At 43.2% G+C, this 144,179-nt stretch overlaps 2 protein-coding genes and 1 pseudogene across 5 annotated transcripts; all 3 read left to right on the top strand.

The window, feature by feature from the left end:
* Positions 1 to 66,549: 66,549 nt before the first annotated feature.
* Positions 66,550 to 93,633, top strand: SEPHS1 (selenophosphate synthetase 1). Of its 4 annotated transcripts, none has more exons than XM_052650577.1 (9): positions 66,550 to 66,662; positions 69,399 to 69,668; positions 75,401 to 75,504; positions 77,440 to 77,547; positions 78,203 to 78,357; positions 80,151 to 80,241; positions 82,121 to 82,220; positions 90,021 to 90,233; positions 91,747 to 93,633. In XM_052650577.1, exons 2-9 carry the CDS (start codon positions 69,476 to 69,478, stop codon positions 91,959 to 91,961), a joined length of 1,179 nt encoding a protein of 392 aa, XP_052506537.1. In that variant the 5' UTR covers positions 66,550 to 66,662; positions 69,399 to 69,475; the 3' UTR covers positions 91,962 to 93,633. The 4 variants fall into 4 exon arrangements, with proteins under 4 accessions (XP_052506537.1, XP_052506536.1, XP_052506538.1 ...); XM_052650576.1 differs by lacking the exon at positions 66,550 to 66,662 and adding an exon at positions 67,291 to 67,503; XM_052650578.1 differs by lacking the exon at positions 66,550 to 66,662 and adding an exon at positions 67,734 to 67,776.
* Positions 93,634 to 105,014: 11,381 nt separating this feature from the next.
* PHYH (phytanoyl-CoA 2-hydroxylase) lies at positions 105,015 to 121,800 on the top strand. Its single transcript, XM_052650620.1, has 9 exons — positions 105,015 to 105,162; positions 108,979 to 109,037; positions 110,147 to 110,257; positions 110,891 to 111,059; positions 113,865 to 113,946; positions 115,600 to 115,781; positions 117,709 to 117,858; positions 119,492 to 119,623; positions 121,492 to 121,800. The coding sequence occupies exons 1-9, from the start codon at positions 105,088 to 105,090 to the stop codon at positions 121,543 to 121,545; spliced, it is 1,014 nt and encodes a 337-aa protein (XP_052506580.1). The 5' UTR covers positions 105,015 to 105,087; the 3' UTR covers positions 121,546 to 121,800.
* Positions 121,801 to 144,104: 22,304 nt separating this feature from the next.
* Positions 144,105 to 144,179, top strand: part of LOC128058233 (phytanoyl-CoA dioxygenase, peroxisomal-like) — an 18,383-nt pseudogene continuing 18,308 nt past the window's right edge.

Below are 144,179 nucleotides of genomic sequence, written 5' to 3'. Positions count from 1 at the left end.
ACCACTATTATTCAAGATAGTTCTGGAAGTCCTAGCTATAGCGATTAGAGAAGAAAAAGAGATAAAAGGAATCCAGATTGGAAAAGAAGAAGTAAAGCTCTCACTGTTTGCAGATGACATGATACTGTACATAGAAAACCCTAAAGATAGTATCAGAAAATTACTAGAGCTAATCAGTGAATTTACCAAAGTTGCAGGATACAAAATCAGTACACAGAAATGACTTGCATTTCTGTATACTAACAATGAAAAATCAGAAAAAGAAATTAAGAATCAATCCCATTCACCACTGCAACAAAAATAATTAAATATTTAGGAATAAACCTACCTAAGGGGACAGAAGAACTGTACACAGAAAATTATAAGACACTAATGAAAGAAATCAAAGGTGACATAAACAGATGGAGAGATTCCATGTTCCTGGGTAGGAAGAATCAATATTGTGAAAATGACTACACTACCAAATGCAATCTACAGGTTCAGAATGATCCCTATCAAATTATCAATGGCATTTTTCACAGAACTAGAACAAAAAATTTCCCAATTCATATGGAAAGACAACACAAAGAAAGAAAAAGACCCCATATATCCAAAGCAGTCTTGAGAAAGAAAAATGGAGCTGGAGGAATCAACCTTCCTGACTTCAGATTATACTACAAAGCTACAGTCATCAAGACAGTAAGTTATTGTCACAAAAACAGAAATATACATCAATGGAACAAAATAGAAAGCCCAGAAATAAACCCATATGCACATATGGGTACCTTATTTTTGACAAAGGAGGCAAGAATATACAACAGGGCAAAGACAGTCTGTTCAGTAAGTAGTGTTGGGAAAACTGGACAGCTAAAAGTAAAAGAGTGAAATTAGAACACTTTCTAACACCATACAGAAAGATAAACTCAAAATGGATTAAAGACCTAAATGTAAGACTAGAAACTATAAAACTCTTAGAAGAAAACATAGGCAGAACACTAGATGACATAAATCAAAGCAAGGTCCTCTATGACCCACTTCCTAGAGTAATGGAAATAAAAACGAAAGTAAACAAGTGGGACCTGATTAAACTTAAAAGCTTTTGCATAGCAAAGGAAACTATAAGCAAGGTGAAAAGACAGCCCTCAGAATGGGAGAAAATAACAGCAAATGAAACAACTGACAAAAGATTCATTTCCAAAATATACAAGCAGCTCATACAACTCAATACCAGAAAAACAAACAACTTAATCAAAAAGTGGGGAAAAGACCTAAACAGACATTTCTCCAAAGAAGGCATACAGATGGCTAACAAACACATGAAAAGATGCTCAACATCGCTCATTATTAGAGAAATGCAAATCAAAACTACAATGATATATCATCTCACACTGGTCAGAATGGCCCTCATCAGAAAGTCTGCAAACAATAAATGCTGGAGAGGGTGTGGAGAAAAGGGAACGCTCTTGCACTGTTGGTGGGAATGTAGATCGATAAAGCCAGTATGGAAGACAGTATGGAGATTCCTTAAAAAACTAGGCATAAAACCACCATATGACCCAGCAATCCCACTCCTAGGCATATACCCTGAGGAAACCAAAATTGAAAAAGACACATGTATCTCATTGTTCATTGCAGCACTATTTACAATAGCTAGAACATGGAAACAACCTAGATGTCCATCGACAGATTAATGGATAAAGAAGTTGTGGTACATATACACAATGGAATATTACTCACTCATAAAAAGGAATGCATTTGAGTCAGTTCTAATGAGGTGGATGAACCTAGAACCTATTATACAGAGTGAAGTAAGTCAGAAAGAGAAAGATAAATACCATATTCTAATGCATATATATATATATATATATATGGAATCTAGAGAAAATGGTACTGAAGAATTTATGTACAGGGCAACAATGGAGAAACAGACATAGAGAATAGACTTACGGACATGGGGAGAGGGAGGGAGAGGGTGAGAGGTATGGAAAGAGTAACATGGAAGCTTACATTACCATATGTAAAATAGATAGCCCATGGGAATTTGCTGTATGGCTAAGGAAACTCAAACAGGGGCTCTGTATCAACCTAGAGGGGTAGGATGTAGAGGGAGATGGGAGTGAGTTTCAAAAGGGAGGGGATACATGTATACCTATGGCTGATTCATGTTGAGGTTTGAAAGAAAATAGCAAAATTCTGTAAAGCAATTATCCTTCAATAAAAAAATAAATTTTGTAAAAAAGAAGATATATATAACTGAATCACTTTGCTGTACAGGTGAAATGAACACAACACTGTCATTATAAATCAACTCTACTTCAATAAAATAATCTTTTTAAAAAAAGATTGCCCTTCAAGATTGGTGCTAGACCTGGGATCTACCTTGCCAGCCCTCCAGGCAAACCCAGATGAGTCCTGAATCCTGGAGATTCAGGATTGGTCAGCAATTCCCAACATACCAGAAGTGTAAGGTCTAGGGGTGTGTCACAGCAGAGAAACACTAATGCATCTTAAGTCTCCTCTCCTTACCCGCTTTAAAAAAATTTTTTTAATGATTTTATTTATCTTTGGCTGTCGTGGGTCTTCGTTTACATGTAGGCTACTCTCTGGTTGTGGTGCTTGGCCTTCTCACTGCAGTGGCCTCTTTTGCTGTGGAGCATGGTGTCTAGAGCACAGGCTCAGCTGTTGCAGTACATGGACTTAGTAGCTCAGCAGCACATGGGAGCTTCCTGTACTAGGGATTGAACCCTTGCTTCCTGCATTGGCAGGCAGCCACCAGGGAAGCCCTCCCTCCCCTCTTAAGGTGTAAGTTTTAGCATCAGAGAGATGAACATGTACCATGCTTCCACTACCTTTGTCAGGGCTGTAGTCAAACCAGTCTTCTTTCAATCATGTGGAATAGACCTGCTTTTTCTATCGTCTTTGAATCAAAAGACACTCTCTTTGGAAAACGTATGGGACTATTAGGACTATCTCCCTCTATGGAGGGGATCCTCCCCGGTCATACTCTGCTTTCACCACCCCACCCCTCCACCATTCACAGAAGGCTTCCTTTGCAAAAATGTACCCTTGCCAGGCTCTAGCAAATTCACCTTTTTGACCTTTGCAAGGACACATTTGCTGTAAGCACCCACATTCATTACATCTTCCTAGGCTAGTCCTTTGTCTGGTACAGAAAGAAGGTCTAAGAAGTCAGCATCTGAGGATCTTGATTTCTGGCCCAGCTTCCTATTATATAACCAGGCCTCTGCTCCCTAATCTCCGAGTTTCTCTTTTGTCATCTGGGAAAAATACTGAACATGAGGATCAAATTAAGAATGTGTGTTAAGCTCTAAATGCTTTGTAAATTGTCAATCACAGGGAGAAATTGTGTCCCTTTGATCAGCCTGGCTGAACTCTTGAGTCTGGGAGTTCCTAGGGATCACACTCAGGAGAGGTAATCACATGCTTTCTGATCATATTCTTTAAGAAGCTGCCCAGAATGTCACCCCTCCTTGGGCAAGCTGAGCTTAGAAGACCATTGTAGTAAGACCCTCCCTTGCTGAAAAAGCTTTTACCAGTAACAGTGTGAAGGAGAGAGCTATATGTGGGGGGAGACAGGATACGGTTGGGGGAGACTCCTACTGAGTAATTTGATTAGAACAGCCCAGTGCCCATTGCGGGTAGATAGGAGGACAAGTGGGGTACCCAGCCAAATTCAGGACAAACTTCTTAGGCTGGTGAACTTGATCCTACTTTGGAGAGATTGGAAAGTTCTTAGGGACAGAATTCAATGGAAATATGTGTTTTTTGATACAGAATCTTCCCACTTAAAGGAAGAGTAAACAGTAGAAATTGTGGAAATTTATCCATCAGCCTGCTCCAGGGTGGCAAGCATTGACCTCAGAACAGAAGACTTCTCACTTGTCACAGGAACCACAGACTTGTCACAGGAACCACAGACTCTATCAATAGAGCTATTATCAATGGGAAGACCAGCTGGGGGATGGTCTGGGTTCCCTGTTCCCGCCACACGCAGGGAGGACTGATCCAAGGAAGCAAAGCAGGAAGGGACAACCCAGGGCACAGGAGGATGATGGAGGAGGCTGAGGAATGAGCCATTGCATGCCAGCCTGAGAGAGAACATTATAGCATTCTAGAAACCAAAATGGCCCCCTCTCCACCTCTTTATGCAAAGTCACCACTGAGCTGCTCCCAAACTGCTTCCTTCAAAGGTATGTAACATAGCCAATGGGAATTTACTGTATAACTCCAGGAACTCAAACCAGGGCTCTGTAACAACCTAGAGGGGTGGGAAGGGATGAGAGGTGGGAGGGAGGTTCAAGAGGGAAGGAACATATGTATACCTATGGCTGATCCATGCTGGTGTATGGCAGAAACCAATGCAATATTGTAAAACAACTATCCTTTAATTAAAAATAAATAAATTGAAAGCACACAAAAAAACTCACGGAACCCTGAGTGTCCACAGAAATGTTCAACAGCCCTGCCATCGGATCATACTGCTAGGAACATTAAACTCACACCTGGAGCACAGATGCACTTCTGCCCCTAAAACACACCCAGGAGGAAAGGGCACGTGCACCATTCCTTGGTTTACATAAACAGCAGCAGACAAACCCTGGGCTGAATCAGAGGAAGGCAAAACCAAGGGAGCCCAGCTGTATGATTCGCCTGCTTGTCAAAGTTTAAGATGCCGTGGACCAGCTTTCACAGCCTGTTGGTAACTACAAGATCATTGTCATGGCCTTGATTCCCTACAGGGACTCCATGTTGTTCAAGCCATAAAATTAAGCCTTGAAATTATAATCTAACCCACAGACTAGAGAAGCACAAAGACCAGAAAAGCTACAGAGCTCTTCTTAGAACACTAGGTAAAAAATAGGTTTCAACATACAGACCCTAACTGCTTGGAACGTGTCCCCAGCTCCTTGAATTTCTGGGCCCTGGGTAACACCACCCTCTGCCTTTTAGCTCTCCCAGCTCTTCCACCAGCTTTATGACTGAATTCCCCGTATTAAATCCCTCTCTGTTTGAAATACCGAAAGTGATTTACAGTTTTAATGAATAAACTGATGAATCTTTCTTCAATTTTTTTTTCCCCTTTTGGACATTTGTGTACAGGCAGACCTCATTTTATTGTGCTTCACAGACACTTCATTTTCTTTTCTTACAAATTGAAGATCGGTGGCAACTCTGTATCGAGGAAGTCTATTAGTGCCATTGTCCCAATAGCATTTGCTCCTCTTATGTCTCTGAGTCACATTTTGTTAATTTTCACAACATTCCAAAATTTTCTCATCATTATTATATTTGTTGGTGATCCGTGATCTCTCATGTTACTACTACAACTTGCGGAAGGCTGAGATGATGGTGAGTAATTTTTGGCAAGAAAACATTTTTTCATTAAAGTATATATATATATGTTTCTAGACAATGCTTTGCACACTTAATGGACTATAGTGTGGTGTAAACATAACTTTTATGTGCCCTGGGAAACCGAAAAAGGTGTGCAACTCGATTTATTACAATATTCACTTTATTGCAGTAATTTGGAACCAAATTTGCAGTATCTCCAAAGTATACCTGTAAATATCCAAGTTTTCGGGTTTGGGTGCTGCCCTTTGTCCTCATGTGGATGAACTCTTTGACACGATCTTTTTGTTTTTAATTTTTTCAGTTGTCAATGTTTATGCTCACCGCCCTCTCAACATTGGCAAAGTTTGCCACTTGTCCTTAATTGGGCTTCTCTGCTTTAAGACCACTGTTACATTAAACTTAGGGCTTCTTTGGTGGTCAAGTGGTCAAATGGACCACTTCCACAGTGGTCAAGAATCCACCTGTACTGCAGGAATCATCAGTCCCTGGGGCGAGAAGATCCCCTGCAGAAGGAAATGGCCACCCACTCCAGTATTCTTGCCTGGGAAATCCCATGGACAGAGGAGCCTGGTGGGCTACAGTCCATGGGGTTACAAAGAGTCGGACATGACTGAGCGACTGAACAGGCACACACACACAAACACACATGTATATTAAACTGCAGAACAACCTTAAAGCACTGGGCAGACCCAATCCCTTCCTCTGGGGACACTCCATGGAATCTTTTATTCCACTGGGTCATTAACAAGAAAGGTCTGCCACAGCAGGACCCTGCCTCTGTTGATGGGAGCTATGCATAACTAATGAAGAGGAAAACTGGAAGCCCAACTGCCTGAACAGTCTCAACATCTTTCTAACAATCTCTACATCTCCCAACCTTCACTTTCCTGGATACCTTCCTTCCTTCCAAAATGAGTACTCCAAATCCACTTCAGCCCACTAACATTTTTTAAGGTTTTTAAAAATACCTTTCCATTTATTTATGTATTTTCTTTTTGGCCATGTGGCATGCAGGATCCCACTTCCCTGACCAGGGAATCCAACCCGTGCTCCCTGCAGTGGAAGCATGGAGTGTTAACCACTGGACCACCAGGGAAGCCCCCGCTAACATTCTCAAGTCTATACCTTCTCTTCCTTTCCTCCCTATCTTATGACAGTTGGTTTCACAGAGAGACATTAGGCCCAACTTCTCAGTCCCCTGTGGCACTTTAAATACGACTTGCCTTGGTCCCTGTCTATGGATCGAAGATGCCAGAGATATCCAATAACCTGGGAGATTGAAGAGAAGGTACTGTAGTGGACTTTCCTGGTGGTCCAGTGGTTAAGACTCTGTGCTCCCAATGCAGGCAGCTGGGGTTGGATCCCTGGTCAAGATATTAGATCTCAAGAAAATCAAAGATTCCAGGTAACACAACCAAGACCTGGCACAGCCAAATAAACAAACGTTTATTTAAAAAGAGTAGGTACTGTAAACACCCCAGAGATAAGTACTAGGTCTCTGTTTCAAATATGAAGTCATGATGCTTCCATGACCTAGGAAGGGTTCATTACAAAATTTATTAACATCACAGAGACCATAAGAGGCAAAGCCAGGATCTGAACCCAGGTCTTTCTGCTGCCACAGCTCCAGCTGGGCCTACCATTCAGAAGCAAAGCTTCTAATAGTGACAAGGAAGTTCAGAAAGCCTAGCCAGGGGCAGAGATGCCAGCCACCTGCAGTGAGCCAAGAAAAAATAAACAAAGCACTGGATTTTTAATTCTATCCCTACTCTGTCAATACAAGGTACCTCTTGGGTGAACATTCCCTTCAGGTGTTTCCCAGCAACTCTAGAAGAATTATCATGACAACCTCCAGTTCAGAAGAGTCTTTCAGAGTTCATTTCTCCTGAATTGCACAGGAACATGAAGTATAGTTATAGGAACAAGGACAGAGGTACGCCAGGGAAGGGAACGTAAGGAGAGGCAGCAAGTAGTAAGGAGATGACTGGTCTCGCCTTCATACATTTATTTCACTTGCTACAATAAACATGCATTAATGTGGAAAGCATCCAATAAGAAAAGTTAGCTTGTGGCAAAGACAATACTATATGTTCATCAAATCCATTTTATTATCTTCTTTCTGCATAGATACTTCCAAGTGGAAATGGCCTTTCAGTGTTTTTGCTAACTGGATTGTTTTCAGGTTCTAAGTTTGTAAAACAATATCTTTCTGAGTATGGTTCCTTTCCCTTCTGCCTCTGAATCACCTTCCCATTCTCCTTTTGTTGTGGTGGGTTTGCTCCAAAGGGGAATAAATCAGAGAGGAAATATTACACGTACTTTACATTCTCATTTAAACAAGACCTAGAAAGGGGGGGAAATCTTATTAACACTTTTATTCTCCGCTCAGGGACCATTCTGAATTTTACTATCCTAATATTTACTCACTGCTACAGTAAAACCTTGGATAAACCAACAGGGACGGAATTGTTTTAGAGAGACATGTGCTTCACAGAACTGGAATTTACACATTTGGGCAATAAAATGCTGTTGACTTTTAAATGTTCTGAGGAAAATATTTATGAGCATATTGAATGAAGGATGGTGACACAGCCTACGTTTTTTAGGTGGTTCAAGACTCACCCAAGTTCCCTGAACACACCACGCTCCCAGGAGGGGCTGGCACATTGCTGTGACCTCTGCTTAGAACAGTCCTCCCCTGCCTTTGCTTGTTTAAATCCTCTGCATCCTTAGGCTGTCAGCTCCAAGACCATTTTCCTCAGGTACACTATATCAAGTTTTACTAAAATGCATGAGCTGTTCACTTAAAATGGGTGGATTTTGTCGTATGTAAATTGTACCTCAATAAAGCTATGAAGAACAAAACACACTGTCCAGGAAGTGAAGCACACCAACCCTCCCCTCTTAAATGCAGCAAATTTACAGTATGGAAATGGGGAGGGAAAGAGTCATATTGGAGAAACCTGATGAAAACTCTATCAGCCAGGACTTCCCTGGTGGTATAGTGCCTAAGACTCCCCCCTCCAAGGCAGGGGATCTGGGTTCGAACCCTAGTCAGGTAACTATTCTTAGGGAACCCTGGTCAGGGAACTATTCACACATGTGGCAACTAAGAGTTCACATGCCTCAACTAAGACTCAGCACAACCAAATAAACAATAAGTATTTAGAAAATTAACCTTATCGCCATTTTCAATTATGCTTGTGTGATTTGTTCCCCATATCTTTGGCACAAGGTAAGGACCTGGTTCTTGGTATGCATTTAATAATAAACATAGAGCAAGTACAGTGTCGGAGAATGGAAGTTCCATGACAACAGAATTGTGTCTGTCCTGTTGTCCACTGTATCCTCATCACCTGAGGTGCCTGGCACATGGAGACAGTCAACAAAGACTCCTTCCCAAGTTGAGCCAAGGAATTCTTTCCCCAATGGTTTGTTTGAATTTGGGATAAAGACATTTTAGCTCAATTGGAAATAATGTTTCTCACCAGATAAAGAGGCACATGGGTCTTGGCCGTAATGAAAGAAGAAAGAAGCCCACACTCAGAGTGAAGGAGGGAAAAGAGATGAAGCAAGAGGCCACCGGGATTCCCCCCAGGGATGTCCTATCTGGTTCCCAGGCAATTGGGATCCTCTGTGTCCTGGCTGCCATGCGAAGTCCAGTGAACTTGACCATGAGATGCTGTTGGTTGATTCAACTTCACCAAGACTTTGTCTGTGTCACGTTTGACTAGTCTGTTTCTATTATGAAAGATGTTGAATCAAATTAATGTGGGAAATATCAAGAGAAGGAAAAGAGACAATAGAGCAGAAATGGGAATCAGAAAGGGAAAGTAGAGGCTATAAAAAGGAAAGAAGAGGAAGAACTGGAGAGAAATGAAAATGGCCTGATGAGTACACAGAAACAAGTATGAGTTTTAAAGTGTTGTGAATTTATAAGAGCTGAAATTACAAAATATGCAAACAGCTCATAGAACTCAGTAACAAAAAACCCAATCAAATAATGGGTAGAAGACCTAATGATTTCTCCAAAGAAGAATGGCCAATAGGCACATGGAAAAGATGCTCATCATCGCTAATCACTGCTGCTGCTGCTGCTAAGTCATGTCAGTAGTGTCCGACTCTGTGTGATGCCATAGACGGCAGCCCACCAGGCTCCTCTGTCCCTGGAATTCTCTAGGCAAGAATACTGGAGTGGGTTGCCATTTCCTTCTCCTTGCTAATCACTAGAGAAATGCAAATTAAAACTACAATGAGATACTACCTCATACCAGTCAGAATGACCATCATTAAAAATAATGAATGCTGGAGAGAATGTGGAGAAAGGGAACCGTCCTGCACTGCTATAGGAGGTAAAGTGAAAGCGGTAGTCACTCAGCTGTGTCGACTCTTTGTGACCCCATGGACTGAAGCTCGTCAGGCTCCTCTGTTCATGCAATTTTCCAGGCAAGAATACTGGAGTGGGTAGCCATTCCCTTCTCCAGTGGATCTTCCCAACCCAGGGATCGAACCCAGGTCTCCCATATTGCAGGCAGATTCTTTACTATCTGAGTCACCAGGAAAAATAGTGTTGAAGTTCTTTTAAAAACCAAAAATAGCGTTGCCATATGATCAAGCAATCCCACTCCTGGCCAAATATCCATAGAAAACTATAATTCAAAAAAAAAAAAATACATGCATCATAATGTTCATAGCAGCCCTGTTTACAATAGCCGAGACATGGACACATCACAAATGTCCATCAACAGACGAATGGATAAAAAAGATGTGGTACATTTATACAATGGAGTATTACTCAGCCATAATGCCATCTGCAGCACCATGGATGGACCTACAGATTATTATCCTAAGTCAGACAGAAAGACAGATACCATATGATATCACTTATATGCTGGATCTAAAATATGATACAAATAAACTTACTTACAAAACAGAAACAGACTCACAGACATAGAAAACAAATTTATGGTTACCAAAGAGGAAAGGTGGGAGGGCTACATTAGGAGTTTAGGATGATCAAATACACACTACTGTATACAAAATAAACAACAAGCCCCTACTGTATAGCACAGGGACCTATAGTCAACATCCTGTAATAAACCATAACGGAAAAGGATTTGAAAAAGTATACACATATATATATATAACTGAACCACTTGGCTGTACACCTGAAATTAACACAATGTTGTAAATCAACTATGCTTCAATTTAAAAATGAATAAATAAAAATCAAAGTGTTGTGAATTCATTCATTCAGCAAAGATGCACTGCATGTGTCTTAAATCATTTCGGTCATTCTGACTCTTTACGACCACATGGACTGTAACCCGCCAAACTTCTCTGTCCATGGGATTCTCCAGGCGAGAATGCTGGAGTGGGTTGCCATGCCTGTCTCCAGGGGATCTTTCCAACCCCGTGATTGAACCCAAGTCTCTTATGTCTCCTGAATTGGCAGGTGGGTTCTTTACCTGGGAAGCCCAAAGATACACTAAGCACTTACCATATGCCAGGTTCCACTCCAGGTGTCAGGAATACAGCACTCAACCAAAATGACAGACATGACCACTCTAAAAAGCTTGCATCCTGGTGGGGGGCTGGAGGGGAGGGACAGACGGTAAGCAAACACATAATTAAATAAGAGAGAAACCAGAGACTGGCGAGCATTTAGACAGCAATCTAAAATAGAGTGTGACTGAGAGACAACTTTATATTGGTTGATCAGGGAAAGGGGAAGTGAAAGTCACTCAGCTGTGTCCGACACTTTGCAATCCCATGGACTATACAGTCCACGGAATTCTCCAGACCACAGTACTGGAGTGGGTAGCTGTTCCCTTCTCCAGGGGATCTTCCTAACCCAGGGATCAAACCCAGTTCTCCCGCCTGGCAGGTGGATTCTTTGCTCTTCGAAGGACAAGAAGATGCAACCAGTGAAGGTGGTAGAGGGCGTGTGGGGGCAATGATCCAGCCTGAGGGAGAAACCAGGGCTCTAGGGCTCCAAAGAAGGCTCTGAAGCACAGGAAGCGGGTGGCCCTGGGGGGACTTTTGGTAATGTCCAAGGACATTCTGTCCTCACAAAGCGGTGGCAGGGGGTGGTGCCACCAGCATCTAAGGGTTAGAGGTCAGGGATACCACCGACCTACCATGGCAGGGACAAACCCACAGGCAAAGGGTTATTTAAAATGTCATTGGTGCCAGGTGGAAAAACTCTGCCCTGAGACCATTCCAGCCTTGGCATCTTCAAGGTGTAGAAAACAGGAAGCCATGCCTGGAAAAGAAAAGAAGAGCACACAGGGCTATGGCATCACCCGCTTTGTACGCCTTGGTGAGAAGCTGACATCTCATTCTAAATGTGGCAAGGAGCCCACAAATGTTTTAAAACTGGCCAGTAAACATGGACTCATTTATTTTTGGAGACAATCACACCGGCTTGTGTGCGGAATGTAGAGGGAGGGGCAAGTGTGAGTGAAAGCAACCAGGTGGGTGGAGAAGTGATGCCAGCTTGGATGTTCATCATGGCAGGAGAGACAGGGAAGTAAAGAGCTGAGATGGATTTCAGAAGTCAGACTCATAGGCCTTGATGATAAAGTGAACTTAGAGGGTGAAGAAAAAAGGAATCCAAGATTCACTGACGGATTCACGGCCAGCTTCATGGGGGTGTGATCAGTGCCAAGAGACATCCCCACCCCAGGCTGGTGGGGACCTCAGTGGAGGCTCAGGGCCACCCTGGATCCAGGTACTGGGCAGGTCCCAGCACAGAGGCTTCAATGCCCCCAGGATGGCCAGTACACTGGGGGCGGGGGCACAGCCCTGTAAGGAGGCAGAATTCACCACCCTGTTCCTGCCCATCTTCATGTAGCCCCAGGTCTGGCAAATTCTATAGCTGGCCCTGCTTAAAAGCTATTTGGGGCAACCAGACACTCAGTTAGTGTCATTTACCAAAACAGAAAGAGCAGGGTGGGGTAAGAGGTGCAGTTTGGGACATATTTAACCTCGAGATGCCTGTGAGGCATCACACTCACAAGACCAAGTAGGCAATTGTGTACATCTACCTACAGCTCCCTACCTGCCTCCATGCTGGGCTTCCCTGGCGGCTCAGCTGGTAAAAATCCACCTGTAACGCGGGAGACCTGGGTTCAGTCTCTGGGTTGGGAAGATCCCCTGGAGAAGGGAACGTCTACCCACTTCCAGTATTCTGGCCTGCAGAGAACTCCAGGGACTGTATAGTCCACGAGGTCGCAAAGAATCAGACACAGCAGAGCGACTTTCACTTTCACTTCACCTACAGCTCAGGAAAGGTATGAAGTTGTATAGAATTCATCTGCTGGTAGATAGTGTTCAAAGCCATGAGAATGATGGTGCAGCTGTTATGAAAAACAGGAGGATGGTTCCTAACACCATTAAACACAGAATTACCAGAGAATCCAGCAATTTCACTTCTGGGCAAAAGAAGAGAAAGCAGGGACTCGGGCCCCTATTTGTACACCCGTGTTCACAGCAATATTATTCACTGTAGCTGAAATGTGGAAACAACTCAAATGCTCAAATGCCCATTTACAGATGAAGGAATAAACAGAATGTCGTGTAGACAATGTGATATTGCATGAGTGTGTGCTCAGTTGTGTCCAGCTTTTTGTGACCCACCAGGCTCCTCTGTCAATGGGATTCTCCCGGCAAGAATACTGGAGTGGGTTACCATTTCCTCTTCCAGGGGATCTTCCCAGTCCAGGGACTGAATCCATGTCTCCTGTACTGTAGGTAGATTCTTTACCGCTGAGCCACCAGGGAAGCCCCACAATGTGACATTACTCAGTTTTAAAAGAGAAGGAAATTCTGACACGTGTTACAACATGAATGAACTTTGAGGCCATTCGGCTCAGTGAAAGAAGCCTGTCACAAAAAGACAATACTCCACTTATGTGAGGAACTTGGAAGAGTCAAACTCATAAAATGGTGGTTGCCAGGGGCTGGGAGCAGAGTGGGATGGGGAGTCAGTACTTAATGAGTGTAGAGTCCCAGTTCTGCAAGATGAAGACGTTCTGGAGGTGGATGGTGGTGATGGCCACAAAATGTGAATGCACTTAGTGCCACTGAACTGAGCACCTAGAAATGACTAAAATGGTAAATTTTGTGTTATCCACATTTTACAATTTAACAAAGAACTTATTCATTATTATTCAATGCTTCCTCTATCCTCAGCACTGTTCTAAATGCTTTCCACGTTTAAAACTCATATAACCTCGACTTCCCTGGTGGTCCAGTGGTTAAGAATCTGTCTGTCAAGGCAGGGGACACGGGTTCAAGCCCTAGTTGGAAAACATCCCTCATGCCTCAAAGCAACTAAATCTGAGTGCCACAACTACTGAAGCAAACGCTCTGGAGCCCTTGAGTCACAACTACTGAAGCCGGTGAGCCTGGAACCCATGCCCTATAACAAGAGAAGCCACTGCAATGAGAAGCCTGTGCACCGCTACTAGAGAGTAGCCCCTGTTCTCCATAGCTAGAGAAAATCTGCAGGCAACAATGAACACTCAGTGCAACCAAAAACAAATAAATAAATAATTTAAATATTAAAAACCCCTCATATAACCCCTTCATCACAGTCTCTAAGGTAGGTCTGACGTTATCAAGCCATTTTACAAACAAGGAAACTAGTGACCCCAGAGACGTTAAGGAACAGGCCTAAGCTCACCCCAGCTTCTAACTGGACAGGGTACACTTTAACTCAGGTGGTCTGGTTCCAGAGCCCAGGCTTTTTTTTTTTAACATACTGTACTACCTGCCAACAGAGATTATGTCATATGCTATAAGAATACACATTTCACAATAAAACACTAATTTTTAAAGTTAAAGGCTGAATTTATGGCCCACAAGCAGCTAGGTCCTGGCTTTTCATCATATTCCAACATCACTTCCCAGCATAGAGCCTGGCATTGCAGATGCAATGAGAAATCATCCAAAGGTGATCACTGTACCGTGTCTGAGAAAACCACTCTATGATCAGAGACATTTTTAGGAAATACATACCAGAGGGTCTCCTCTGAGTGGGAAAAGGCCAGGATCCCCCACGGCCCCTTTCCTGGTCCTTAGGAGGATTCAGCCTGGACTCAGCCAGCAGGGGGGCAGGAGGCCAGGAGGGTAGGGCCCCAGTCCCAGGACAGGTAGGCCTGGGGGAGAGAGGTGCAGCTCTTTGGCATCAGAGAGAGGCAGTTTCTGGGCTATTTTTAAGTTGCTCTGCTATGTTATCAGTTAAACCTCTTGAGCAGAAACAACACCAAGGCCACAGAAACTCCAGGCCTGCAGCTAGGAAAAATATGGTGGTTGGACCATGATATACAAAAGTTCTCATTTATGAAGCAAAGTTGGAGCTGGCTGGCAGAGGGTAGGTAAAAACCACTCATGTAGATTCACTCTAGAGGTCAGAATTACCTTGCTCAGAAACACATTCCAGGGACCTCCCTGGTGATCCAGTGGCTAGGACTGCACTCCCAATGCAGGGGGCCCGGATTCCATCCCTGGTCAGGAAACGATCCCACACGCCACAACTAAGAGTTTGCCTGCCGCAGCTAAGACCCGACGCAGCCAAAGAAATAAAAATAAATAAATATTAAAAAAGAAAGGAACAAATACATCCCAGACTGTCAGGAACCCACGGCCAGTGTCAGCTCTGGACGAGCCTGAGTCACTGAAGTGGAGAGAATGCAGGAAAGGGCCAGGTGACAAGGATGCAAAACATCCTCTTGGCTCAAGTCTTAGGCGATTGGAAAAGGGTAAGCAGCCTTAGATTGATCTCAAGGTCAGAATCTCCATATCCGAATGGCTCTTTCAGACACGGGGAGGCCTAGGCCCCAGAGCAGTGAGCAGACAGCCCCCCTCAGGTGGACTTTAAGGTGACCCATAGCCACTGCCTTTGAGTATCCTTACCTCTCAGGCCCATTCATGTGGTGGGAAGGACCCTGACCTCCACGACAGGAGCTGGGTCAGACGTTCTGGGTGGGCAAGGCCAGCCCTCGTGACCAAGGAGGTTCTGCTGAATGCAGCATTAGCACAGGCCAGAGAAAACGTTTCGTTTAACTTATCAGAAATAGCTAAATTTATAGGAAGGGAGGCAGAGAAACTAGACTGTTCCATCATCTTCACTTCCACTCTTACCACTTTTCAAAGAAATTTTGAAAACAACATTTATAATAGTAAATCTCAGCACTCATTAGCTATGTTTTTTTTAATTTAATTTTGAAAATCTTAGCTGTGCTGGAACTTCACAGCCTGGGGAGGCTGTGTTCTCTTGCTTATTGGGTTGTCATTTCCTAGGGATGATGTTAACATGTTGGTTTGTTCTTTTGGTATTTGCCTTGCTTTGAGGAAGGATCAGAGAACTGAAGTATTAAAATTTAGGAGAAAACCATAGCTGGTGAAGGACTTCCCTGGTGGCCCACTGGTTAAGAATCTGCCTTCCAATGCCAGGCACACAGGTTTGATCCAGATCCCACACGCCATGGAGCAACAAAACCCGTGAGCCATAACTAGAGAAAGCTGAGAACACAGTTCACATTGAAAGCAGTCTTGCTTTTTTCTTTTACACTTGATCAGACTCATTTCCTAACATCGTTAAAAATTATTCATCGAGGTGTTGAACAGCGGCATAATACTACAAGGTGTTTCACGCGGTCATGTATCTAACCCAATTGTAGGAAGCAACATTGAGGTCGTTTCCAGTCTTTCACGATTACAAATGACGCTGACAAACACCTCTGGTTTATATCCTAGTCTGCGTTTCCGAGCATTTCTTTAGGGGAGATTCTATTAGTGAGAGGACTACCTAATGTATGTATACTAGTTCTGAAGGCTTTGGAAACACAGGAAAAAAGCTGCTTTTTTCAGATTCTGTGACTTCATGGGTCAGGCCCTCCCCTGATACTAATCCAGCATTTAGCCCTATGTTCTTACCAAGGTATCTTTGCCCCTCACCACTTTTCCACCCAAGCACAATTACTACCTCCGTTAATTACAGGCTGCTATGATAGGTATGAGGGATGAAAAGGCACCACAGCTGCTACTGGGTGAAAAAGGTGAGGAGGGGTGTAGAAATGCTTGCGTTTACGAAGCGCTTTTCCTCCAAAGAGCTCAAAGGTTTTCTGAGACATGGTCTCATTAATCTCCACAGGTCTGTTATTTTTCCTTCTGATACAGGTCCAAACTTAAACCTTATTTGTTGACTTGTATTTATCCACTCATTGTGTGCCAGCTTTCACGATATTCCTAAAGTAGCTATTATATTTGGGACTTCTGGTTCACACGGATGACAAAAAAGCCCCATTGCTCACCCTAAGAGGAAGGACAATTGGTCTCATTTTAAGAACAAACAGTGGACTTCCCTGGTGGTTCACTGGTGAAGAATCCACCCCCCAATGCAGAGACACAGGTTCCATCCCTGGTCCAGGAAGATCCCACGTGCCTCGGGGCAACTAAGCCTGTGTGCCACAACTCCTGAGCCTGAGCTCTAGAGACTGTGCTCCCCAACAAGAGAAGCCACCGCAAGGAGAAGCCAGTGCGTCACGGCTAAAGAGTAGCCCGCTCACAACAACGAAGACCCCGCATAGCCAAAAATTAATACATAAATACACTTACATTTAGAAAAAAGAAAGAAAGAATGAACAGAGACACTAAGTAACCTAGCACAGAGTGAAAGAGTGAAAGGGAGACTGAGGGCAGAAGCCCTACATGACAGCTGTATACGAGGCAGGTTGCTTTCTTGCCAGGTCACTTGCTTATACCTTTTGCATGAATTCAGTCACAATTTCTGACTTTGCAGATATCCTGAAATGAATTGTGTTAGATGGAATATTGGCTTAGCCAAAGATGTCCACCTCCTAGCCACAGAACCTGTGAATACATTACATGGCAAAATCAGATATGATTAAATTAAGGATCTTGAGAAAGTAAACCTATTTGGATGGCATCACTGACTCAATAGACATGAATCTGAGCAAGCTCCAGGAGATGGTGGAGGACAGGGAAGCCTGGCGTGCTGCAGTCCATGGGGTTTGCAGAGTCGGACATGACTGAGTGACTGAACAAATTCTGGATAATGGGTGTAATCACAAGCATCCTTATAAGAGGGAAGCAAAACTTTTATATATCAAAGAATACTATTGGATTGACATATATAAACTACTATACAAGGAATGGGCTTCCCTGGTAGCTCAGACAGTAAAGAATATGCCTGCAATATAGGAGACCCGGGTTTGATCCCTGGGCCGGGAAGGTCCCTGGAGAAGAGAATGGCTATCCACTCCAGTATTCCTGCTGGAGAATTCCATGGACAGCGGAGCCTGGTAGGCTACAGTTCACGGGGTCTCAAAGAATCAGACACAATTAAGCAACTTTCACTTCACTTCATATAAAGAATAAAGAATACATAGTCTGCGTGAACTCCGGGAGTTGGTGATGGATAGGGAGGCATGTTGCGATTTATGGGGTCGCAGAGAGTTGGACACGAGTGAGCGACTGAACTGAACTGAACTGAGCACAGGCAATTCTACTCGGTGCTCTGTGGTGACCTAAATGTGAAGGAAATCCAAAAAAGAGGGGATATATGTATAGGAATGACTGATTCACTTTGCTGTACAGTAGAAGCAACTATACTCCAATGAAAACAAAAAAGGACACTATTAAGAGTGAAAAGACAAACCAAGAATGGAAGAATATAGCAGCTAACTGTATGTCTGATAAGGGATTAATATCCAGAATGTGTAAAGAACTCCTACACCTCAACAACAAAAAGACAAACAACCCAATTAAAAACGGACTTAATAGACATTTCTTCAAAGAAGATAAACAAATGGCCAAGAAGCACATGAAAGATGTTCTATATCATTAGTCATTAAAGAAATCAAATCCACAACAAGAAACTACCTCACATGCACTGGGATGACTATAATCATAAAGATAGACAGTAACAAATGTTGGTGAGGATGTGGAGAAATTGGAACCCACACACACTGCTGTTGGGAATGTAAAATGGTCCAGCTACCGTGGAAAATCAGTTCAGCAGCTCCTGAAAAAACTAAATGTTGCATTTTCCTATAATCCCACAATTCCATGCTCTTGGGTTTGAAATAAAATCAAAGAAAGAAACGAAAACAGGAACTTAAATGGATACTTGCACTCCAGTGTTCACTGCAGCACTGTTCACAATATTGAAAGTAATGGAAATAAGCCAAGTGTTCATCAACTGCTGAGCAGATAAACAAAATGTGGCATACATGTTCAGTGAAATATCATTCAGCCACCAAAGGAATGAAGTTACGGGGACTTCCCTGGTGGTCCAGTGGCTAAGACTCTGAGCTCCCAATGCAGGGGGTCTAGGTTTGATCCCTGGTCAAGGAACTAGATCCCACATGCCTCAATGAAAGGTCCTGCATGCCACAACTAAGACCGAGCACAGACAAAGATTTTTTTTTAAAGGAATGGAAGTTCTAGGATACGCTACAACACAGATGAACATTGAAAATACTACATTGGGTAAAAAAACGAACACAAAAGGATAAACGCAGCCTGACTCCAGTTACGTGACATACATACAATAGGCAGAGTCACAGAGACAGCTGGGAGGAGCAGGGAATGGAGTTACTGCTTAATGGGCAGAGTTTCAGCCTGGGCCGGGAAGGGTTTTGGAAACAGTGCTGAGGGTTATATACTACACTGTGCTTGTAATTAATGAATTGTACACTTCAAAAAATGGTTAGGTGCCAAATTTTATGGTATATATATTTTATATTTTACAACAATCAAAGTAAAGAGGGAGTCAAGAGGGTCAGTTCAGTTCAGTTCAGTCGCTCAGTCGTGTCCGACTGTTTGCAAAGAGATGCGAAAATGAGAGCAGAGACAGGAGTGATGCCCTTTGAGGAGTGGAGCCATGAGCCGAGGAATGCAGGCAGCCTCCAGAAATAGGTAAGAAGACAGATTCTCTCTGGAGCTTCCAACATCTTGATTTCAGCCTTCTAAAACTCCTATGGCACTTCTGACCTCCAGAACAGTAAAATAATAAATTATGTCGCGTTAAGCCTCTAAGTTTGCGGTAATTTGTTTCAGTTGTTACAGCAGCCGCAGGAAACTAATGTTGTTGCGGTTGTTTAGTCACTAAGTTGTGTCTGAATCTTTGCGACTTCATGGACTGCAGCCCGCCAGGCTCGTCTGTCCTCTACAGGGGTATGAGGAAACTAATACCCAGACATAAAATCTTATTACAGGCTTCCCAGTGGTAAAGAATTTGCCTACCAATTCAGGAGATGTGAGATGCAGATTCAATTCCTGGGTCAGGAAGATCCCCTGGAGAAAGAAACAGCAACCCACTCCAGTGTTCTTGCCTGGAAAATTTCATGGGCAGAGGAGCCTGGCGGGCTACAGTCCCTGGAGTTGCACAGAGTCAGACACGACTGAGCACAGCAGCACAAGAGCTATATATAATATGATTAACTTCACAGAACCCACAGGGCCTTCATATCCAGCCAGGTGTCTCTCAACCCTGTCTCCTAACACCAAGATCTTGATTCCTAGGCATACCCCAGTGGTATTTCTCTAAAATCACCAAACCACAATCTTGGGGTTCAATTGGGTTCAATCAAGATTGTCTGTGCTGAATTCAATAACGCTGCTTTTTATCCACTGATCACCCTTACATGACTTTGCTCCATGGATTTGATCAATGCTAATCAAGTTTCAGCCAGGTGCAGCCAGGTGCAGCTGTGGCTCCGTCACCTGCGCTCCAAGGCACGAGCTATGGATGCTGTCCACATTGTGGCACTGGGCGGATACAAAGGCTCTGCTGGTTGGGGGTGGGGTTACAGCCAGAGATACGGGCTTAACCATCATCCCCATGGAGCTGTGGTCCATGGTGGAGGCAGTGGGTTTTCTGACAATCACAGTGGTGCCTCGTCCCCCTCTTTAAAAACTGTGGTGATAGACACAGACCAAGGAGGAAGGGTAAACAGGTTGGAAGGCAGGTGCCCTGGGGCAGTATTTAGCACTCAGCCAACTCACTTCTTCCCAAGAGTGACCTGAGCAGTGTTTGGTTTCTTGCATTCTGCTTACGGTCTAAGTAAATAAAGGAAAAGTGGTAAATCCACCTGCCCTTTCTTTCTTTCTGTTCTCCCCATGAAAATCACAAGTCATGCACAGTGGATTGGTAAACAACCAACCAAAGATCCTGTCAAAAAAGAGCCAGGGAGAAAGTGAACAGAAGTCTGACAATCTGCTACTGCCACTTAAGAGAACGTTTCTCCAAATCACTTATTTTTTAATTACAGAAGGAAAGCATGTTTACTGTAAACAATTTGGAAAGTAGAGAAAAACACACAGGAAAAAAAATGCAAATTATCTATAATTTTACTATCTTTTTTTTTTGGCAATACCATGTGACTTGTGGGATCTTAGTTCCCAGGCCAGGTATTAAACTCAGGCCCCCAGCAGTGAAATGTGGCGTCCTAACAACACTGGACTGCCAGGGGATTCCCTGTAATCTCACTGTCTTGAGATAATACTGTCCCATCTCTAACACCCTCTATACTCTAACTCTGCCTTATTTGGGTTCATAGTTTTTTTAGATTACTATTACTATTATTGTTGTGGTGGTTGTTACTTATTGTCTGACCACCTCAGTAGAACACAAAGTCCATGAAAGAAGGGAATTTTCCTCCCTGAGAACCAAGAATGGTGCTCAATAAATGTTTGTTAAATGAAAAACATTTGAAAAGACACATGCACCCCAATGGCAGGATTATTAATATTTACAATAGCCAAGACATGGAAGCAACCTAAATGTGCATCAATAAATTAATGGATAGAGAAGAAGTGGTACATATATGCAATGGAATATTACTCAGCCATAAAAAAGAAAGAAAGAATGCCATTTGGCATTACAACATGGATGGACCTAGAGCTTGTCATACTGAGTGAAGTAAGTCAAATGGAGAAAGACAAACACCATATGATATCACTTATATGTGGAATCTAAAAAAATGGTACAAATGAACTAACAAAAGAGAAATAGAGTCACAGATGCAGAAAGCAAATTTGTGGTTACCAAAGGTTAAAGCAGGGAGGGGTAAACTGGGAGATTGGGATTGACATATACATACTACTGCATATAAAATAAATAGTAAGGACCTACTGTACAGCACAGAATCTAAAAAAGAGTGGACATATGTACGTGCATAACAGATTCACTTTGCTGTACATCAGAAACTAATACAACATTGTAAATCAACTATACTTCAATAAAAATTAATTAAAAAATACTTTGGCATATCAGCTTTTAATCACTTTTCTAAAAAACATATATATATATAAATTATGTTTATACAGTATTATTTTCGTTACTTTTAAAAATCATTCTGGGAATGTCCCTGGTGCTCCAGTGGTTAATACTCCATGCTTCCACTGCAGAGAGTACAGGTTCCATCCCTGGTAGGGGAACTAAGATCTCACATGCCAAATGGAACAGTCAAAACTTAAAAAAATATAAATGGAGAAGTTTAATAAAATAAAGTAAAATAAAATACCTTTCTATCATCAAGGCCCCCAAAGAGAATATCTGAAATGCTCATGGTCTGAAAAGCTGTACCCAGATGAACTCAACTGCACATTTCTTCTTGGGATGAATTTTAAAGCAGCAGCTTTGGGGACAGGCCTTGGACAACAAATGACATCATTGTTTCAGCCTTTAATGGTGCACCTGGCTTATGTGCTTTCCCCTTAGAGTCACACAGCTGCCAGTGTGTGCACGGATACACTTGAACAGGTGAGTAGGTTGCCTGGGAGGTAGGATTGAGTAGGATGGATCCTATAGAAAGTCAAGGGTATAAGGGCACCAAAGAGCAAGTGCAAAATTAAAGCATGTGAATGGGTAATGACTGGACTCTGCAGCACCCTCTGTTCCTCAACCTCAGATCCTAAGGTACAACTGTGTTCTGTAAGATTAATTTCTTTCTATGGCTAAACCACTAATTAGAAAAAAAAATTAAACATACTGGGTCAGGACTTGAGCAAGTCATTTAATAAGCCTCTCATCCTTGGAGAAAAGGTTGAGAAATGTGGATTAAAACATAACCCAGAAGCTTTTTAGCAGAAGACCTTTCATTGATGCAAACAAAGCTGTTGTGAAGTTGAAAACTCAATGATGAGACTCTATGAGCCATCAACTGTGGTGCACTGGGCATAGCCACTTCCACTGTCAAAAGTGTTTGATGAATTTGAATACAGTAAAAGACGCTTACTCCTTGGAAGGAAAGTTATGACCAACCTAGATAGCATATTCAAAAGCAGAGATATTACTTTGCCCACAAAGGTCCGTCTAGTCAAGGTTATGGTTTTCCCAGTGGTCTTGTATGGATGTGAGAGTTGGACTGTGAAGAAAGCTGAGCACCGAAGAATTGATGTTTTTGAACTTTGGTGTTGGAGAAGACTCTTGAGAGTCCCTTGGACTGCAAGGAGATCCAACCAGTCCATTCTAAAGGAGATCAGTCCTGGGTATTCATTGGAAGGACTGATAATGAAGCTGAAACTCCAGTACTTTGGCCACCTCGTGCGAAGAGTTGACTCATTGGAAAAGACCCTGATGCTGGGAGGGATTGGGGGCAGGAGGAGAAGGGGATGACAGAGGATGAGATGGCTGGATGGCATCACCGACTCGATGGACATGAGTCTGAGTGAACTCCGGGAGTTGGTGATGGACAGAGAGGCCTGGTGTGCTGAGATTCATGGGGTCGCAAAGAGTCGGACACGACTGAACGACTGAACTGAACTGAACTGAAGCCTCAGTTGGAGAATTTTGAGCATTACTTTGTTAGCGTGTGTGATGAGTGCAATTGTGCGCTAATTTGAACATTCTTTGGCATTGCGTTTCTTTGGGATTGGAATGAAAACTGACCTTTTCCAGTCCTGTGGCCACTGCTGTAATACCAGTGTATAATACCTAAGAAGGTCTCCATCACCCTGGCCTCATCACCAGCTCTGATTCTTCTAACTCAGTCCTTTTCTGTCCAGTATCTCATCTTCTGTCTGCTCAAGAGCATCCTCTCAAAGCCCTCCTGTCCTTCTTCCAAGGTGCAGCCACTAGACACAGGCTTTCTTAGGACCAGATTAATGTTTACTTATCATTATAAAACCATTAGCATGAGGAAGGGCCCATTCCATTCACCTACATGATTGGCTATCTCACAGTCTTCCCGCCAAAAACGCCATCATGACAGCCACTTCCTCATTCTCCTTGCTGTTTCTGCACTATGTCCTGCAGGCTGGTAACAGACCTTAACTTCTGTTTCCACTAACCAACCGTGTTCTGTTTCCACTAACCAACCCTCAAACTCCTCTTCTCCATAGCAACTCAGTTCTCCTGCTGAGTACTCTCCAACAAGATCACTAAGGATTTTAAAAAATTGATTAATTAATTAATTTGGGTGAGCCAGGTGTTAGTTGCCACATGCAGGATCTTTAGTTGCAACATATGAACTCTTAATTGCACCATGTGGGACTAGTTCCCTGACCAGGGATTGAACCTGGGCCCCCTGCAGTGGGAGCTCAGAGTCTTAGCCACTGGATCATCAAGGAAGTTCGAAGATCATTAAGGATTTTGGGTGCAGGGAAACTGGTCTTTTTTGGCAAAGGGTATCCATACGAATGTAAATGAGCAAGGAAGAGGAAATCTATGATTGATCTCAAAATTATCAGTCAGACCTGCATTCATCAGTGGTGAGAATGCACGTGGGAAGAGCAAGTTTTAATCCCTCTTAATCACATAGAATTTATGCACAAATGGATTTATGAATGACTTGTTTGTAAGTAGAAGTGATACATCAAGTGATAACTGGTTGAGCAACTTTACCAAAAGATACGGGGTGGTAGACCCAAAGTCAATACTTCCTTTTGTTAAAACATGATTTTTTAAAATTGAGGTATAGTTGGTTTATAATATGAACCAGTTTCCAGTGTACAAGACAGATTCAAAAATGTTATAGTTTATACTCCATTTATAGTTATTAAAAAGTATTGGCTATATTCCTTGTGCTGTGCAATATATCCTTGTAGTAGCTTACTTATTTTATATATAGTAGTTTGTATTTCTAAATCCCCTACCACCATCGTGCCCCACCCTCTTCCCTCTCCCCAGAAGCAATCACTAGTTTTCTCTCTGTATCTGTCTTGTTATATTCACTAGCTTGCTTTATTTTTTAGATTCTACATATAGGTAATAATAAATAGTATTTGTCTTTCTCTAACTTACTTCACTAAGCATAACATTCTCTATGACCATCCACACTATAGCAAATAGCAGAATTTCTTTTTTATGGTTGAGCAGTACTCCATTGTGTGTATATACCATCTTTATCCATTCATCTATTGATACATTTAGGTTGCTTCCTTATCCTGGCAACTGTAATCCATGCCAGTTTAAAGTGAGGTCTCTGCTGTTGCTGCTGCTGCTAAGTCGCTTCAGTCGTGTCCGACTCTGTGCGACCCCAGAGATGGCAGCCCACCAGGCTCCCCCGTCCCTGGGATTCTCCAGGCAAGAACACTGGAGTGGGTTGCCATTTCCTTCTCCAATGCATGAACGTGAAAAGTGACTCTAATGCTTACTAAATCTTCATTTCTGCCCTGTTCATGCCCTTTCAATTTGTGAAGGGATAAGAAAATCAGTGGTGAAGGATTACTTTAAGTAAGAATCAGGGTTCTCGTACAAATATAAAATGAACATGTGTCCATTAACTAACTTATTAAATAACAATGAGGCAGTAAAACATTACAACTGGCTCCAAGGGAAACCCAGAGAAGGGACACAGATAAAAGCAATCAGAGATACTGAAATAAATTTGCTAATAGATGGAAGACTAGCGGCTTCTCTCACAGGGTGAAACACAATTGCATGTCCACCAGACAAAATTCACTTGCCTCTTTATGGATGAGAATTCTTCTCATTAGAACCGTGTGTTTTCTTCAATTTGTAGTTGCAAAATAGTCTAATCAAAAACAGTGAAAGACACAGACCCCTGTAAAATCAGACAACCCAAGAAGAATCTGCTAGATGATACCAAGCAATTTCACTGAATGGAAACAGTCATCTTTTTGCCTGTTTCAAAGCCTTTCACAATTTTTTCCTGACAATAAGAGGAAACAATAATCACAAAGCAATCTGAGGTCTTGTGCAGGTCCAAGAACAAGTGGAGAATAGAAAAGCCTGTAGCTTAGCAGCAGTGCATGCAGGAATGGCTTAGGAGTTTAAATCAGAATTATATTCAGTGTGATGAGTGCCTGTATTATACTCAGAGCATGACTGCCAAAAAACTCTTAAATTTTTCTTTACACTTCAGGTATCTTCTGTATAATAAGAGAAGGAAAGGGCCTGCTCTGGTCAGCTGTGATCAGACAACTGGGTTCCAGGTACCACATTTTACAAGGACTAGAGACAGTCCGGAAGATAAAGGACTGTGGGCTGGTGAAGGAAACCAAGAATATCTGGTCTAGAGAAGACAAAGCTCAGACAGGAATGGGATAGCTGGGGCTTCCCTGGCAGTCCAGAGGTTAAGACTCTGTGCTTCCAATATAGGGGACATGGGTTCAATCCCTGATCGGGAATCACATGCCAAATGACCAAAAAATAAAAGTAAAAAAATAAAATTTAAAGGAACAGGATGAGTTCAGTTCAGTCGCTCAGTCGTGTCCGACTCTTTGCGACCCCATGAATCTCAGCACACCAGGCCTCTCTGTCCATCACCAACTCCCGGAGTTCACTCAGACTCATGTCCATCGAGTTGGTGATGCCATCCAGCCATCTCATCCTCTGTCATCCCCTTCTCCTCCTGCCCCCAATCCCTCCCAGCATCAGGGTCTTTTCCAATGAGTCAACTCTTCTCATGAGGTGGCCAAAGTACTGGAGTTTCAGCTTTATCATCAGTCCTTCCAAAGAACAGCCAGGACGGATCTCCTTTAGAATGGACTGGTTGGATCTCCTTGCAGTCCAAGGGACTTGCAAGAGTCTTCTCCAACACCATAGTTCAAAAGCAACAATTCTTCGGTGCTCAGCTTTCTTTACAGTCCAACTCTTATATCCATACATGACCACAGGAAAAACCATAGCCTTGACTTAGTTGGCAAAGTAATGTCTCTGCTTTTGAATATGCTATCTAGGTTGGTCATAACTTTCCTTTCAAGGAGTAAGCATCTTTTAATTTCATGGCTGCAATCACCATCTGCAGTGATTTTGGAGTCCCAAAAAATAAAGTCTGACACTGTTTCTTCATCTATTTCCCATAAAGTGATGGGATCAGATGCCATGACCTTAGTCTTCTGAATGTTGAGCTTTAAGCCAACTTTTTCACCCTCCTCTTTCACTTTAAGCAAGAGGCTTTTTAGTTCCGCTTCACTTTCTGCCATAAGGGTAGTGTCATCTGCATATCTGAGGTTATTGATATTTCTTCCGGCAATCTTCATTCCAGCTTGTGCTTCTTCCAGCCCAGCGTTTCTCATGATGTACTCTGCATATAAGTTAAATAAGCAGGGTGACAATATACAGCCTTGACGTACTCGTTTTCCTATTTGGAACCTGTCTGTTGTTCCATGTCCAGTTCTAACTGTTGCTTCCTGACCTGCATATAGGTTTCTCAAGAGGCAGGTCAGGTGGTCTGGTATTCCCATCTCTTTCAGAATTTTCCACAGTTTATTGTGATCCACACAGTCAAAGCCTTTGGAACAGGATAAGCTAAGCTAAGCTAAGTCACTTCAGTCGTGTCTGACTCTGTGCGACCCCATAGACGGCAGCCCACCAGGCTCCCCAGTCCCTGGGATTCTCCAGGCAAGAACACTGGAGTGGGTTGCCATTTCCTTCTCCAATGCATGAAAGTGAAAAGTGACAGTGAAGTCGCTCAGTCGTATCCAACTCTTCGTGACCCCATGGACTGCAGCCTACCAGGCTCCTCCATCCATTGGATTTTCCAGGCAAGAGTACTGGAGTGGGGTGCCATTGCCTTCTCCATTGGAACGGGATAGCTGTCTTCAAATCCTTACAGGACAAATGTGAATGAAGGCTTAAGAAAAACCTACCTAAATAATAATCCAATGAACAGTGATGTTGACAACATCAGTCAAGATTTATTGAGCTTTACTCTCTGGCAAACCCTGAGCTAATCACTTTACAAGTGTCATCTCATTTAATCTTCATAACAAGGAAAACTTAGTGGCCAAGTCTGGACTTGGCAGACAGAGACATCAAGCTTTGGATGGAACCAGAGGCCTTTAAGGCCCTTTGAGCTTGGAGATCACATGGCTGTGTGTTGCTCTTCTGCTCAAAGATCTCCAATGGATCCCTATTGGCTACTATATTAGGTATACATTTCTCAGCCTAGCAACAAAGACATTTCATGGGATGGCCCACATTACTGTCTCTGTTTGTCACCTGAATACTAACACCCAAAACGTATTCAAATCAGTCATATCAGGTACTTTATTCAACCAACCCTTTTTCAACTCAACTAACCCTCCACGATTCTACCCATGTCTTTCCATCCCCAATGCTACCTCTTCCGCAAAGCCATTCAATATCTGTTTTTCCTCCTCTCCTACCATCTCTCTGCACTCCTTCCACCACGTGCTGCCCATTGTCATAGTTAATAAGTACTTGTTTGATCTCTTCTACCAGTTCGCAAACTCCTTGAGGGGAGGGATATTGGACATCAAATGTCAGAAATAATGTTTTCAGAGCAACTAGAAAGACATAGAAAAGTGAGAGGTCAAACAAAAAGAGAAAATTGTACGAGCATGTCTGTGTAGAATGGCCCAAGAAGGAGGGTGAGATGTAGATAGAAAAGAAGGAGCTTGAGGAACTTTCCAAGGCAAGAGGAACAATCCCAGGTCCTTCACCAGGGAGCAGTTTCTGGAATGCCTCCATCTTATAGGCATTCCCATGAGACGACAGGGCAGTCAGGGCTTCCTCCCTTTGTTACCTAGACCCCAAGAGCAAGTCCAAAGGGTTTGATAAATGACTTACTTATTTACTATAGTTGGCATCAGAAGTGGACAAATATGTTTGGGTCCAGATTATAGAAGGCCTTGAACATCAAAACAAGGGGAGTGCCTACAGATCCTGGACAGGAAAGTGACTTCTCTAAATGATTCTAACAGTCTTGTATGTATTTTTTTAAATATGCTTGTACAATTTTCTCTTTTTGTTTGACCTCTCATTTTCCTGTCTTTCTAGTTGCTCTGAAAACATTATTTCTGACATTTGATGGTTTTGTGTTTCCTCTGCTTTTAATCATCTCCCACCTAGACCACCCAGGCTTCCCTGGTGGCTCAGCTAGTAAAGAACCCCCCTGCAGCATGGAAGACCTTGGTTTGACCCCTGGGTTGGGAAGATCTGCTGGAAAAAGGGAAAGGCTACCCACTCCAGCATTCTGGCCTGGAGAATTGCATGGACTGTATTAGTCCATGGGGTCACAAAGAGTCGGACATGACTGAGCAACTTTCAATTCACCTGGACCTAGAATACACTTTTCCCCTACTCCATGGACATAAAAATGTCATTGGCCAATTTCCCTCCCCCTCAAATCCATAAGAGCCTCTCGTCAAGTCTGCTTTTCTCTTGAGAGCTTTCCCTTTTTCCTCCCTCTTAGTTGTTCCATTGCGCCAAGTCTGTCAAGTACTTGGGTTTGGGGTTCTCTGGCTCCTGTCATGGAGGTCTGACTCTTCCTGTGGGAGACTGCAGAGAAAGTGAACCTACCCAGAGAACAATAGGATCTCCTCACTAACCAGTGGGTTGCCTGCACTTTTTATATCTCTTTTCCAGAACCATGGAAAGGGGAGCGGTAGCCACCTTCTCCCCAGCCCTCAGGAGCTGGGAGCGCTCCTGGAATTCGGGCCATCTCACCAAATGCAAGTAACATGAAGATGGTGTTATGAGCTGCCACTTCATTGTCAGTCCTCAAAACAACCCTCCCACATGGGTTACTACCCCTCTGCCACTGATAGAGATGCAACATGGGGAAAATGAAGAGCCCTGATGTCCCAGAGCTAGTGAGTGACAGAGTCAGGAATCAAACTCTAGCCTTACTGACCCCACAGGTATACCTTACCCTAGACTTCATGTTTTGATGTTTTTCACTGGGCTTAGAAGACTTGCATTTCTTTAATGTGTTGACCTTGCAAAAATTTCAAAAAGTAAAAACAAACTGCTCCATTAAAAAAGTCACATCTCTTGCATGTAGCTGTCCAGTTTTCCCAGCACCATTTATTGAAGAGGCTATCTTTGCCCCATTGTATATTCTTGCCTCCTTTGTCAAAAATAAGGTACCCATAGGAGCAGGGGTTTATTTCTGGACTTTCTATCCTGTTCCATTGGTCTATATTTCTGTTTTTGTGCCAGTACCATACTGTCTTGAAGACTGTAACTTTGTGGTATAATCTGAAGTCAGGAAGGTTGATTCCTCCAGTTCCAGTCTTCTTTCTCAAGACTGCTTTGGCTATTTGGGGTCTTTTGTGTTTCCATATGAATTGGGAAATTTTTTGTTCTAGTTCTGTAAAAAATGTCACTGGTAATTTGATAGGGATCACATTGCATTTGGTAGTATAGTCATTTTCACAATATTGATTCTTCCTATCCAGGTACATGGAATATCCCTCCATCTGTCTATGTCATCTTTCTTTCATTAGTGTCTTATAATTCGCTGTGTACAGTTCTTTTGTCTTCTTAGGTAAGTTTATTCCTAGATATTTAATTCTTTTTGTTGCAATGGAGAATGGGATTGATTCCTTAATTTCTCTTTCTGATTTTTCATTGTTAGTATATAGAAATGCAAGTGATTTCTCTATATTGATTTTGTATCCTGCAACTTTGTTAAATTCACTGATTAGTTCTAGCAATTTTCTGATAATATCTTTAGGATTTTCTATGTACAGTATCATGTCATCTGCAAACAGTGAGAGCTTTACTTCTTTTCTGATCTGGATTCCTTTTATTTCTTTTTTCTCTGATTGCTGTAGCTAGAACTTCCAGAACTATGTTGAATAATAGTGGTGAAAGTGGACACACTTGTCTTGTTCCTAATCTTAGGGAGAATGCTTTCAGTTTTTCACCACTGAGAATAATGTTTGCTGTAGGCTTATCATATATGGCCTTCACTATGTTGAGGTAGGTTCCTTCTATGCCTATTTTTTGAAGAGCTTTAATCATAAATGGATGCTGAATTTTGTCAAAGGCTTTTTCTCCATCTATTGAGATGATCATATGATTTTTATCTTTCAATTTGTTAATATGGTATATCACATTGATTGATTTGCATATGTTGAAGAATCCTTGCATCCCTGGGATAAACCCAACTTGATCATGGTTATGAGCTTTTTTATGTGTTGCTGAATTCTGTTTGCTAAAATTTTGTTGAGGATTTTTGCATCTACGTTCATCAGTGATATTGGTCTGTAGTCTTCTTTTTTTGTGTTGTCTTTGTCTGGTTTTGGTATTAGGGTGATGGTGGCCTCATAGAATGAGTTTGGAAGTGTTCACTTCCTAACATCATACACAAATATAAACTCAAAATGGATTAAAGACCTAAATGTAAGACCGGAAACTATAAAACTCTTAGAGGAAAACATAGGCAAAACACTTGATGACATAAATCAAAGAAAGATCCTCTATGACCCACCTCCTAGAGTAACAGAAATAAAAACAAAGGTAAACAAGTGGGACCTGATTAAATTTAAAAGCTTTTGCATAGCAAAGGAAACTATAAGCAAGGTGAAAAGACAACCCTCAGAATGGGAGAAAATAATAGCTAATGAAACAACTGACAAAGGATTAATTTCCAAAATATACAAGCAGCTCATACAACTCCATACCAGAAATACAAACAACCCAATCAAAAAGTGGGGAAAAGACCTATAAACAGACATTTCTCCAAAGAAGGCATACAGATGGCTAACAAACACATGAAAAGATGCTCAACATCGCTCATTATTAGAGAAATGCAAATCAAAACTACAATGATATATCACCTCACACTGGTCAGAAGGGCTATTATCAAAAACTCTACAAACAACAAATGCTGGAGAGGGTGTGGAGAAAAGGGAACACTCTTGCACTGTTGGTGGGAATGTAAATTGATACAGCCACTATGGAAGACGGTATGGAGATTCCTTTAAAAAACTAGGACTAAAACCACCATATGACCCAGCAATCCCACTCCTAGGCATATACCCTGAGGAAACCAAAATTGAAAAAGACACATGTATCCCATTGTTCATTGCAGCACTATTTACAATAGCTGGGACATGGAAGCAACATAGATGCCCATCGACAGATGAATGGATAAAGAAGTTGTGGTACATATACACAATGGAATATTACTCACCCATAAAAAGGAATGCCTTTGAGTCAGTTCTAATGGGGTGGATGAACCTAGAACCTATTATACAGAGTGAAGTAAGTCAGAAAGAGAAAGATAAATACCATACTTTAATGCATATATATGGAATCTAAAAAATGATACTGAATAATTTACTTACAGGGCAGCAGTGGAGAAAAAGACATAGAGAATAAACTTGTGGACATGGGGAGAGGGAGGGAGAGGGTGAGATGTATGGAAAGAGTAATATGGAACCTTACTTTACCATATGTAACATAGATAGCCAACAGGAATTTGCTGTATGGCTCAGGAAACTCAAACACGGGCTCTGTATCAACTAGAGGGGTGGGGTGGGGAAGGAGATGGCAGGGAACCTCAGAAGGGAGGGGATATGTGTGTACCTATGGTTGATTCATGTTGAGGTTTGACAGAAAACAACAAAATTCTATAAAGCAATTATCCTTCAATAAAAAAAATAATTAAAAAAAGTCACACCTCCCATTTGCAGCAATGTGGAGGGACCTTGAGATTATCATACTAAGCAAAGTAACCCAGACAGGGAAAGACAAATATCATATGATATCACTTATATGTGGAATCCAAAAAACAAAAATGATGCAAATGAACTTATATATAAAACTTAAACAGACCCACAGACATAAAAAACAAATTTCTGGTTACCAAAGGGGAAAGGAGGGAGAGGGATAAATTAGGAGTCTGGGATTAACATATACACATTACTATATATAAAACAGATAACCAACAAGTGTGTATAGCACAGAGAACTGTACCTAATATTTTATAATAACCAACATTGGAAAAGAATCTGAAAAAAATATATCTGTGTACATATACAAAGGGGCTTCCCTAGTGGCTCAGTTGGTAAAGAACCTGCCTGCAATGCAGGAGACCTGGTTTGATCCTTGGGTCGGGAAGATCCCCTGGAGAAGGAAAAGACAACCCACTCCAGTACTCTTGCCTGGGGAATTCCATGGACAGAGGAGTTGGGCAGGCTACAATCCATGGGATTGAAAGAGTTGGACATGACTATCCGACTGTTTTTTCATAACTGAATCACTTTGCTGCATACCTGAAACAAACACAACGTGGTAAATCGATTATACCTCAATAAGAAAGTAAAAGAAAATAAATTCACACCTGAACACTCTCGCCCAGTAATACTGACCCTCTTGTAAACATATTTGCTGTGTCACCTGTAGAAACATTCCTCATCAACACTACCCTTTGTCTGTTTCACAATGTAAAACGCAACAACTGTATAAAAGGAAGGGTCACCCAAAAACATGGAACAATTGCTTCAGGGATGCATTTGCCATGTCGCTGTCTTTTCTCTCCTTCTTTTCCCAGACTGTCTCCCCATTTCTGTTTCTGAAGGTTTCCTTTTTAAAAAAATTACCAAGGTTTTCACAACGAGGTACCATTTCACACCAGTCAGAATGGCTGCTATCCAAAAGTCTACAAGCAATAAATGCTGGAGAGGGTGTGGAGAAAAGGGAATCCTCTTACAATGTTGGTGGGAATGCAAACCAGTACAGCCACTATCGAGAACAGTGTGCAGATTCCTTAAAAAACTGGAAATAGAACTGCCATATGACCCAGCAATCCCACTGCTGGGCATACACACTGAAGAAACCAGAATCGAAAGAGACACGAGTACCCCAGTGTTCATCGCAGCATTGTTTATAATAGTCAGGACATGGAAGCAACCTAGATGTCTATCAGCAGACGAATGGATAAGAAACCTGTGGTAGATATACATAATGGAATATTACTCAGCCATTAAAAAGAATACATTTGAATCAGTTCTAATGAGGTGGATGAAACTGGAGCCGATTATACAGAGTGAAGTAAGCCAGAAAGAAAAACACCAATACAGTATACTAACGCATATATATGGAATTTAGAAAGATGGTAACGATAACCCTGTATGTGAGACAGCAAAAGAGACACAGATGTACTGAAAAGTCTTTTGGACTCTGTGGGAGAGGGTGAGGGTAGGATGATATGGGAGAACGGCATTGAAACATGTAAAATATCATATGTGAAATGAATCGCCAGTCCAGGTTTGATGCATGATACAGGGTGCTCAGGGCTGGTGCACTGGGAGGACCCAGAGGGATGCGATGGAGAAGGAGGTGGGAGGGGGGTTCAGGATGGGGAACACATATTCACTCATGGAGGATTCAAGTCAATGTATGGCAAAACCAATACAATATTGTAAAGTAAAATAAATTAATTAATTAATTAAAAAAATAATAAAGTGCCAGAAAGAAAAATTACCAAGGTTTTAATGAACCCATTCACTTTCTTTTTTTTAACATATTATTTATTTATTTATTGGCTGTACTGGGTCTTCACTGGCTGCGGGCTTCCTCTAGCTGCGGTGAGCAGGGGCTGCTCTTTGTCTCCGAGCCTGGGCTTCTCATGGTGGTGGCTTCTCTTGTTGTGGAGCACAGACTGCAGAGCACGCCGTCTTCAGTAGTTGCGGCATGTGGGCTTGGGTGCCCTGAGGCTTGTGGGATATTCCTGGACCAGGGGTGGAACCCGTGGCCCCTGCATTGGCAGTGGATTCTTAACCACTGGACCAGCAGAGAAGTCCTCCCTTTCACTTTCATTCCCTCCCTCTTAACAGGTTCGCCATCCTGGTCTCCTCTCTTCGGTCCCTGGATAAGCCCACAAGACACTCACAGATGGGAAAGTATAGCCCCTTCCCTTAGACCCCTGTCAAGTTTATAGCATCCTCAAACTTTGCTCAATTGAAGAGGGGTGTGTTTATACCCTTCCTGTTCTGTTCCCTGCAGCGATCTTCCATCCAGAATATAAACTTATCATTTCCTTTTAAAATTTTTTTCTCAAAGGGATGCCAAGGGATACAAAAAGAAAAAATCATTTTAATTACTCAAACAAATGAGAAGACAAGTTAAGAGGGGGGACTTGCCTGGTGATCCAGTGGTTGGGAGTCCACCTTGCAGTGCAGGGGACTCAGGTTCGGTCCCTGGTTGGGGACTAAGATCCCACATGGCTTAGGGCAACTAAGCCTGCAAAGCACAACTGAAGAGCCTGCATGTGGCAACTATTGAGCCCGCATGTGGTAGGCTCCTAAATGCCACAACTAAGACCCAGCGCAGCCAAATAAATAAATAATTTTTTTAAGGTGTAAAAGGGCGTAAGTCCTTGTCATAGTCCCTTGTTTTCTATACACAGGCCACCACTCTCACCAGTTGGTTTGCTAATTCAAACAATAAAGATCTGTGTATATAGGTTACTGTTCCCTGTGTCTTCAAGTTACTTCAAAGATGATTCACTGATTCAGTTCAGCCAGCTTGAATCACTAATCTACCTTTAGTCTTGACTTAAATGACACCTCTTCCTGGAAGCCTTTCCTGTCCCTCCCAAGCCTGCGACGCTAGGCGTTTGCCCCACTGTCCATCATGCTTACCAAGAAGGATGGATGTTGTCTGTTTCTTATTTGGGGGCAGGGTCAGCACCAGGCACATAGAACACATTCAGGAAATATTTGCTGAATTAACATAAATATTATCTGGGGATCAACGTATACTCTGAACTATGCATGAAGTCTGTGGAATACAAAGGCAAATGGACCAAGGGTATCTACCCTAACCTTCCTGGAATCTTCATATAACAAAAAGCAAGAGAAAGATCCACTTTCATTAATTCTACTTTTAATCTAGGTTCATTAAGTGGCAATATTTCTCATTTGCAGGATCTGTTCTTTCTCTTATTGTTACTAAGTGTTCTGCAGTCTCCCTTTATTGTCAAGATGTGTCCTAGGAATCTCATGGGTTTGCATTGGCCCAAAGCATGAAAGGCTGAAGATTTCACCTTGCCTTCTTTGCCATTTTACTTTCTTCAAAGTGGCAACTTAATGACTCCCTCAAAGGCCAACTATTGAGAGCCCTGGCAAGGAATCAGCTTGGGAGAGGGCACCACCTATTTTTATGACTTCATTTGAAAAATTACATTGTTGTTGTTCAGTTGCTCAATCCTGTCTGGTTCTTTGCGACCCTATGGACAGGAGCATGCCAGGCTTTCCTGTCTTTCACCATCTCCTGGAGCTTGCTCAAACTCATGTCCATCAAGGCGATGATGTCATCCAGCCATCTCATACTCTGTCATCCCCTTCAATGTCTTCCTGCCTTCAACCTTTCCCAGCAACAGGGTCTTTTCCAATGAGTTGGCTCTTCGCATCAGGTGGCCAAAGTATTGCAGTTTCAGCTTCAGCATCAGTCCTTACGATCAATATTCAGGATTGATCTCCTTTAGGATTGACTGGTTGGATCTCCTTGCAGTCCAAGGGACTCTCTAGAGTCTTCTCCAACACCACAGTTCAAAAGCATCAATTCTTCGGTGCTCAGCCTTCTTCAGGGTCCAACTCTCACATCCATACGTGACTACTGGAAAAACCATAGCTTTGACTAGACAAATCTTTGTCAACAAAGTAATGTCTCTGCTTTTTAATATGCTGCCTAGGTTGGTCATAGCTTGTCTTCCAAGGAGAAAGTGTCTTTTAGTTTCAAGGTTGCAGTCATCATCTGCAGTGATTCTGGAGCCCAAGAAAAGAAAGTCTGTCAACTGTTTTCATTGTTTCCCCAGCTATTTGCCATGAAGTGATGGGACCAGATGCCATGATCTTCGTTTTTTGAATATTAAGCCTGCTTTTTCACTCTTCTCTTTCACCTTCATCAAGAGGCTCTTTAGCTCCTCTTCATTTTCTGCCATAAGTGTGGTGTCATCTGCATATCTAAGGTTATTGATATTTCTCCCGGCAATCTTGATTCCAGCTTGTTCTTCATCCAGCCCAGCATTTTGCATGATGTACTCCGTACATAAGCTAAATAAGCAGGGCAACAATATATGGCCTTGATGTATTCCTTTCCCAGTTTGGAACCAGTCTGTTGCTCCATGTCCGGTTTTAACTGTTGCTTCTTGACCTGCATACAGGTTTTTACATACAGTTTACAAACATACAATCATCCCCTGGTATCAGCGAGATTGCTTCCAGAATCCCCACAGATACCCAAATCTGAGGATGCTCAAGTCCCTCATATAAAATAGCACACTATTCAGACTTACCTGTGGTCCAGTGGCTAAGAATCCGAGTTCCCATTGCAGGGGACCCAAGTTCGATCCTTGGTTAGGGAACTAAAGATCCTGTGTGCCACAACTAAGACCTGGAGCAGCCAAATAAATAAAAATAAATATTTTTAAAATAAATAAAGCAGCACACTATTTGCATATAAACTACCACATAATCCTTTGTACATTTTAAATCATCCCTAGATTACTTATACTACTTGAGTGTATGTGTGGTAAGTCGTTTCAGTTGTGTCTGATTCTCTGTGACCCCATGGGCTGTAGCCTTCCAGGCTCCTCTGTCCATGGGATTTCCCAGGCAAGATTACTGGAGTGGGTAGCCATTTCCTCCTCCAGGGGACCTTCCTGACCCAGGGATCGAAACCCTTGTCTCTTATGTCTCCTGCATTGCAGGTGGGTTCTTTACCACTAGCACCATCTGGGACACCCCTTATACTACTTCAGTTCAGTTCAGTCGCTCAGTCGTGTCCGACTCTTTGCGACCCCATGAATCGCAGCACACCAGGCCTCCCTGTCCATCACCAACTCCCAGAGTTCACTCAGACTCACGTCTATTGAGTCAGTGATGCCATCCAGCCATCTCATCCTCGGTCGTCCCCTTCTCCTCCTGCCCCCAGTCCCTCTCAGCATGAGTCTTTTCCAGTGAGTCAACTCTTCGCATGAGGGGGCCAGAGTACTGGAGCTTCAGCTTCAGCATCATTCTCTCCAAAGAAATCCCAGGGCTGATCTCCTTTAGGATGGACTGGTTGGATCTCCTTGCAGTCCAAGGGACTCTCAAGAGTCTTCTCCAATACCACAGTTCAAAAGCACCAATTCTTTTGGTGCTCAGCTTTCTTCACAGTCCAACTCTCACATCCATACATGACCACTGGAAAAACCATAGCCTTGACTAGACGGACCTTAGTCGGCAAAGTAATGTCTCTGCTTTTGAATATGCTATCTAGGTTGGTCATAACTTTTCTTCCAAGGAGTAAGCATATTTTAATTTCATGGCTGCAGTCACCATCTGCAGTGATTTGTTTCCACTGTTTCCCCATCTATTTCCCATGAAGTGATAGGACCAGGTGCTATGATCTTCATTTTCTGAATGTTGAGCTTTAAACTTAATACAATGTAAATTCTACATTAAGAGTTGCAAGGGCATAGCAAATTCAAGTTTTGCTTTTCAAAACTTTCTCTTTTTTTCTGAGTGTTTTCACGCACTAAGGGTGCAGAACCCGTGAGTACAGAGGGACAAGTGCAGTCTTGAAATATACTCGGAGGCGGTGTGTGTTGGTGCCCTGGGGTGTCAGAGCAGGAAAGTGGTATAAGAGCTCAATGGGGCTCATCTGGGTATCCTGCCAGCTTCCAGACACAATGCAGTCTGGCAACAGCTCTGAGCTTCTGCTGTGTGACAGGAAAGGGTCTCTGAGTCATCATTGTGGGGGTTTGTGATATGTTAACTAAGTCTACAGGGCTTCCCTGGTGGCTCAGGCTGTAAAGAATCCGCCTGCAACGTGGGAGACCTGAGTTTGATCCCTGGGTTGGGAAGATCCCCTGGAGAAGGGAATGGCTACCCACTCCAGTATTCTGGCCTGGAGAATTCCATGGACAGAGGAGCCTCGTGGGCTACAGTCTCTAGGGTCGCAAAGTGTCGGACATGGCTGATCAACTTTCACTTTTCAACTAAGCTAATGAATGTAAATGCCCATGACAACAGCTGACTGGTCCTGAGGGCTCAGTATAGCTAAGGGAGGAGTGATAATTCCTGCATGATTTTGACAACTTTGATACTTATCATTTTAAAATTATTTAAAAATGCAAAGCCATCTTACTATGAAATTCTACTTAAGTGAAATGGAGCAAATGTTCTGTGCATCAGCCTTAGGCAAATCACCTTGTCTCAACAATATTTTTCTCATATCAGAAATGATGTGTGCGTGCATGCCTGCTCAGTCTTGTCCAACTCTTTTGTGACCCCCATGGACTATAGCCCACCAGGTTCATATGTCCGTGAGATTTCTAAGGCAAGAATACTGGGGTGGGTTGCCATTTCCTTCTCCAGTTTCTGCCATTGCTGATATTTAAATATGACTGCCCACCTATTAGATATTATGGAATTATTATTTGTGTTCTTAGGTGTGATAGTGATTTTGTGAGCAGGTAGGAGAATGTTCTAATAGGAAATGCATCCTGAAGTATCATGATGTCTGCAAATGTTTAGGAAAAAGAATGTTCAAGTTTGTGTATATGTGTGTGTTCAGGAAGAGATTGAAAGGAAGAAACAGAGAAAATAAACCATTTTTACAAAATGATCTTTGAATTCCTTATTTGCAGTCATTTCAAATTTTCAAGAGTGCATCAGAACGCTACGACCAAATATAACAAACCCCATTTTTTAAACCAACTGTAAGTCTATTCAAAGGAGAAACAGATTCTTTATGCTCTAATTCTCTAATTCTGGCCTTTAAAAATCTAAATATTCTGTCTTAACAAAGTTTCAAAACTTGTGAGTATACTAGAAATTATAACTTTCCAAGGGGGCTCTCCTACACTGCTGATGGGAATGTAAATTGGTGCAGCCACTATGGAGAACAGTATAGAGGTTCCTCAAGAAACTAAACATAGAGCTACCATATGATCCAGCAATCCACTCCTGGGCATACATCCGAAGAAAATCATAATCTGAAAAGATACATACACTCTAATGTTCATAGCAGCACTATTCACAGAAGTGAAGACATGAAAACAACCTAAATGTCATTGTCAGATGAATGGATAAAGATGTACATATATGTCAGTGGAGTACTAGTCTGCCATAAAAAAGAATGAAATACCATCATCTGCAGCACATTGATGGACCTAGAGACTATCATCTGAAGTGAAGTAAATCAGAAACAGAAAGACTAACACCATATGATATCCAATTGTACACGGAATCAAAATATGACACAAATGAATTTATCTAAAGAATAGACTCACAGACACAGAGGACACACTTGTGGTTGCCAAGTGGGAGAGGGGTAAGGGAGGAACGGATTGGGAGTAGGAGATTAGTAGATGCAAACTAGTATATACAGGACGGATAAACAACAAGATCCTACTGTATAGCCCAGGGCACTATACTTAATATTCTATGATAAACCATAATGGAAAAGAATATGAAAAAGAATATATATATGCATAACTGAATCACTTTGCTGTAGAGCAGAAATTAACATAATATTGTAAACCATCTACACTTCAATATAAATGTAAAAATTATAACTTTTAAAAATTCTGCTCATTGGTTTTATTTATCCTAATTTTAACCAACATTTTGACTCCTTTCTTTCTACGCTCCTTCATGCTTCAGGCATTCATCAGAACATGTCTTGCTTTTTCCCCTCTGGATTTTATTAACATACATCTTCATTTGTTCTTTCATCCCCATCATTTACAGAGATTTCTCTCTTCCTTCCTTGCTGTCAATGTTTTCCTAGATTTGTCTCCTGTTTGGGGCAGTAATTTATTTCTCTAATTTGCCCTGCCTTCACTGCACTTCTGATTTCCTTTACATCTTTTTCATTGTCTTCTGTCACCCTCTATTTCATGGAAAGGGGGGCTCCAGGGCATCCCAGCTGATATCTCCCATCCCTCTGTCTTCCTTTGTTACATGTAACCCTCTGAATGCTTTTTCAAATCTGCTGTGGCTTTATTTAAAATAGAAAAAAATATATGTGTGTGTGTATATATGTACGTATACATACACATTCATATACATACACAATACTTAAACTTTTTTTTTTTTTAATTGAAACGCCAAGGCAGAAAGGTTTTCTCCCCAAGACTATAAAAATGGAGCCTGCTCAGAACCAGTCCTCCACTGTCTGGTCTTTTGTGAGGAGCTTATTTGGTTGATTAGGTGCTCCGGGACAAGGACGCCGGCGCACCTCAGCCTGTTTACTTAGCTGGCTTCCCATCCTCGCCAGGCGGAGTTCCTAGGGACCGCCCCTCCCCTCCCCCACCCCCGCCCCCCACGCCCCCTCCCCCACCCCCGCCCCCCACGCCCCCTCCCCCACCCCCGCCCCCCACGCCCCCTCCCCCACCCCCGCCCCCCACGCCCCCTCCCCCGCCGCTCTCAGAGCTTCCTGTCATTTCACCTTTTCTCTGGTCCACAGAACCCTTGAATGATAATCCTCTTTTATTTTCCTGAACTTCTGAACTCTTCTTGCGTCTCTTACCTCCGGTCTTTGGCAGTCAGCCTCGGATTCCTTTATCTGCCCGCGGCCCGGCGGGAACTTTCTGCCCACGAAGAAGGAGGACCGGTTTCCAGCGAGCCTCCGTCCTTTCTCGCCTTTGACCATAGTGCCGGGCCACGCTGCATTTTTCTCGCCGCTGTTCTGTCTTCCCTGTTAGCTGACCTAACTTTTCCTTCCGTGTCCAGACTCAGCTTTCGGTGGTCTTTGTTTCCTTTTTCTCTGCTATCTGGTCTCCATGGTAGGAGCTCCCCCCTCCCACCTTTTTGCCTCTGAATCCGGGCAAAGCAGTCGTCCTTCCATCCCACAGGTACCTCCTCGTGGGAGGTGGTTCCCCTCTTCCCCCAGCCGTCTGCACACCCGAGCCGGTCAACTTCAGGAATCGGTCGATTTCAGGAGCCCAGCTCCTTCAATCCGCCTTTGCAGGTTAAGTGCCCCGGTCCTTCATAATCATATACCCCTACTCAGTTCTCAAAGGTGGAAGGATCATTCTGCCATCTCTCTGCCATGTGCAACATTCCTCTGTCCACTCGCCAGTCTGGCCCAGTATTTCACCTCGTATTTCATTGTCATATATTTCATTTCATTGCCCTGGCTTAGTTCATGGGTCGTGGCTTATTAGCCATACCAAACTAGCATCTTTCATAACCACACTATTTCTCATCTTAGACATAAAAACGTTTGTTTCTCGTCCTGCTTGGTGTAATGCCACTGGAAAATTAAGTCACAGGCACCCATTTCAATCCCCAAATATTTTTTCAGATGTGTCATATATTGTCTTCCTTTGAAGGCTCAGTATCACTTATTCTAGGGAAACTAAATTTCACCAATGTGTCTTCTGGTATTATAGTGGCAGACTTTGTACTCTAACTCTAAACAAAATTCCTGCCTTGGAATGTTTTTCAGATGACAAAATGCCCTTTTTGAATGACTGGGTGATCAGTTCCTCTCAAATCAGTCAACAACTTCCATTAAGTCCTTTCTTCTTGAGGAAAACAAGAAACGCAGTATCACTTTTTGCCTTTCTATGACTTTTATTAAGCACAATTTTTCATCTTCTCCCAAGTCCCACCTTAACATCTCTGACTGCTTCTGTTTTCTGTTCTAGGTCTGTAGGTAAAACTCATCAGGAGAAAGCTATTCTCTGCGAATTGCTGTTAGTATGCCATCAGCCGTTCAGTCACCAGGTATTTACCAAGCTATTCTCGTGGACAGTCATCACAAAAATTGCCTTGGCAAAATCCCACAATGCCAGGGCACTGAATCAAGTTGGGAGGAGTCTCCCTCACTTGTAATCACAAAATGCCCAGCACCCTTCTGGATCCACCCCATCCACACATCGTGTAGGACGCATGGTGTCAGGGAGGAAAAACCTTTCCTCTTATCCTCTTAAAGTTTGTCCATATGGGCCTGTAAATTAAACTAACAAAAGACAAAATAACAGGAGAAAAGACATACAATTTTTACTAACATTTTACATGCATGGGAATTTATAGAAAAGAATAAAACTTAAAAGAGGTTATCAGATTCGAGGGCTTATATATCATTTTAAGAAAGGAAGGGGGTTTGGGGAAGTGGCTGTGATATGGGGCTTCCCTGGTGGCTCAGACAGTAAAGAATCTGCCTGCAATGCAGGAGACCCAGGTTCAATTCCTCGGTCAGGAAGAGTCCCTGGAGAAGGGAAGGGTTACTCACTCCAGTGTTCTTGCCTGGAGAATCCCATGGCAGAAGAGCTAATGGAAAATAAGGGTTATTTCAGTAAAGTCTGTTTATGCAGACTCTTCTTGGTGCCAATTCTCTGTCTCTGGTGATATGAGTCATCCTCCTCTTCCTGGTACAGGAAAAAGGGACTTTGGTCACCAAGGGAAATTTATGCTCGGCTCTTAGGTGGATAAGGGGAGGCCAGAGCAGCAGAGAACTCTTAGGTCTTCCCTGGAAGTGCAGATGGTAAAGAATCTGCCTGCAATGCAGGAGACCTGGGTTCGATCCCTGGGTTGGGAAGATCCCCTGGAGAAGGGAATGACAACCCACTCCAGTATACTTGTCTGGAGAATTCCATGGACAGAGGAGCCTGGTGGGCTATAGTCCATGGGGTAGCTAAGAGTCGGACACGACTGGAGTGACTTCGCGAGCAAGAGAACTCTTCCTGTACCTGTTGATTCTCAGTTACCTTCAGCTCAAAATGACCTTTATGCTAAAGCAGCATATTGGGCAAGGGGCACTTCCTGACCCCCTTCAATGGTTCCACCAGGAAATGCTGTGGTGCTGACCTTTTCTACTGGTGCCTTACAGAGAGCACTACTTTCTGATTAGCAGGCTCATTTTTCTGTCAAGTAAACTGGGTTTGAGAGGTAATCCTCTTCTTTGTCTAATCTGATCTCCAAATGATTCCATTCAGAACTTGTCAGTTCTATAATCTCACTCTTCTCCCCTTTCCATATTATTCATGTAGCCACCACTGACATTATTTTAAAAGATCTATTCTACTCCTTAACCTTCATGGTGGGGACCCCTTGGCTTTTCCTCTCTGATTTCTCCCAATCTCCCTGAGCAGAAGAATGAAAGACACTGAAACAAGGAGAGACCCAAAGGAAGCTCAACTCTTGCAGCCATAATTAGAACCCACAACGCTGCCCTTGATCTCTGTACCCCATGGTTCATCCACAAGCTTGTGCTCGTGACCATCTTCTGCTTTAGTCTCCAGGGTTCCACAGAATCCAAAACCTGTGCTCGTTGCCTCCAGGGTGGTGCTCCTGAGCTGATGGTCCAGCTGAGTCTCCCCAAATAAGATTCTCTCTAAACATTCCAGTATCAAGATATGTGAGCCATTTGGGGTAGAAACAAACTAAGGACCTACAGAATCACAGTTTTTTAGAGTTAGAATAGCCTTGGGCAGGAGTATTTTCCCACTGAAAGAGTGTGCAGGCTGGGTGAGTTTTACTGATGATGGGGACAGGCTGGTAGACCATGGGGGCAGGACATGCCTCTAACAGGAATCAAATCTGTTCAGATGCTTTATTCATATTTATTTTCTTCTGCCACTAATCCTTCCTAGTGCCCAAATTTCATGATGTTATTTGAGTGGAATTAAATTGGAACAGCTTACATTATCTGATTAATTAGACTCAGCTTTGACTACAGTGATGAAGAGGTCCAATCCTGTTAGTGTGACATTCTGCCTGTCAGATTCTGGTTACATAACACTATGGGGGGAACATAGTGGAGAGACAGCTGGGCTATTTGTCTATGGATATGGGTAATTAACTTGAACTTTATTTTCAAAAATTAGGAGGGCAACGCAATGGAATATTATTCAGCTATGAAAAGGAATGAAGTACTGAGGCATCCTGCAACATAAATGAACTTCAAAATAGTAAGTTATTAATAAATGATACAAGCCAGATACAAAAGGCCACTGATGATATGATTCTATTTATAGGAAATATCCAGAATTGGGGAATTCACAGAAAGAGCCCACACATGGGTGGTTGCCAGGGGCTGGGAGAGGGGGGAATGGAAAGTGACTGGGAGTGGGGTTTCTTTGAGGAGTGATGGAAATGTTTTGGAATTAGAAGTGGTATGCACTACATTGGTAATATATTAAATGACAGAAGTGTTCATTTTAAACTGGTTAACTTTATATGAATTTTACTTCAATTAAAATATGTATAGAGAAAGACAGACAGAGGGAGTAAGAGCTCACCTGATATTGATGTTTAATTTTTGTATTAATTCTTTAATGGACCCAAGTAATATATGATCTGAATTCTTGTCATACACCTTAAAAGGGTTTTGTGTGTGTGCTTCTAAAATAACTAGAAGAGGGAATTCCCTGGCAGTGCAGTGGTTAGGACTCTGCACTTCTACTGCAGGGGCATGGGTTTGATCCCTGGTTGGGGAACTAAGAGTCTGCATGCTATGGCACAGCCAAAAAATATCTAGAAGGCTATGAAGATGAAAGTCATAATTGACAAAAGTGTACATTAGATAAAGTGGCTCTGAGAATTGGTCAGCAGATGTTCAGGTCAAGGCTACAAGTGTTAACTGAGAACCCAGTGTTCAAGACCCAATCCCCAGCACAATGGGGAGGCAAAGAATGCTCCAGCCTCCCCTCCTCCAACTTGAGATTCTCAAGGAGGGTGTGTGCACAGGAGTGTACAAAACAGAGTATAAGTGAGCAAATAAAAAGTGTAAACATAGTCTGACCGAGGGTCTAGGCTTCAGTGCCCCTCTGCTTTTGATAGGGGTCAAGCAGGATGAAGGTGGTAATGTGAGTATTAGAGGCAGAAGGACAACACGATAAATGTGGAGGCCCTGTTTAGAGGGGTCATCTGTTTAGAGACGTCATCTCCACCTTGGACTGGGAAGAATCAGCAGTGGGGTAAACCACACACGTGTGAGAGGTGGTGTTCTCACCCTCGATTTCAACCCTAGTCTGTGAGTCGACTTCTTTAATCCTATGTCGTATCTATCAGCCCCTCAAGCAATGCCAATTTGTATGCGCAGACACACACACACACACACACACACACACACACACACACTGATATACCTGTCTCAGTATTAAGCTGTGACCAGGGCTTCCCTTGTAGCTCAGTCGGTAAAGAATCTGCCTATAGTGCGGGAGACCTGGGTTCGATCCCTGGGTTGGGAAGATCCTCTGGAGAAGGAAATGGCAACCCACTCCAGTATCCTTCCCTGGAAAATCTCATGGACAGAGGAGCCTGGTGGGCAGCAGTCCATGGGGTCCCAAAGAGTCGGGCACGACTGAGCGACTACTACTAACTACCTAACTAAGTGCTTTCTAACATGCAGGTAATCTGAGTGACCTCCTAGCCCCTCAGAATCCTTGCCTACTTGATTCTTGGGCTTCTGTTATTTTACCCAAAGGCAGAGAATGACAGTCTATAACTAAAGCTAAAATTTAAAACATAAGTACACTCAGAGGTGACATAGCCTAAAAAGTATCCTATACACAGGCACCAGATTTTAAAAAATAGATACATCAGGCTTCAATCTAATTAAAAATTTTTTGCCTCAAAGAAAGCTATCCAAAAAGTGAAAAAGTGATCTGCAAAATGGGGGAAAAAAATTGCAAATATTATATCAGTTAAGGGTCTAGGGTCTTTCCTGGTGGTCCAGTGGTTAGGACTTTGCCTTCCAGTCCCTTCCAGGGATTGAACCCCTGGTTGGGGAGCTAAGATCCCTCATGCCTCTCGACCAAAAAACCAAAACATAAAACAGAAGCAGTGTTGTAACAAATTCAATAAAGACTTCAAAAATGGTCTAAATCAAAAAAGAAAGTCTAAAAACACCCCCCAAAACTCTTAGAGCTCAACAATGAAAAGACAAATAACCCAAATGATTGGAAAATGAGCCAAGGATTTGGAAAGACATTTCTTGGAAAATGTACAAATGGTCAATAAACACCTGAGAAGCTGTTCAAAATCGTTAGTTATTAGGGAAATGCAAATGAAAACCACAATGAGCTAGGATTTCACATCCACACAGATCAGTTCAGTTCAGTTCAGTCGCTCAGTCGTGTCCGACTCTTTGCGACCCCATGAATCGCAGCACGCCAGGCCTCCCTGTCCATCACCAACTCCCAGAGTTCACTCAGACTCACGTCTATTGAGTCAGTGATGCCATCCAGCCATCTCATCATCTGTCATCCCCTTCTCCTCCTGCCCCCAATCCCTCCCAGCGTCAGAGTCTTTTCCAGTGAGTCAACTCTTCACATGAGGTGGCCAGAGTACTGGAGCTTCAGCTTCAGCATCATTCCCTCCAAAGACATTCCAGGGCTGATCTCCTTCAGAATGGACTGGTTGCATCTCCTTGCAGTCCAAGGGACTCTCAAGAGTCTTCTCTAACACCACAGTTCAAAAGCATCAATTCTTTGGCACTCAGCTTTCTTCACAGTCCAACTCTCACATCCACACATGACCACAAGAAAAACCATAGCCTTGACTAGACAGACCTTTGCTGGCAAAGTAATGTCTCTGCTTTTGAATATGCTATCTAGGTTGGTCATAACTTTTCTTCCAAGGAGTAAGCGTCTTTCAATTTCATGGCTGCAGTCACCATCTGCAGTGATTTTGGAGCCTGCCCCCCAAAAAAAGTCTGACACGGTTTCCACTGTTTCCCCATCTATTTCCCATGAAGTGATGCGACTGGATGCCATGATCTTCATTTTCTGAATGTTGAGCTTTAAGCCAACTTTTTCACTCTCCACTTTCACTTTCATCAAGAGGCTTTTTAGTTCCTCTTCACTTTCTGCCATAAGGGTGGTGTCATCTGCATATCTGAGGTTATTAATATTTCTCCCTGCAATCTTGATTCCAGCTTGTGCTTTTTCCAGCCCAGTGCAGAGAGCCATGACCAAAAAGGCAGTAGATAACCAGGATGTGGATGTGGAGAGATGGCATCCTCAGGTGTTATTGGTGGGAATGTGAAACAGTGCAGCAGCTTTGGAGAACAGTTTGGCAGTTTCTCAGAAAGTTAAACAAAGAGTTCCCATGTGACCTAGCAATTCCACTGCAAAGTATATAACCAGGAGAAATGAAAACATTTATATTATGAAAACCTGTACAGGACTGTTCATCACAGTATTATTAATATTAGCCAAAAGGTGAAACAACATTAATGTACATCGACTGATGAATGGATGAGCCAAGTGAGGAGCATGGAATACTCTTCAGCCATAAGAAGGAATGAAGTACTGATTCATGTTACACACACGGATGAACCTTGAAAACATTCTTCTAAGTCAGGGGTCCCCAACTCCTGGGCCACAGACCAGTACTGATCCATGACCTCTTAGGAACTGGAAGGAGGTGAGCAGAGGGCAAGTGAGTGAAGCCTCATCTGTATTTACAGCCGCTCCTCGTCACTCACATTATCACCCGAGCTCTGCCTCCTGTCGGATCAGCAGAGGTATTAGATTCTCAAAGGAGTGTGAACCCTACTGTGAACTGAGCATGTTAAGGATCTAACGTGCAAGATCCTCATGAGAATCTAATGCCTGATGATCTGATTCTGCACTGGGATGAGCTGCATAGTTATTTCACTATATATCACAATGTAGTGACAATAAAGTGACAATAAATGTTATGTGCTTGAACCATCCTGCAGTCATACCCCCACCCCCGCCCCATCTGTGGAAAAATTGTCTTCCATGAAACCAGTCCCTGGTGTCGAGAAGGTTGGGGACCACTGTTTTATGTGAAAAAAGTTAGACACAAAACTCACATACTGTAGGATTCCTTTCATACGAAATGTCCAGAAGAGGCATATCTCTAGAGACAGAACGTAGATGAGTGATGGGGGTGAAGGGAATGATGGCTAAAGGACATCAAGTTTCTTTTATGGGGTGATGAAAACGTTATGGAATTAGTGGTAATGGTTGCACAAATTGGGAATAGAGTATCTACCTAAAATGCATGAGTTTCATGATATAGGGTATAAATCACCTTTATCAGCTTCTGAGCACAAACCTTAGCTGGGGGGTAAGGGTGAAGCAGCAGGGAGTGGTAGGCATCCCAGGCTGGTGGAGTAGATAGACCCAGACAGGGAAATGGGCACTTCGCCCTAAATTTCTTTCTATCTTGGTCATTTTAAGTCATCTTTCCTCTCCAACTTCAGAAGGGAAATAACCTCCACTGAGAGATGGAAAGTAACCAAAATCGACATTCTTAGCCTTGAAAGTCAGGCAGCAAAATACAGACCAATGACTTTCAAAAAAGTGGAACCAATAAAACATGTATCTATTCTCTCACCGCTAAGAAAGAGAAAAGATGATGACAAATCCTGGCTTGGGGAAGTGCTCACTTGCCAAAAGATTATCAAAAGCATGTGGTCCCAAGGCGATTGCCTGTCTCCACACACACATCTCCAAATGATGGAGTGAGCTGGGCTTGTTTATATAAAACACGGTCCTGGGATCCTGGCAGATGTCTGCTGACCTCCAGGAGGGGCGATCGGATGGCCAGTGTGGTTACATGGCACTGCCCACTTGAGAAGGTAATTCTGGAGCTTCGTGCAGAAGGAGCATCCTTGGGGGATCTACCAGCTGGGATTGGGTGTCTGATCCCACACAACAAAAGGAGATATCCGTCCCGTAACCCGAGACAGGGGTTTGACTTTCAAATTGTTAACAGAGCTTGGATCAAGCGAAATGCTTGGGAGGGAAAAGCAAACAGCCTTTGGATGAATCCTGAGGTAGGTTGGATGATCTCCTGAAAGACTCCCAGTCTGATTAAATGTCTCCCGTCTTCCCTCCTACAAAACTGTCCAGAGCAATCACTGAAAGTTTAGAGAAGGTCTTTTGACTTATGGCTGCGGTTCATGGCACAATTATGCGACGCTGATAAAGAATCACATTGATTAATATGCGGGATCATAAAACGTTTTTAACAGAGGTATGTGAGAGGAAGTATTTCACAGCAGGTCAGGAGGGGACCAAATATTTCAAGTTTGTGGCTTCTTCCATCTGGGGGAAGAAAGCTGGCTGGAAGATGAGACGAAGGTGGGGGAGTCAGGCTGGAGAGTGAAGAGTACGCCAGCGCACAGACACAGTGAAAAGGTTGGGACCAGAAAAGTGGGATGAGACACAGAGCAAAAGTTGTCTCTTGCCAAAGAGTTTGAGAAGTGGTTGCTGCTAACGTATATGATTTGCAGATTAAAAAAAAAAATTTGCCCAACACCACACAGCCTCAACCTATAGACACCCAGGAGCAGAGAAACACAAGATTAAATAAGAATTCAAACATCAATAAACACAAGACCAAATCATCTGGACTGGACTACAGGTGCCTCTGCCCATCTCTGCCTGGACCACAAGTGTCTCTGTTAGTCTCTGCCAGGGGTTTTAGGGGAAATGCTGATATTGGTCATTAATGTACAATGAGAAATTTTAAACCCTAACATGTTATTTAGGCCTTTTCAGGACAAACTCTCTTCCAAGATCTTAGCTTTTCAGTTCAATTCAGTCGCTCAGTCATGTCCGACTCTTTGCGACCCCATGAATCGCAGCACACCAGGCCTCCCTGTCCATTACCAACTCCCGGAGTTCACTCAAACTCATGTCCATTGAGTCGGTGATGCCATCCAGCCATCTCACCCTCTGTCATCCCCTTCTCCTCCTGCCCCCAATCCCTCCCAGCATCAGAGTCTTTTCCAATGAGTCAGCTCTTCGCATGAGGTGGCCAAAGTATTGGAGCTTCAGCTTTAGCATCAGTCCTTCCAAAGAACATCCAGGACTGATCTCCTTCAGAATGGACTGGTTGGATCTCCTTGCAGTCCAAGGGACTCTCAAGAGTCTTCTCCAACACCACAGTTCAAAAGCATCAATTCTTTGGTGCTCAGCTTTCTTCACAGTCCAGCTCTCACATCCATACATGACCACTGGAAAAACCATAGCCTTGAGTAGACGGACAGCTTTTAAGTTAACCTAAATGCACCTTCTATTCTTTTCCGTTATTTCCCCTGTCACTCCATGGGGCCTTTTCAGGTTATATTGGGATTCCCTCCAAGCATGGATTCTTGGAGCCTGAGCCATCCCATAACGTAGCTGCTGGCTTCATGAGGCCCGGAGCACTTGAGACATGACTAATCCAAGCTGAGAAGTGCACTAGCTGTAAAATACATGCCAACTATCAAAGATTTAGGGAGATAACTTAAAAATATTGGTTATATTTTGGGTAACTTGGGTTCAATAAAATATATCATTAAAATCTATTTCAGGGATTTCCCTGGCAGTCCAGCAGTGAGGACTTTGTGCTTCCAAGGCCGGAGGCCCATGTACAATCCCTGGTTGGGGAACTAAGATCTGGCAAGCCACTGGGTGCGGCTGAAAAGGAAAAAGAAAAGGGTAAATAAGATCAATTTCGTCTGTTCTTTTTTCACTTTTTTAACGTGGCTGCTAGAAAATTTTAAACTGCACCTGTGGCTTGCATTCCATTTCTGTTGGGTAGAGTTTCCATACTACAGTGGGGAAGTCTCTAGGAGGAGACTGTGGTAAGCAGCGTTTCCAAGCACATATGACCAGATAGCCATTTTTCACATGGCATCTTGCTCTAGTTACATGTTGATTCTCCTTCACGGGTCCCCCCAAACATGATCATGTCCATTAATGAGTCATGCTCAGTGAACAGCAGTAGCTGCAGCATTCAGCTCAGAGGCCTGCATCCAAGAAACTAACATGTGGGGGGGGAAGCAGCTGGGGCGTTTTGAGACTGTAGCTCGTGATCCTGACAACCTTAACATGGTCAAGATCAGCAGAGTAACTTTCCTGTTCGTGTTTAACATGAGGGTGGTTTTAGCAAAACTGAATCAAAAGCCCATTTTATCATTTCACCATATCCCATGGAATCATAGAACTTGACATTAGAAGGTATCTAACCCAATGCCCCACATCATAGTCTAGATTAGGGACCAAACTTCCAGGTACTAATAACATGTTGAATATTTTACTGAGTATCCACTATGTTCCAGGCTCTTACTTCATGCTCTTATTTCAACATGCTTAGCCAGTTGGCACTATCATGACAGTCCAGTTTCATAGGTGCTGGGAAGAGCAGAGAGGTTGGACCAACTCTCTGAGGTCACACAGCTGGAGGGAAAGGCTGGTATGCATTTCCACTATGGTTTGCTGCCTTTGGGAAGTAGAAAGACTTGCAAATACATCAGACCTAATATTTCAGTTCTTGCAGGTAATAATATACAGTGTTTGCAACAGACAAATGACTGCTTTAATATACTCAAAAATAATATAATCATTTTAAACAATTTTAGACCATATGGCCAGAAAACCCTTGCTTTTCGATTTTTTCATACCTACAGGTAGAAGTTGGCTGTAATGCTTGTTTTAGTTTCGTTATAGCTACATACTGGGCATTCATGTCTTTTGTGAATTTACATAGTAGAGTTTCCATTTGCAGAAACAGGAACAAGACTCCCTTGTAAAAAGCTTTGAGCTTTTCAGATTTCAGGGCCACATTGGCGAGACTGGCGTTTTATTCAGCCTTGATTCCTGCAATGATGACCAGCTCGCCCACATCATTTAACATTTTGAAGATGCTTGGCTGTTAATGAATTATTATTAATTCCTACCTTTCTCAGGATGCAGAGAAGGAAATATAAGTACAGAACCATCCACAGCCTCCTCCCCTGGGCCAGAGCCCACTGGAGCAACGATCCTGACTCAAGAGCATTAGGTTATGCTGCCTCCTACTGGCCAGAGGGAGACTCTGCATGAAACACAGCAGGAGGAAATGGTCATTCAACACTTCTCAACTTAATTACTATAGACTCTTTCTAAAGGCCTGGAAAATCCCATGGACGGAGGAGCCTGATAGGCTGCAGTCCATGGGGTAGCTAAGAGTTGGACACGACTGAACGACTTCACTTTCACTTTTCACTTTCATGCATTGGAGAAGGAAATGGCAACTCACTCTAGTGTTCTTGCCTGGAGAATCCCAGGGATGGAGAGCCTGGTGGGCTGCCGACTATGGGGTCGCACAGAGTCGGACATGACTGAAGCGACTTAGCAGCAGCAGCAGCAAAGGGGGAAAAATCTTTTAAATATATCTAGTGTGTTAAAAACACTAGATGTCAGAAAACTAAGATCTAGTTTTTCTAGTGTCAGAAAACTAAGATCATGGTATCCAGTCCCATCACTTCATGGCAAATAGATGGGGAAACAATGAAAACAGTGTCAGACTTCATTTTGGGGGGGCTCCAAAATCACTGCAGATGGTGACTGTAGCCATGAAATTAAAAGACGCTTGCTCCTTGTAAGAAAAGCTATGGCCAACCTAAATAGCATATTAAAAAGCAGAGACATTACTTTGCTGACAAAGGTCCCTCTAGTCAAAGCTATGGTTTTTCCAGTAGTCATGTGGATGCGAGAGTTGGACTATAAAGCTGAGTGCTGAAGCATTGATGCTTTTGAACTGTGGTGTTGGAGAAGACTCTTGAGAGTCCCTTGGACTGCAAGGAGATCAAACGAGTCAATCTTAAAGGAAATCAACCCTGAGTATTCATTGGAAGGGCCAAGGCTGATGCTGAAACTCCAATACTTTGGCCACCTGATGCAAAGAGCCAAGTCATTGGAAAAGACCTTGATATTGGGAAAGATTGAAGGCAGGAGGAGAAGGGGATGACAGAGGATGAGATGGTTGGATGGCATCACTGACTCTGTGGACATGAGTTTGAGCAAACTCGGGAGATAGTGAAGGACAGAGTAGCCTGGTGTGCTGCAGTCCATGGGATTGCAAAGAGTCGGACACGACTGAGAAACTGAACAACAACACAGTCCCCGGACTGAAAAACACCACCCTAAATCATGCAAATGAGGAAGTTCAAACAGTAACCACGCCTGAAATTCAGAGGTGCCTTCAGTTTCCATGAGAGCCCCTGCGTGGTGGTTTGTTCTCAGGATTATGTACCTCTTGCGGTTCCTGAATAAGGCTGGCAGTAACGATGACCTTACATCACATGCATCTCTCTACTTCACTTCTGGTGCTGACTCTAACTCTATCCCCACCGAACAAACTCTTACCTTGGCTTCTGTGAAACTGTACTTACTTTTCTTTACTGTCTATACCTTTCTGTGTTTTTTCCCCAGAAAACAGGAGAGAGTGTCTTTGCCCCTTCTCAGTCTCTCATCCTCTTACACTTTCTTTTTTAAAAAACTTAAATCTATTTTTATTTATTTCTTGGCTGCACCACTTGGCATGCAGGATCTTGGTTTCCCAACCAGGAATCAAACCCATGCCCCGACTGAAAGTACAGTCTTAACCACTGGACTGCCAGAAAGTCCTTTTTATAAATATATATTTTTAAAATATTTATTTACTTGTTTGGCTGCACAGGAGTCTTAGTTGTGGCATGAAGTATCTTTAGTTGTGTGCAGCGTGTGGGATCTAGTTCCCTGACCAGAGATTTAGCCCGGGCCTCCTGCATTTGGAGCACAGAGCCTTAGCCACTGGACCACCAGGGAAGTCTCTCTTATACTTTCTTGTAATGAGAATTCCTCCCTCCAACAGCTTCTAGTACTGCCTTCTCCATAAACCCTTCCCACCTCCAAGGCCTTCACAAGCAGAATTAGCCTTTCTCTCCTCCAGGCAAACACATCACCCTGTTCTGAGCTCAGTCGCCTTGTATAAACAACATATCCGTCTTCCCCTCTAGACTTACAGTAATTTGAGGACAGAAGACCATGTCTCAGACACTTTGGAACAACACCTTTACTGATATCACTTGAGCTTGGAAGTATGCTCAGCATTATTAAGGAATTATCTCGACTAAGATGTCTAAGAGATTCATAACTTAATAAGACATACACACAAAGTATTGGAATACAGGATGAAATGCGAGAGATAAATGACAGGTTATAGAAGCTGATAAAGCCTTGGACAAGGCAAACACAAAGGAAGAAGCAACTGCCTCCAGCTAGAGAGGGAGGAAATGGCATTTGAGATTGATCTGAACTGATAAGCCTGGATGGGGCTGAGGTGGGAGCAGTGGAGTTGTCATATACAGAAACTACTTCAGACAGAAGAAATATAAATTAAATAAAATACAAGCCTCTGAGACAGAAAGTGTGAATATCTTCTATGAGCAAGGACAAATGCATTTTTTCCATAGTCATCTTTCAGAAGGGAGAGAGAGAAACATAGATAGGGTCAGTTCACTGAGGGTCTTAAGTGCCAAACTAAGGAGGATATTTTGACAAGGTGGAAGCTGGGGTAGAGTGTCAGGGGGCTGGTGGACATAGCCCCTCCTGTACCCAGGTATACAACTGTGCCCCACTTTCCCATGGGAGTTGTAGTACTTCTGGGAAAATGTCTTGAACTCAGTCTGCCCCAGGAGCTTGGACGTACACAGACATAGGACCTGGTGCAGCAGCTTCGGCAGAGGCTCCATGGAGGACGAGTCTGACTTGGAAAGAGTCTGACTTGACGAACCTGGCACAGTCCTGAGGCCAAGCCTGAGGGAAGGGGTTCTCAGCGCCCCAGAGCAGTGGGCCCCAGAACAGGGTGACAGAAGAACTGGGGTGGCGTATGCAAGCGTGATGAAAGGGCTGCACACAGGATTCAAGTGTTCTCTTCACCTCTGGAACACTTTGGGACACAGGCAACTTTGTGAGGGACACCCTCTCCCCCCTCCCAAATTGGGTGTAAAAAGGAGAGAGCATTCTCTTTTTCATACAAGAGCAGTGATTCCCAAATTTGAGGGTGCACCAGAATCACCAGGAGGGCTTGTGAAAGTGCCCCCTACGGGGCCCCACCCCCATAGCATCCTGAGTTTACAGGTCTGGGTAGGGACCCCAAATCTGCATAAGTTCTGAGGTGAGGCTGACACTGCTGGCCCAGTGAAAACCGTTGTGCAAGAGCATCCCTGGGAGGAAAACGCTATCTGAGAGTGGGAGGCACGTCTGTCCCGTTCATCATCGAGTTCCTATCACCTAGGAACATGCCTGAGACATGAGGACTTCCTGAAATACATGGTGAGACCTGGCCCTAAACAAATGCAAGGCCAGAGAGCACGTGACCCATATAGCCCAGTCACAGACAGAGAGACTGCCTTGGTCCTCAGATGGAAGAATTTTTAAAATTTATGTATTTTTTGATTGAAGGATAACTGCTTTACAGAATTTTGCTGTTTTCTGCCAAATATCAGCATAATCAGCCAGAGGTACACATATGTCCCCTCCCTCTTGAACCTCCCTCCCACCTCCCTTCCTGTCCCACCCCTCTAGGTTGTCACAGAGCTCCTGTTTGAGTTCCCTGAGACATACAGCAAATTCCCATTGACTATCTATTTTACATAGGGCAATGTAAGCTTCCATGTTACGTTCTCCATACATCTCACCCTGTCCTTCCTCCCCTAACCAGATGAGATGGGTGTAACATCTATTTTGTTTTAACATTTATTGAGTTTTCTTAGTTTTTTGTTTTTTTTTTAATTTGGCTGCACCGTGTGACTTGCAGGATCTTAGTTCCCCCACCGGGCATTGAACTCTCCATAGAGCAGTGAAAACTGGCAATTCTAAGCACTGGACTGCCAGGGAATCCCCTAGATCTTTCTTCAAATAAAATACCACAGGTAGAATTCTACTGTAGCCACCGCCTCAGACTTTCCTCCTCTCCCTTCCGCAGGTCAGCATATCTTGGATTTGGCGTGACTCCTTCTCATCCTTGTCTTTATGTATTTATCATATATACCTAGTGGTGAGGGGGGAAAGAATCCGCCTGACAATGCAGACCCAGCAGAGGAAATAATCACCATCAACAACAAATCGTCAGGGGTGCTGACAATTCATTCACCTTAAAGGAATCACCGAACCTCCAGGCGGAAAAAGATCTTCAGGTTCATCCAGTCCAACCCCCAACGTGTTGCTTGGACCGCCTGCTAAGCCTGGAAAAGGAAACATACCACTCACTCTCCTTGAAAGAAACAGTACCACCGCAGCCAGAGGGCTGGCCAAGCCAAGGGGAGCCAAACCGGAACTTCATCCCAAATCAGACACGGCCCCTGCATTCCAGAGTGGGGCACCCTGAGAGACTTTTGTCTCCGGCATTATTATTTATTTATTAGTCCTCCCTTGTATCCTGTCTGTCTAGTTTGGCGTCTAGAGGTCCCGAGTCCAGGTCCACTCCTGAGCCTGGGCCTGGGCCTTGCACGCTGCAGCACAGAGCAAGTGCTGGACAAGGATAGGGAACCCTCAGGTAGGAAGAGCTCAATCAGTAATTCTTTTCCCAAGCAGCCTCTGACCAGAGGAGATAATTAAGGAAGATGGTGTATTTGGGGGCAAAGGGCAAAGCTGGCCATGAATTAATGTGGAGAACAAAGAATGTGAATAAATAGCTGCTCCTTTGCTGGCAGAACTGTGAACTTCAGTTCACGGAGGGCTTGGTTCTGGAGCCAATTTTTTTTTTATTTGGCTGCACTGGGTCTTAGTTGTGGTATGCAAACTCTTAATTGTGTCATGTGGGACCTAGTTCCCTGACCAGGGATTGAACCCAAGCCCCCTGCATTGAGAGCACGGAGTCTTAGCCACTGGACCACCACGGAGCCAATTTTTATTTAAACAGTTCTGACAGCAGAACATAAGCCTGAAACTTATATTCTCACAGACACATCCTCTCTACCTGTCTTCTCTGTGTCTTCCCCTCCTCACCTCTCCCTGTTTCCTCCTCCCCCACCAAATACTAGGGGGGAACAGGCATCTAACACTCATTGTTGATTACAATATGATCCCTCGCAGATTCAGAAAAAATGGGAAGAAATGCACCCTTTGTTGATTATGTTGCAGAAGCAACCCCTGAAGGACAGGAAGCTAGAAATGACTGGGTTAGGATCTCTGGCTAAAAGGCAAGAGCAATTTTCTTCAACAGACGTGGGAATGGAAGGTTCGAGGGAGGAGCTGAACAATGAATCTGAAGGGGCTGGCTCTCTGCGTCTCAGGATTTGTGGGAGGTGGGGAGTAGTCTATGCATTTTTGGAAATTGTGTGCAAAACCTCACTCATTTTAATGAGTGAAGGCAGGAAGACAGAGATGTGAAAACGTAACTGAAGAAAATAAACTGGCTTTCTCCCCCGTCACCCCTAGTTATCGCCCCTGTATAAAAGAGACAAAGGGAAAACCTAACTAACTTTGTAACTTTTGCTACTCTCTGGGTGCAAATGATAAAATCTTCATTTTATGTAGTACCAGATTAATCACTTTTGTGCTGAGGAAAAGGGGGATTCGCCAGGGATAACTCCACAGCACAGTGGGATTTGGGGGAATGTGGGTACATTTGAGGAGGTGCAAAGCCAGAATTTCAGAAAGCAAGATAGTGTTAGTTGTAGTTCAGTGGAGGGTACCCTGCTGGACCTACCACTCAGAGCCATGCACGGGGATGCTGCAGAAAGCAGGTCCCAGGGGGGAGCCCCAGGCTTGATTAGGGAAGGGGAGACCCTCCATCGAGCTTTCAGGGGACTTGCTAACTATGGTCCACTCCAAGGAGCTCCTTTCCTTTGGAAATAACCAATTCAGTGACCCAAGAGGGAAGCAAATTCAAAAAAGAGCAGGTCTGTATAAACATACCATTGATTCACTTTGCTGTACAGCAGACACTAACACAACATTGTAAAGCAACTGTACTCCAATTAAAAAAAAAAAAAATCACTCCTTCTGAAGTCAAACACCATGACTTAAATTTCATGTGATTTTTTTCTTGCCCAAAAAACTACCATAAAATCTTTTACTGAAGATTGTAAAAGATCCCTGAAGAAAATAATTGGTGATTATTTGTAAGGACAGTAGCATTAATAAATTAATGGAATAATAATGCACTCCCTATAGTTCCACTTTTTCCTTCAAATTCTGTTCTCCCACAGCACTTGTCACCATATTACCCAGGAATATGATAAAAGCTATTATCATAGCTGGGAATCTGACAGAAGCTAGGAACGCTCTTTCCAGAAATGCACGAGTAGATAGAATTTTCCACATAATTTCAGAAGGTTCATATATCCCTGCTCCTCAAAAAAAAATCCCTGAGACCTTGACTTCACGCTTGGCATTACAGCATTTCTCTGTCACTGATTGGGATCTTGACCTGTTCACAGTGTTCTAATACTGAGCACAGTGCCTGCAAACCAGAAGCTGCTCAAAAGTAAGGCTTATTGTTGATCTGATTTTTTAGACAAGAATGGTGAAATGACATTTAAAAATAAGAAGAAAGCATGTTTATGTCATGCAAGAAAAAAAAAATGGCTTTTAAGCTGTTTCCCTGTTTTGGGGGGATTTGGATCACTGGAAACGTTCACAGCGTGAAAAAAGAGCCAGTTTCTCTTATGTAGACAGGAATCTGGAGCCTTGCTATGTAGTTTCAAGTTGTTGTTCAGTTGCTACATTGGAGAAGGAAATGGCACCCCACTCCAGTGTTCTTGGGTGGAGGATCCCAGGGACGGGGGAGCCTGGTGGGCTGCCGTCTATGGGGTCACACAGAGTTGGACATGACTGAAGCGACTTAGCAACAGCAGCAGCAGCAGCAGTTCAGTTGCTAAGTCGTGCCCAACACTTTCCCACTCTGTGGACTGTAGCATGCCAGGCTTCCCTGTCCTTCACTATCTCCTGGAGCTTGTTCAAACTCATGTCCATTGAGTCAGTGATGCGATCTAACCATCTTATCCACTCTGCCCCCTTCTCCTGCACTCAATCTTTCCCAGCATCAGAGTCTTTTCTGATGAGTTTGTTCTTTGCACCAGGTGGCCAAAGTATTGGAACTTCAGCTTTAGCATCAGTCCTTCCAATGAATAGTCAGGATTGATTTCCTTTAGGATTGACTAGTTTGATCTCCTTGCTGTCCAAGGGACTCTCAAGAGTCTTCTCAGCATCACAATTCGAAAGCATCAATTCTTTGGCACTCAGGCTTCTATATGGTCCAACTCTCATATCTGTATAGGACGACAGGAGTAAGCTTAGAGAGGGGCCTAAGGGGAGCAGAGTTGTTGTTGTTTAGTCGCTAAGTTGTGTCTGACTCTTTGTAACCCTGTAGACTCTAGCCCACCAGGCTCCTCTGTCTATGTTTGTAACCCTGTAGACTCTAGCCCACCAGGCTCCTCTGTCTATGGAATTTCCCAGGCAAGAATACTGGAATGGGTTGGCCTTTCCTTCTCCAGGGTATCTTCACAAACCAGGGACTCAACCCGAGCCTCCTGCATTGACAGGTGGATTCCTTACCACTGAGCCACCAGGGAAGCCCCAGGGGAAACAGGAAGGGCCCCCAAACTATCAGGATGCAGCCTAAAATCTGCCTTAGGAATCATGCTCCTTTCTAGAATCCACCCCCCCTTGGATGCTGGGTGTGAGGGGACCAACAGTGAGTGGTTCCAGGCACAGACTCCTAAATTGCTTTCCCACCTGGGCTGCCAAGGCTCTATCTATCCTTTCTAGGCTCTGAACCTATTACCTCTGGTACTGTTGCTTCTGGATTTGAATTTCTGCCCCCCACACCCTCTATAGCAGCCTGCCTTCAGTAGGACTGTCATACTTGCCCTTGGGCCCTAAGCCCTGCTCGCAGAGAAATCCAGGGCTGCAGAGACAGGTCTGCAGGCAGTGAAGGGCATGGAAAGAAATCTCCTGTCATCTGCTGGGAAAGCAAGTGATGGTTGAGTGCAGCAGTCCCCAACATTTTTGGCACCAGGGAATGGTTTTGTTAATGACAGTTTCTCCACGGATTGTGGGTGGGGGAACGGGGATGGTTTCAGAATGACCCAAATGCATCACATTTATTGTGTACTCTATTTCTGTTATTCTTACATCAACTGCACCTCAGATCATCAGGCATTAGATCCCGGAGGTTGGGGACCCCTGGGAATCTTAAGTCCTGACCTGGATTGAGAGGGAGGAAGAGGGGAGAATGAGGTGTCCTTCCTAAAAAACCTGAGTGTAATAGCTCCTGTCAAGAGTGGAGGATAAGGGATAATATGTCAGGCATCTCTGTGGCCTCAACCATGGTCCAGCCAACTGCCACCCTTTCAGTCAGGCCTCTTTGTGTGTGCAGATAACTCAGATGTATAATGCCCAAACTGGGGGAGAGGGCAGCTGCAGGAGAGTAAACCCATCCTGCTATTTCAAGGGGAGCATAGAAGTGGGCTCTGTTTCTCAGCCACTCACTCAGTGAATGACTGCAGCTTTGAGTGTGGACTTGGGAGACAGACACCCCAGGTTCTAATCCAAATCCTCCACTTTTCACCATTGTAACTTTGGACAAGTTGCTTACCTTCTCTGTGTCTCAGTTTCCTCAAGTATAACATAGGGTTATACATAACAGTACTGAGAAATGGAACATTTTCTTCCATATCAATAAACAAAGGATGTCACAGTCAGCAGCAGTTGCAGCCCTCCGGTGTGAGCTGGTGAGCCCTGAAGAAACTCGGGAAAGAAAGAACACCTGCCGTCTAGTTTAGTCATCAGTCTGCAGCCACTCCCTTCGGTGAGCCCTGAGGAAACTCAGGATGTGAAAAAACAGGATACTGGCCCCAGACAGCTGAGGTGCATGTGGAAGGAATGATTAAGTCCAGACTCTTGTATCTTCCCATACATAGAAAAGCACTAAACTCCTTAACATGGGATGTCTGATTTTCCTTTGAAGTGAAGTCGCTTCATCGTGTCTGACTCTTTGCGACCCCCATGGACTGTAGCCCACCAGGCTCCTCCGTCCATGGGATTCTCCAGGCAAGAATACTGGAGTGGGTTGCCAGTTCCTTCTCCAGGGGTTCTTCTGGACCCAGGGATCAAACCCAGGTCTCGCGCATTGCAGGCAGACGCTTTAACCTCTGAGCCACCGGGGCAGTTTTCCTTTCAGTTCAGTTCAGTTCAGTTCAGTTCAGTCGCTCAGGCTCAGTCGTGTCCGACTCATTAACAATAATCTTTTGACATTCAGACTACTTGCCCTTTGTTGCAAAGCTTCTCTATAACCTGGCTGCCCCCCACCACCTCAGCTCTTGGAAGAGTTATCTCAGGGTTATTTGAGTTGCTGCCTCCAGGGCTTGAAGTCCTAAAAATTCCTACCCAAGAAAACATCACTCCCAACTTTTAGGCTGTGAATATTTTTTAAGTTGACAGGATCCTGGTGTTACATTGGTTCATCCAAATGATCCAGGAAAATATCACCACCACCCCAAAAAAATCTTTAATTTAATCACCTCTGCAAAATCCCTTTTGCCGACCAAGATACCATATTCACATGTGGATGATAACTCTGGGGACCATTATGCTGCCTACCATAGGTAGGGTTCCCCCATGCATTGCCAGAGAACTCTTCAGAGAGAGAAGACTCTCAGAGAAGAGTCTTACAGGTTTAGTTCTTATTTGCCAGAAGAGGGGGATGTGGTGGTACCACAAAGAACTACCACCTGATGAGATGCTATGTAGAGAAAGCAAAACTGAGCCTGGAGACCTGCAAGTATGTGGCACGGTTGTATGGCTGAAGAATAGAAAGGGGATACCTTCTGGAGATTATATTAGAGAGGACATTAGAAGCTGTGTTGTGAAGATTTTTTTTTTAACCATATTGAGTCTGAAATGTATTGGAAATGCATTTTCTTGACCAATCCCATTACTTTAGACTGTACTATAGTTTCTTTAAAACTTTAGGGACTTCCCTGGTGGCCCAATGGTTAGGAATCCACCTGCCAATTCAGGGCACACAGGTTCGATCCCTGGCCTGGGAAGATTCCACATGCTGCAAGGCAACTAAGCCCATGCGCCACAACTACTGAGCCCAGGTTCTAGCATCCACAGGTTGCAACTACTGAAGCCCACTCACCTTACAGCCCAGGTTCCACAACAAGAGAAGCCACCCCAATGAGAAGTCTGTACCACAACTAGGGAGTAGCCCCCGCTCACCACAGCTAAATTCCATGTGCAGCAACGAAGACCCAGCACAGCCAAAAATCAATCAATCAATCAAAAAAACTTTCTCTGACACACTTTTTATCCTAAAGAATAATCCTCATAAATCACAGGTTTTATCTGTTATATCTTTTCAGCATATGTCAAGATGGGTATATAAGATGTTCCTCTCCGTATCCTTAAAATCATCCACACACACCCATGAATGAATGCCATACTCTGAGAAACAGAGCCAGAGGCACGGAAACCACCTAAAGGTTTGGAGCAGGGAAAGAACACGATCAGGTTTGCCTTGGATCAATATCATTCCCACAGCATTAATCGCTTTGAACTGAATGGAAATCAGTGAAAATGCCATACATGAGACTTTACAACAGTTGAGGGGAGAGACGAGAAATAAACAGAGAGACAGGGACTGTGGGAGGGGAGCGGAGGGTTTGGATATGAACAGTATGAAGGTGGTAGAGCTGATGGATAACCGCCACGTGCACCCTGCCAGGGTTCTGGCACGTGCAGTTCAGCAGATAATCGTCCGTCCACCAAGATGGCAAACAGAGGGGGAGTTGGTGGGGCGGGGAAGAGTGGGCAGGGTTGGAAGAGAAATAATTGCTTTGGTCTGGAACATGGTCAAAGTGTTTGTGGAACACTCGTGTGAGTACGGAAACGCCTGTGTCTGGGGCTCTGGACTGGGGCATCATCCAGAGCTGAGCTGTCCAGGAGAAACAGGCTGTGAGCCATCTGTGTCACTTTAAAAGGTCAGATGACCACATTTTAAAAAAAAGGAAATGAATAATATATTTTATATAACCAAACATATCCCTAATATTCTATTTCGTGGACTTCCCTGGTGGTGCAGTAGTTGAAAGTGCGCCTTCCAAAGGAGGGCACTTGGGTTCGAGCCCTGGTCAGGGAACTGGGATGCCACATTGCAGCAGAGGGGGCAACTAAGCCTGAGCATCATAACTAGATAGTGCCTCAACTAAGACCCGACACAGTTAAAATAAGTTAATTAAAAGAAAAATCAGTTGTCCATTTTTTTATTTCTGGACTCCATGTGGCTTCAAAAGAATATTCTATTTCAAGAGGAATCAGTACAAAAATCATTAAGCTATTTTACACTTTTTGTTTGTTTGTTTAAGTCTTCAAGATCCAGTGCATTTTCCACAGAGAGCGCATTACATGTGGGACATTCCAAGCTTTCAAAAGGGACTGTGAAGAGTAGTTACTGTATTTATTGGACAGCACGGCTCTAGAAGCACTTGGGGAAGGCAGGCCAGGGTGATCAAGCGCCTGGGCAATGATGGAGGACAAGGACCCTGTTCAGACATTGAGGGTGATCAGATTTGCTAGGACTGGATTTTACAAGGAAGTGCATGGATGGGTCTAGGAGGAAGTTCAGGAGACCCACTACAGGTTCGGCCAAGCAAAGAATCTTTGTCACAATTCCACCCATTACACCTGATAGATATCATCTTTGGGGTGGGGCTGGTAAATTTGTAGTTGTAACAAGCCTCCAGCAGGTAACATGACCCAGGAGAACCATCTGTTCAGTAGGAGCTGGTAGGACCTGAGACCACAGGGGGATGGTTCTCAACAGGATGTGACTCTGATGAACCCCCAGGGTAACACTCATAGAAAGCTGATGGGGGGAAGCACAGAGAGAGGCTTGTATTTAGGGCAAAGGAAGGGAGGGATGAGAGATCTGGTGGATTATCTGACCCCGAGACATCAAGGCATCGTGGCTTATATGAGTCCACAAACTCCACTTGGCAGAATTTGACTCAAGGTGTTCTGGAGCTGCCAAAGGGCTCCAACCCCAGGGGCTGGGGAGGAAGGAGCGGTTTCTGAGAACGCTTGCCTCCCACACAAAGCAAGGATCAGCCTCAGCCTCGCCCAGCGATCCAGGTTTGAAGCTCCGCCGGGCTCTGTCCAAGGTCTCTTTCATTTTTTTTCCCCCTCTACTCTCATTCCTGGTTAATCTCAACCCTTTCCGGGGCTTCAAACCCCATTTACATGCCGATGGTCCCCACATTTGCATCTCAGACTCAGAGTCCACCCCCACCCCAAGTGGCAGACCTCATTTTACCAACTGCCTTCTGCCTAGAATATCAGAAGGGTATTATAATTTAACATTTCCAAAGCTGAACACACCTCAAACTTGTTTGCCTGCTAATAGTTCCTGTTTCAACAGTAGCCTCACTGTTCCCCCCAAACCAGAAATCTGGGGGTCATCTTACACTTCTTCTGATAACACATTAAATAATCTGAAATTCTTTCCTAGGTCCGAATTCCTGCAGCTTTGGGTCAGATGCGCTTGACTCTACGACTGACTTGCACAACTCCCTCCTCACTGTAACTGTGGCCCTGTTTTCCCTTCTGGCAGAGAGAGGATGTCCTCCCAAATGTGGTACAGCCTTCTTTTACAAGCTAAGCTTGTAAAAACCAAATCTGCCAAACTCTGCTGACTACCGCAGAAACACCAAACTCAGCATGAGACATGACTCTTCAGAGAGGGTCCTATTCTCTCTTGAGTGAGCCACCTTACCCTTAATCTCCCAAGATGTTTTTTTTTTTCTCAGTTGTGACTTTGTTTGCTAAAAAGTAAACACACAATACCAAAATGCCTCCGACAACTCACCAAATCGATTTTAAAAGGGCGGACATGAGAGGAATTAAGCGATATTCATCCCCCTTTCCAGATTCTGGACATCTGGAGTGCTGCCTTGGGAGTGCCTGCACGTGGGTTACCCCAGGCGATTCAGAGGCAAATCTAGGTTTGTCAACCAGTAGGTTATGTCACTCTGACAAAACTCCAACACATCACATTAAAGAATCTAGGCTACTCTGTTCTTTCCTAACTTCCCGAAGCGCTACGGAGAAAAGACCGCGAGGAGCCTGCAACAGCCCAATCTCCTAGACTGCGCCCAGATCAAAACCCTGAGGAACTTCCAAGCAGAAATTTTAAGAATGAAATAGGCATCTGCGTAGCCTACAAACCTGACAACAGAACCTACAGTACCTTTTGGTTAAAAAAAAAACCAAAACAGAAAAACAGTCCTGCCCCGAAATATATTTGGAAAATGCTGAACCACTCTAGAAAAGATTGGTCAGTTTCCAACTTCTCGGTTTCAAGGGAAGCACGAAAAGGCGTCGTAGGAAAGCATTTTACTTTATTGTCTTCAGCAATGTATTAGAAAGTTAAAAAGCTGAAAAAAGTAATCTCAGAAGCTGAATCTCTCCCTTGGGTGTTCATTCAAACACATGCAGTACTAGGCTGCCATGTTGACTTGGACCTGTGGAGAGCAAACAATGTAACTGAGAAACCTTAAACTCTGACTTCCTACCAAACGCATGAAACGTTCAAGAAACTTCGCAGGACGTGTGCGTGTTCACCAAGGCTCGGGGGATCTCCCGAGCCAGGCTGAACAATGGAAGGGAGAGTCGTTATTAATCAAACGCGCCGTCTGTGTTTCTAAACCTTTCGTCGCGGCAGAGGGGGCATTCCCTCTGCTCTCACCCGATCTTCAAATTGTCTCCGTGCTCATTGTCTGCCGGTAGGAACGACGGCAGCGCTCGGGGAGCAGGTACAGCGTCCCGCAGAACGCAGCACGGTTGAACCTCGCCAGGTTTTGGGAAACATTCCCGGCCCTTCCAGCGGGTCAAGGAAAAGGAGGTGGCCCGGGCGCCAAAGGCTGCTGCCAATGCAACTCGCAACTTTTGAAATCAATCCTTTTTGCATCGTGCAACGGATGCCACCGCTCGTCGGGCTTGCAACCCCCCACCCCTCCCCCGAGACCAATCATTGCCGCGCTCGGGCCTGCACATCGCCCCCGCCCCCTTTCCCGGGCCGCACGCAGCCACCGAGCCTCTCCGGCCGCGGCCCGCCGCCTCTTAAAGGGAGGGAGCCGGCCCTTAAAGGCCCCTCGCGTGCGGCGCACGGCGGAGCGCGGCGGCCCTGGTTCCCGGCAGGGGCCCGCCGAGCCAGGCCGAGCCCCCGCGGCGCCCAGGCGCGGCCCGGGGCCCTCCCGCCCTCCGCGCCGCTGCCGGGAGAAGCCTTTTTATTCAGGCGACGCTTAAGGGAGCCCGGCCGCGCCCGGTGCATTGTGGGAGCGGCGGAGTCCCGTTCGCGGGAGGAGGCGGAGGGCGCAAAGCGAACCGGTAAGCGCCTGGCTCGGGGAGGGGGGGCGAGACACCAGGCTTAAAGGGGAATATTCGTCCGCAGGCCCAAGGCGGCCGTGCGGATCCCCCCGCGGGCCGCCCGGGCGCGCCGGGAGCCGTGCACAACCGGCGCTCTGCAGCGCTGCCTGGAGAGGGGCCGAGCCAGGGCTTGGTGGGGCCGCTTTAAAAAAGAAGCACCGCCCGCGCCGCCGCCGCCGCCGCCGCGGCCGCTGCCGCCGCGCGGGGCCGGGGAAGGAGGGAGGGAGGAGAGGGCGGGGGAGGAGTGGAGGGGGAGGGCGGCGGCGGCGACGCAGGGGTTAATTTTTTCGCCCGCCGACATTTTTTGTGCGGCGGCGGCCCGCGCGCGCGGCGAGAGAGCCAAGCCCGGTCCCCGGGGCGCGGCGCCTTCGGGCCCTCCCCGCCTTCCCCCCGCACCCCCGCCCGCGCGCGCCCTCTCTTCGGCCCCGCGGGCGCCTTCTGATGCCTGGCGCCCCGGCCTGGCCGGCCCGCGAAACCGAAGCCCCATCGCGGCTAGTGGGGCCGTGCGGGCCTCGCGCCCTCCCCGCGGCCTGGGCCGCGCGGTTCCCGCTGCCGCCGGGACAGAGAGCGGGCGGGCGGGCATGGCCCCGTCGGCCGCCCCGCTCCGCCTCCTCCTGGCCGCGCCGCACAAAGAATCCGGGCCCGGGTGGCCTTTAAAGGCGGCAGCCAGGGATTTAAGGTGTCCCCGAGCGCTGCCCTCCGCCGCCCCGACGTGTGCTTCCAGCTGGGCACGCGCCTCTTGCGCCCAAGTCGTCGCGTCCTCCCCGTTGTTTGTTTCCTGGGCTTGGGGACCTTGGGGGAGGTAGGTACCGGGCCGGTGCTGCCCTCTTTCCCGCCCCCACTCACCGCGCTCCCCCGGCTCTGCGGCCCGCTTGGCGCCCTCGTTTGAAAAATTAAAACGTGGCTGGGAAAGAAAGGGTTAACCGTTGCTTTAAATATTCATGTTATTGTTTTAAAGGTGTAAGCTGGCGGCTTTGGGGTTCTAGTGGACTGCATATTATGCAACCCACCTCCCCCCCGCCCCGCCCCGCCATTAATTTCACCTTTCTGCAGGCCTCCCCCATCTCCAAAAAAAGTAAGATTTTTTTTTTTTTTTTTGAATTGAGATTTGTGTGATATACGTCCTTCATTCTATTTGGAATTTTGAAACTCCTGAGTGCCTTCTGGGCTTAAGGTGTTTTAAACTTTTTGCTGTTAAAAATCTTGGAAGATTTAAAAGGAAGCTAGTCTCCTGAATTCCAGATTCTCCTCCCCGCCTTTATTTTTGGATAGAGATTGAAGGTAGGAAAATAACTGGATGCCTCGTGAGTTGGATTTTTTTCTGCCCCTTGTAGGAGTGAGGCAGTGTTAAGTGCGAGGCATTTGGTGAGGAAAGGACTGTTGTTTTTAAACCCTTGCAAGTCAAAGTGCTGTTGGACTTTCCCAGCTGTAAAATGGCTTCAGAATTCCCAAGTCTGTAACTTGATTAACCTCGCGCCCTCCTTTTGCACAGGTGTTTTCTTGGACTGTCGGAAGGTTCACTCCTTTACAGTTGTATTTCAAACCAGAATCATTGCTCACCCCAAACATGGTTTTGTAAAGACAGTTTGGATGACTCCCTGAACTCAGGCTTTGTGAGATTTATTTTAAATGAGTGACGTGCTTCCCAAGGGATCGAAAACTCTATAAATGGGAATTATGTTCTTAATCATGAATTTTATAGGGGAAACTGACCTTAAAACTTAGGGTGTCTGTTATTCTGTGCCCAATAAAGCATCGCTCTGGAAGTTTATAAACCCCGGGAGCACAGGAAAGGTTTTCATTTAGCCCCAAGGCTTCAAACTTAGAAAGATTTGTTCCAGAAACTTCCAGTGGTACCCCAAACTATAAATGCTAGTGATTTAGTACAACTTATCACTATAGATCTGCGATGAAACAGTAAGGAGGAGTAGTATACTTTGTCAATGATGTGTGTTTACTAGTTAGTTGGGCAGCGTTTGCTTTCTAGGAAATAGCACTGAATTAAAACATCAGAGAACTAACTTTCCACTGCTCTGTTGTAGAAAATGAACCTTGCTGTGTTAAAACAGCCATTCCAGGTTTCAAATCTTGTTTAGACAGGCTTCCTATTAGTTTTGGATCATTTTGTGTACTTCTGACTTAGAATCAAGATCTGTTTTTCTAAAATCGAATTTAGCATCATAAAAAATTTCATCAAATGCATATCCATCAACTTCCATTTCACCAAAAGTGCCTGTTAGGTATTTTATTTTTCTTTTAGATAGCAAAAGGTCTTCCTGAAAAGTCACGTTAGCCAGGGCATCTCATTTCTAAACCATAGTACTTCCTGGTTGATAGGTGAAGTGACTCGTTTTCCTGTAATGCCACCAGCTAGAAGAACGTTTGGGACTTTTTGCTCAAGATGGCACTGTGTCCTGTAAGCCAGCTGGCCCATAGTTCTGTCTTCTTGGCTGCCCCTCACAGCCACAATTATAACGACACAGACTCAGAACGTGTCTAATGGTACAGTCACTTTTTAAGACTTACCTGGCTTATACATCACTGTGTCAAACCATTCTGGCCCCAGATGGCTGTTTTCCTGTGGTCTTGGTGATTTCAGCCCATTTCATGTTTACTTTTAACTGTCATATATTCACTTGATTCTTGGCAAGTACTGGTGAGAACTCAATGGTGTCTTTGTGTTTTGGTGCTACCCAGGTGGATCTACAAAGAAACCAGCTGCGTAGGAAAGGGAGGGGAGGAGCCCGGCTGTGAGGTGTGTGGGCCCAAGAACCATGTCTGCACGGGAGTCCTTTAACCCGGAAAGTTATGAATTGGACAAGAGTTTCCGGTTAACCAGATTCACTGAACTGAAGGGCACTGGCTGCAAAGTGCCCCAAGATGTCCTGCAGAAATTGCTGGAGTCCTTGCAGGAGAACCACTTCCAAGAAGATGAGCAGTTTCTTGGAGCAGTTATGCCAAGACTTGGTATGTGAACCATTGTTTTCTTTCATATTTCCCGAGTAGAGCATCTTGGATGCACTGTTGTCAGTGAGTCAAAAACTGGAGTTCTCTTTTCCCATATTGCCTTTAAAAAAAAAAGATAAATTTCTCCAAGAAGGATTCAGAGCAAAGCAATGGTGAGTGAAGTCGCTCAGTCGTGTCCGACTCTCTGCGACCCCATGGACTGTAGCCTACCAGGCTCCTCTGTCCATGGGATTTTCCAGGCAATAGTACTGGAGTGGATTGCCATTTCCTTCTCCAGGGGATCTTCCCAACCCAGGGATTGAACCCGGGTCTCCTGCATTGTAGACAGACGCTTTACCATCTGAGCCACCAGGGAAGTCCTTATTTGGAGGAACTACTTGAAAAGCATCAAGAAATGTGCTCTAACCATTTTTAGACTGTAAAGTATATGATTGAGACAGCTGTTAACAGTAAAGGTGTTTTTTATTCAATCAGATTAGAAAAGATAGTGGTTCTGCATCCTTGTACAGGACTGGGAGAGCAGTGACTGGGTTGGGGGAACTCAGGGCTCCTCTGCAAGAGGCATCACTAGAGAAGCTCCCATGGGAGGAGGGAGAAGGAAAGTGCTCCAGACACAGAAGGCAGGAACACTGGACTGGGTCTGTACTTGACCCCAGCTTGACATCGGGACTTGAGAGCTGTGTTTCCTTGACCCAGGTCCTGATGTCCTTAGTGATTTACCCTTCCCCAAACATTGAGCTCAGAAAGAAAGTCTCAGCTGCTGGGATGTCTGTTAGCTTCTGTGTGTGCTTTGTTCAGTGTGTCATGCAAGTGTGATCACTTTGCCTTTTGAGTGTTAGTTGTATATTCTAGGAGCTTGTAGATGTTTTGTAGTTACAGTGTGTGACTTGATCAGTTTTCCTGCATAAGATTTTAATTGCATTTCTTTTTGCCTATATATGATCACACTCTATCTCATAACATTGGCTTTGAACCCAGGGTACTCCTTTCTTTCCTGATTGTATAAAGCAGAGTTGCTTTGGGTAGGAGAGAGGAAAACTCACTTCCTAGAGTCTCAGGGCCTGTAAAGGCTCCTAGGAGCTCAGTTAGAAAACCGCCCTTGAGAATTCCCTGGGGATCCTTGGCTAAGACTTCGAGCTTCCAATGCAAGGAGCCCGTGTTCAGTCCCTGGTCAGGGAACTAGATCCCATATGCCACGACTAAGACCCGGTGTAGCCAAATAAATTATAGAAAAAGAAAACCATCCTCATCTATCTAATGTCTCAGTGTGAAACAATAACATGTGAATGAGGTAGAGTGGACGTCAGGTTACTTGTCAAGGAATGAGAATATATTGAGAAAATCATTAGATAACTGGGCAACAACAAATGTAGTAAAAACCTCATGGATGGGACTTCCCTGATGGTCCACTGGTTAAGAATCCCCCTTGCAATGCAGGGGACAAAGGTTCAGTCCCTGGTGGGTGAACTAAGATTCCACATGCCTCGGATCAGCTAAGCCTGCAGCCTACAGTTACTGCGCTGGTGCACTCTCCAGCCCGTGTGCCACAGGTACTGAAGCCCATGAGCTATGGAGTCCATGCACTGCAGCTGGAGAGTCTGTGCACTGCAGCAGAAGATCCTGCATGATGCAGTGAAGATTCTGAGTGCTGCAGTTAAGACCCAACACAACCAAATAAATAATTAAATTTAAAAAAACCAACAACTTTATGGATAAAGCAGTGATTCCCCTCTGTAACTGCCCTCGTTGACTTATTGAGCACTCAGGCAGTTGGTCCTTCCAGCAGCCCTGTGGTGCTCCGGAAACCTGGGTAGCCTGTTTCCTGTCACTTGGTGGGGGTCAGAACTTGAAATCCACACCTTTCCATTCCTCTGCTCACCATACTGCTTGTCATCTGATTTTTCAGTCCAGACATGTTTGTGGAGAAAGGAGCTGCATCAGCTGTAACTCAGCAGTGACAGCAAGGGAACAGGCCAGGAGAAAGGGATAATAAGTGTTACTCTGTACACTCTTCTTAACCCTCCTGAGTCTCAGTTTCCCCATCTGTAATATGGGCTAATAATACCTGTGGTTTTCAACTGTTCTGAGTACCAGAAATTATCTGTGTATGTATGTGCACTGTATCTGTACCCACATACATAATATATGCATGTTTTTATGTATGAAGTATGTATGTATACACATAAGTCTGTTGACATGTTTTAAAATTTTGTCTAAAAGTGTCAGATTTTTGGCATTCTAAGGGTAAGCCGTAACAGTTGTTAAAGATACATGTTTATTGTATTCTAATGAACTGTTAGGATAAGTATGTCTTGGAAATTGGTACACGTGGGACTTCCATGGTGGTCCAGTGGCTAAGACTCTGCCCAGGTTTGATCCCTGTTCAGGGAATTAGATCCCATGTATGGCAACTAAGACCCAGCTCAGCCAAATAAATTAATTTTTTAAAAATTCTTTAAAAAAAATTCTTAAAAAAAAACCACTTGGAACATCTGTTGCTGATGCATAAGCTTTATCACATGTTGACGGCTGCTGGCTATGGAGGTAGTTTGATGATTTAGGTTATTCTTTAAATTTTATTTTTAATTTTTTTGCTGGATGGTTTCAGTCTTGCTGAAACCTTCTAGAATTCCCCTTCAGCCACTGATTAAGCACACCCTGCTCTGTATTTGAGGCTTCCTTCACTCTGGCATCTTCCTTTATTTCTACCTATGCTGTGCCTCTGTCCTGCTCTCTCATACTTGATATACTCGTTTTGAAAGCCCATGGCCTATCCTAGGCTCACCCTCTCTGTCTTCCTTTCTTGAAATTTGATAGGGGATTTGTAAACCAGTCACTACAAACTAGTGCTGTCCCAAAGAAAGATGAGATGAGCCCCCTGTGTCATTTAAATTTTTCTACTACAGGTAGTTCCAATTAAAAAAAAAAAAAAGAATCAGGGACTTCCCTGGTGGTCCAGTAGCTAAAACTTCTTGCTCCTGATGCAGGTGGCTTGGGTCCAATCCCTGATTGAGGAATTAGATCCCACATGCCACAACTAAGCATTCACATTCTGTGATGGAAGATCCTGATGCTAAAGTTAAGACCCAGCACAGCCATATAAGTAAATAAATAGTTTTAAAAAATATATCAGTTCAGTTGCTCAGTCATGTCCGATTCTTTGCGACCCCATGAATCTCAGCATGCCAGGCCTCCCTGTCCATCCATCACCAACTCCCAGAGTTCACTCAAACTCATGTCCATTGAGTCGGTGATGCCATCCAGCCATCTCATCCTCTGTTGTCCCCTTCTCCTCCTGACCCCAGTCCCTCCAATAATTAGGGTCTTTTCCAATGAGTCAGCTCTTCGCATCAGGTGGCCAAAGTATTGGAGTTTCAGCTTCACTATCAGTCCCTCCAGTGAATACCTAGGACTGATCTTTAGGATGGACTGGTTGGATCTCCTTGCAGTCCAAGGGACTCTAAAGAGTCTTCTCCAACACCACAGTTCAAAAGCATCAATTCTTTGGCGCTCAGCTTTCTTCACAGTCCATCTCTCACATCCATACATGACCACTGGAAAAACGATAGCCTTGACTAGACAGACCTTTGTTGGCAAAGTAATACTCTGCTTTTGAATATGCTATCTAGGTTGGTCATAACTTTCCTTCCAAGGAGTAAGCGTCTCTCTCCTCTTTCACTTTCATCAAGAGGCTTTTTAGTTCCTCTTCACTTTCTGCCATAAGGGTGGTGTCATCTGCATATCTGAGGTTATTGATATTTCTCCCAGCAATCTTGATTCCAGCTTGTGCTTCTTCCAGCCCAGCATTTCTCATGATGTACTCTGCATAGAAGTTAAATAAGCAGGGTGACAATATACAGCCTTGACATACTCCTTTTCCTATTTGAAACCAGTCTTTTGTTCCATGTCCAGTTCATGTGAATTTAATTCTACTATATTTTAACTTAATATATAAAAATGTCATTTTGATGCATAATTAATATAAAACACTGCTAACAAGATGCTAGCTGAGATTTTTCTCAGGTCCAAGTGTTTAAAACTGAGTGTGTGTTTTACACTGGTGCACATGTCACTCTGGAATTGCCATATCTTACCATGTGTGGCTGGCAGTTCCCATATGGACAGCGCTGGACCCTCTTAAGTGTGCAGTGGTGTCCTCATGGAGAGAGACACATGGGTGATGGGAGCTTATTGTCAGCCCCAGGAGTGTGCTCAGGAGTCATGGTTCACACTCTCTGATGCTGGGTAGAGAGAGAAATAACTGCTCTACGGATCAAGAAGATTGAATTCAAGTTTAAGATTCTCATGTTGGGAAATGTTTAGTGCTAACTTTCAGCAACTCTTTTTTCGTGTCTCTTTCTATAGTCCTATAGTTATATGGAAACCTGAAAGGGAACATTGCCTCTTTTCCAAAGTGAATAGTAATGTATTTGGAATACCCAGTTCTTGGCATGATCAGTTTCAGGAGAATCATGTGAGTTAATTGTGGTTCTTGCCCTGTTTCCACTTGAGTGCTGCAGAGTATCATCAGTGGGCATTTCTGTGCACATGCACCAAATGAGAGGAACTGTTGCACACTTTCTGATCGCTGGTAATGAGTGTTCCATGGTCACAAATTTGTGAGGCTTGCCACTCTGAAACAAAATCCTCCATTCCCTAACTGGATCTTCCACCAAGAGTTTCTGCTTTGCCATCTAGTATGGTAATAAAAAAAATCAGCCTGCCATCACAGAGTGATGTTTTACCTAACTTGGCTTTATTTCTGTGTTAGTAATAATGGATCAGACCTTGACAGACTGCCCCTGGGACCCAGCCTGTCTGCGGGGGCAATTGTGAAAGCTCACAGGTAGTCCTGTCTGTGGGATTCGGATGTGATTTATTCTTGTTTCTTTTGGGATTCTGGGTAAATCTACCTGCTTCCTTTTATACTTCCTCCTGATTTGTCCTTTGCCCATTGTGTTGCAAAGTCAAAATGCTTCCTAAGGGCCAGGGGGTGTCCCCTGGAGAGAAGTGTTGGGAAAGCACTCCATTCAGGTGGGAGGCCAGTCTAAACTTAGTGTTTGCATTGCAAGTGTTTTTTTTCTTTTTTTTTTTTTAAGAAATTGTCTTGACTGTTTCTAAACCAATTTCAGGAAAAGGGAATTATTTCTAAATAGTCCATCAGTTGTAAGATCCCGTGGGTACCACAGTGCTTATGTGCATGCTTGATTGGAGTTGGTGAATACTTGTTCTAGCTTTATCTTTTTTCCTTTTTTGGTCATTTTTTTACTAAAATGTAGAATAGCATTTTATATGTGTAAAATATTTTACAGATTTTCTGGTGGAAAAACAGAATGATGCCCAAAGATGTACTCTTGGCTAACTATGGAGAAGAAAACCCAAGTTCCATCTGTGCTGTTCTCATCTTTGCAGAAACTCTCTATGGTGCCAAGCACAGGATAACAGTAAAAGAAAGGAAGATTTCTCTTCAAGGCATCATTAGAGTCTCAGAATTGTACCATGTTGACATTGAGTCTTCATGACTAACAAATTGTCTTCTCATTTGCTATCTTAAGCTGGTTTTGTTTCACATTTATTTCAGTTATACTTCTTGATAGGAAACACATTGCTTTGTTGGCAGTGAGCAGTGTTTCATAAGAGTCTTGTGCAGAACTCCTGTCAGTACACTGAAGGTGCAAAATGACCCCACTCTTCTGTTGACTTCTGGATGATGGTGACTCCCATCTTTGCAGGCATCGGGATGGACACCTGTGTCATTCCTCTGAGGCACGGCGGCCTTTCCTTGGTTCAAACCACAGATTACATTTATCCCATCGTCGATGACCCTTACATGATGGTGAGTTTGATCCGAAGTATTTTTACATCTGGAACTGCTTACTCTGGGTTTGGAGTGGTGGCTGGGTTTTGTACGTGCATGTGTGGGTGGGTTTTTTGTTTTTGTTCCGTACAAACTGTTGTTATTCCTCCCACCGTGACTCTGCCATTGTGGGTCCGACTTGACTGCTCCCTTGCTCACAGTTGGTACCGTGTGTGAGGCAGGCAGGGCGGATGTAGGGCATCCCCTGGTGCTCTTGTACCTGCGCACGTCTCTCTGTCAGAGCACCTGTTCAGTGTGTCTATGGAATGATGTGTTTCTAGTTTTCTCCTTTTGTTTCCTTGTCCATGTTTTTCTTTGACATTTGTAAACTCCGCTTTCCTCTGTAATAGGACAGATCTTACATGTCTCTGTCCAGAAATAGAGAGCTTAGCATCTCATCACAATGAACTTGACCATTGACCCTGATTCTGGTCACTCCTCTCGCCGTGTCTGTATTCCATAGGGTAACCCGTGGGTCTCCCTGCTGATCATGCTCCGCTCAGATACCCCCACCTGCTCATTGTGGGGTTGCTGCCAGCAGCCCCTCCATCTACCCAGCTGGACCCTTCCTTGCACCCTGGCAGCTGGGAGCAGCCAATGAAGAGATTGGGAACATCCTATCTGTAGAAAGTGCCAAAGGCCCCTCCTGGTGCCAAGGGCACTGGGAACGAGGCGAGGAGGGAGTGTTCACCACTCAGGTCCCAAGACAAGCACATGGGCTCCCAGGAACCTGTTTCCTGCCCACACAGCCAGCTGTCTCTCCGGTAAAGCAGTGCTCCCGTGCACGCCATGCCCCTGGTGTCCTACCTGACTGGGGGCCCAGGTGGCTGGAACCAGAATGCATCCTCTGCCAACATCTTGCTAAAGGACCTGAGAGCCTAGCACAGAAGGGGCAGCACACCTCTGCAGCCCAGCCTGTGGTTGGCACCTCCCAGCATGCCGACCACACTCCCCCTGTTGCCTCGGGAGTGAGTCACAGGAGGTGATCCAGCTCCCTGCCAACCTGCCCAGAAGTTGTAAGACAACATAATGATAAACCAGCAATGAAATGGCCACTGGAAGTGATAGTAACTTGCAGTTTGATTACCCTTAATGTCAGAAGAAAAGTGTGTCATTTTCTCCTTTCCTGTTTAGAGAAAGGCAACTTAAAAAATTTTTTTCAATCTCTGTCAGCAGGAGAAAATCTTTTATTTTCTATAAATAAATTATTAATAATTATTAATGTTATTGATAATTATTAAAATAATTATAAATTATTTTCTATTTTATTTTCCACGTTTCTATTGAGTACCAGTTCAAAGTTCCTCAATAAAACTATATAGTTTACTGGGAATTGCCTCCCTTTTTCTTTAAAAAACAGTCTGGTTTCAGAGCTAGGTGTTGTTCATTTCTTCTTTTTTTTTAACCAAGATGATTTTCCTGTTTATCTCGTACAACTTTGGAAAGGAGTCCAAAAATTTCTCCGAGTACATAAAACCCATCTTCCCCGTAACCAATAAAAATTGGCCCTTTTTAAGAATCTGTTCAGGGTAAGTGACCGTTTCTACATTTTCTTTAAGACGGTTGTTTCCCAGCATTTCCACTCTGACTCCTCTGCAGCCATCTGTACCACGCCCGCTTCTCTCCACCATCTCTCTGCTCTGGGTTCTACACCTAAATAAATGGCAGGTTTCTCCTGATGTTTTAGAATGGCGGAGAACGTAGAAATGCTTTGTGCTGCACCGAGGAGAGGTGGTGGCAGGAACGTCTGAGCTTGGTTCTGTGGTGGAGGAAAGGCAGTGAGTGTGTGAAGCACAGCTGCTGAGGCCCACGTCCTGGAAAGTCCCCTCCCGGGTGCCTCTGGGCAGCCCAGCTCTCTGTGTCTGCCCCGGAAAGTCCCCTGGGGTCCCTGCTCACGTCTGCCTTCTCTTCCAGGGCAGGATAGCCTGTGCCAACGTCCTCAGTGACCTCTACGCCATGGGGGTCACGGAGTGCGACAACATGCTGATGCTCCTCGGAGTCAGTAATAAAATGACCGACAGGGTGAGTAGGAGCCTTCCAGCCCAGGGTGTGGCACCGAGGCCGTCACCCTTCCCTTTGGTCACTGCCTGGATGGCGACATAGACACTGGTGGGGTCGGGGTGTCCCACTGCTCACCTGGAGCATCCGTGGCCTCGCTGCCTGGCCTGTTCTTTGACTCAGAGGTGAATTTCTGTTTAGATAATTTTTGACAGGTGATTGGTTTCATCCCCACCCCCTGCCGTAGTTCTCCCTGCGCATAAGAATTGAGCGTTTGGTAGGCTCTTGTCTGCCCCTACAAGGTGCTCTTGGGCCTCTGCTTGGACACAGCCATCTGGGGCAGACGTGGGGTGCATGTGAGCTGGTCTTGGGTGGTTCAGGTCCTTGTAGAGAGCCCATTCAGATGCAGGCAGCCCTGAACACCCAGCGCATTTCCAGAGTTCACTTCTCTTGTCCAAGCTCCATTCACATGGTAACCTGTAGCCTCTTCCAGCTTGTGATAAAAGGGCTACAGAGTGAGCTGTTCCTACCTCTTTCTGTTACTCCTGCCCCTTCTGGAAACTCTGGTTTTATGATCTTTTCTGGTTTACGATCTTTTCATAGCTGTAAATGTATAGAGACTCTTTTCCAGGTTTTCAGCTGAATGATGTGACTTTTTAATTTTCCTTTTAAACCCTAGGAAAGGGACAAAGTGATGCCCCTAATTATACAGGGTTTTAAAGATGCAGCAGAGGAGGCAGGAACGTCTGTAACGGGCGGCCAGACAGTGCTAAACCCCTGGATTGTTTTAGGAGGTGTGGCTACGACTGTCTGCCAGCCCAACGAGTTTATCATGTAAGTCATTTTTTTGTTTCATGTCACCTGGCCTGGTTCGCTCCCCAAAATTTCACATAACATAAAATTCAGTTTTTTAAAATATACAATTTATTGGTTTTCAGTATTCACAGACTTATATAACCATCACCACTGTCCAATGCCAGAACATTTTCATCTCCTCAAAAAGAAACCTCGTATTCATAGCAGCTACTACTGACTCCCTCCTCCCCCACTCCCTGAAATCCACAGATCTACTTTCAGTCTCATGGATCTGCCTGTTTTGGACATGTCATATGAATGGAACCATGCAACAAATGATGTTTTTGTCCAACTTCTTTCACTTAGCATGTTTTCAGGGTTCATCATGTTGCACATTTGTTGGTACTTCATTCCTGTTCATGGCTGAGTAACAAACACATTGTTTGGACAGACCACGGTGTGTTCATCCATTCTAGGTCACAGGCCTCTGGGTTATTTCCACCTGTTGTGAGTGATGCTGCTATGAACATTCATGTGCAGGTTTTCCGTGTGGACACAGGTATCAAAAAGACAGTAAGCAAGTCTTGGTGAGCATGTGGCAACATCGCAGACCTTGTCCGTGGCTGTGGGGAGTGTAAAATGGTGCAGCTGCTTTTGTTCCTCAGGTTCAGTAGTCAGCACATGACCCAGTAATTCTTAGATATCTGCGCCTGGGAACTGGAATGTATGTCCACACAGAAAACTTGGACATGAATGTGTGTAGCAGCATCCCCCACTTGTTTACTGTCCTTTTTGATAATAGCTGTCTCGGTGGGTGTGAGATGAAACCTCAGTGGGTTTTGATTTGCATCTCCCTGATGGCTAATGCTAAGAGCATCTTTTCATGTGCCTTCGGGCCATTGCCAGGTCTTTGGAGAAGTTTCTCTCTTAACACAAGTTGTCACTTTTCGTGTTTGACATCCTGTCAAGAAAACCACCTTGCCCTGTTCTCTGAAGGAATCAGAAGCTCTGTTTGTGGAGTGGGTTTTGTGAGCGGGTGCCAGGTCCACGTGTTTCACAAATCCAGAAATGTGAAAGGGTGTGCCTGTGGGTTTTTAACCCACTTGGATGATTGTTGTCCAGTGTCGGGGGACCAGACGACTGTGTGGACAGTTCCTTGAACCAGGACAAGACAGACATGAGTGCTAGTCGTGAGGGTACTTAGTGAGACAGGAGTTTTGTTTGGGGGGCAGTCTTTCTGTTTTTAGGGGTGCCTTTTTTTTGATATTTGCCTTCTGTCTTTAAGACAGGGCCCAACCAGGGATCCTGTGTACCAAGGAAACTTATTGGTCATAACTCTGAATTTGACACACTGATGGTAAAAGTACCAAAACATTAGACCCGTGATCGATCAGCCTGAGAAATCCCACCTGCATCTCTGCTGTATACGTGATTGTAAAACAGAAAGTACAGTGTTTGTTTCAGAAGTCTTGTTGCCTCAGAGCCCTGGTGGGTCTGTGTTGAAAAGTACAGGGCATGACTGAATCAGGGCCTGATGATGTCTTTGAAGTCTAAGCAGTTTGCCTTTTTGGGAAACTAGTAAGTCATTGTCCTGAGTGTTGAAGTCGTGGCCTCTCCACTTTTCATTTAATGTTTTGTTTTGTTCATCAGTCGTCCCAGTAGTAAACGATAAAGCTCTGCTGTCAATACATAGCAGTAGTTGGCTTAAATATGAGTAAGTGACTGCAAACACACATGTGGTTTTACTAGCCTTTTTTTTCTTTTGTTTAACCAATGATGAGCTTATCTTCTTGGTTAATTTGATGAGAAACTGCCAGTGTTCTCTTCTTCAGGCCAGATAATGCAGTGCCGGGTGACGTGCTTGTCCTGACAAAACCTTTGGGGACGCAAGTGGCCGTGGCTGTGCACCAGTGGCTGGATATTGTAAGTGACCTTCACCTTCCGGTGGCTTCTAAAATGAGCTCCTGAGGACTCCCCTGGTGGTCCCATGACTAAGACTCCATGCTCCCAGTGTAGGGGTCCCTGGGTTCAATCCCTGGTCAGGGAACTAGATCCCACATGCCCCAACTAGAGATGCTGCATGCTGCAACTAAAGATCTTGTGTACTGCAACTAAGACCTGGGCAGGCAAATAAATACATAGATATTTAAAAAAAAAAAAATTTTTTTTTTAATGCACTCTTCTAGTTGTAGTACCAGAGAGTATAGTGTCAATCTAGACCTTATAGAAATCCTGGGAGTTGTCCCTATTCTTTTATTAAATCCAAGTTTCATGTATGGAGTGCTTAAAGTTCAGAAGTACTCCATAAAGAGAATTTGGGAAACAATTGAGTTTATCTGTTCATTAGTTACTGAGCTGGCTATATCTTATCGCTGAAAATTAATACATATGAGAATGTGTGCAAACTTTGATATTTGAGGTATAAATAAGGCCAGGCTTATTGACAATTTAAATTATTTTAGCCATGAGTTTTTTGGTCATTTCTGGTTGCTTGTTTTATCTTTTTAAGCTCATTAGTAAATCAGAACATTTTGATAAATAATCATCTTATGGAGAAAGCATCTAGAATATAAAGATATTTATCCTGAGTCACTTTTCTACTGCACTGTGATCAATCATTCTTCCTTTAAGACTTTCTTCATTGCTGTAGCAACTCAAAAATGAATGATTGTGGTATATTCTCACATATCTCAGTGCTTTCAGTGTCTGCAGTTGACATCTGAAACCACTAGTCCTGAGAAACAATTGAAAAAGAGTAATTTTATGTTACTCATCAACCAGATAGATCTTAACTTGACAAACAGCAGAGAGAATCTCTAAGGAGGCCATATTCTTTAGATATTTTTCTCTTCTCATTCAGCAATGATGGGGACATTTTCCATCTAGTATGATCACTTGTCTATCAGTCCATAGGACTTTGCTTTTTACCAATTTCTTAAAGGTGCTCAGAACTGGAAAAAAGCAAGTTTCAAAGACTAAGTAACAGTGTGATACCCTTTCATAAAGGTCGGAAGCAACCAGAGTATTGTTTGGGCGTCTGTATGTATAAGGATACTGCTTTTCAAAAGGCAGGAAAATGACAAGTATAAAATTCAGAATCGTTGTTACCTCTTGGGGAGGGCTGAGGGGCAGGGAATAAGGGAGGTACACAGAGATAGATTTCCGTTGGGCGGTAGATTATTGAGTGTTGCTAAAAATGAGTGAATTCATGAATGCTGGCCATTAATGGACCATGACTGTATGTCATGAGCCCAGCATCGTGATGCTAGACTCTTTGACTATCAGACTGGGGAAGAAGAGGAAAGACAGTGGCGTTTCAGAGGATGTACTGTGTGGTCACTCTCAATGTCATCGGAGCCAATGCTAAGTTGAAGTTCTTTCCCATTCATTTGTTCCTCAAAAGGACTTGATCGCAGAATTCAGGGAGAGTCAGTAAAATATTAACACAGTTAACAAGAGAAACATGAAAGTTGTCAGCTTACAAGGGCAGATGCAGAGGAGAACCTAAGGACATTCACAGCTGTCCCGCTGGTCTCACATCTCCAGTAAACTGCAGTGTTGGACTACAGAGGTGCAGCTGAGGGCAGAGAAGATTCCATGATAATAACGTCTAGCGGACACCTAAAATAATAATCTCGGGGGTTGGGGGAGTGGGGAGTTAGAAAACTTAATTTTGTGTGCAGAATTAGATAAGTAAAACGCCTCAAGATGACTAAGGAAAAAATAGGCTCTGTCAGTGGTTAGAAACAAAAATTGATCACATTTTTTCTCTTTTCTCCCTCATCTGTGTTCCTGTCATCAGCCTGAGAAGTGGAATAAAATCAAGCTAGTGGTCACCCAGGAGGATGTGGAGCTGGCGTACCAGGAGGCGATGATGAACATGGCTAGGCTCAACAGGACAGGTACGGCCAGGCTCGGGTCAGCAAGCTTTCTGAGACGCAGGAAGGGAGGTATTTCAGGCTCTGTGGGCCATAGTCTCAGTTGCACTGATTTTTTTCCTCCTCATGACTCTTAACATTGTTTTTTTAAAAAAATCTTAGCTGGAGGAACTGGCCATCAGCCAGGTTTGGCCAGTGACTGAACACCCCTTCTGTTGGTGCCTAGAGCCCTGGTGGGAATCCAGACACGTTGCGTGTTCTTGACATAAGCACGGGGTAAATGTGATTTACCTTAGAGGAAAAAAAATCATATCCTTATTTTAGGAACGTTTTTAGAAAATATAAAAAGGAAAGGAAAAACATTGTTCATAGCCCCACCACCCCGAAATAACTTCTGTTAATACTTTTATGTATTTTTCTAAGATTTTTATCCATGTTTGGTTGGTTGGTAGTTTATTTTTATCTTACTGTTGAAGTTGTAAACTAAAGGTTAGCATACATTTTACTTGTATTTGGAGTTTGGCTGGGGCAGGTCGTGGAGCGGCATGCCAGATCTTAGTTCCCCGACCAGGGAGGGACCAAACCCATGCCCCCTGGAATTGCATAGTCTTACCCACTGGACCACCAGGAAAGTCCCTGGGATTTGCTTTTATTCATTTAATATTACTAAATTCTTTTTTCCATGTTATATAATTCTAATACACATGATTTTTAATGGCTAGATGTTCTATCAGACAGTATGCTGTAACTAATTTGCCTTTTACCTACTTTTGAAGAATTTATTTTGAGATAAAATTTTTCTGTAATTTTTTTTTCCTGCATTCCAAGAGTATTTCTTTGGCTTTATTCCAAATTAAGTTGAATTGTAATTATTTAATTCTTTGTTTTCTGATATTCTCATCACTTACAACCAAGGTTTTTCATACCTACTTCTTTTACTGTGCCATGTTTAAGAAGTTTGTGGGTTGTCTTGTCCTTCAGATTAAGTAGTTTAACAGTTAGAAAGTGATTTGTAATGGATTTAGTTTTACTCATATAGGTTATTAGTTTATTTATATTTGTGCACTTAAGATTCCTCTATCCTTAAATTTTAGACATTCCTGATAGGGATATGGCAGAACACTTATGGCGGCGTGTTCTGTCGTATGTGGCAAAATTAAGTGTACGTTTATTTTGACCCAGAAGTCCCACTTCCGAGAGTCTATCCCAAAGCTACAGTGGCCAGAATATGAAATAACATGTGTACAACACTATTCTTTGAAGCACCTTTTATAATTGCGAAAGAAGGGTGTAATCTAAGGGTCCATCACTAGGTGACTGACTGGGATTATCTGGTCTCCATGCACAGTGGAATACTATGCCCTAGAAAAAGGAATGAGAGAGCTTTATTACCAGGAGCTATCTGTAGGATATGGCCAGTGAAAAAGCAAAGCACAGAGCATATATGTAGTATGCTGCGTTTTGCATATTCATAAATAAATAGGAAGTAATAATATGTATTTTATACTTTCAAAAAGAAACAGTGGAAAAATAAAGACATCAGCAAAAATTATTATATATACAAGAGAACAGGGAGGAAGCAGACCCTCTGAACATGCTTTGTTTCATAAGTTGAACTTGGAAACAAATGTTTTATGTAGTTTTCTACACTTACAAATTAAATGAAAAGAGCATATTTTATGAATCCAAATCAAATTTTTTAAGGTTGTCCAACATATGTCTAAGCTAGTGGCAAAACCACATGAAGAATTATTTCAAATCTCTTTGAGCATGGTATTTTCTGGGTACATCCTGAAGTCAAAAATCCACAAAAATCTTTCATTGTTGTCAATGGGTTTGTGTTTGTGAGAATGTTGTATATTGAGGTAAATAAGTGAATGTAGTTAGGAACAGAGACTTTAGAAAGAAGTAAGATCAAAGAAGCTAGATTAATGCATCTTCAATTTTGAATTATCAGTGTGAACTCAGGATTATTTTTTTTTCCTCTGAAAATGTTTATTTCTGAACCTGTTGAAAAGACCTAGAAGCAGTGAAGGGTGAAGTCTTATTGCCCCTGGTCGGAAAGTTACTGTTTTCCACTAAAAAGTACCAGGACTCCCTGGGGAAATGGCAGGCTCCAGCTCTGGGGCAGGAAGTATGGAAGATAAGCTTGATTTCCTGTGCCTGGAAGTGGTGGTGGTGTCGCATCCTGACAACTCCAAGGGGCTCCCACTTGATGGGAGGTGGAGGCTACCGTTTGAATATCAAAGACCAGAGTGACCATATCAAGTATCTGAACAAATGATAATTAAAACTTTTTGGTCACCTGGGTCACCAACTTATTCTGAAGTAAAAGTGGTCATCCTCTTATTTTACCTGTCTTGTATGGGGTGAATTTCAGGGAAACTGAATTTTCTAAAAAATTATTTATCAAAATCACATCTAATAAATACAGGAAGAATGGTTGAATTACAGAGTTGCCGTGTTTGCTGTCCCCTTGATTAAATGAACCTCATCACCAAACATCAGTGGCTGCTAAAAGCTTTTGGTAAAAGGTTTGTGTTGATGATATTACCCCCCATCCCCCGTGAAGGATTCTTGGCAAAAAAAATGAACCTGAGTTTCTTCGAGCCTTCGTCCTAAACACCAGTACAGGAAATAGGGAAAATGGTAGAACATGCTCGAATCGGAGATCCCCAAATCCAGAATGGAGGAGATGTTTTAGGAAAAAGTGGCTCAGTTTCCACAAATAAATAACTCTGAGAGGCAACTGTTGTGACGTTTCAGAGAGAGCAATCAATATAGTGTTCATTTTGTTGGTGTGATAATGATATTGTGGCTGTGTTACAAGTTTTTTTATCTTTTAGAGGCACACACAGAAATTCCGATAGCTGAAGGGTTGGCTTTAAAGTTTCCATATCACCTCTCACATCCCCCAACAAGCAGGCAGGAAAAGATGAGACCCCAGCAGATCGGTGGTAACACTTGAGGCTGGGTATTGTTAGGTATGTGGGAATTCGTGGTGGTGTGTTCCTCTCTCTGCTTTTGTGTTTCATTGAAATTTTTATAATAAAAATTAGCAACAGTCATTCCAAGATGATGCTGTGAAAGTGCTGCACTCAATATGCCAGCAAACTTGGAAAACTCAGCAGTGGCCACAGCACTGGAAAAGGTCAGTTTTCATTCCAATTCCAAAGAAAGGCAATGCCAAAGAGTGCTCAAACTACCACACAATTGCACTCATCTCACATGCTAGTAAAGTAATGCTCAAAATTCTCCAAGCCAGGCTTCAGCAATAGGTAAATCGTGAACTCCCTGACGTTCAAGCTGGTTTTAGAAAAGGCAGAGGAACCAGAGATCAAATTGCCAACATCCGCTGGATCATGGAAAAAGCAAGAGAGTTCCAGAAAAACTTATCTATTTCTGCTTTATTGACTATGCCAAAGCCTTTGACTGTGTGGATCACAATAAACTGGGGAAAATTCTGAAAGAGATGGGAATACCAGACCACCTGACCTGCCTCTTGAGAAATCTGTATGCAGGTCAGGAAGCAACAGTTAGAACTGGACATGGAACAACAGACTGGTTCCAAATAGGAAAAGGAGTACATCAAGGCTGTATATTGTCACCCTGCTTATTTAACTTCTATGCAGAGTACATCATGAGAAACGCTGGACTGGAAGAAACACAAGCTGGAATCAAGGTTGCCGGGAGAAATATCAATAACCTCAGATATGCAGATGACACCATCCTTATGGCAGAAAGTGAAGAGGAGCTAAAAAGCCTCTTGATGAAAGTGAAAGAGGAGGGTGAAAAAGTTGGCTTAAAGCTCAACATTCAGAAAACGAAGATCATGGCATCTGGTCCCATCACTTCATGGGAAATAGTGTCAGACTTTATTTTTCTGGGCTCCAAAATCACTGCAGATGGTGACTGCAGCCATGAAATTAAAAGACGCTTACTCCTTGGAAGAAAAGTTATGAGCAACCTAGATAGCATATTCAAAAGCAGAGACATTACTTTGCCGACTAAGGTCCATCTAGTCAAGGCTATGGTTTTTCCTGTGGTCATGTATGGATGTGAGAGTTGGACTGTGAAGAAGGCTGAGCGCCGAAGAAGTGATGCTTTGGAACTGTGGTGTTGGAGAAGACTCTTGAGAGTCCCTTGGACTGCAAGGAGATCCAACCAGTCCATTCTGAAGGAGATCAACCCTGGGATTTCTTTGGAAGGAATGATGCTAAAGCTGAAACTCCAGTACTTTGGCCACCTCATGCAAAGAGTTGACTCATTGGAAAAGACTCTGATGCTGGGAGGGATTGGGGGCAGGAGGAGAAGGGGACGACAGAGGATGAGATGGCTGGATGGCATCACTGACTCGATGGACGTGAGTCTGAGTGAGCTCCAGGAGATGGTGATGAACAGGGAGGCCTGGTGTGCTGCAATTCATGAGGTCGCAAAGAGTCAGACATGACTGAGCGACTGAACTGAACTGAACTGATGCCCTATATAAGAGAAGTGGTGACCAATACTTTAAAAGTAGAATCCCTTTTCCCTAGTGGCTCAGGAGGTAAAGAATCTGCCTATAATGCAAGAGACCTGGGTTCGATCCCTGGGTCAGGAAGATCCCCTGGAGAAGGGAATGGCTACCCACTCCAATATTCTTGCCTGGGGAATTCCGTGGACAGAGGAGCCTGGCGGGCTACAGTCCACGGGGTCACAGAGTTGGACACGACTAAGCGCCTGACACACACTCACTGACCATAGGATTCAGTGTGTCCTCTTGTCTGCTCTGATACTCAGAGCTTGTCTAGGACGGCATTGGGAAGAGCTGAAGTGGAGGTCATGGCTTTGCTAAATGTCCTTGACTGCCCCACTGTGCCAGGTGTTGGTGTGTGAATAGGATGGCCTTTTCTCAGTGTTGCTTAGCTAGCACTATGAACCAGAGTAGGGTCAGTTCTCCTCTCAGCATGTGTTGTTGAGGATATACGTAAGTAAAAGATTCTGGTATAAGGAGAGATAAAAGAGAGGTTTGGTGAACTTGTGCTTAGTCACTAAGTTATGTCCGACTCTTTGGGACCCCATGGACTGCCTCCCGCCACACTCCTCTGTCTGTGGGATTTCCCAGCCAGGAATACTGGAGTGGGTAGCCATTCCCTTCTCCAGGGAATCTTCCTGACCCAGGGATCGAACCCAGGTCTCCTGCATTGCAGATGGATTCTTTACTTTCTGAGCCACCAGGGAAGCCCAAAGAGAAAAAATGTATATCAAAAAGCAGGTCTTTGCTAGTGGTTTAGTGGATAAGAATTCGCCTGCCAATGCAGGGGACAAAGGTTCAGTCCCCAGTCCTGGAAGATTCTTCATGCCGTGGAGCAACTAAGCCTGCATGTCACAATTACTGAAGCCCACACGCCCTAGAGTCCGTGCTCTGCAACAAGAGGAACCACTGCAGTGAGAAGCCTGAGCCCGGCAACGAAGACCTGCTGCTGCTGAGTCGCTTCAGTCATGTCCGACTCTGTGCGGCCCCATAGACAGTAGCCCACCAGGGTCCCCTGTCCCTGGGATTCTCCAGGCAAGAACACTGGAGTGGGTTGCCATTTCCTTCTCCAGTGCATGAAAGTGAAAAGTGAAAGTGACGTCGCTCAGTCCTGTCTAGCGACCCCATGGACTGCACCCCACCAGGCTCCTCCGTCCATGGGATTTTCCAGGCAAGAGTACTGGAGTGGGGTGCCATCACCTTCTCTAGCAAAGACCTAGTGTAGCCAAAAAAAGAGAAAGCATTTACCCCAGAGCACTTCTATAAACATATGGCGTATTTCATTTCATCAGAAAGACATTTAGTTTTTAAAAATAAGCAATTCAGTTACTCCCCTCATCCCCAAAATGAAATATATAAGTGTGACTCTAAAAACATGTCCAAGTTCTGTATGAGGAAAACTATAAAACTGATGAAACAAATTAAAGATGTAAATAAATGGAGGTATTCCATGCACATGGATAGAACTCAGTATTGTCAAGGTGTCAGTTCTTCCCAACTGTAGGTATAATGCAATCTCAATTGCAGTTCTAGCAAGTTATTTTGTGAGTATCAGCAAACTGATTCTGAAGTTTATATGGAAAAGCAATGGACCCAGAACAGCCAACACAGTGTTGAGGTTTTGGAGGACTGATACCTCCTGACTTCAAGACTTCATATAAAACTGCAGACATCAAGATAGTGTGTCGTTGGTTAAAAAGAGATCAATGGAATAGAATAGAAAGCTGAGAAATGGGCCCACATAAGTATAGTTGAACTGATTTTTGACAAAGGAGCAAAGGATAAATCTTTTAAACAAATGGTTCTTGAAAAATTAGACGTCCATAGGTAAAAAATGAATCTGGACACAGGTATTAAACCCATCATAAAAATAAACTAAAAATGGATTGTAGACCTAAATGCAAACCTGCTAAACTCCTAGAAGATGACATAGGAGAAAACTTGGGTGATCTTGGGTTTGATAATAGCTACTGAGATAACACCAGAAGCACAAATCCATAAAATAAAAAATGGACAAGTTGGATTTAATTAATATAAAAAACTTCTCTATAGAAGAGACTGGGGATGAAAAGACAAGTCACAGACTGGAAGAAAATCTTTACAAAACACATGTGACAGAGGACTGGTATCCAGAATTTGCAACGAACTCTTGAGACCCACCAATAAGAAAATCCAATTAAAAAACGGGGGGCGGGGGGAGAGCTGAACAGAAACCTCACCAAAGAAGATATACTGATGGCAAATAATTATATGAAAAGATGCTCCACGTCATGTCATTAGGAAACTGCACAGCTGCTAGAATAGCTATAGTCAATACCAAATGCTGGTGAGGGTGTGGAGCAACCCATTGCTGATGGGAATGCAAAGTGGTGCAGCTGCTTTGGAAGATAGTTTGGCAGTTTCATACAAAACTAAATCTGCTAATATGATCTAGCAATTGTGTGCCTTGGTATTTGCTCAAATGAATTGAAAGCTTCTATCCACCCAAAAACCTGCACATGGATGTTTGTCGTAGGTTTATTCAAAATTGCCAAAGCTTGGAAGAAGTTGGTAAATATATAAATTTATATTTATATAAATTAAGATTTATTAAAGTCCTTCAGTGGTTGGTAAATATATAAATAAACTGTGGTCCATCTAAACAGTGGAGTATTACTCAGTGCTGAAGAGAAGTGAGCTATCACGACATGGAGGAGCCTTAAGAACACATTACTGAGTGAAAGGTATCAATCCAAAAAGATCAAATTCCAGCTCTGACCTTGTGGAAAAGGCAAAATGATGGAGAAAGTTGAAAGATCAGGGGTTGGAGGAATGGGTGAAAAAGTGGAACTTGGGATTTTCAGGGAAGTGAAAACACTGTGTATGATACTCTAATGACTGGATACACGAGCTCATACATCTGCCGCACGCATAGACATCAAGAGTGAACTCCAGTGTAAACTGTGAACTGGAGTTAACAGTAATATATGAATACTGACCTGTCAAGGTAGCACACTGATGCTGGCTATTACTGTTGGAGAGATGGGTGGGGGCAGGGACAGTATGGCAACTGCTAAATTTTCTGTAAACCTAAGACTATTCTAAAAAATAAAATGTGCTAATTTTTTTAATTAAAAAATAAAAGATTAACCTTTCAGATATCAGGAATGTACCTTGAATTTAGATCAGACAGTCTTAAAAGGTCTTGTTCTTATTTTAGGAGAGTATGTTTGAGACTAAAGCATCTGTAAGATTTTGAGTTGAGGAGGGGTGCTTTCTAGGAGTCTCTGTTCACGACACCAGATGACAAAGGCTTCTCTGTCCTCTGGCAGCGGCAGGACTCATGCACACGTTCAACGCCCATGCGGCTACTGACATCACAGGCTTCGGGATTCTGGGCCACGCACAGAACCTGGCCAAACAGCAGAGGAATGAGGTATCCTTTGTGATTCACAACCTTCCCGTCCTGGCCAAGATGGCAGCTGTGAGCAAGGCCTGCGGAAACATGTTTGGGCTCATGCACGGGACCTGCCCAGAGACATCAGGTACCAGGGCCCTGGCCCGGGTCAGGGGTTAACGCTAGTGAGGCCAGTGGGACCTCCCTGAGGAGGAGGAAGCCAGGTCCAGGAGCAGGGCCCTAGGGTGTGAGGTCTTGGCTGGGAGCATCTCAGCCTGCTGCCATCTGCCACGGTGTCTCACGCCATCCTTCCTGTGATGAGCAGCATTGTTTTCAGTCCAGTGTTGTTTGGTGATGGGACGGGAAGAAGGGAGGATATGGGGAAAATAGGTCATCACCTAGTTTCCATTGGAAACTCAAGAAATAGCCAGTGTATCCATAGGTTACATTGACAAGGCTGTATTTTTTCCTTGCAAAAGTCTAAAATTAGTGTTTTAAGAATGAAATAGTATATGATATCTCCAAATTACCATTTTTCTTTTTGTCCCTTTTTTTTTTTCCTTTACCTGGACTCTGTTTCGTCCTTTCAGTTCCATCCCCCACCCCACCCCCCTTCCTCCCGCTAGTCTCTTACTTCTGTTACACTTCCTCTATAACTCAGGAACTGTTTCCCTGTCCTGGTAAAAGAGTTGAAACATCTGGGAATGAAGTAAAGTACCCATGCCTAGACTAAACCCCGAGGTAGTCAGTCTGAGGTGGGCCAGGTCATGAGAAATTCTGACCCCTAGAAGCTAAGACCACGAAGCCCCACCCATGCACCAGCCCTGGGGGTGGGGATGGGGGGTTCGTTTCAGGTGGGCCTCTCAGCCATAGAGAGGACCCTGCTACTTCCTGACCTCAGAATTATGAAATCCACTTCTTCGAAGTGTGCTACAAGAGGGTAGCTGAACTGTTGGTAGAACAGTACCTGCTGCCTGGCAGGCGTGGAATCAGAGTGAATAAACTAATGAATATTCCCAACTAACGCAGTCTGTCTCTATTAAAAAATGAGAAGTTTCTCATTTTTTGTAAAAGGTCATATATATTTTTTTCCCCAACTGGGTTTCTTCTACTTACAAATACATGAAATTATTTTGGCTTAGCTACTCGGGTACCAGTGAAGATTTATTTTCACATATTTTGTAGTTTTCTATTTTGAAGTTAATGACAGAGCCAGGGACAGAACCTAGATACTTTGAGGCACACACACTTCTTTGGCCTTAGTTTTTAAATTTAAAAAAAAACAAAACAAAAAAAAACCACATGAAAAGCCTTTTTTGGTAAACTGAGGACTCCATGTAGAGAATCAGATTGAAAATGAAAAATTCTCTTTTGTTAATCCTTTAAAGTGTTGCCTGGGAAAGATTGGCACCACATACGTTACTGCGTCTCAGACGCTTCACTCCTACACAGCATCAGATGATTCACAAGGAGGGTGTTTTCATGACTTAAAAGTTTGTTGTTGTGTGTGTTTTGAAATATAGTAGAAGTTGAGCAAGGACTCGCTTAGCGACTCCACTGCGCAGTCTGTGGAATAGACGCAGGCAGTGCAGGTCTCTTCTGGGGAGACAGCAGCATCACCACTAACCGTGCTCCTTTTTTCTCCCTTTCCCTTTTGCCAGGCGGCCTCCTGATCTGTCTACCACGTGAGCAAGCAGCTCGATTCTGCGCAGAGATCAAGTCCCCCAAGTATGGTGAAGGCCACCAAGCATGGATTATTGGGATCGTGGAGAAGGGTAACCGCACAGCCAGGATCATAGACAAGCCCCGGATCATTGAGGTCGCACCACAGGTGGCCACCCAGAATGTGAACCCCACACCTGGTGCCACCTCGTAATCTAGGCCAAGGCAGCTGTGTGGTTTTGTTTTTAAATAGCTCTATTTCCTTTATTATCATTTCAATTAAAGACTATAAACAACAACGAAAAATCTCATTGTGTCTACACATCTGGTGACCTTAGGTCGATTTGTGAGTGGATGCAATTAATCAAATAAAATCCATTGCCTTTTTTTCCCGTTACATTAACTGAAGATGCACCTAATCTTGAGGCAGCTTCTGAGTTGAGAATTATATTGTTATCCAATACTGTTGATTCATTTTGAATCTTTAGACACTTATCTCTTGCCGAGTAGGCTCTTTTTAAAGGTGCTTTCACGTAGCACAGACATTGCCTGTCGTAGTGTCATAGCAGTTTGTGTTTTTTCATTTTATGTATATTTATCATTATCCTCCTGATCCTTTTTGAAGTGTCTGGAATGGTATTCTGGTGGTATTCTGGAAAGACAGGATTGGTGAGGGAGTGACTCAGTGGTGTCCCGGTAGCAAGAGGGTTGCATGAATCCTTCTAGTCTTCTAATTCAAGAGCATCTCTTTGACCCAAGGGTGCATTCAGCTAAACCAGGCAAGTGCTTAACTGCATGGAAAGCACTTTGAAGACAAAAAAGAAATGTTCTTTTTTTCTTTTTTTTTGTAGCCTTCCTAATACTTGCAGTAGTATCATTAACTGTTTTCTTTATTGATAGCAAAAAAGGACACTTTTTGCAATGTAATTAGATGTTCAATAGCACAGCAAGGAATTGCCTCTGAAAGGGGGTTCATGTATAATACTCATTTACAAGTCAGCATATAATTAACTACACAAATAATTTTTAAATATAATCAATAATAAAGACTGTTCTGTGGATAGTCGTGTTTAATACATTTTATATTTTGTATAGTGATTTCAGACCTTTTGTTTCCTTAAAATCCAGCTGTTTAGCCTGATTCTTAGCATTATTTTGTCCTTTGTGCCAGTACTTCTCCGTGCACGCTTCCTGTGATCTGTGTGGAAACCTGCATTGGCCAACCATGCAGCTCGAACTTCAACTTGTTATTCAAATAAATATTTAATTTTTTTTTATTGCTCTTGTATAATCAGATGCCCCGTTTAGTATTATTTTAGAAGCATCGAGAGGGTTTTGGCTAAAATACAATTTATTGGGGGAAAATTAGATTTTAGTTTTATAAAACTTTCAAGTCTTTCACGGGACCTATATTTTCTTGAATTAAATTTTGTAGTTCTAGAACAAATAGGTGATCTAAAAAGGTGTTTATCCGTGTTCCTTAAAAACAGAGGCTTCCTTTTATTTTCACCTACTGAACCAGTAGGAGAGGCTCCTCTCCTCACATGTCACACTGTCCCCGCATGTCCCACCGCCCACTTCTGAGCGCTTCCTGCCTACAGGCACCAAAGTCGAGAATGGCTCAACTTCTTGCCAAAGGAAACCACCACGCGGGAGCAAAGCCCTGGAAGAGGCTCTACCTTGGACTCGCCCTCCTTCAGGAGCCAAAGCGCAGCCTCTTGGCACATGTTACTGGAACTCAAGCCATTAACTTCAGTGTGTAGGACCAAGGGGCTGCAGCAGAACTGAAACTAACTGGACATTGGGTAGGGGCTGATAACCGTGTCGGTCCTCAGAAGCTGCAAACTGGTGGTCAGCAAAATAAAATGTGTTGGAAACCTCTGAGTGAGATGAACATACTGTTGAGCTTTCTTTTTTTTTTTTCCCCTTTAAGGTTCGGTGTGATGGCTAAATCTGAACTACTTTCAGAGTTGATGGTGTCTTAAATGCTGATGGTTTCCTTGGTGGCAGGTCTGTCGAGAAAGTGAGCTAATCGAATGATGCCCTGAGGAAATGATCATGAAGATTCATGTTTTATAAAGAGGAAATGCTGGGTATTTAGAGGTCCGTGTAACTGAGGAGGAATAACTAGGCTTTACAGGAGTGTTTCTTAGACAGTGGGTCCAGGTCGCACCGGCATTAGAATCACCTGGGGATGCTTGTCAGAGTCATTATTGGGCTCCAACCCAGGCCAACAACAGAATTTTGGGGGTGTGGGACTAAGGGAATCCTTAGATGAGCACCCTGTTTGGCTGGGCCACACAGGCCATGGTCCTCCAGTAAAACCCACAGAGCCCTAGTCTTAAAGGTGGAACATGGAAATGCCATTCTGCCGCTGGTCTGTGTGGAAAGAATGGGAGTGGGTGGATTTGCAGGCCTTCAATGAAATAATTGGTAAAATGGGGAGTTCACAGGTTTCCAGACACATTCAAGAATTGACTGAAATTCTGCCACCTGCTGTGGGTTAGCAAATGCTGGATGAGTCGAGTTGCTGTGTTTCAGGGTCCTTAAATATTTGATGTCCAATTCTGAATATGCAGTTGATGCTTTCAGTGGGTTCTGATGGTCTTTCTAGTCCTGTTGCCTTTAGAGGGAGTCTGCTTGGGAGGACTGCATATAATTAGCCCATTAAATCTTCGTGGGAAGAAACGGAAAAGAACTTCCAGAGTATGAAATAATGGAGGTAAATAAAACTAAGAAATACCAAACAGGTAATGGAGCTGTTTAAAATTTGACGTATATTTTGTTGTGGAGAAGGCAATGGCACCCCACTCCAGTACTCTTGCCTGGAAAATCCCATGGATGGAGGAGCCTGGTAGGCTGCAGTCCATGGGGTTGCTAAGAGTCAGACATAACTGAGTGACTTCACTTTGACTTTTCAGTTTCATGCATTGGAGAAGGAAATGGCAACCCACTCCAGTCTTCTTGCCTGGAGAATCCCGGGGACGAGGGAGCCTGGTGGGCTGCTGTCTATGGGGTCGCACAGAGTCGGACAGGACTGAAGTGACTTAGCAGCAGCAGCAGCAGATATATTGTTGTGCAACGTGTTTTTTCTCACTTTATATACCCTGGACCTAATTTCCTGTCATATTTAATAATAGAAATATTGCCATTCACGTTAGCCCTGATGTATCCCATTGTATGGCTGCAGGATACTCAGACCTTGAAATAGAAATACTGAAGTTATTTCTAATTGTTCAGTTCACTCACTTCAGTTCTGTAGAACACTAATCCTTAAAATGTTGAAAACCCCCTGTTCTTCCATGCCCAAGCTAATCAGATTTGGGGATTTTTCAAATATTGTAGCTATTTACAGAGGCCTCCAGGGCAGTCTGCTAGAGCTCACTCCTGTTCCAGGGAAGTGTTAGCTCAAACACAGTACTTTTTAAATAAATTAACAAGAAATTGCTTATGTGGCCCTGCCTTTCTGCGGTGCAAGGATAAGCCAGTAGATTGTGAGCGGTATTCTTGGAAACATATTTTGGAAATATCCAACCCCCGAGTGGCTTCTCAGGTGGCTCACTGGTGAAGAATCTGCCTGCACCTTGGGTTGGGAAGACCCTCTGGAGTAGGATGTCACAACCCACTCCAGGATTCTTGCCTGGAGAATCCCATGGACAAAGAGTTGGACGTGACTGAGCACGCATGCACGCCAATCCCCAACTCCTTGAATCGTAAAACAGAAAAAATCTGAATTTGCTGTATCTTCTAAGGATCCTTCCCTCCTCTGGTTTATGGTGTTTCCTTCTGACCTACCAGCTTCTCTCCCCATCCCCTGTGCCCTCTGTCTGCACTTCTCATGCAGATCCTTAAGCAATGACAGGTACTCGCTATCTTTCTCTTTAACTAGACTTTGAACCCTCTGCTAATATGAATGGTTGCCTGCATCCCTCTCTATTTTTCCCTGTAGATGGAGACAGCCCTGGGCAAATGCAGTACCCAAGAAGTGTGTGAAGTTGTGTTGGTTGATTTATCTTCATTTCGTGGCTGATAATTTACCCTAGTCCTCTTGACAGTTTTCAGTCCAAACAATTCCATAAGTGATAATTTTATCCACTCATCTGCCGAGTTTGTACATACATACGTATATTTTAGTTTCTAGTTCCTACTAAAAGATTAAAAAACTACACCACACGTTGTCTCAATTCTTCAACTGGCTATAATTATGGCTGACTTCAGAAATGGGCTTCCAGAAAATAAAGCCCAAATCTCTGTCTGGAATGAATTTATAGGAAATTTGTCTTCTAACGACAACACACAGCTTAATTATACTTGTGCCCTTTCAGTTCAGTCGCTCAGTTGTGTCTGACTCTGTGACGCCATGAACTGCAGCATGCCAGGCTTCCCTGTCCATCACCAACTCCTGGAGCCTACCCAAATTCATGTCCATTGAGTCGGTGATACCACCCAACCGTCTTATCCTCTGTCGTCTCCTTCTCCTCCTGGCCTCAGTCTTTCCCAGCATCAGGGTCTTATTCCAACGCATCGGCTCTTCGCATCAGGTGGCCAAAGTATTGGAGTTTCAGCTTCAACATCAGTCTTTCCAATGAATACCCAGGACTGATCTCCTTTAGGATGGACTGGTTGGATCTCCTTGCAGTCCAAGGGACTCTGGAGTCTCCTCCAACACTACAGTTCTAAAGCATCAATTCTTCGGCGCTCAGCTTTCTTTATAGTCCAACTCTCACATCCATACATGACTACTGGAAAAACCATAGCTTTGACTAGACCTTTGTTGGCAAAATAATGTCTCTGCTTTTTAATATGCTATCTAGGTTGGTCATAACTTTCCTTCCAAGGAGTAAGCATCTTTTAATTTCATTGGATGCAATCACATCAGTGATTTTGGAGCCCCCCCAAAAATAAAGTCAGCCACTGTTTCCCCATCTATTTCCCATGAAGTGATGGGACCAGATGCCATAATCTTAGTTTTCATGAATGTTGAACTTTAGGCCAACTTTTCCACTCTCCTCTTTCACTTTCATCAAGAGGCTCTTTAGTTCTTCACTTACTGCCGTAATGGTGGTGTCATCTGCTTATCTGAGGTTACTAATATTTCTCCCAGCAATCTTGATTCCAGCTCGTGCTTCATCCAGCCCAGCGTTTCTCATGATGTAGTCTGCATGTAAGTTAAATAAGCAGGGTGACAATATACAACCTTGATATACCCGTTTTCCTATTTGGAACCAGTCTATTGTTCCATGTCCAGTTCGAACTGTTGCTTCCTGACCTGCAACAGGTTTCTTAAGAGGCAGGTCAGGTGGTCTGGTATTCACATATCTTTCAGAATTTTCCACAGTTTATTGTGGTCCATATAGTCAAAGGGTTTGGCATGGTCGATCAAGCAGAAATAGATGTTTTTCTGGAATTCTCTTGATTTTTCAGTCATCCAGTGAATGTTGGCAATTTGATCTCTGGTTCCTCTGCCTTTTCTAAAACCAACTGGAACATTTGGAAGTTCACAGTTCGTGTATTCCTGAAGCCTGGCTTGGAGAATTTTGAGCATTACTTTACTAGCGTGTGAGATGAGTGCAATTGTGTGGTAGTTGGAGCATTCTTTGGCATTTCCTTTCTTTGGGCTTGGAATGAAAACTGACCTTTTCCAGTCCTGCGGCCACTGCTGAGTTTTCCAAATTTGCTGGCATATTGAGTGCAGCACTTTCACAGCATCATCTTTTAGGATTTGAAATAGCTCAACTGGGATTCCATCACCTCTGCTAGCTTTGTTTGTAGTGATGCTTCATAAGGCCCCCTTGACTTTGCATTCCAGGATGTCTGGCTCTAGATGAGTGATCACACCATCGTGATTATCTTGGTTGTGAAGATCTTTTTTGTACAGTGCTTCTGTGTATTCTTGCCACCTCTTCTTAGTATCTTTTGCTTCTATTAGGTCCATACCATTTCTGTCCTTTATTGAGCCCATCTTTGCATGAAATGTTCCCTTGGTATCTCTAATTTTCTCGAAGAGATCTCTAGTCTTTCCCATTCTATTGTTTTCCTCTATTTCTTTGCATTGATTGCTGAGGAAGGCTTTCTTATCTCTCCTTGCTATTGTTTGGAACTCTGCATTCAAATGGGTATATCTTTCCTTTTCTCCTTTGCTTTTTGCTTCTCTTCTTTGCACAGCTATTTGTAAGGCCTCCTCAGACAGCCATTTTGCTTTTTTGCATTTCTTTTTCTTGGGGATGGTCTTGATCCCTGTCTCCTGTACACTGTCACAAACCTCTGTCCATAGTTCATCAGGCACTCTATCAGATCTAGTCCCTTAAATCTATTTCTCACTTCCACTGTATAATCATAAGGGATTTGATTTAAGTCATACCTGAATGGTCTAGTGGTTTCCCCCACTTTCTTCAATTTAAGTCTGAATTTGGCAATAAGGTGTTCATGATCTGAGCCACAGTTCACTCCTGGTCTTGCTTTTGCTGGCTGTATAGAGCTTCTCCATCTTTGGCTGCAAAGAATATAATCAATCTGATTTCAGTGTTGGCCATCTGGTGATGTCCTTGTGTAGAGTCTTCTCTTGTGTTGTGGGAAGAGGGCGTTTGCTATGACCAGTGCGTTCTCTTGGCAAAACTCTGTTAGCCTTTGCCCTGCTTCATTCTGTACTCCAAAGCCAAATTTGCCTGTTACTCCATGTTTTTCTTGACTTCTTACTTTTGCATTCCAGTCCCCTATAATGAAAAGGACATCTTTGGGGGGGTGTTAATTCTAGGAGGTCTTGTAGGTCTTTATAGAACCGTTCAGCTTCTTCAGCATTATTCGTCGGGGCATAGACTTGGATTACCGTGCTATTGAATGGTTTGCCTTGGAAATGAATAGAGACCGTTCCGTCGTTTTTGAGATTACATCCAAGTACTCCATTTCGGACTCTTTTGTTGCTCTTGATGGCTACTCCATTTCTTCTGAGGGATTCCTGCCTACAGTAGTAGATACAATGGTCATCTGAGTTAAATTCACCCATTCCAGTCCATTTGAGTTTGCTGATTCCTAGAATGTCGACGTTCACTCTTGCCATCTCCTGTTTGACCACTTCAAATTTGCCTTGATTCATGGACCTAACATTCCAGATTCCTATGCTCTTTACAGCATTGGACCTTGCTTCTATCACCAGTCACATCCACAACTGGGTGTTGTTTTTGCTTTGGCTCCATCCCTTCATTCTTTCTGGAGTTATTTCTCCACTGATCACCAGTAGCATATTGGGCACCTCCCAACCTGGGGAGTTCCTCTTTCAGTGTCCTGTCTTTTTGCCTTTCCATACTGTTCATGAAGGGCATAGTTGTACCCTTAGAAATATCTTTATCCTGTTTTCCTTAAATTATTTCCATAAGAAAAGACCATGCTTTTCATGGGATAGAGGTAGAAAATGTAATCCAGAGCTAAAGGAATGGAAATAAGTAGTGCGTGATTGGTTTTTTTTTTTGTTTCTTTCCTCCCTACCCTACTACCTTCACCACAAAATGCCAGAGATCAATGGTTCCCATCAGGATGAGAGCGGGGGTGATGATATGTGAAAGTTACCTGGAGAAGGTTTTCCTTGGGTTTATGGCTCACCCAGGATGAGCTCATCTCGAGGTTCTTAACATGATCACATCTGTATGGACAAAGAATGTCACCTGCCATAGCAGTAACCAAAGGGTGTTGCAGCCACCTAGTCAGGAGCTGCCCCTGACCATACAGGCTGAGGGGATTCAGGGTTGAGGAGAAAACAGGATACTGGCCCTAGATAGTTCAGGTGTACATCAAGGGAGTGATTTCAATGAGCCCAGACTCTTGCATCTTCCTAAGCAAAAGAAAAGGGCTAAATCAGTAACTTGAGATGTCTCATTTTTCCTTAAAAAATGGTAAGCTTTTGATACGCCACTACCTGGGGGTTTCGTTTTGTCTGTTGTCCCAAAAACTATATATCCCGGCTTCTCCTCGACCTCTTCAGAACAGTTTCTCAGAGCTATCTTAGAACTGGCTCCCCAGGCTCAAGTCCTCAACAAGTTCGCTGAATAAAACTTAATTCTTCACTTTAAGGTTGTGTGTGTGTGTGTGTCAGTCGACAACTGCAAAGGCCCTTTTTCCAAATGAGGTCACATTTATCCTTTCAGGTGTTAGGACACGGACATATCTTTTGGAGGGGCGGCTTTTTTGAGGGAAGATCAGAAATTCTGTTCTGAAGCATCTGTTAGAAATCCTAGCGATAATGTGAAGTAGGATACGTAGGGTCTGGAATTTATATTGGAGAGCCTAGGCCAGAGATAGACGTGTGGGGATCACCAGTTAAGGGGAACTTAATGTCATGATGCTTGAGGAAATTACTGGGGGAACTAGAGTTTAAATGATTCTAAGAAACGTCTAAGCCACAGTGTAGGTATAATTTTAAATTTGCTGAAGAACTAGATTTTTTTTTTTTTTCAATTCAGTGAGTTTGGGAAAGAACATAGGTGATGGTGTTGACCCTTTAAATTCTACATACAAGTAGTATCAAGTAGCATATGTCCTGTGACTAGCCTACTTCATTTAGCATAATACTCTCCAAATTTACTACATGTTGTCCCCTATAGCTGGGTTTTCTTTATTAAGGCTGAATAACTTTCCATTGTATGTGCATACTCCATCTTCTCTACCCATCCATCCACTGGTAGACACTACACTTGATATGTACAGAAAAGAGAATATGCATCTCTCTGAAACTTTCTGAGAAAAAGCCCTGCCAGAATGTGTGTGTGTGCGTAGTCGCTTAGTCGTGTCTGGCTCTTTGGGACCCAATGACCTGTAGCCGACCACAGGGACTGCTACTTAGCCATAAGGAAGAAGGAAATTTTTCCATTTGCAGCAACATGGGTAGTTCTAGAGAAATCCACTTGGTTTTCACAAATCAGACAAAGACAAATGTGTTATATTAATTACATGTGGAATCTAAAAGATGATACAAGTGAACTTCAAAAGAGAAAGACTTGTCAGTGTAGAAAACAAACTTATGGTTACTAAAGGGGGAAAGAGAATAAATTAGGAGTATGGGATTATCAGATACACACTACTATATATAAAATAGGCAGAAACAAGTATTGCATAGCACAGAGAATTATTTAAATACTCAGTATCTTGTAATTACCTATAACGAAAAGAATCTTAAAAAGACTATATACACATAAATGTTCATGTATAATTGAATCACTTTTCTGTACACCTGAAACTAACACAATACAACTATACTTCAATAAAAAACAAACAAATGAAAACTGTTGAGTAGATACAAACCGAATTGACCTATTTATTTTTCCCTCCTCTCTGCAGTCCCCACGTCTCACCAGGAGAGGGAAGTATGAGACACCCATTTGGCCATTCCCATTGCCTCAGGGAAGGTCCCCTGGAGGTGGGCATAGCAACCCACTCCAGCATTCTGCCTGGAGAATGTCACCACGGACAGAGGAACCTGGCGGCTACAGTCCATGGGGTCTCAAAGAGTCGGACGCAACTGGGCGACTAAGCACACACGCGCAATCCAGCAGGGCTTTTTCTCAGAAAGTTTCAGAGATGCAGATTCTCTTTTCTGTAGCTATCAAAAGCCAGACACTTCATTTCATATGTGCACCTCTTGAAAACGCTTGATGATCCAGTTGACAAATACAGGATCAGTCTCCAGCTGTGTGATGAGAAGTTTGAGGGCAATCAGATTAGGAGCTGATAAGGATAGGCCCATGGTCCTTCTGTTAAGTAAAAGAATCTAGGAGTCTTGGTAAGGAGGAATCATGGGAAAAGAATAAAGAACTCAGGTGGAAGCCCAAGGGCAGCCCTTTCTTCTTTCTGCCTCTGAAAAAACAGGCAGCAGCTAGTAACTAAGTCCTGCTTCTCTCTTTGACTATGGCAGTTTCATCATATTATATAAAGGCATCATTCAAAAATGAAAACAGGTTTATGATGTGAGACATTCTGATAGTAATTCTTTAAGATAAAGAAACAAAAACTAAGAGGAAAAAAACCCAGTGAAACAGTAAGTCAGCTTATCTGTAGATATGGGATGGGAAAGAGATCTTATGGAAAGAATTTCTAGTTCTTACAGCCACTATGGTAACCACTATATAACATTACCTCAAAAAATTAAAATAGAACTACCATATGATTCAGGAATCCCAGTTCTAGGTATTTATCTAAATGACTTGAAATCCAGGATTTTGAAGAAATACCTACACCCTCATGTTCACTGCAGCAGTAATTACAATAGCCAAGATACAGAAACAACTCGTGTCCATCAGTGGATGAATGGGTAGAGAAGACGGAGTATGTATAAACATGGAAAGTGATTCAGCCTTAGTAAACAAGTAACTCTGGCATATGGAACATATGAGAGCATTATGCCAAGTGAAATAAGCTACTCACAGAAGGACATATGCTACTTGATACTACTTGTATGTAGAATTTAAAGGGTCAACACCATCACCCATACTCTTCCCCAAACTCAATGAATTGGAAAAAAAGAATCTGGTTCTTCAGCAAATTTAAAATTACATCTTATACCATGGCTTAGACATTTCACAGAATCACATTTCCTAAACAACTTTAAACAAAAATAACCAAACTGTTTCTAATATTTCAGACTGGATTCCTGCTAAATTAAACGGCACCTTTGGAAACCACATGTTACTTTCAGTGCCGAACATGTGAATTTTCATTCCGTCAGCAGATGAGTGGAAGGATCAGTTCAGTTGCTAAGTCATGTCCGACATTTTGAGACCCCATGGACTGCAGCATGCCAGGCTTCCCTGTCCATCACCAATTCCCAGAGCTTACCCAAACTCATGTCCATTGAGTCAGTGATGCCATCCAACCATTTCATCCTCTGTCGTCCCCTTTTCCTCCTGCCCTCAATCTTTCCCAGCATCAGGGTCTTTTCCAATGAGTCAGCTCTTCACATCAGGTGGCCAGAGTATTGCAGTTTCAGCTTCAGCATCAGTCCTTCCAATGAATATTCAGGGTTGATTTTCTTTAGGATTGACTGGTTTGATCTCCATGGAGTTCAAGGGACTCTCAAGAGTCTTCTCCAACACCACAGTTCAAAAGCATCAATTCTTTGGGGTTCAGGTTTCTTCATGGTCAAACTCTCACATTCATGCATGACTACTGGAAAAACCACAGCTTTGACTAGATGGACCTTTGTCAGCAAAGTAATGTCTCTGTGTTTTAATACGCTGTCTAGGTTGGTCATAGCTTTTCTTCCAAGGAGCAAGCGTCTTTTAATTTCATGGCTGTAGTCACCATCTGCTGGAGCCCCCCAAAATAAAGTCTCCCACTGTTTCAACTGTTTCTCCATCTATTTGCCATGAAGTGATGGGACCTGATGCCATGATCTTAGTTTTCTGAATGTTGAGTTTTAAGCCAACTTTTTCTCTCTCCTATTTCACTTTCATCAAGAGGCTTTTTAGTTCTTCTTTGCTTTCTGTGTCATCTGCATATATGAGGTTATTGATATTTCTTCCGGCAATCTTGATTCCAGCTTGTGCTTCATCCAGCCCAGCATTTTGCATGATGTACCCTGCATATAATTTAAATAAACAAGGTGACAATATACAGCCTTGATGTACTCCTTTTCTGATTTAGAACTAGTCTGTTGTTCCATGTCCAGTTCTAACTGTTTCTCCTTGATCTGCATACAGATTTCTCAGGAGGCAGATAAGGTGGCCTGGTATTCCCATCTCTTGAAGAATTTTCCACAGTTTGTTGTGATCCACACAGTCAAAGGCTTTGGCATACTCAATAAAGAAGAAATTGATGTTTTTCTGGAAGTTTCTTGGTTTTTTGATGATCCAGTGGATGTTGGCAATTTAATATCTGGTTTCTCTGTCTTTTCTAAATCCAGCCTGAACATCTGGATATTCACAGTTCACATATTGTTGACACCTGGCTTGGGAATTTTGAGCATGACTTTGCTAGCATGTGAGGTGAGTGTAATTGTGCAGTAGTGTGAACATCTTTTGGGATTGCCTTTCTTTGGGATTGGAATGAAAATTGACCTTTTCCAGTCCTGTGGCCACTGCTGAGTTTTCCAAACTTGCTGCATACTGAGTGCAGCACTTTCACAGCATCATCTTTTAGGATTTGAAATACCTCAACAGGAATTCCATCACCTCCACTAGCTTTGTTCGTAGTGATGCTTCCTAAGACCCACTTGACTTCGCATTCCAGGATGTCTAGCTCTAGGTGAGTGATCACATCATTGAGAGTATCTGGGTCGTGAAGATCTTTTTCGTATAGTTCTTCTGTGTACTCTTGCCACTTCTTCTTAACATCTTCTGCTTCTGTTAGGTCCATACCAGTTCCGTCCTTTATTGTGCCCATCTTTGCATGAAATGTTCTCTTGGTATCTCGAATTTTCTTGACAAGATAGCTAATCTTTCCCATTCTATTGTTTTCCTCTATTTCTTTGTATTGATCACTGTGAAGGCTTTCTTATCTCTCCTTGCTATTCTTTGGAACTCTGCATTCAGAGTTTGGAAGGATCAGTCCTGTAGAATAAAGTGGAACGATGCAGTTAAGAACGTGAGTTCTGCTCTGGTTCTATTACTCCGGGGAGATTTGCCCCTGGGGATTAGTCTCCGGCTTGGTGTGACAGAGCCGGTCTTCGGACTCGTAAAAGCAATAAAGGCTTCGCTGATGGCTCAGCTGGTAAAGAATCCGCCTACAATATGGGAGACCTAGGTGTGAGCCCTGGGTTGGGAAGATCCCCTGGAGAAAAGAATGGCTACCCACTCCATTATTCTGGCCTGGAGAATTCCATGACTGTATAGTCCATGAAGTTGCAAAGAGCTGGACACGACTAAGCGACTTTCATTTTATAGACTTCCTTGGTGGCTCAGACGGTAAAGCCACCCTCACCCTAACCCTAACCGTAACCCTATCTGCCTGCAATGCAGGAGTCCTGGGTTCGATCCCTGGGTTGTGGGGAAGATCCCTGGGTTCGATCCCTGGGTCTTTGGAGAAGGAAATGGCAACCCATTCCAGTACTCTTGCCTGGAAAATCCCATGGACGGAGGAGCCTCGTAGGCTACAGTCCATGGGGTCGCAAAGAGTCACGACTGAGCGACTTCACTACATTTCGAAAGCAATTATCTCCGGCAGGAAACACCCTCTCCCACAGGCCCATGAGGCGAATCTGCGGGCAGCGCCTTGGCCAACTCGGGAGGCGGTGCTACCCTAGCCCCGCCTCCTCGTCGAGCCACGTCCGCTCCAAGCCCCTCCCTCTAAGCGGAGGCGGGGCCGCCCAACTGAATTAAGTGCCTGGAGGCCAGGCGCCCCGGTATTGCCCGCCGGCCATGGACCGAAACCGAGCTTCCGCGCGCTTGAGTGTCTTGCTGCGACACCTTGGTTGCCGCTCGGCCGGGACCATTGTATCCTTTGGGTTCGCGGGGTTCGAGCGTGAAGGGTGGCGGCTTTCAGGGCGCATTGCATAACCTCCCCGCTGGCTCTTCCTGGCTCCGCAGCCTCTGTTCTCGTTCTGATCACAGCTCTCTCGGGCGCTAGCGGGCCAGGGCAGGTGCGTCCCGAAGGCCCAAGAGGGGACTTTTCCGCCCGGTGGGGCTGCGGCTGCTGGCTCCAGCTCCTGGAGTGGCGTCGCTGCAGCCTTCCGGGCCCTCTGTCCTCTGGCTTTGGGAGGGGAGGGTGCGAAGTCCAAGCAGGCCTGCCCTCTGCTGCCCTGTCACTTTGTGTACTTGACCGCACCTAATCGCCGGGCAGCCCAGAGACAGAGACGTCACCCGGGGCCTCTCGGGGTGGAGCTGCCCCCCAGCTCTTCTCTCCAGGCGAGCCCGGTGGAGCTTACACTGTTTCCTGGAGAAGGGCTGGGTGTCCTGTGTCCGCTCCTGATCAGGCCTTCTGAAATTAATCCCATGTCAATCTGTGCGCCACCGGTGTTAGATCCAGAGAGATGTCACTGTGTGCCTCAGAAATCAACTTGCTGGGTCCCCCTTCCCCCCACCAAGTGACATGATTAGACTCTGCTCTGCTACATTTAGTTTCTGAAATTTCTCCTAAAACGATTATAGTTTCTTTTACTTCCACTGTTGCTCTCCCAACTGTGTTCCAAGCCTTGACATATTCGAATCGTTATAAATTTAAAATCTCCTCCACAAACTGGTAAAGGGAACCCAAGTGACTATGTAATCTCACTTTACAGGTGAGAAAACATTTGAGGTTAGGAGAAATTAACTTTCCTGAGCAAGGTCATTTAATGGAACCAGTGGTTGTCAAAGCGTGTTCCCCAGAGCAGCAGCAGCAGGACTACCTAGGTGCTTGTTAGAAATGCAGGTCCTCAGGCTCCTCTTAGACCTGTGGTATCAAACGCCTGGGAGTGACTAGCAACCTGTTTTCACTTAGTGTGATACTATTAATAGTTCAGTTGTGAGAAGTGCCAATATATTGGGCCTGGATATAACTGGAAGTAGATTAAGGTTTCTGGATCCAGTCTGTTATTACTTTAAAATTTTAATTGTGTTCTTTTTTCTTTTTTTTTTTGCGAGGGTGGGAGGAGGGAGGGCAAGCTCACAGCACAGAGGCTTTTAGATCCCCCAGCAGGGATCGAACCCATCTGTGCCTGGTGCAGTGGAAGTACTAACCACTGGACCGACAGGAAATTCCCTAAAATTTAATATTCTGATCTCACTGGACTTAGTTATAATAGTGTCGAGGTCAGAGCTTTTTTTTTTTCATCTCTATTTCCTAGAATAGCGCTGTCGAATACAAGCTCCTTGTGATGGTGGAAAAATGTTCTTTGCCGGTAGGATTCAATGTGGCAGCCACATGTTACTATGAGCACTTGAAATGTGACAGTGCAGCTAAGGAACTGAAGTTTTCATTTTGATTCATTTCAATTTACATAGCCAGAAGTGGTGAGCATCTCTACCTAAATTTTCAGTGAATATGTGTGTGGTTTAGGCTTAAAGAAACTGCTAGACATTACGTGGCAATTTCCTCCCAACCTTAATTATTCCTTTAAGAAATAAGGAATAATTTTTGAAGTAACAGTGCAGTGTTTAAATGCAGATAAACACAAAGAAGAAAATCTATATAATACATAATTTCACTTCTCACAGATTATTATTTGTAAACACCTTGGTCTGTTTCTTTTCTATATATTTACATAATTGCATAATAACATATTCAGGACCGTGCTGTATGGTACCGATTTTTGCATCCATTTTTTTCCAGGCTTACTAGCTTTGTATAGTAAACATCGTAAATGATTATTAGCTTTGTAAACATTTCCACATATTAAGAAAATTCTCCAAGAACAACAATAACAAAAATAAAAACCATAATGCAGGAGTGGAGAGAGTAGAAAAGGATTGGAAGGCTGATGTCTGGACTGTCCTGGAAGCTTCGTTTTGTTGAGAACATCTGACAAAGAGGTTAACTCTCTCCCTCGGGGAAAACAGATAGTAGCTAGTAATTCTGACTCTTGGCCCCCCTCTCCACCTTTTTCCACATTGGAGGCTTGTGGGATCTTAGTTTCCTGACCGGAGCCTGAACCCAGGCGCTGAGCAGTGAAAGGCCCAGGTCCATACCATTGGACTGCCAGGGAATTCCCATCTTCTTCACTATTATATTGTCCCCACTTAGATACAGACATCATTCAAAAAGGATAACATGTTTATGTGAAGTGTCATTCAGAACGTAGCTCTTTCAGCTAAAGAAACAATGAAAAAAATGACCAAAACAAATGAGATCCTAAGTCAATCATCTGGTGATGACTGGATAGAAAACTGGAAGGAACTTTTAGATGTTTTAAGATATTTAAAAATGATACTCTACTATATTTTTCTTGGAGTCATTGTTTACTTTATGAACTTTTTTTTCTTTTGAGAAACCACAGGTAATTCAGAGGCCTGGGAAAGGCTGTATGCTGCAGATCTTAAATTGAAGGCAGCTAGCAATGGCACCCCACTCCAGTACTCCTGCCTGGAAAATCCCAGGGATGGAGGAGCCTGGTGGGCTGCAGTCCATGGGGTCGCAAAGAGTCAGACATGACTGAGCGACTTCACTTTGACTTTTCACTTTCATGCATTGGAGAAGGAAATGGCAACCCACTCCAGTGTTCTTGCCTGGAGAATCCCAGGGACAGGGGAGCCTGGTGGGCTGCTGTCTATGGGGTCGCACAGAGTCGGACACGACTGAGGCAACTTAGCAGCAGCAGCAGCAGCAGTATTTCTTTACCCCATTCATTGTCCAAGTATTTTCCAGCCTCAATAAAACTGAAAGATGCAACTCAGTTCTATCAGAGTGATTTTAAAAACTTTTTATTTTATATTGGAGTCTGTGGATTAACAATTTTGATAGTCTCAGGTAGACCAGCAGAGGGACTCAGCAATACATATACATGTATCCATTCTCCCACAAACTCCCTCCCATCCAGGCTACCGCATAACTGAATAGAGTTCCCTGTGCTATACAGTAGGACTTTGTTGGTTATCCATTTAAAATATAACAGTGTGGACGTGTCAATCCCAAGCCAGAGTGATTTTTTAACTGAGGGTAGCATCTTGAAGCTTGAACTCTAGGGGTTTGAAAAAGTTCTCTGGGTGAATCTGACACCCATCATATCCACTTCTTCTGAGAAACAGTGCTTTATAGAGAGACACTCCACTAAACTGACAAGTGCTTGTTCTTGAGCCAGAGTTGGCAAACATTTTTTATAAAGATTTTTTTTTTTTTAATGACCAGTCAAACTGTTTCTAATATTTTGGACGAACTCCCACTAAGAGAAAAACTTCTTTTGAATAGAACATGATTCTCCTTATTTCTAGAATAGAATAGAATAAAAATTTTCCATTTTTATTCACTCAGTAGTTTAGTGGAAGGAATATCCAGGGCGAATAAAATAGATGGGAGGTATGAATACAATGTTGGTCAAGTCTCAGCTCAGCTGTTTTCTGCTGGGTGACCTTGGACCAGTTACTGAACCCTGACCCCAGCCAAGGGTTTCTGCTCTGTGCAGTTGGCATAATAAAGCTCTTGGCTTCCAGGCACCTCCTTAGGCTGCTGTGAAATGAGATGATCTAAGCAATAGTGCATCGGATCGTTTGTGTGTAGTCAGTGTGCCTGATGACTGTGTAGGGCTGGTCTTCCCTTGTGAAAACCAATCCAGGGTGGGCTGATTCTAGAAGGGTGATGCCTGGACTTCACTTGATTTGCCTTAAATCACATCCTAGATAGCTCACCGCACTTCGGGGGTTGGTTCCCTTGCCAGTTGCCATCCTCAACAATTCCAGTAAGTAGATGTAATTTTAATTCTTAGCCATACAGTGTATATAAACTTTTTTTCCCCCAGTGATAACTCAGATATAAAATACATATTGAGTGATAAGAATTCATTATACAAATCCCCTGAATCCAGGACGTGTTCTCATTGGAACAATTATGGAAATTTTTGAAGACACTTTCTATATGTATTTAAAATTTAGAAAGAAGGGAAAACATCACAAAGTGCATAAGTTTATTTTATAAAATTCAGGCATGGTATATCTCATTTAAATTAGCCATTTTTTTGGTCACTCTGATATCTCAGCTAGCATCTTTGGTTTATCTTAAAGTCACCTTTGAAGTGGAAGACATTGATCTCCATGGAATATTCTCATAGAGTCACAGTTCCAAACCAGAGGAATGGACAGGGGGATTTGAGTTCATGTGTGTGCTGTACACTTATTTAGATTTTGTTACTTTGATTTCTTCCGTAAATGCATGAAGCAGACAATTAAAAACATAAAATATGTTGTTTGTTTCCTCTCGAAAAACCATACATATTCATTACAGAATATATTTTATTTTATTTTCAAAATATATTTTAAAATTATAGAAATAGGGTGAATTTAAAAAATCACTCATAATGCCATTACATAAAGGCAATCACTGTGAAAAATTTTTGTTTTGGCTTTATTTCTTTACAGTCTTCTTGTTTTAAACAAATAGTGTCTTGGTTTTATATTACTGTCATCACATTTTAATTTAATAAGCACTGTCCTTGCTATTATATGTTCTTCATTTTTAATGTCAAGTCATATCCCATTGAAAGGATATAATATAACCAGTTAATTATTCTTCCATTTCTTGGTGAGAGTAATTAATGTTTCAGATTTAAAACTGAAACTTTGTTCAGATTATTTCTTTAAAGTTCTAGAAATAAAAGTGCTGAGTGGAAGAGTACAAACATTTCTCAGGTTCTTGATAAATATTGTTAGTTTATGATTTTTATTTTTAAATATAAATTTATTTATTTTACTTGGAGGCTAATTACTTTACAATATATTGGTTTTGCCATACATTAACATGAAGGTTTTCATTTTTAAACTGGACTTATTTGAGATTTTTTTTTTCCTTTAGGTATACTCGGGAGAATAATGTTCTAAGCCTAGGACAGAGAAAATTTTATGAAGAAAATGGATTTCTTATCATTAAAAATTTGGTGTCTGATGCTGATATTCAACGCTTTAGGTACAGTAACACTCTTTGATATATAACAGGAATGTGTATTCTGTGTATGCAAAGGGACTATGTGTAGGATTACCTTGTGTGTGTTCAGATATTTTTCAGGGATCGGGTTTGTAAGGAAATGGCTTGTTAGAACCTGGATTCAAGCCAGAGTGGCTTTAATCTCAGTCTCTTCAGTTAATGTTGTAGGTATAGGGCAGTTTCCTTAACTTTTCCATGCCTGTTTCTATATCTGCAGAATGGGGAAAATAACAGTACTTATGCGCTAGCGTGGTTTTAGGACTAAACAGGTAAAGTAGAGACAGAGTTTGTTGAACAGGGCCTGGTGCATGGTGATGCTAGGGAGGTGTTTGCTATTTTGTTCTGATGAAACTAAATCACAATATTTCCCCACTGGTCCACTAAGCTATGGACTATTCAAATTCTGGTAGCGAATTTCAACTCCACAGTTAGGAGGCAGGCACTTCTGAGTTGGCCATTTTCTCCTTCCTGTCATCAGAACTATTTGACCTAGAGCTTGAGGACCACTTAGTGCTTGAGGACCAAGTCTTCGAGTCTTTCCACAGAACAAGTGGAAGGCCAGGCAGGTGCTTAGTGCCTGTGGTACTGACATCATTTACTAATTGAATTTTCTAGGAATGAGTTTGAAAGAATCTGCAGAGAGGAGGTGAAACCGTTGGGATTGTCGGTGATGAGAGATGTCACCATTGCAAAATCAGAATATGTGCCAAGTGAGAAAGTGGTTTCCAAGATCCAGGATTTCCAAGAAGATGAGGAACTCTTCAGATACTGCACCCTCCCTGAGGTTCAAGACCTTCCTGTGCTTTCTTTCTCTTTAAGCTAATAGCTTAAAGGCATCTGCATGCCTGCCATCTTAGAGGCATCTGCATGTCTGCCTCTGAAATCTTCGTAACTTTTTTGTTTCCATTTTTTCTTGCTCTTTTCTACTGGCCTTCCCAGGTGGTGTTAGTGGTAAAGAACCCCTCTCCACTGCAGGAGACTTAAGAGACATGGATTCAATCCCTGGTTTGAGGAGGTTCCCTGGAGAAGGAAATGGCAAACCACTCCAGTATTCTTGCCTAGGGAAGCTCATGGACAGAGGAGCCTGGCAGGCTATAGTCCATGGGGTCACAAAGGATTAGACTCTTGCCCTTTTCTATTGGGGCCCTATAGCAGTGGTTCTTAATCAGAGACAGACATTTGGCAATGTTTGGACACATGTTTGCTTGTCAGGCAGGAGGGGCAGTGGGTTTTAATGTGTAGAGATCCGGATCCCTGCCACTGGGTCCAGGGATGCTATAATGCAGAGAATAGCATGTTGCAGCAAACAAAGAATGATGCAGCCCAAAATGTCATTAGTGCCAAGACTGAGAAATCCTCATAATTTTGCTATTTTTGCTGGAGAAGAGCAGGAATTCTGTGGTAAGGAGAGAGCCTTCTCACACTCCCTACAGGCATGTCCACAAGGACAAAATTGCTGAGGCTTACCTATTGCAGATTGTTTTTCAATTTGTTTTATGAATCTGGTCAGTAGAGGTGTCTGTTTTTAAATTTAAAATAGGTTTTTAAAAAATTATTCTTTAAGAGTAGTTCATAGTTATGAAAATATCTGGTGTGGAATGACATGAAGGGAAAAGGAAATTCTCGCACCCCCTGCACTGTTCAGTTTTATGTATTCATCTAGAATCATTTCAGGTATAATCAAGAATATTTGTATAACCCCACCTTTTGTGTACCAGGAAGCATCCTGGTTGTCACCTTGTTTTTTCCATTGGTAGTACATATAAGAGAGACATCTTTCCATTGGTATCTATGGATCTACTTTATACTTTGTAAACTATTGCATAGTATTCCCTTGCGTGAATGTATTGCAGTTTCGTTTTTTAAAGACTTTATTATTTTTTCTCATTTACTTATGTTTGCTGGTGCTGTGTCTTCATTGCTGCGCATGGGCTCCTCTCTAGTTGAGGTGCATGGGCTTCTCATTTCGGTGGCTTCTCTTGCTGTGGCTGGCAGGCTCCAGAGCTGGCGCTCAGCAGTTGTGGTGTGTGGGCTTAGGTGCTCCTTATGTGTGGAATCTTCCTGGAGCAGAGATCAAATCCATGTCCCCTGCACTGGCAGTGGGGTTCTTATCCACTGTAGCATAAGGAAGTCCTGTACTATGGTTTCTGACCAGTTTTAGAATGGTTTAAAAGGACACTTCGCACAAAATACTTATTAGAACTTATACCCCAAGTGCTGTTAGAAAGTCTGATTCATGAAGACTGCACAGCTGAGGCACCTGGGAGGTCCGGCCTCTTGAATTGGGGACGAGAAGGGAAGTGGCCTCTCTGAACCACGCATTCTTCCCAACCTCATGTCCTGTTTTGGAAATGAAAATTGTGTGGGTGGATCATGATAAAAGCTGGAAATTATAGGCAACATGTGGTAGAATGTCTTGTCAGGATGTTCCTACTTCTGTAACTTGCAAACCATGTGTCTGGTGGTTCATGCAATGAATTTTTAGGAGGTAGGTATTCTTCTAATAGCTAGGTGTTTATTTTAATATGTATTGGAAAAATGAACCAGCACCTCAAACCCATGATTTGAAGAATATTATTAATCAGGATAAGACTAAGATAAGATGTAGGGAGAATATCTGTAAAGCAGGACAGAAAATCTGAGGATGGCTCTTGAATGATGACAGTTTAGAAAATGCAGCCTAGGAGAGATAAATTGGAAGACTGGGATTGACACATCCATACGCTGTATATAAAACAGACAACTAATAACGATTACTGTATAGCACAGGGAATTCCACTCAATACTCAATAATGGCCTATATGGGAAAAGAATCTTAGTGTATATATGTATATGTTTAACACTTTCATTTCACTATACACCTGAAACTAACACAACATTATAATTCAACTATACCCCAATCAAAATTTAAAAAAGAAATGAAAAGAACCACTCTTTTTCCATTTTTTGAATACCCCCCAAAATGACAAAAAGAAACCTTTTATTAAAAAAAAAACAAGCATTAGGCCGGACTCCTGGGATTTTTGTAACATTTCAAGTGTTTTATACTCAAATTGCCTGCATTCTTTATACAGAAGAGATCATATAAGTGAAAGCCATAGAATGTGCTTCAATTTTTGTAGTCAGACAGAATTAGAGATTGAATATGGATATGAATTTGAGTGAACTCCGAGAGACAATGAAGGACAGGGAAGCCTGGTGTGCTGCAGTCTGTGGGGTCTCAAAGAGTCAGACAGAACTGAGTGACTGAACAACATCATTGTCTTTTTCATTCAACTGGCCCTGCCATTTTGGGCATCATTTTCATGGGAGATCTTATTCCTGCCCTTCGTAGCTGGTGTCTCAGAGAAACTCATGACTCTCTTGTAGAAGAAGCACTTAGATTTTCAGCTGGTTCTAAGAAGCCTGTTTCAGAGTGTTTCCGATGATTTCCAGTTACTCACTTTTGCGTGGTTTGTTTGCCAGGTTGTGAAATATTGGTTGATTGATTTAAATGACTGCCAACAGGGTTCTAGTATAGACAGATGTACTTTGTGCCGCATACTTGTGCATCTGATTTCCCATGAACTTTTCCCTCCTTTTTCCTTAGATTCTGAAATATGTGGAGTGCTTCACTGGACCCAATATTATGGCCATGCATACAATGGTGATAAACAAACCTCCAGATTCTGGTAAAGAGCTCTTATTGGTAAAGGAAAAGCAAAAGCAAACAAATAAAAAAGAAAGTGTTTAATTAAATTACATAAGATTGATGTGCTAACTAATAGCAAAGTTCACAACTGCTAAATTTTTGCATAAATGAATATATGTACTTTCACTTAAGTCTCAAAGTAGCTTACATCATAACAACACTGAAGTATAGTAGCGATGCTGATGTTAACTTGGGTTATTGCTGGGACTGTAGACAAGTGGCTTCTGAAAGATGCAGCTTAATAAAACATGACTGTCTCTCTACCCCACAGACTCCTGATATTCAACATCTCTAAGCTTTGTTACCCACTCTCACCCATGCATGAGGGTGTGGACTTTGGCTTCCTGATCTGAAGACAGTATTATTACTAACAAATTTAAAACTGAACTTATATATCAAATACTATAGCTATTCTTAAAATTCCCTGTGCTTGGTAAAATGTAGCTTCTAAGCCCTCCCTCCTAGAGAGACTGATTCAGAAAATAGAAACTAGGAACCTGGATTTTATTAACCATACTCAGATGCTAATGCAGATGGCTCTTGGGCCACACTGAGAAATTCAGCTGTATCAGTGGTAGGAAATCAGCCATTAGAGATCTTTAATCCGTTTCTACTTTGTCTCTGTCCTCTCCAAGAGAGGTTTATGCGCTAAGCCTGTAGCTTAACATTAGCAGGCCTTTCCCTCCCTGGGTGTCCTGCCTGGAGAAATACCCTGGCCTGGGGAACCATGCTCAGAAGGCAATTTTAGGAGAGAATGTGAATGTGGACATAGTATCTCCGATTCTCCACAGTGATTGTATACCAAATGGTTCTAGTTTGGTGCTGAAACCTCCGAAAGTCCTTCTATTTATACATTTAGTTAATTAAGGAATACTTTTTTAATATCAGCCACTTAGAAGTTTATCAGAAGGCCTCAGATTGACCACTCTAATTAGTCAACCTTTTTGGGGAATACTCGCCCATATGTTGGCCACCTGATGGGAAGAACTGACTCATCAGAAAAGACCCTGATGCTGGGAAAGATTGAAGGCAGAAAGAGAAGGGGACAACAGAGAACGACATGGTTGAATGGGATCACCGACTCAATGGCATGAGTTTGATCAAGCTCTGGGAGTGGGTGATGGACAGGGAAGCCTGGTGTGCTGCAGTCCATGGGGTCGCAAAGAGTCAGACTCAACTGAGCGACTGAGCTGGCTTGGAAAATGCTAAGCTCTGTGCCCAAACCAGAGTTAGGGAGGAATAAAGCACAGATTTCTAGAAAATAGTGTTAGTAGACCTCGGTTACCAGAAACCCAGAAAGAATTACAGGATCCAGAGGCATTGTGCTGATTCAGTCTTCTAATTTGGAGAAGGCAATGGCACCCCACTCCAGTACTCTTGCCTGGTAAATCCCATGGATGGAGGAGCCTGGTAGGCTTCTGTCTATGGGGTCACACAGAGTCGGACTTGACTGAGCTACTTAGCAGCAGCAGCAGCAGCAGTCTTCTAATTTGGTGCTCATCTGTAGAGGTGGCTTTCTTCAGCATTGTCTCATGTATTTGGCTTTTTTAAGGATAGTTCATTGTTCCGGCTTTTCAGGCAGAGGAGAATAATTCTGGGACTTGAGTTTATTTAACAACAGATTCTGTTTCAGGCAAGAAGACATCCCGTCATCCCTTGCACCAGGATCTGCACTATTTCCCGTTCAGGCCCAGCAATAGCATCGTTTGTGCCTGGACAGCCATGGAGCACATTGACCGGAACAATGGCTGTCTGGTTGTGCTCCCAGGGACACACAAAGGCCCCTTGAAACCACATGATTATCCCCAGTGGGAGGTAAGTCTGCTAGATGGCTGAGTCTTGATCAGAACCTTTTGTTGTTTTCATTTCACATCAGTATACATAAGGAGCTTTGCTAATAAGATGACATTTCCTTTCTTAGCAAAACATTGTTCTAGGATTTAGAATGAGCAGGGAAAATTCCAGGATGGCTGATCATATGATCACCTTTATTCTTCCAACAAGTACTTGAAGGCCAACCAAAGTGGTGGACTTTGGTGATGCTATAAAAGATCTGAGATTATAAAGCCTAACTGCAGAGGTCAGACACAAACACGGTAACACTAGATGTGTGTGCCAAGTGAGTCATACACACTGACTGTTAGTTTTCTCAGTAAAGAAGAGTATCATCTGCTTCCATCTGAAGAGAGCAGCAGAGAGAGGCTCTGGGGAGGGCTGAGCAGTGTTCCATTATGAAGCTGTTCCATGGTTTATCAATTCAGCTGGTGATGCTGGAGGACTGTTCAATGCTTTGGGGCCCATGAGTGAGGAGCTCAAATAATTTCTTCAAGAACGAGAACCCTGTGGTCTGGCACAGAATGTACTGCAGGAATAGGAGTCCAGAGACAGAGAAACTAGAGAGGACTCCCATAGCGTTTTAGATGTAAGGCAATAAGGTCTCAGAATCCCGTAATAATGATCAAGGTGGGAAGAGCACATTTTGTTAAGGCAGAAAGAGTACACATGGTTCTGTGAGATGTAAAGAATATGGCTTTCAGGACTTCAGTGTCCACTAGTTAGAATTCTTGAACTGAGGATTAGTCCTAGGTGAAAATACCTTGAGTCTAGATTCTGCTATAAAATCGGAAATTCTTCAGTTAAGTTGTGGTTTAGGAAAGGTTGGTGCAAGCAAGAGAAGTGGGCTCTCAGTGACTCAAGCTGAAGGGAGGGCCACAGGGACATGCAGAATCCGTGGGCAGGCTACCAGCTCTGGAGGGTGAGGAGGAAAGAGGAAGTCCTTCAGTGGGAACAGTTGGGCTGCAGCACCTGCAGTGGTCAGATGAACCTTGACTATGTCCAGTCGCTTCAGTCATCTGCTTAGATTCAAAGTGGCAGCAATGGGAGGTCAGACGAGCTTATCTTGCTCTCATACCCACATTGGGCAGGAGGCAAAGACTCAACACAGTGCAGTAGGGGAGGAGTCATTCCTAAAAGGAATTTGGAGTTGGAATATTCTTAGGAAAGGAAATGGGATGCTCTCCTCCAAAGACCCATAAAAGATTGCAAATGTTACTTCTCATTTCAGTGTTTCATAAAGATATAACTATTATCTAATGCAATAACTAACCTTGAAAATATTTTTTAAATAGTTAGAAAATAGTTTGAAAACAAATGATGATTTTTGTTTTTTTCTTTTTGTGTGGTGATTCACTTGGAAAAACAGGGAGTGGAAAATATTTTAAAAGCTAATGTTTTAATTTACTATTCTTTCTTACTCTGGATGTGACCTATGTGGTTTCTAGGCTGAGAAAGACTGAGCATTTTCTCTCTGCGACTTGGGAGAATATTAGCTTCTCAGAGATACTTCTGAGTAATAGAGGAGCGATTGATACAAGTTCCAGGTGAGGAGAAGAGCATGCTAGGGAAGAATGAGCATGGTTCACCAGAAAAGGTGGTCTCCTGTATTCCTGCAAAACGCAAAGCTGATCTGGCTCTTCAGTTATCATTCAGTAATGAACCATAGGTGGAAATTCCAAATTTTTCATCAGGTCTAAAAAATTCACGATTTTAACATCAACACGTGGCTTTCTAAAAGCAGTCAACTGAGAAAGTTTGGTATACGTAAGTTTTTTTTAAATCTAATTTATTTATCTCTTTCTCTTGAAAGAACTTAGAGAAGCTTTGTTTTCCCTGATGAATCATTGATAAGAGTTTTAATTCTTGGCTTCTTCACTTTTGGACTTGGCTTCTCTTGTGATTTTAGGGAGGAGTGAACATGATGTACCACGGGATCCAGGACTATGACAAAAACAACGCCCGGGTGCACTTGGTAATGGAGAAGGGAGACACAATCTTCTTTCACCCTTTGCTCATCCATGGATCTGGTCGGAACAAAAGTCAAGGATTCCGGAAGGTACACATTCACATCACAGCACTGTTTGAAGATGAATGCGTGAGGAAGAAAAATATCCCGATACATGAAAAGTTAAAGGATTTGTAACTTTTAACTCAGCTGCCCTTTAGTCTGGTGTATTTACCAGGAAATTTTTTTGTTTCCCTCGTGCTTTGTTGTTTACAGCAGTAAGAAGCCAGATGACCTTAGGATGCCATCACTAGTGAACATTCATGGAATTGCTCCAGACAGAGAGCTTAGTTACTTGGCAACTGACAGCACGTTTTCAGAGGGAAAGATAAAAGCAGACATACATACCAAATAATAACATTTGGAAGGTATATAGCTCATATAAGGGGAACATCTGTAATATTATTGCTATTGGTAAAATATTATTGATTGGAAAGGAAGGTGTGAATTGGCCACCCAGAAATCAGGTATGGCCGTATTTTTTACTCCTTAGCCTCAGAGTGTTTTCAGGTTTATGAGATCAGTGCTTACATTAAAAACTGACAGAATTTCTCATAAGTTCCCAGATTTCTTGCTTCTCTAAAATTCAGCAGATCTGATGATACGCTGGGCTCACATTTCCCTAGGATGACATGGCTGTTGATACTAAATATTAGTGTCTTCTGTGGGGCTGAGTGAAGCTTTCCAGTTTATCACAACAGCTCTCTGTCTCCCTGTGGCTGAGGGTTAGTTGTCAGATTTCATCCTCCATTCATTCAGACATCCACCAGGCTCAACAGGACTGAGATGAGTGTGAGGCAAGAAGGCAGTTCCCTCAGAGGCTCAAAAAACTCAATATCCAGTTAAATAATATCTTAATGCCAGTTAAAAGAAATAAAAATTAATGCCAAAAAGTCCATGGTAAGCACAATACCAAAATTTAAAAAAAGATCAGACCCTCTAATACCATGACACCCAGAACTATACAAAAGGAAGATACAGGCACTACACTGGAAATAGTGTGTTTTAATATACTAACTTGGTGGTTTTTCAATATTTTTGGCTGCTTTAAAGTTTGGGAAAATATTAACCATTGAAAAATGCATAACAGTGTACAGGTAGGAGTGTACATTTCTTCTCTTTTGCCTCAGGCTCCAATATGGTGTAGAATAGTACTAGGGTTTCCATGGGGAAGAATGTTTGTGACTCAACTGCCTAGAAATCCGTAGGAAGTAGGAAGATCTTCTGATGGGTGCAGTCACCCTAAGAGAACTAACTTGTGGCAAGGAAGGTAGTTTCAACTATCGCTTTGCAAGTTAGATCTGTTGATAAGTCCTTCAAGACTGGGGAGAACCAAGTAACTTCCATCTTACCTTCAAAAGGAAACGAGATGAGTATTTTATGTGAATGCTATCAGACTGGAACTGTGCTTTGGATTGGAGGTGGGTGTCTGTGTATTATTTTCCGTTAAAAGGTTTTTTCAGTTTTTCTTTCCCCATCATCTGTGGCCATTGAAATACCAACTCATTACACCCTCCACTAAATTCTGTAGCTGAGACGGTGATGAGAAACCCTGCAAAACATTCCTTAGTAGGACTTGGCAGTATCCTTCATTCAAAAAATCAAATGCCAAAAACAGACTTCTTCCTTACATAATTCTGTTCCCTTCCTTGGATATACTTTTGGATCATAATAATTTCCACAGGCAATTTCCTGCCATTTTGCGGATGCCAACTGTCACTACATAGATGTGGAGGGCACCAGTCAAGAAAACATTGGAAAGGAAGTTGTCAATATGGTCAGGAAAAAGCATGGATTTAAAGACATGACTCTGAAGGTATGTTTGTATGGAATGACAAAGTAAAGATCTCAGTTTTTTCTTTAGATGCTTAATAGTGTCATACCTGATTCATTGTGAAGGTATAAAGTGCTTAGGTTTACAGCTCCTTTTGGAAACATTGCTGAGACCTTCTAGGAACAACAATGGGTTTTGCTTGTACTACTTGCTTCCCTAGTTTGGGGGACCTGGTTTCTACAAGTCTTCGGGCAGGCTATCTTGTTCTAGAATGGGCAAGTAGGAGAGGAAATAGCAGATTCAGAGATGAGGAAATGGAAGACAAAGAAACTTTCTGAACTCATAGCTGTAAAAGGTTTGGGCTGTCAATCATAGGCTTCCTTTATTTGTAAAGAAAGCAATTCTCAAGCAAGTGTTTGTTTGGGTCAGTTTGCACTGGGATTTTAAGGAGAGCCTGCATGTAGTAGAGATGGGTAATCACTGATGCTTTTCATAGGGGTGTTAAGACAGTATTTCATATGCCTGCTCTATTAATACACCTCATTGTAGATTATTTGCTTTTTTTTTTTTTAACTTTTTACTTTGTATTGAGGTATGAAACCAATTAACAACGTTGTTATGCTTAGATTGTTTGTTCTTTACTGGTGACCATTCCATGCTGTTACTGATCAATAACAAATTATCAGTCAAGGCAACTAAATAAAGTTACTTTGTATTGTAGGTGATTATATTTGGGGCTCTGAAGCAAGAAGCTGAACTTATTAGATAATCATAAATGCATCATCTATTTTGGGGTGACATGACCCCCAAGTAGACTGAATGTAATGACAACGCAGGGCCTCCCCGTACTTTGAAGAGCCTTGCATGCCAACAACAGCCTTCTGAAAAAACTTCCCACCTCAAGAGTCTTCCTCCACCCTTGAGCCATTTTCTGTCTAGAATCTCTGAATGTATCCCCATATCCGAAGATGCTCTAACCTCACATTTGCACCTCCTGGACAGTCTTGTCCTTCCTTTGTCCCGCAATTAAATGACCTAGAAAGGCAACTTATTTTGCCAGCTGGGTCTTCCATCCAACACCCTGACTTTTAAGGCAGGATAAAAAACATATATATTCTGTTTGAGGTCTGTCAGGGTTGTACTAATCAATCAGTTCCTCTATTTCTTTTCATGACTGTCTCAGCTATAGTTTATCGACTTTATTAGAAGAACAACACTAACTCTGCTATAGAGTTCTTTCCAGGCACAAAAGCATGTCCCTGTCCCTTTTCTTCACCAAAACTCAATGGAGCAGCCAAGATAGGTCCATGCTATTAATGAGAAAATGAAAAGTTCAAGAGACTGGCCTTAGTTACTTAAGTGACTGAGACTTCAGGGGAGGTCCAATTCCAAAATCATTCTTCTAGCATACTTTGCTGTTTGTAGAAGTATAAGCAAAAACAGTTTGAATTGTCTTATTAGGAACAAAGAAGAAAAAACAAATCCAGTAGCATAGGACTTCATTTTCAGGAGCAGATCACTCAGAATGGGGCAGGCAAACATCACCAAGGATAGCAGGAGCTTAGGTATTAAACTGTTTTGTGACCAAACATAACAGCCAGTCCGAACACCTGTAATCAACACAAGTGCCAAGTAAAGCATAATGACAGTGTGAGGACTCACTGTCTTGGCTTATGAAACGTGATTTTAGATACTGGCAAGTAAATCAATTGGAGTCTCAGAATGCGGTTTTTATTTACTAACTTATGACTTGTGGAAGGCTGTCTCTCCCCGCCAGCCGCCCCCTGCCCGCTGCCGCCCCCCCACCCCCGCCACCATTTAACGATGAGTAGATGCCAGAAATCTTTGTCTTATGGTGATTAGGTAAATCCAAGTTCCCAGAAACTCATTGTGTTTGGTATTATTTGCAGGATGCTTGGACATTTCGAGGGCGTGTCGTGAAAGGAGAAAGAATCAACCTCTGAAATAGCCCTTCGCTTAAACTCTTGTCAGGAAAACCAAGGTGGAACAAGATGTCAGAGGAAAATCTTTTCTCAGTGAGATGATCTGATCATTTCTATCCATGTTAACAAAATCCAAGTGCATGGATGCAGTACTTAATTGCATGTGGGTAATAATGCAGTATGATGGGATGCCTTTAATGGATATAAAATAGTAAAAGTGAAATATTACTGTTTTAAGGAAAACTTGGGGTTGCAACCAATAAAGGTGATGCATAAAGAAGTGTGTTAGATCAGTTTCTTTCATTCAGTTAACTCTTTACCCAAGCAAGGTTTACTGCTCTGAAACAGAGAACCCACCACCTGCCAATTTTGTGTGGTGTGAGATTTCTTTGCAAATCTGGAACAATGAATACTAGAGATGCAGTTAGTGAAGGGTTTAAGAAGGGCATCGGTTGTAAAATAAGGGTGGAAACTCACATTCTGACACAGGATTCCTCCCATGGCCTCTCTAGGCCACCACGCTCCTTAAAAAAACAAACTGGATCTTTCCAAGTCTTTCTCTCTAAAGAAAGAAGACCAGGGTAACTTTCTCTGTCAATTCATATTCAGCATGGCAACTGAAAACATTCAGCATTTATGAATGAAACCTAACCTCTTTGAAGGTCCAGGAAAGCTTTTAAAATACTTCTGGTTTTGATTTCAAGTGGCATGGGCTACAGAGATTTAATAGAGCATTGTATTTCTCCACCAGCTGAGGGCAGCAAGGAGTCATAATTCTTTTTTTTATAAATTCTATTTGAAGCTTTAATAAGAAAAACAGAATAAGGAAAGGGTCCCTTTCTTTAAGCAAAGCATGCGTTTTCCTAAGTGTCAAGTCACTGTTTCTGTCAGTTTCTCTGTAAGGACATCCAGTTTAAGCTCAGGTCCAGATGGAAACTGGGGAAGAGACGAGAATCCCTGACATGCTCTCAGGACTATAGAATAACTGGAAATAAAATGTATATGTGGAAAGTCAGCATAAACAGCATGTATAGGACACTGTTTGCAAGAAACTGTTCAAATAAACTTTAAAATACATTTGAAAACTTAGACTTCAAGAGGAAAATCAGACAGCAGAATGTCATCTCCCTGGTGCAATTCTGAGTGAACTGCAGCTAGTCAGTCAGGAAACATTTCCCCTCTTCTCTGTGTCCCCTGTGTCAACTAGTTCATCTAACAAATATCCTAGCATCTATTAGTGAACAAGGTTCATTTTGCACCAGTTTCTAGAAATGTTTTTCTAGCGAAAATTTTGGGACCAGAGATTTGCAGCAAAGAGAAAAGACAGAACTGTTTCAGGTCTGCCTCCTGCAAAAAGAAGTGTGGGAGTGCTCCATGTGGAAGTGCATGGAAGCACAGGGGAAAGGAAACTGGGAGAGTGCAGGCAGGTATGAGTGCGCAGGTGTGAGTAAGCCTTGGGCCTCTGAAAGTTCAGAAATAGAGATGCTTGCCAGAGACGGGGCTTCCCAAGGTAGCTCAGCTGGTAAAGAATCCACCTGAAATGAAGGAGGCCTCAGTTGCTTTCTTGGGTCAGGAAGTTCCCCTGGAGAAGATGAAAGGTTGTTGCTGAACCATGCAAGACGCTGGGATTCTGGGCTCCGGAGGAGAAGACTTCAATCAGGGGCCAGAAATGAAGCTTGATTACTCAAAGCTTTTGTGCAATAAAGTCTCATTAAACTATACAAGAGAGAATGCTTTTGACATAGACATCAGAAGTGGGCAGAAAGAGTACCTCCCCTGCTAGTCTTTAGCTGGATGTTATATAGGTACTAGCAGTCTGCTAATTAAAGAAAGGAAATGTCTCAAAACTCAGAGAATGGCACCAGGTGAGTCATCCTGGTCCATAAAATGATTGACATGAATCTTGAAGAAAGGCAGTTTTCCATACAAATATACAGTTTCATTAACATAGATTAGGAGAAAAATATATGAGTATAACATACTGGCTTGTCATATCGGTTCTGAGCCTTTAGGCGGAACTGACTTGAAGATAGAGTCTAGGGTAAATGCATAGTACATTAATATAGCTTAAGACAAACGTTGCCATAAGAAAAGTGCATTGGTTAGCTCACGGTTTGAGAAAAATTAAGTTCAGTTGGAACTAGGCATCTTTATGGCAACACAGAATTTCGAAGAGAAACTTCTTTTTAAATTTGTATAGAGAAGGGGAAAAAAATAACACTAGTTTGTTTCTTCCTGCCACTTAAGAGAGAGATAAAAAAATGTCTGCTACTTGCAGCCTATTTGCTCTGTTTGGTGACCCCTGGCCTTCCTATCTGTTACCTTCTCAAAGGGATAGGCTACCCATTCTGGTATTCTTGGGCTTTCCTGATGGCTCAGATGATAAATGGCCTGCAATGTGGGAGAGGCCTGGGTTTGATCCCTGGGTTGGGAAGATCCCCTGGACGAGGGCATGGCAACCCATTCCAGTATTAGTCCATGGGGTTGCAAAGAGTGGGACACGACAGAGCAACTAAGCACAGCACAGCAGAGACTCAGGATGGGATTCAGCCCTCTGGTGTCAAAAGTTCATCTAGCAGACACTGGCACATTCCCACATGGAAGGTCGGTGGTCCTGTTATAGCCACGCATTCTGGGAAACAAACTCACTCAGAAGGACAATGCAGATAGTGGAGTGCAGTTTATTACACCGGAGGGCCCAAGGCAGAGTCTCCTCTTAGCCAAGGACCCCAACTGACTTTTGTGAAAACCTCATATACCTTATGTGTACTGCTCAAGCCCACACCCCCAAATTCCTTAAACCTAGCCTGGAAAGTGTTAAAGGGAGACACAATCAGGTTACAGCCATGATTCATAATCAGAAGGGTCAGCTGGTTATACATTGTAGCCTACACCAATGGGTGCCATATAGATTACAAAGGTGATTGACTACATAGGGGATTATTACATTCTTTTTGGCTATGGGAAATCTTGGTATGGAATCTGGTGTTTATCAGTCCAGGGGGGTGGTTTGGCTGTAGGTATGTTATCCTCAAGGCTACCAGGCACATAGTCCAAAGTTCACTGAAAGTGCAAGATGTTGTTTCCTTCTTTTTCCAGATGGAGTCAGCTCAGCCTGTTCCTTTCCTCCCTCTCTCCTACTCAGTCTTAATCAGTTCACTTGCAAGTAGACACAGCCAACTCCAAGTTCTGGGTCAAGAACTCAGGGAAACATCTTATTACTTAGCCTACGTGGCAGCTGGAGGATGTGCGAGCCTTCAGTAGCGCAGTGAAAACAACCTCTCTTAGTGGGGGCAGGTGAGATGGATTTGACTGACCATTTACCCATGCTTTCAAATCCACTCCATGTAGCAGGACCACATATGGAAGGAAGACAGTAGCAGGATGAGTTTGGACTGTCTACTTTGTTTATGGGACACCCTGGAAAGGTAGGAGCTGGTAATTGAAGGGTTGGATGGAATGTTACCAGATCATGGCAGAATGAGGGTAAAGCCTGGCTTCACCGTGGGTGAAAGGTGATTTATCCTGGGAATATATGTATTTCACCAGAGATTCATCTAAAAAGAGTACATGAGGTCCTCACAGTGCAGAACAAAAGAAATAGGACAGATCTTCTTCTTCTGTGATATTTGGGATGAGTGTAAGGGAACAAAACTTTGCTCCTAGTATCTGCTTGGAGTTCACCCCTTTTAAGCAGCAGATTAAATGAGTTTGAAAAGCTTATGATTGCATCAACAAAACATGGTAACATTTCCCAAAGCCAATTCTAGTAATACAGTTTCGTGGTTCAAACCAGTGCAAATCTAACACAACACAGCCTGAATTAATCTCTCCTTCAACCCAACTCTGATATCCATCCTGTATATAGTACATGCCGCCACTTGGCCCTTAATACATTTACTGAAAGTATGATTTTCCCATTTGTAAATATCCTGCCTTCCTGAATAGAGAAGGGTAGGACTCTTGAAGGTCCTGCCTATTACTTGGGCACTTTGGTTAACACTCACAGCGCCCTCCCCTACGAGACACTTGCTATATATTGCTTGTTCAATATGAACAGCAAATTTCTCTACTCTCCCTCTTTCTCTCTCTCCTGTGGCACATGGGATCTTATTTCCCAACAGGAGATTGAACCTCTGCCCTCTGCAGTGGAGGCATGGTGTCTTAATCACTGGCCTGCCAGTGTCCCTCATTTTTGTAATTGCAACTGTCCCTCATTTTTGTAACTGTTTCTCTTACATAAGAGAGCGTGTCCCTATAACCCTTCTAGTTTGTTGGTGGGAATGTAAATTGGTACAACCATTGTGGAAAACAGTATGGAGGTTCCTTAAGAAACTGAAGACAGAATTACCATATGATCCAGCAATCCTTCTCTTTGGCATATATCTGGAGAAAACTCTAATCTGAAAAGATACATGCACTCTATGTTCATTGCAGCACTATTTAGCCAAGACAGGGAAGCAACCTGAATGTCTGTTGACAGATGAATAAATAAAGACAATGTGGTAGCTATTTTATATATACAATTGAATATTACTGAGCCATAAAAAGGAATGAAATAATGCCATTTGCAGCAACATGGATGGACCTGGAGATTATCACACCGAGAAAGAGAAATATTATATATGATATATACCTGGAATGAACTTACAAAACAGAAACAGAATCACAGATACAGAAAACAAAGTTATGGTTACTAGAGGGGAAAAGGATGTGGGATGCATAAATTGGAAGATTGGGGTTGACGTATACACACAACTATATATAAAACAGATAACTTGGAAGAAAAGGTATGACCAACCTAGATAGCATATTCAAAAGCAGAGACATTACTTTGCCGACTAAGATCTGCCTAGTCAAGGCTATGGTTTTTCCAGTAGTCACGTATGGATGTGAGAGTTGGACTGTGAAGAAGGCTGAGTGCCGAAGAATTCATGCTTTTGAACTGTGGTGTTGGAGAAGACTCTTGAGAGTCCCTTGGAATGCAAGGAGATCCAACCAGTCCATTCTGAAAGAGATCAGCCCTGGGATTTCTTTGGAAGGAATGATGCTAAAGCTGAAACTCCAGTACTTTGGCCACCTCATGCGAAGAGTTGACTCATTGGAAAAGACTGATGCTGGGAGGGGTTGGGGGCAGGAGGAGAAGGGGACGATAGAGGATGAGATGGCTGGATGGCATCACTGACTCGATGGATGTGAGTCTGAGTGAACTCCGGGAGTTGGTGATGGACAGGGAGGCCTGGCGTGCTGCGAAACATGGGGTCGCAAAGAGCTGGACATGACTGGGCGACTGAACTGAAAGACATAGTATAATATACAGCACAGAGAACTCTATTGCATACTCTGTGATGATCTATGTGGGAAAATAATCTAAGAAAGAGTGGATATATGTATATGTGCAAGTATTCAGTTTGCTGTATACCTGAAACTAACACAGCAATGTAAATAAAAAAGGAGAAAGTGTGTATCCCTCTGACATAGACTTGGTCTGTGCAGCCTTGGCACCTGTTTCTGGTTCCTGACATGTTCTTCCCTGAGTTTTCCAGCCAGCTCTGACTCCACTGCATTCTTCACCAGTACCTCTTTTATATATGTTGGGGGCAGGGTGGCCAGGAAAGGAGGTGACTCTGACCAAGAAGTTTGGTAACTCATCCGAAGCTCCACAATCATTGTGATGGTGTTGAGTTTGATATCTTTTTTTTAAGTCTGATATTCTTTAAAAATTAACTTGTAGTAAAGTGCACATAACATAAAATTTACCACCTTAACCATCTCAAAGTGTATGTTTCACTGGTATTGAGAACACTTACAGGGTTGTGCAACCATTTTTGCCATCCATCTCCAGAACTCTTTTCATTTTAGAAACTGAAGGAGCCTTTGGGCCTAGAAAAGAAAACAGTCTCAAAGGCCCTTGCTGAATCATCTAACTTCAGAGAAAATACAACCAAACTTTAGGTCCCGCTCTAATGCTCCGGGCCAGTTGCATCTACCTGGGACTTATCACCCCTCGCCCCAAACCTCCCATCCCTGTCCAACTACAAACGATATCTCAACTAAAGAATACCCAAAACATCCCACCTGACTAATGTTTCCCTTATCACTTCCACAAACCTCCCTTTAAATATGAAGCCTCCCTGATCCCTCTCGCATTCAGCCTGGTCGTTAGGCTGACTGTTGCCCCTCCTTCCCTGAATAAAGGTAACCTACCTCCGTTGAGGTCGTCTCTCCTTCTTTTCTGCTTCAGCCTAAACTATACCTTACACAAACTAAACCCCAACTTCCCATTTAGCCGCTGCCGGGAGCCAGCGTGAGGAACTCCGCCCACGGCAAATGTCATGAGGAAGGAGGCTTCGGCATACACAAAGGCAGGATCGAGCCTCAGGAAACCCCCTGTTCCCGAGCATCTACCCCCAAAACCAGAGTCTGCCTACTTTATTGTTCTATGCTCTCACCTACACCTCTGACTTTACGGGGGGCTGACCCCCACCACCTCTTTCAGAGAAGGAGTTAACTTACAGCTCCAAGTTAATAAAAATTCCTGGGCGTGACAAGAGTGTTTCAACTTACAAACTCCTCTGAAGTTTCTCTAGCCTGACTGAGCAGGTTCGTCCGGCCACATGTGATTGTTTACAGCCTCCCAACCATGAGAGGCATGAGATGCTTTAAAAGTTTCTAAATACAGACTCTTTTGAGAAGTTAGAAAATTATTAGTATAGTATAGTGGGTTGATTAGAAATTATATTGGTGAAGGGTTTTTCATTTTTGAGCCAATATTTGCTGCTAAATCTCCATATTCCCTGCCCTTATAATGAATATAACTAGCATATAGGAGAAATAAGCATTAACCTTTAAGATTAATCATGTTAAACCTTAGGCTAAGTAAACTCCTTTCTTGATTGTAACCCACTACACCCTCACCCTATAGGGATGCAACTTTAGTTGGAGGGTGGCGCCTGGTTTAAGAAAAAATCACCCCTGGAAAAAATAAGTTTTCTGGTTGACTGACCATTATCAGAAAGGGCCATAAAATGTCAGCAGGCCTCACGGCCAGAAGATGATGTAAAACCCCTAAGACCTTTGTATAATTTTATATGAAGCACCTGATTTTGACAAGGGTCAGGTCTGCTGACCCCGCGTGACTCTGTATTCATCCCTGTGTATAACAAAAAGTATATAAGCAAAACTGAAAATAAAGAAAATGGATCAGTTTCTGGAAAGACTGATTCCCGCATGTCGTTCTTTCTTTCCCCTTCTGGCTGAATTCCCCTCTGGAGCGTGGGAAGCCTGCTCCAAGCCTGCTAATTTTGTCTGGGCTTCTAAGATCGGACCGGGGAGGCCTCAGTGCCTCCTTTCCTTCTGGAGAACGGAAAGATGCCTGTGGCCTACGTAAGTGGTGCAAGCTTCTTGTCTCGAAGCTTTATTGGTATCCCACGTAAACCAAGTTATTCAGCCTCTTTTTCTCCACTAATTTTCCTACTACACTATCCTTTTCTAATCTCTCTTTATATCTGTAATTAAATAAGTTTTTTCCTAGGACGCTGATTCTATCTCCCCTCTGAATTACCCTGGATCCACTGGGGCTGGACCCTGGCAACCCGCCCCCACCCCCAACCCATGTTGCCAGTAGTCTTCCTTTTATCACTAAGAATTTGACTATTCCAGATTCCTCATATAGGAGGAGGTATACAGTATTTTTCTTTTTGTGACTGGCTTATTTCCACACTCTCTCTGCCCTTCTGGGGATTTCTGTTCTAGGTTGCTGCGAAGTCACTTCAGTCGTGTTTGACTCTGTGTGACGCCATAGACAGCAGCCCACCAGGCTCCCCTGTCCCTGGGATTCTCCAGGCAAGAACACTGGAGTGGGTTGCCATTTCCTTCTCCAACGCATGAAAGTGAAAAGTGAAAATGAAGTCGCTCAGTCGTGTCTGACCCTCAGCGACCCCATGGACTGCAGCCTACCAGGCTCCTCCATCCATAGGATTTTCCAGGCAAGAGTACTGGAGTGGGGTGCCATTGCCCTCTCCTGTTCTAGGTTAGGAGTCAGTGATCTTTTTTGGTAAATACTTTTGGCTTCATTGGCTTTACTGTCTATTGCAACAACTCAGGGATGCTGCCAGAGTCAACTATTATGGGAACATGCATTGGCCATGGCCCCGTAACATTCTATTTACAAACCAGGGTGGTATGCCACATTGCCCTGGCTCCCATTTGCTCACCTGATCCTGATACATGGAGTCAGTAGAGCAACAAGTCCTTTGCACTTTGGTAAGAAGCACTTGGCCTGGTGGGAGCTGTGTGTGGGGTGCCCACACCTCACTGCTTCTTCAGGACAAAGAGGTGCCAAGGAGCCTAGCCCTGCCCAGTGAGAGGATGACTTGCTTCCACATGTGCTGGACGGCTACTTCTGTTTCTCTCTTTTCTTTTTAATAATGTAATTTTATCTTTTTAAATTGAGAAATAATGGACATATAATATTGTAACAGTCTCAGGTGTACAACATAATGATGATTTATGTATATACTGAGAAATAACTACCCCACAGTAAGTTTAGTTATCATCCTCATCTTTTTCCTTGATGTGGCCTGTTAAACTCAATTAAGTCTGGGACATCCCTGAGAGTCTATATCCCAGAAAGGAGTTGTTTGATGTGCGGTGGAGACGCTGATATAGTCACAGATTCCACTTAGATATAAACATCAGTATCCACCAAAACGTTCTGTCTAATCAAAACTTTTTTTTTTTTGCAGTAGTCATGGATGGGTGTGACAGTTGAACTGTAAAGAAAGCTGAGTGCCGAAGAATTGATGCTTTTGAACTGTGGTGTTGGAGAAGACTCTTGCGAGTCCCTTGGACTGCAAGGAGATCCAGCCAGTCCATCCTAAAGGAAATTAATCCTGAATATTCATTGGAAGGACTGACGCTGAAGCTGAAGCTCCAATTCTTTGGGCACCTGTTGCATAAAGCTGACCCACTGGAAAAGACCCTGATGCTGGGAAAGACGGAAGGCAGGAGGAGAAGGGGACAATTTAGAGGATAAGATGGTTGGATGGCATCGCCAACTCGATGGACATGAGTTTGAGCAGTCTCTGGGAATTGGTAATGGACAGGGAAGCCTGGCTTGCTGCAGTTCATGCGTCGCGAAGAGTCAGACATTACTGAGAGACTGAACTGAACTGAACTGAACTGAACTGAATCCATCAAAAATCTTGACTACAAACATCAGACACAGATTCCAACCACGGGTAACAAATGCGTGCCATGTTGGCAGGCTCTTCGGGGCTCTGAGACACATGGGAAGGGCAGGCTGGGCCGGTGGCCAAAGCCATGACTGTGACCCTTCCCACCCCCCACCCCTGACCCTGAGGCCCTTGCTCTGGAGCCAAGAGCTGGAGCAAGCTCTAGGGACAGAATGTGAGTAAGATGCCACCTCCTGGTGGCTGCAGAGGTGGAGACAGAACACTGGCCCTTTGTTACTCATCTGAGACAATTTTTAAAAATTGTGGCAAGGATGGAGTGTGGAGGTATCTTTAGTGAAAAGAAGGAGCTAGGAGCCAAAAGAATATACTAAAAGACTTAATTTCTGTCTCTCTGCATCAATGACTTTGTGTCTTCTCTCCAGAACAAAAGGCCTCAAAGAACACGGACTTTATTAGAGGGTAAAACTATCTAGCTTGTGGTAGATATTAAAGAGATCATACAGTGTAGCAGGCATTCAATGAGTTAGTTCCAATGTTTATTAACTCTCACACATGGGAGATGAAAGATAAACAGGTTTTGCCCCATTTTTTGGCAATCCCCTCTCTGAACAGTAAGTCAGTTGGTTTGAATAAGAGATGAGACTCGAAGGCTCAGGAGTTCTAATTCCTGCTTTCTATCACACCACACTCAGAATATCTGCTGATGGTCTTTACTCATTTGTTGTTGTTTAGTCACTCAGTCATGTCTAAATCTTTGCCACCCCATGGACTGCAGCATACCAAGCTTCTCTTTCCTTCACTATCTCCCTGAGTTTGCTCAAACTCATGTCCACTGAGTCAGTGATGCCATCCAACTGTCTCATCCTCTACTGCCACTTCTCCTCCTGCCCTCAATCTTTCCCAGCATGAGGGCCTTTTCTGATGAGTCAGCTCTTCACATCAGGTGGCCAACTTATTGGAGCTTCAGCTTCAGCATCACTCCTTCCAATCAATATTCAGGGTTGATTTCCTTCAGGATTGACTGGTTTGAACTCCTTGCTGTCCAAGTCACTCTCAAGAGTTTTCTCCAGCACCATAGTTCAAAAGCATCAATTCTTTCAGCCATCTTTATGGTCCAACTCTCACATCCATACATGACTACTGGAGAAACCATAGCTTTGACTATATGGAACTTTGTCAGCGAAGTGATATCTCTGCTTTTTAATATGCTGTCTAGGTTTGTCATAGCTTTTCTTCTAAGGAGCAAGCATCTTTTAATTTCATGGCTGCAGTCACTGTCTGCAGTGACTTTGGAACTCAAGAAAATAAAGTCTGTCACTGTCTCCATTTTCTCCCCATCTATCTGTCATGACGTGATGGGACTGGATGCCATGATTTTAGTTTTTTGAATGTTGACTATTAAGCCAGCTTTTTCATTCTTCTCTTTCACCTTCATCAAGAGGCTCTTTAGTTCCTCTTCACTTTGTGCCTTTAGCGTGGTGTCATCTGCATATCTTAGGCTATGGATATTTCTCCCGGCAGTACTGGTTCCAGTTTGTGATTCATCCAGCCTGGCATTTCACATGATGTACTTTGCATAGAAGTTAAATAAGCAGGGTGACAAAGTACAGCCTTGAGGTACTATTTTTCCAATTATGAACTAGTCCATTGTCCCATGTCTGGTTCTAACTGTTGTTTCTTGACCTGCATACAGGTTTCTCAGGAGGCAAGTAAGGTGGTTTGGTATTCCCATCTCTACATGAATTTTCCACAGTTTGTTGTGATCCACACAGTCAAAGGGTTTAGCATAGTCAATGAAGCAGAAGTAGACGGTTTTCTGGGATTCTCTTGGTTTTTCTATGATCCAACAGATGTTGGCAATTTGATCTCTGGTTCCTCTGGCCTTTTCTAAACTGAGATTGTACATCTGGATGTTCTCAGTTCATGTACTGTTGAAGCCTAGCTTGAAGGGTTTTGAACATTACCTTGCTAGCATGTGAAATGAGCGCAATTGTACAGAAGTTTGAACATTCCTTGAAGCATTGCCCTTCTTTGGGATTAGAGTGAAAACTGACCTTTTCTAGTCCTATAGCCACTGCTGAGCTTTCCAAATTTGCTAGTATGTTGAGTGCAGCACTTAAACAGTATCATCTTTCAGGATTTCAAATAACTCAGCTGGAATTTTCTGGTAGAGATCTCTAATTTTCTTGTAGAGATCTCTAGTCTTTCACATTCTATTGTTTTTTCTATTGCTTTGCATTGTTCACTCAAGAAGGCTTTCTTATCTCTCCTTGCTATTCTTTGAAACTCTGCCACAAATGCCAAAGAAGCTGAAGCTGAACAGTTTTATGAAGACCTAAAAGACATTTTAGACCTGCAAGAACTAACAAACCAAAAAAAAAAAAAAGTCCTTTTCATCATAGTGGATTGGAATGCAAAACAAGGAAGTCAAGAAACATCTGGAGTAACAGCCAAGTTTGGCCTTGGAGTAGAAAATGAAGCAGGGCAAAGGCTAACAGAGTTTTGTAAAGAGAACGCTCTGGTCATAGCAAACACCCTCTTGCAACAACACAAGAGAAGACTCTACATATGGACGTCACCAGATGGTCAATACTGAAATCAGATTGAGAATATTCTTTGCGGCCAAAGATGGAAAAGCTATGTACATTGTGCAAAAGCAAGATCCGGAGGTGACTGTGGCTCAGATAATGAGCTCTTTATTTGCAAAATTCAGACTTAAACTGAAGAAGGCAGGCCAAACCACTAGGCTATTTATGTATGACTTACATCAAATCCTTTATGACTATCTAGTGGAAGTGATGAATAGATTCAAAGTATTAGATCCCATAGAAAGAGTGCCAGAACTACCATGGACAGAGGTTCGTAACATTGTACAGGATGTGCGACCAAAACCATTTCCAAAACAATCCCCAAGAGAAAGAAATGCAACAAGGGAAAATGGTTGTCTGAGAAGGCCTTACAAATAGCTGAGACAAGAAGAGAAGCAAAAGGCAAAGGAGAAAGGGAAAGATAAACCCATCTGAATGCAGAGTTAAAAAGAATAGCAAGGAGAGGTAATAAAGTCTTCTTTATTCATAATCACAAAGAAGATCATGGATGTAGTTTATTTTCCTTGGAAGAACTCAGAGAATGTGTGACAGTAAATGTCTATGTGAGCCCCGATTCCTTAAGCCTCAGAGCTGGAGGCAAAACGTCCTGCACTGACTCTGCTATGGAGAGCACCCCCAGGATAGGAGGGTGAGAGAGGAGAGGGAAGCCTGGGAAGGAAAGGGAGCCAGGTGGCTGGTGTGACACTGAATCAGACAGAGCTTCACAACGTATCAGCCTGCTGTTTGGTCACAGGGTTATAGGATGGGGTGTGGGAGCAACTGAGCAATTTAACTGCTGACTCCTTCCCTTATCCCTGGGGTATAAAGATGGCATGGTCGACTGAATTTGGGGAATGTTAAACAAAAGCAGATTTTTCAGCTTTAGGACTTGTTAGAGCCTTTGGCCACTCAGCACCCTAGGCCCCACATATGGGGGCACATTGGCAGTCAATTATTTTGGAGTAATATAGAGCAGTAGTAGCTAACACTTCTACTGCTATATATTACTCTTCTTGCCTGGAGAATCCAAAGGACAGAGGAGCCTGGTGTACTGCCGTCTATGGCGTCGCACAGAGTTGGACACGACTGAAATGACTTAGCAGCAGCAGCAGCAGCTAACACTTGGATTTTGCCTTACTCCATGCCAAGCACCATTGAAAGTGCATAACTGTTTTGATACTTTCAATTCTAATAATGATTCTCATAGTGTAAATACAATCACCCCATTTTACAAAAGACACAACTCAGGCAAAGAGAGCATAAGTAGTTTGACCTAAGGTAACACAGCTACTGTGTGCAGGTCAGGAAGCAACAGTTAGAACTGGACATGGAACAACAGACTGGTTCCAAACAGGAAAAGGAGTATGTCAAGGCTGTATATTGTAACCCTGCTTATGTAACTTATATGCAGAGTAAATCATGAGAAACGCTGTACCGGAAGAAACACAAGCTGGAATCAAGATTGCCATGAGAAATGTCAATAACCTCAGATATGCAGATGACACCACCCTGATGGCAGAAAGTGAAGAGGAACTAAAAAGCCTCTTCATGAAAGTGAAAGTGGAGAGTGAAAAAGTTGGCTTAAAGCTCAACATTCACAAAACAAAGATCATGGCATCCGGTACCATCACTTCATGGGAAATAGATGGGGAAACAGTGGAAACAGTGTCAGACTTTATTTTCTTGGGCTCCAAAATCACTGCAGATGGTGACTGCAGCCATGAAATTAAAAGACGCTTACTCCTTGGAAGAAAAGTTATGACCAACCTAGATAGCATATTCAAAAGCAGAGACATTACTTTGCCGACCAAGGTCCGCCTAGTCAAGGCTATGGTTTTTCCAGTAGTCATGTATGGATGTGAGAGTTGGACTGTGAAGAAGGCTGAGCGCCAAAGAATTGATGCTTTTGAACTGTGGTGTTGGAGAAGACTCTGCAAGGAGATCCAACTAGTCCATTCTGAAGGAGATGAACCCTGGGATTTCTTTGGAAGGAATGGTGCTAAAGCTGAAACTCCAGTACTTTGGCCACCTCATGCGGAGAGTTGACTCACTGGAAAATACTCTGATGCTGGGAGGGATTGGGGGCAGGAGGAAAAGGGGACGACAGAGGATGAGATGGCTGGATGGCATCACTGACTCGATGGACATGAGTCTGAGTGAACTCCGGGAGTTGGTGATGGACAGGGAGGCCTGGTGTGCTGCGATTCATGGGGTCACAAAGAGTCGGACACGACTGAGCAACTGAACTGAACTGAACACAGCTACATAATGGAGAATTCACGATTTGAATACCAGCAGTCGGGCTCTCCTTGGGGAAGGTCTTGATCACTGCTTCCTGTACAATGTCATGAACCTCCATCCATAATTCTTCAGGCACTCTATCAGATCGAATCCCTTGAATCTATTTGTCACTTCCACTATATAATAGTAAGGGATTTGATTTAGGTCATACTTGAATGGTCTAGTGGTTTTTCCCTACTTTCTTCAATTAAAGTCTGAATTTGGCAATAAAAAGTTCATGATCTGAGCCACAGTCAGCTGCTGGTCTTGTTTTTGCTGACCGTAGAGACCTTCTCCATCTTCGGCTGCAAAGAATATAATCAATCTGATTTCGGTATTGACCATCTGGTGATGTTCATGTGTAGAGTCTTCTCTTGTGTTGTTGGAAGAGGGTGCTTGCTATGACCAGTGCTTTTTCTTGGCAAAACTCTATGAGCCTTTGCCCTGCTTCATTTTCTCTCCAAGGCCAAATTTGCCTGTTACTCCATGTTTTTCTTGACTTCTTACTTTTGCATTCCTGACTCCTGTAATGAAAAGGAAATCTTTTTTGGGTGTTAGCTCTATAAGGCCTTTTAGGTCTTCACAGAACCGTTTAACTTCAACTTCTTCAGCATTACTGCTTGGGGAATAGACTTAGATTACTCTGATATTGAATAGTTTGCCTTGGAAACGAACAGAGATCATTCTGGCGTTTGAAACTGCATCCAAGTACTGCATTTTGGGCTGCGTTTTGTTGACTATGATGGCTACTCTATTTCTTCTAAGGGATTGCTGCCCACCGTAGTAGATATAATGGTCATCTGAGTTAAATTCACTCATTCCAGTCCTTTATAGTTTGCTGAAACCATTTTAGTTCGCTGATTCCTAAAATGTCAATGTTCACTCTTGCTATCTTCTGTTTGACCACTTCCAATTTGCCTTGATTCATGGACCTAACATTCCAGGTCTGGAGATCCAACCAGTCCATCCTAAAGGAAATCAGTCCTGAATATTCATTGGAAGGACTGATGCTGATGCTAAAATTCCAATACTTTGGCCACCTGATATGAAGAGCTGACTCATTTGAAAAGACCCTGATGCTGGGAAAGATTGATGGCAGGAGGAGAAGGAGACGACCGAGGATGAGATGGTTGGATGGCATCACTGACTCAATGGATATGGGTTTGGATGAACTCTGGGAGTTGGTGATGAACAGGGAGGCCTGATGTGCTGCAGTTCATGGGGTCATAAAGAGTCGGACACGACTGAGTGACTGAACTGAACTGATGCAATACTGCCTTTTATAGCATTGGAGTTTACTTCCATCACCAGTCACATCCACAACTGTGTTTTGCTTTTTCTTTGGCTCCATCTGTTCATTCTTTCTGGAGTTATTTCTCCACTGATCTCCAGTAGCATATTGGGCACCTACCGACCTGGGGAGTTCATCTTTCAGTGTCCTATTTTTTTTGCCTTTTCATACTGTTTATGGGGTTCTCAAGGCAACAGTACTGATGTGGGTTTCCATTCTCCAGTGGACCATGTATTGTCAGAACTCTCCACCATGACCCGTCTGTCTTGAGTGGCCCTGCATGGCATGGGTCATAGTTTCATTGAGTTAGACAAGGCTGTGGTCCATGTGATCAGTTTCGTTAGTTTTCTGTGATTGTGGTTTTCATTTTTTCTTCCCTCTGATGAGGAGAAGGATAAGAGGGTTATGGAAGCTTCCTTAGGGGAGAGACTGACAGAGGGGGAAACTGGGTCTTGTTCTGATGGATGGGGCCAAGCTCAGTAAGCCTAGACACCATACCAAAAAGCAGAGACATTACTTTGCCAACAAAGGTCCATCTAGTCAAAGCTTTGGTTTTTCCAGTAGTCATGTATGGGTGTGACAGCAGGACTATAAAGAAAGCTGAGTGCCAAAGAATTTATGCTTTTCAACTGTGGTGTTGAAGACTCTTGAGTCCCTTGGATAGCAAGGAGATCCAACCAGTCCATCCTAAAGAAAATTAGTCCTGAATATTCATTGGAAGGACTGTTTCTGAAGCTGAAACTCCAATACTTTGGCCACCTGATGCAAAGAACTGACTCACTAGTGAAGACCATGATGCTGGGAAAGATTGAAGGTGGGAGGAGAAGGGGAAAACAGAGGATGAGATGGTTGGATGGCATCACTGACTCAATGGACATGAGTTTGAGTAAGCTCTGGGAGTTGATGATGGACAGGGAGGCCTGACTTGCTGCAATCCATGGGGTCACAGAGTCAGACATGACTGAGTAAGTGAACTGAAATGAACTGTGTCAGGGTCTTCAGTTCTTGCTACTGTGTCATTGGAATAATGCATTAAAAGACCATATTTAACATCGTTTAGGTATTTTTAGGTGTCTCCTCTCTTAGAAAGATTTAGAAAGGGGCACCCTAATGGAGCCCCACCTACCTATGTATAACACACCCCTGCCTTAACTTCATGGCTGTTCAAGTCAGTCCCAAGCAGGGAGTTAGGCTAATCATTTCTGGTGGGTCAGGCAATAAAGAATCTGCCTGCAATGCAGGAGACCTGGGTTCAATCCCTGGGTCAGGAAGATTACCTGGAGAAAGGAATGGCTACCCACTCCAGTGTTCTTGCCTGGAGAATTCCATGGACTGAGGAGCCTGGTGGGCTACAGTACATGGAGTTGCAGAGAGTTGGACATGAGTGAAAGACTAACACTTTCAATTTCATTTTCTTGCACACAGCTCAGCACTGATTCCGGGGACTTTGTGACTGGACCCTGTGGTTTGACCACTGGCTCACCTCTGGGGAAACTTGGGTTTCTCTTCCGGGTAACTTGGAGTATCTCCTCCTGGTCTTGAACCTATATTTCCTGGTCTTGGGCATTTCCCAGACCAATGTGCGAGCCAAAGAAAGAAAACCAAAAGCAAACCAGTCCCTAGTTGTCCTCAGAGACTCTCCTTAAGGGTCTCCCTCTTACAGGCTGGAGGTGAAATCTCAGCTCCATTACTTCCCCACTGTGTCACTTATCATCTCCAAATCCTAGTTTCTTTATTTGCTAGATGGGGTTCATGGCGTGGTCTTGAAGAATAAATAGGAGTGCTGGGTATGGTTCTTTCCTGCTCTTAATGTTTGTTTAGAAGCCTATTCAGACTTCACTTGGTAAACAAGTTCAACACAGATCTAGAGGTTTTCAAATGCATTGAATTTTTTTTTTCTTTTTGGCAAATGGTCACTCTCTTGCCCAACAAATAAGCCATCACTTTCACATCTATGGTGTTTCCTTCTCATTGAGAAGGTGGCAGGAGAGGTGTCCATTATATGCTCTGCGGGGCTTCTGAAGGGGCTGAGCTCTGAGGATTTCCTGGTTCCAAGGGTCATGAAACTCCTTTATGGTACAATCCTTAACTCACTTCTGCCTCATAGAGGGGGTGCTCAGGAGCATAATTAGTCCACTGGAAATGATGTGAAATCAAAAAACATAATACATTCTTAGTATGAGTTACCGACAATGGGCTCGTCTATATTCAGTTCAGGATAGCACTTACAGTTGGACATCTAGTGATCTCACCTGCACAGACCCAATCCCTGAGGATCATTTCCACTTAAATGAGTTATGCCTTCATTCTCTGGTAGATCAAGTGATATGTTGAGGCAGTGTTCTTGTCAAAGTTAAAACTGCACCAGACAAAGCAAGAAAGAGTTTATTCAAGACTACTGCAAAAGAGGAGATAGACTGAACTCAACCCCACTAAAACAAAGGGCTGAAGATTTTTTTTTCCTCCAACTGAAGTATAGTTGACTTAGAATATTATATTAATTAATATACTCCATACATGGTTATTATAAAATACTATTTCTTACACTCTACATTACAGCCTTGTCATGTATTTATTTATACTAATAGTCTGTACCTCTTAATCTCTTCCCCTATCTTGCTCCTCCCCTATACCTCTCCTTCTGCTGCTGCTAAGTCACTTCATTCATGTCCAACTCTGTGTGACCCCATAGACGGCAACCTACCATGTTCCTCTGTCCCTGGGATTCTCCAGGCAAGAACATTGGAGTGGGTTGCCATTTCCTTCTCCAATGCAGGAAAGTGAAAAGTGAAAGTGAAGTCGTTCAGTCCTGTCTGACTCTTCGTGACCCCATGGACTGCAGCCTACCAGGCTCCTCTGCCCATGGGGTTTTCCAGGCAAGAGTACCTCTCCCTCTGGAAACCACTAATTTGTTCTCTGTATCTGTGAGTCTGTTTCTGTTTTGTTGTATTTGTTCATTTGTTTTATTTTTCAGATTCCACATTTAGTGAAATTATCCAATATTTGTCTTTCTCTGTCTGACTTATTTCAATAAGCATATCCTCCAGGTCTTCCCACATTGTTACAAATGACAAAGTTTCATTCTTTTTATGGCTAAATAACATTCCATTCTGTATGCATGCCACCTCTTGTTCACCCACTCATCTGTTGATGGGCACTAGGCTGTTTCCATATCTTGGCTATTATAAATTATGCTTCCATGAATATTGGGTACATGTATCTTTTCAAATTAGGGATTTTATTTTCTTTGGATAAATACCCAGGAATGGGATTGCTGGATCATATGGTAGACCTGGAGAGGTTTTAAGAGCTGGGTTATACAGAACTGTGGGCTTTCCAGGTGGCACTAGTGGTAAAGAACTCGCCTGCCAATGCAGGAGATATAAGGGATGGGAGTTTGATCCCTGGATCAGGAAGATCCCCTGGAGGAGGGCATAGCAACCCACTCCAGTACTCTTGCCTAGAGAATCCCATGACAGAGGAGCCTGGTGGTCTACCGTCCACTGGGTTGCAAAGAGTCGGACACAACTGAAGTGACGTAGCACACATGTACACATACGGGGAATTGTAGGCCACCTGTGTTTGCTAATTGGCTGTCACAATTGGAATTAAGTGCCCACTAAAGTCAGGTGCTTACCCTCCCACAGAGGGTGAAAATGCCATTTCCTTTGGAGTTTTCATTTTAAAAACATGATTCTCTGGCCCTGAAGAAAGTCTTCCTGGCTTGAATATCTGGGAAGAGAAGATATGCATACATTTCAAAGGTGAAGGGTAAGAATTAAAAGCGCATGTTTTCGAAATTAAATGTTCTTTTAAAAAGGGATGTCAGGGGCTTATAATCAAAAAGGAGTTTGTCTAAAGTTCATTAAAACTGAGGGGAACATTAAGGCCATCTTAGACAACCACAAACATACCACAGAATTCATGCCTGCTGCTTGAGAAAGACCCTGAACCCAGAGATACTTGGGTCCCTAAACTTGGACATTTCAGATCCCTGTGTGGGTACCTTCTTATGAACAGCCCACAGAAATGAGCTTAGAAATGTTTCCTTTTATTATGCTAGAGTAATTTTATTGATTAATGCTTATTGAGGCATTTATGAAGCATCAGTTTGGTGGCAGAGACCATCTCAGGGATGAACAAGGTGGAAACTTCTCCTCTAAGAGACCTCATAGCCCTGAAGGAGTCAGACATGTAAGTGAACACTTTGGCTATAAAGTGAAAGTTCCTCAGAAGTTAAACATGGATTTACCTTATGATCCCCAAAATCTACATCTAGGTATCTACCCAACAGAAATGAAAACATGCTCACACAAAAACGTGCACAAGAATGTTCATAGCAGCATTATTTATAATAGCCAAAAGGTAGAAACAACTCAAATGTCCATCACCCAATGAATGGACAAATAAACGTGGTATATCTGTACAACAGGATTAAGGATTCAGCAATAAGAAGAAATCAAGTACAAGGGGACATATGTGTACCTATGGCTGATTCATGCTGATGTTTAGCAGAAACCAACACCATTCTGAAAAGCATTTATCCTTCAATAAATAAATAAATAAATAAAAACAAGAAGAGAGATCTTAGAGAAAGAATTTCTAGTTTTTACAGGCACTATGGAAAACACTATAAAGGTATCTCAAAAAATTAAAAATAGAACTACCATATGATCCAGCAATCCCAGTTCTAGGTATTTATCTAAATGAATTGAAATCAGGATCTTGAAGAAATACCTACACTGCCATGTTCACTGCGGAATTATGATAATAGCCAAGATGTAGAAATAAACTAAGTTTCCACTGATGGATATTGGGTAAAGAAGACAGGGTATATGCATATTAATACAATGAAATGTTGTTCAGCTTTAATAAAAAAGAAAATCCTGCCATTTGTGACAATGTGGCTATACCCTGAGAGTATTATGCTAAATGAAATAAGCTAATCACAGAATGATAAATATTACATGATACTCTCTGTAAGTGGAATCTAAAAGAGTCAACCTCAAAAAAAAAAAAAAGTCAACTCCATAGAAGCACAGAGAATGATGGTTACCAGGAGATGGAGAATTGGAGAGGTGGATCCATTGGTACAAAGTTTAAGTCATGCAAGGTAAACCTGGGATTAAGAATGGGACTAACAATGCTTCATCCTATACTTAACATTTGCTGAGAAGGTAGATCTTATGTTGTGCTCTTAACACAAACACACAATAATGAGATGAAGAACTGTGGAAGGAAACTGTCTTTGACGGTGGTGTTGGTTTCAAGTATATTCATCCTCAGACTCAATGAATTAAAAAAATTCTAGTGAAAGTGAAGTTGCTCAGTCGTGTCCAACTCTTTGCGACCCCATGGACTGTAGCCCACCAGGCTCCTCCGTCCATGGGATTCTCCAGGCAAGAATACTGGAGTGGGTTGCCATTTCCTTCCCCAGGGGATCTTCCTGATCCAGGGATCGAACCCAGGTCTCCTGCATTGCAGGCAGACGCTTTAACCACTGAGACACCAGGGAAGCCCTAGCTCTTCCGTAAATTTCAAATTAGGGAATTCCAGGGCTGTCCAATGTTTAGGGCTCCCCTGCGTCCACTGCACGGGCTCAATCCCTGGTCACCAAACTAAGATCTGGCATGCTGAGTGGCCCAAATCCTACACCCAAAATTATACCAGAGCATTTTGTAGAATCATTTATGTTCTACGCCTTTTTTTTTTAATGACCAAACTTTCTAGTATTTCAGACTGAATTTGCAGTAAATTGAACGTCTCTTCTGGAAATAATTTTAATTCTTAACCATACAATGTATATAACTCCCCCCTCCCATGGTAACTAGGATATAAAACACAGGTTGCATGATGAGAATTTATTATACAAGTCCTCCAATCCAGGACTTTTTCTCATTGGAAATTTTTGAAGACAAAGACTTTTCCTATATGTATTTTAAGTTTGAAAAAGAAGTGAAAATGTCATGAAGTGCATAAGCTTATTTTGTAAAATTCAGGCATGGTAAATCTCATTTAAATTATCCTGTTGTTTGGTCACTCTGATGTCTCAGCTAGCATTATTGGTTTATCTTGAAGTCACCTTTGAAGTGGAAGACATTGATCTCCGTGGACTATTCTCATAGAGTCGCAATTCCAAACCAGAGGAAGGGACAGGGTGATTTGAGTTTGTGTGTGTGCTATACACTTATTTAGATTTTTGTTACTTTGATATCTTCTGTGAATGCATGAATCAGACAATTAAAAACACAAAATGTATTAAATTTGTTTCCTGTTTGATAAACCATATGTATTCATTACAGAAGAAATGTTGAAATCAGAGAAATAGAAGGAATTAAAAAAAATCATCCATAATGCCATTCTATTAAGGAAACAACTGTTAAATATTTTTCCTGTATTTCTTTAAGATTTTTTTTAAAATAAATAGTGCCTTGGTTTTACATCACTGTCATCAAATCTTAATTTAATAAGCAATGTCCTTAATTTAATAAGTATGTTCTTAATTTTTAATGTCATATCACACTGAGTGGATATGATACAATCAGTTAATTATTATCCTATTTCTTAGTGATAGTAATTAGTTTTAGATTTTTTCTTTTTTATTCTTTTTTATATAAATTTATTTATTTTAATTGGAAGCTAAATACTTTACAATATTGTATTGGTTTTGTGATACATTGACATGAATCCACCACGGGTGTACGTGTGTTTCCCATCTTGAACCCCCTTCCCACATCCCTCCCATCCCATCCCTCTGGGTCATCCCAGTGCACCAGCCCCAGCGTCCTGTATCATGCATCGAACCTGGACTGGCGATTCATTTCACGTATGATAATATACATGTTTCAATGCCATTCTCTGAAATCATTCCACCCTCGCCCTCTCCCACAGAGTCCAAAAGACTTCTATACATCTGTGTCTCTTTTGCTGTCTCACATACGGGTTATTGTAACCATCTTTCTAAATTCCATATATATGCGTTCAGTTCAGTTCAGTCACTCAGTCGTGTCCGACTCTTTGTAACCCCATGAGTAGCAGCATGCCAGGCCTCCCTGTCCATCACCAACTCCTGGAGTTCACTCAGACTCACGTCCATCGAGTTAGTGATGCCATCCAGCCATCTCATCCTCTGTCGTCCCCTTCTCCTCCTGCCCCCAATCCCTCCCAGCATCAGAGTCTTTTCCAATGAGTCAACTCTTCGCATGAGGTGGCCAAAGTACTGGAGTTTCAGCTTTAGCATCATTCCTTCCAAAGAAATCCCAGGGTTGATCTCCTTCAGAATGGACTGGTTGGATCTCC

Source organism: Budorcas taxicolor, chromosome 13 (genome assembly GCF_023091745.1).
Source record: "Budorcas taxicolor isolate Tak-1 chromosome 13, Takin1.1, whole genome shotgun sequence".
Taxonomy (NCBI): Eukaryota; Metazoa; Chordata; class Mammalia; order Artiodactyla; family Bovidae; genus Budorcas; species Budorcas taxicolor.
The sequence above is the reverse complement of the archived record's forward strand: the minus strand, read 5'-3'. Positions and strand labels throughout refer to the sequence as shown.

Excerpts from the sequence above, each read along its gene's own strand:
- SEPHS1 (XM_052650577.1), top strand. The coding sequence starts at position 69,476 with ATGTCTGCACGGGAGTCCTTTAACCCGGAAAGTTATGAATTGGACAAG. Across the intron at positions 75,505-77,439 it reads TCGATGACCCTTACATGATG|GGCAGGATAGCCTGTGCCAA; the intron begins GTGAGTTTGATC and ends CTTCTCTTCCAG. Across the intron at positions 77,548-78,202 it reads GTAATAAAATGACCGACAGG|GAAAGGGACAAAGTGATGCC; the intron begins GTGAGTAGGAGC and ends TTTAAACCCTAG.
- PHYH (XM_052650620.1), top strand. The coding sequence starts at position 105,088 with ATGGACCGAAACCGAGCTTCCGCGCGCTTGAGTGTCTTGCTGCGACAC. Across the intron at positions 105,163-108,978 it reads GCCGCTCGGCCGGGACCATT|ATAGCTCACCGCACTTCGGG; the intron begins GTATCCTTTGGG and ends ATCACATCCTAG. Across the intron at positions 119,624-121,491 it reads TTAAAGACATGACTCTGAAG|GATGCTTGGACATTTCGAGG; the intron begins GTATGTTTGTAT and ends TATTATTTGCAG.